General features: G+C 53.2%; 6 protein-coding genes and 1 long non-coding RNA gene across 8 annotated transcripts; 3 read left to right on the top strand and 4 right to left on the bottom strand.

Moving 5' to 3' along the window:
- Positions 1-24013: 24013 nt before the first annotated feature.
- On the top strand, positions 24014-67637 carry FAT2 (FAT atypical cadherin 2; the record flags this gene model as incomplete). The annotated part of the gene is made up of 23 exons (XM_084215995.1): positions 24014-27278; positions 27652-27966; positions 34351-34412; positions 35211-35522; positions 36172-36382; positions 38774-38913; positions 40572-40847; positions 41269-41479; positions 42448-46500; positions 48695-48891; positions 49526-49679; positions 50357-50590; positions 51408-51797; positions 52587-52801; positions 53414-53551; positions 54400-54543; positions 54792-54989; positions 56098-56905; positions 57630-57775; positions 60808-61249; positions 63674-63827; positions 65466-66058; positions 67111-67637. The coding sequence occupies 23 exons, from the start codon at positions 24014-24016 to the stop codon at positions 67635-67637; spliced, it is 13185 nt and encodes a 4394-aa protein (XP_084072121.1).
- A 2467-nt stretch (positions 67638-70104) lies between these two features.
- LOC311159680 (proton-coupled amino acid transporter 1-like) lies at positions 70105-90891 on the bottom strand. Its single transcript, XM_084215881.1, has 11 exons — positions 90829-90891; positions 87404-87551; positions 86617-86707; positions 85929-86017; positions 85608-85703; positions 84831-84915; positions 82539-82757; positions 82200-82298; positions 80632-80798; positions 75545-75714; positions 70105-72792 (listed from the first exon to the last, which is right to left on the bottom strand). Exons 2-11 carry the CDS (start codon positions 87544-87546, stop codon positions 72524-72526), a joined length of 1428 nt encoding a protein of 475 aa, XP_084072007.1. The 5' UTR covers positions 87547-87551; positions 90829-90891; the 3' UTR covers positions 70105-72523.
- A 932-nt stretch (positions 90892-91823) lies between these two features.
- Positions 91824-96674, bottom strand: GM2A (ganglioside GM2 activator). Its single transcript, XM_084215861.1, has 4 exons — positions 96400-96674; positions 94464-94616; positions 93435-93617; positions 91824-93321 (listed from the first exon to the last, which is right to left on the bottom strand). The coding sequence occupies exons 1-4, from the start codon at positions 96514-96516 to the stop codon at positions 93166-93168; spliced, it is 609 nt and encodes a 202-aa protein (XP_084071987.1). The 5' UTR covers positions 96517-96674; the 3' UTR covers positions 91824-93165.
- Positions 96675-98731: 2057 nt separating this feature from the next.
- LOC311159671 lies at positions 98732-101201 on the bottom strand. The gene is made up of 3 exons (XR_014616525.1): positions 101112-101201; positions 99730-100050; positions 98732-98904 (listed from the first exon to the last, which is right to left on the bottom strand). It is a non-coding gene; the product is annotated as an uncharacterized lncRNA (long non-coding RNA).
- A 53-nt stretch (positions 101202-101254) lies between these two features.
- CCDC69 (coiled-coil domain containing 69) lies at positions 101255-110647 on the top strand. Its single transcript, XM_084215860.1, has 9 exons — positions 101255-101513; positions 106482-106551; positions 106956-107104; positions 107297-107372; positions 107556-107629; positions 107862-107963; positions 108148-108267; positions 108501-108598; positions 108727-110647. The coding sequence occupies exons 1-9, from the start codon at positions 101466-101468 to the stop codon at positions 108893-108895; spliced, it is 906 nt and encodes a 301-aa protein (XP_084071986.1). The 5' UTR covers positions 101255-101465; the 3' UTR covers positions 108896-110647.
- A 321-nt stretch (positions 110648-110968) lies between these two features.
- Positions 110969-121124, bottom strand: LOC311159636 (cationic amino acid transporter 2-like; the record flags this gene model as incomplete). The annotated part of the gene is made up of 16 exons (XM_084215812.1): positions 110969-111123; positions 111379-111487; positions 112044-112210; positions 112545-112701; positions 112814-112902; positions 113235-113371; positions 113831-114053; positions 114422-114558; positions 114832-115000; positions 115258-115413; positions 115518-115890; positions 117014-117041; positions 118777-118843; positions 119336-119643; positions 120339-120445; positions 121107-121124. 16 exons carry the CDS (start codon positions 121122-121124, stop codon positions 110969-110971), a joined length of 2400 nt encoding a protein of 799 aa, XP_084071938.1.
- ANXA6 (annexin A6) lies at positions 119427-135362 on the top strand. 2 transcript variants are annotated; one of them, XM_084215922.1, is made up of 26 exons: positions 119427-119547; positions 121831-121889; positions 124450-124534; positions 124772-124866; positions 125025-125138; positions 125246-125336; positions 125450-125529; positions 125606-125662; positions 125810-125903; positions 125986-126081; positions 126329-126387; positions 126544-126666; positions 126831-126889; positions 127318-127393; positions 128289-128370; positions 128593-128687; positions 129112-129225; positions 129652-129742; positions 130171-130250; positions 130450-130503; positions 132262-132279; positions 133061-133157; positions 133460-133555; positions 133830-133888; positions 134624-134746; positions 135037-135360. In XM_084215922.1, exons 2-26 carry the CDS (start codon positions 121872-121874, stop codon positions 135094-135096), a joined length of 2016 nt encoding a protein of 671 aa, XP_084072048.1. In that variant the 5' UTR covers positions 119427-119547; positions 121831-121871; the 3' UTR covers positions 135097-135360. The 2 variants fall into 2 exon arrangements, with proteins under 2 accessions (XP_084072048.1, XP_084072049.1); XM_084215923.1 differs by lacking the exon at positions 132262-132279 and having other exon boundaries at positions 135037-135362.
- Positions 135363-139181: the final 3819 nt, after the last annotated feature.

The following is a 139181-nucleotide window of genomic DNA, read 5'->3' as shown; positions in this document are numbered from 1 at the left end:
AATTGTTATTAAATAAATTAATTAGCTCAGCAGAGCCCGCCAGGTACTGAACACTTTCCACTTCCAAGCAGGTAAATGAGTCCGTGGGAACAGAGGCTGCTCCACGCCTGCCAGGCAGCACAAGCTGCATTTAAATGTGCATGCAACTTCTGCAGCTCTGCCCCTGGAGGTGGCACCCCGGGTGCTGTGTGACCCCCATGAGGGACCAAAGAGCCCCTGAAACGTCAGGGACCACAGCCACCTTCCCGTGTGCCCCGATGCAGGAGGGGTTTGTGCACAGGAATGCCCGCGCCCGGCAGAGCCCGGAGCTTTCCCTGCAGGGAGCAGCAGTGGAGCCAGGGCTGGCACTGGGGTGGCAGTGCTGGGCCAGGGGACGAGCAGTGCTGAGCATCACCTGGAGAGCACAGCCCCACGCTTTGCATGGCCAGGAGCTGCTGCAGGCAGCACGCCTTTGATCCCCTCCCCAGCCCTATCTCGCCGCCTTTAAACACCGACTTTCATCACCCTGGGGTCTGGCAGGAGCAGGCTGAGTGAACTCCTCTCCCATGCTAATTGCAGGGCTGGCAGTAGGTGACAGGGCAGCACTGCCCTCCCTGCCAGGGCCAGAGGCTCAGCTGGGCTCTGACCCGGCCAGCAGGAGCTGACCCAGGGCCAGGCTGGGGCAGAGCACGCTGAGAGAAGGCAAAGGAAGAGGAAAACAGGAGCGGGGAGGGAAAGGTGGAGGTGGTAAACAGGAACTCTCCTTCCTTCCATCTTTCCACCAGAGCAGGTCCAGCTGCAATGACCCTTCCTGCATCTCCTGCTCCAAATTTTCTGCATCAAAAGGTGAACAAATCCCCGTCCTGCACCAGCTTTGCTAAAACTGAGAATTTCAAGGGGACTGTAGAAAACACCAGCAGCGCTCAAGCCTCCCTTCCAGGGAAGTGGGGAGTTAGATCTCTGTTATAAGAGGAAGTTCACAATTACAGCACAAGTCGTTACTGGAAAACAAAATTCCCTGGCATGTTGCAAATAAAATCTGAATTCCCCAGTCTGGGGTTCAAGACAGCCCACAGCCTTCATTCCAGGGCCCATTTGGAAGATAAAATGAGATGATATTTATGATGGCGGAGACAGATAAAAGTTGGTAGGGGAACAGCTCTGGGAGGGCATTTCAAACAATGACTGTTAGATCCAAAGCAGCATAAGATTCACTGGCAGAAAAAAGCCCACAGTGCTGAAAACTCCTGAAATTAAATCTCTGTGCACACCCTCCCCAGTAATCTGAGGAGCACTACTGCAAACAGCTCCAGAGAGCAGCATCGTGCTGCCTCTTCCTTTCCTTGGGGAAAGAAGGTTATTAAATCACTGAGAATCTTTGAACAGCCCTTATTTTTCACTGTGGGTGACAGCAGCTGTGTCCAGGGCATTCCAGAGCATCCAGCTGCTGCAGCACACCAGGACTGGGGTCTCTGCTTTGAGTCCAGCCCTGAGGCACCAAGAGTGACCCCCAAAGCAGCAGCCAGAGCTCTCCCCACCCAGCAATGGATGCCCACTCAGGTTGATTCCTTAATGGACCCAATCCCCATCCTGGATCAACCCTCAGTATCCCCCATGGGGGCTGTCCTAAGAACAGGGCACAAACCCAACCTTCCCAGCACTCCTGCCTGCCCATACAGATGTGCCTGCCTGTACAGATGTGCCTGCCCATACAGATGTGCCTCCCCATATAAGCATATCACCTGCCCTTTGCTCCCAGCCTCCCCCAGAGCCACAACAAGCCCCAGAAGCTCCCCAAGGGGCTGCAGAATCCTCTCGTGTCACCCCAAGGCTGAGCAATCCACAGATTTGCCACGACTTGGGCAGGATTAGGCAGAGCTGCTGCCAGGCTGAGCTGCCCAGGGAGGACAAATGATTCCTGCCAGGAGCCAAGACTCTGAAAAGGGACATTGTTTCAAGGATGATTTGCTGTTTCCCCCTCACACACACACACACAAATCTGTAGCTCCAATCTGGCTTTTCTGCGAGGCACCTGCTACCACCTGTGGTCAGCGATGAGACAGGAGAGGGATGAGCAAAGGAAGGAGGGAGTGAAAGCCAGGCAGGTCAGACAAACCCAGGGAGCCCTGCTGAGGAGCTGAGCTCTGTCTGGGTGCTCACCTTGCCCAAGCCCAGAGGATGCTCTGCTCCCCTCTCAGGCCAGACCCCAGCAGCCCTGCTGTGCCCAGGGGCCACGTGCTCAGTCCTTGCTGCAGGGATCAGGCTCCCAGCCCATCCTGGATCGGGTGTGCTGGGAAGGGGCAGTGCTGCTGCTGACCTCAGGCCCTGCAGGAGCTGGGCTGGGAGGGCAATGCTCGCTGCCCTGGCCTCCTCCTGCCACCAAGGCTGTGCTGAGCCACCAGGAGCCACAGGGCAGCCTCCACCTCAGCTGCTCAGGATGTGGGATCTTGATTTCAGGGGCTGTACAGCAGCAAACCCACACCCCCAAATGCAGTCCCCACAGCCTTCCTTCCCCAGGAGAAGGTAGAAGCCCAGAGCTGGTCTCACACACTCTGGCTGCAGAGCTCTGTTCCTATTTCTGTTTCTTGTTCCTATTTCTGTTTCTTGTTCCTATTTCTCTTTGCCCTGTGAGATCCCCTGCAGCCCCTGCCCATGGCAGCACTTCCCTCCACTCCTCATCACAGCTTGTCCCCCTGAGGTGGACTTACCCCTGTCCTGCTCCTAAGCCAGCACTCCAGCCTGGCTTTGGTCACACCAATCTGAGAAGTGATGGGCAATCTCTTCTCCTGACCTTAACCTTAACCTTAACCTTAACCTTAACCTTAACCTTAACCTCCAGCCAGCTGCTCCCCTTTCCTTTATCAGGCAACAAATTCCCCACCTGCACGTTTTCCCTGTATCCTTTTTCTGCCAGCACAGTCCCTGCCCAGGTGTGATGCAGGCAGACCCACACCAACCCGACCTCTAAACTTCGGGAACTCAAATTAAAATGGGCCTGAGAGATAAACCAGCCTCCCAGGTTTACTTTTAAGCCCAGTGCAAACAAACAGAGAGGACATTTTGCAAAAGCCAACATTGCCTCCTGCTGCAGCACTTCAAAACAAAAAAACAAAACAAAACAAAACAAAAAGAAACCCCTGGATTATGGGATGGCTCGGTATGAGGTTTGGTCCATGGGTCAGAAGCATCTGTCAAACATGCAGCCAAAGAGGATGGAGAATGCCTTGAGGTCGTTGCAAAGCTCCTGCAGAGGGCTCAGTGGGAGGATTTGCATCTGCCAAGCAAAGAACAGGGCCTGGGGCTGCGCCCCCAAGTCCCAGTGGTCCCAGTGGTGGGGGTTGCTCAAGCTCCAGGGCTCACCACCGTGCTGGGAACGGGGCAGGAACGCTGGCCAGAGGAGGCATGTTCACACCCTGGCTCCTTCCAAAACACTCACCCATGGTTTGGAGCAGGATGCCAGAACCGCCCATCATCATACTTCACTTTTTTCCTTTAGTCTTTGCCTTAATCCTTTAATGAATTAAGTGGAGCAATTAAGCAGGATTTTTATTTCTTTTTAAAGTGAACACGCATGAAAATGGAGATGGGTATTTTTGCAGTTTGAACGCTTAATATGATAATTAATGCAAAGCCCCTCAGCTTTAGGGATTCTCCACACCTCTCACCCAGGCCTTTTTCTGTTTATCTTCCTGGCAGACTGCCTCTCATTCCAATGAAGGTTGCCCCTTCCTCTTGCTCATGCCATGCCTGAACTGCACAGATCAGGGGAGGAGGGAAGGGTGGGTACTCAGAGCTGCTTCACAGCAAAAGCCCCAGCCAAGAAGCATCAGTGGTGGAGAGTGCTGCCATAGCAGAAAGTGGAGAAACTCAGAGACCAACCCTGCTCTCCAGCAGTGCATCCAGCCTTCACCTCAAACAGCTGAGTTGAGCCCCCATGCCCAGCTCACTGGGGAAGGGTTTGCTGGGCAGGGTGATGAGGGAAGTGCCTTCCCCAACCCTGACAAAACAGAAGGTTTGGCTCTACAAAGGACAGGCTCACCTTCACCAGGCAGCATTTCCACACCTGGTATCTTCTTGCCCCACCAAACCTTCCAGTCCTCAGGTCCCTGGTCCTTCCTCTGCTTCCCCTCATCCATCTACTCTCTGTTTGACTTAACATGCTTGCAAGTATGGCTGAACACCTCCGTGCTTCGGTTTCCCCACCAGTGGAAAGGAGGTTAACAGATGCCTGTTCTTCCCTGGAAGGATGCAGGCACTGGGAGATGACAGACATTTGGGGGATGCCATGGGCCCAGTCCAACACCAATGAGGCTCTGCCACCCCCCTTCTCAGCACACATATTTTACCAAGAAGACTGTCAGCACTACAGACATCATTATCCCCTGTCCCAGGAATGAAGGAAAGGAGCCTGGGACTGATGCACATCAGAGCAGCACAATTCCAAAGGTAAATTTCTCCAAATGGTTGGACAAAGTGCTTCAAGACAGGCAAAGTCTTACTGTAGCCCCATGAGGTGTTACCAAACATGGCTCATTGAAAGCAGGCATTGGGCCACCAGTGAATCCCACAGAGGCCATCCTGACTGGGCTGCATTATATCCCTCAGCACTAGGATTTGCTGTTTGGGAAATGCCTCTGCAACCTGCATTTCTTTCATTTTTCAATCCTTTTTTTCTCTCAACTTATTATAAACTTCTCCCTTTTTTCACCAAAACGCATTTCTTGACACAAAAAGCTCCTGGTAAAAGTTCTCTGACTCACTGAACTGCCCAAACAGATCTGCCTCCACAGGAACTGGACCATCCTGTTTGTGGGTACAACAGCCACCCCCAGCCGTGTGCTGAGGGCTGAGGAAAGCTGTTCCCATTGAGAAACACTCCCTGCCAGATGTGGGCAAGCCCTCCCTCACATCTGGAGAGCAGTCAGACATTTGGATTTTCTCTCCCAGTTGTTTGTTTCCTTGTCCTGAGCAGGACAAGCCTTGGACATGAGGCTCTTTGCCTCTTTCTGCAGAGCAGCTTTTTTTCCTGTAGGACTGTGGTTTTGCAAACCCAGAAGGAAGACAATAATAGTCCCTGAAAAGTAGCTTCAGCACTGGGAGAGAAGTTTGTCTCCTCTCTTTTGCTAGCCTGTGAGAAATCAGTGGGATTTTGGACCGTGGATTTGTCCAGTAATACAAATTCATGGAGGTTTGGGCTGCTGGTACTGTATCCCTTGGTGGCTGAGACCCAACCTTCTTCCATCCCAAGGCACAGAGTGTTGCAGAGGCTGCAAAGCCTGTGGTGATCATGGCCAAACACAGCAGCCAATAAAGCTGATGGCCTTTGCTTGGTTGTCCAGTCAGCCAAAGGAAACACTTTTCCCCTCGGGCTCCTGTACTAGATGCTTCAAAAATTAGGGAGATTGCTCCCATAACGTCCCTGGGAAATCTCAGGGACACACCATCCATCAATATTTTGCAGTCTGAGACAGTAGCAACATCTCCTGCTACACTGGTACAAGCCCAGACACTGTGCTTGGCTTCCTGTAAACAAAAGCTGTTTAGCTCTAAATTCCTCTTTTGGCTGAGGCTGCCCTGGTTCAGGGAAGATGGTATCGAGATAATCATCACATGGATTGTGTTCCTGGGACACGGCTGCCTTGCACAACGGCGCCTCTTTAAAATGCCCTTGGAGCAAGGAACTTCCAGCCTGGTTTCTCTGCCAGGCAAGACTGGGTGTCAGGTCTAAGCACCAAGGCAAAGGAGAAGGAGATAGAAGGATCTGAGAGAGGAGCATGGAAGTCTGGGACTGAGGGTTAACAGATTAATAAACATTTATGGACTGCAATGGGTTAACAGATTAATAAAAATTTACGGACTGCAATGCAAAGGAGAAAGTACAAAGGATTTGGGCTGGAGAAGAGCAGAACTTTTTTCCCAAAGCATGGCAAAGCAGGAGAGAAGTGGTTTTTCCTAGGGAGAAGAGTTAGTGGTCCAGGATTTTTTAGGCCAGATCGGAACAAGCACAAGTTATTTCCCTATTTCAAAATTAACCTCCACTTTGAAAGAGTTTCTGCTCAAGCCAGGCAAACCAGAGACATTTGAGCGAAGCAAGAGTGTGGGCAGACCCTGCTCTGCCTGTGCCTGATCTCCTAGTGCCCATGCAATCCCCAGCACACGATCCAGTGCACTGGACTAAAAGTTAAACATCCAGTCAGAGCTGGTTGTGTGGCATCAGTGAGGGGAGAGACTCATCTTCTGGGAATGGCTCATTCTCCCTGGACAGACACCTGAACTATGGAGCTGCAATTTACCTTCTCATCCTTGCTCTACCCTTTAACTCACTGTCCTCTATCCCCAGCTCCCAGTAAGACCCAAGCAATTCCCACCTTGTCCCCTCCTCAATTATCCACTGCTAGCCCCACCAATCTCTTCCACAAACACCAAGATGAAGTTTGGCTTCTCATTCAGGGTGGTGGAAAAGCACATCTGTGTTCATCCACCCATCACAGCCCCAGCTCCTTCCTGCAAAGCTGGGCCAGCAGAAGGCACTCACTGGTCCCTGCCCTGGCCAGAAGCCACCACGGGGTCCAGTGCAGCAACTTCAGAAAGACTTATGGTGGCCTGGGACATTCCTGGTGCACAAAAGCACGACCAAGCAAAGTCCTGTGAAGGGGACCCGCTCCTGAGTGAGTCACACCAGGAGGGTTTAGGGGTCTGTGATAAAAGAGGCATCTGGGAATGGCCAGCAATAGTGAGAGAGAAACCTCCTGCCAGACCTGGAAGTGAGAGGCTGTTCCCTGAGCGTGCCAGCAAGGAATTCACCTCATCCCCCACCACCCACTCAAGCCTGGTGGGCAGTTTTGCTTGAGATCATTTCCCTGAGCCTCGCTGGGACGTGGTGGCTCCTCTTCCCACGGTGTCCTGTCGCGGACTGCGGTGACACAGTGACACGGCGCTCTGGAGTCAGCGCTGGTGGCACAGCCAGCGATGAGATCAGCCATCCGTGAGGTGAGCCATGCGTGAGGTGAGCCATCCCTGAGATCAGCCATCCCTGAGGTGAGCCATCCCTGAGGTGAGCCATCCCTGAGATCAGCCATCCGGCACGCGGGTCAGGACCAGTGGCTGGGGATGAGCTCATACCTGCTCCGCACGCAGGGATGGAGGGGAGGAGGAGACACGCTGACTCACCTGCTCATCCCATGATGAGGGCCTGGTACAGCCCCCTGTCCTCCCAGGAAAACCTGCAGCTGCAGCCCCCAGTGGGCTCCGCTGGCAGGGATGATGGCAGTGGGGCCATGGCACACCTTGGCACTCTGCTGGTGGGTCCCCACTGCCTTCCCCGCACACCAATCCCTCCCCCAAGGTCCTGAGCAGCACCTCTCCCCATCCCTTCAGGGTCCCATCTGTCTGTAGAGTGATGACATCCCCTCTGTGGGCTGGCATCCCAGCCTTCTGTTGCACTGAGCTTCTGACTGTCCTGGTGCCAGATGGCTTCGGAGGGAGATGACTTCATCTCTTTTAAAGGGGCAATGGATCTGTCAGCAGTGCCCTGTAGGAATCAATGTGCATCATGCTTGGTGGGAAGCCAACATGGGGAGCATGCCACAGCATCCTTATGATCCCACACAGCACCCAAAGAGGCTTGGATTCCATTCCAACACTGCCAACAACCTCGTGCCCTCCACTCTTTGCCATGTGTCATGCTTCATTTGTCCCAACAATAAACTTATGGAGTGGGGGACCCGACTCCAACAGGAGCTCCATGTGATGCCCTCCTGAGTGTCCAAGGGCAGGGACTACCCAGCGTTCAGCCTCATGAGCCAAAGATGTCTTAATAGATCCCACACTGAATGGAGGGGAGTGGTCTGCAGTGCATCAGCCTCTTATTCCCAAAATGATGTCTGATGGGTGGCCTGAGTCAAACTCATTCATCACTGGACTCCTCTTGGACTTCAGGCCAGGATAACCTGGAGCTCAAAGCAAATCCCAGCTCAAATTTGTGCTGGGTACAAAGGGTGCGTCTCAGAGTGAGAAGGAGGTGTGCTCACAGAGATATGAGTCAAGGGCTGTGATTACCACTCTGCTGCAAGGGGAGAGATGGATCCAGCCTGTGCCCCTTGGGAGATTCCAAACAACCCAAACGTCCCTCTCCAGACAGCACCCCCTCATTCCCCCACAGATCCTGCCTGTCTGGGAGCTGCAGGGTGTTCTGCAGGTCTATAGGAACGATCCTGAGTCATTGGAGCAGCTTCATCAGCGCTGGTCAAGGAGGCTGCAGGCAGACCCAGCTCAGGGAGCCGATCCCTGCCCAGGACTGGATCCTCCCTGCCCCCAGCACACGCTCCCGCTGGGAAGCGCTGCCGCTGTTCCCGGCAGATAATCGCCCCTTCCCTGGCAAGTCCCTGCACGCTGCCGTGCAAACAGACCCACAGAGCACGGCAGCAGATGCAGGGCTGAAGGGCCAGACACACAGATGGGCTCTATTCCCTGCAAAGGGGAAACAGGAGCTGTTTGTCCCCAAGGGAGGTAACTCACAGAACCCTGCACGCCCCTGAGCAGACGTTTGCACCAGGAGTCTGGCTGCCCACCCTCACCAACACAGCTGGAGCATTCCAGCCCCCAGCTCACCCACACCCTCAGGAGGAATGATCAAGGAGGTCACACTATCGTGGCTGTTTTTGAAGGGCAGAAGGGTTTGGAGGAAAAAAATCCAGTGCCACATCTCAACAGCACTGCCCTGACCTGTGGGTCCATGGAGGAAACACTCCAGTGGGGCCAGCTGCAAGTGTCGGCCAGGAAAGGCACGTGTTTGGGAGGATGAGCGGGAAGATGGGCCTGCAGGCAGGTCTTCAGGAGACAGGCAGGGCAGTGAGTCCAGCCACTGCCAGGGAGGCCCCTGCAAATGTTTCTTGCTGGTCCAGAGAGGCCCGTGGTGATTTCCCCACCCCAGCCTGAACATGCTGTTTCTCTGGAAAACTCTGCATGCAGGTAACCCACAGCCGAATGTCTTGGCTTTATTACATGGAGATCTTGGGTGGAACCAGGAAATGAAATCTCTCCCCATGATTAGGGAGAAAGAAGCACCCTTGCCAGCCAAGTGATGGAGCTCTGACATCCCCCACACCCTGGAAAGGTCCCATTGCTTCTGACAGGGTGAGATCCCAACAGCGGGACATGGTGGCATGAAATGTTGACAGCAGCTTATGGAGCGTTGCTGCCTTGTTTGACTGACTGTCTGAGTGGTGTGAAGAAGGAAAAAGACAGGCACCATGCACAGCTCCATCTTCTCTCTTTCCTCCTGGCACAGTTCCCCCAGCCAGGCCAATCCTCTTTGCTTGCAACCACAGGTAATTCTGCAACCCACCCCTTTCTGCAGGAGCAGGAGCTGCTCCTTGGGATAAACACACCACTTTCCTTCCCAACCCAGCCTGACTTCAGGTTGAGCAGGAGAGCTGAGGAGGCAGAGCCAGAAAGTTTTCACCAGTTGCAGGCTCTCACTCACCACTGATATGGAATGAACAGCTGGACCTCAGGAGAAGTTCTCCTCTGCTTCTTGTACTTCCTGGATCACTGGGATAGCAACCAATCCAAATGTGCTCTAAGAGACCATGTTTGTCTTTGTAAGGAAGGCAGAATCCATCTTAACTAACTATAATATGAGGATTTTGGGGGTTTCATAGCTAGACTGCTGCTCACCCCAAAGCCATGATTTAATTAGGAAAGGTAATTTTGTTATTAAACCATCTGGTACATTTGGAAGAGCTGGTGGGCTTTTGGATAATCAAGCCCTCCATCAGTCATGTCCCACATGTTCTGCTGCTCCATAGCCAAGGAGCAAAGGTTTTTTTTCTGAGAGCTAAGTCCCCTGCAACCAACAAGAACAGCACCATGCTCTGCCACCTCTGTGGGAAGGAACACCCAGTGCCACCAACCTGCTGGCAACAAGGTGGAGTTGTCAGTGGCTTTGGCATTCACTGGATATTGTACATTTTCTGTAAGGGGATCAGGTAATAACCAGCTTACACCCAATTTTTCTTCAGGGCCTGACTGATACATAGCCCCCCTGTGAGCACCAGCCTCCCCAAAGAGCATTTCATCAGCAGAGCAAAGAAAAGGGATGAAAGAGGGCCCCTGTCACCACTGGGAGAGCAGGAAGAGAGTGCAGACAGGGAGAGCTGGCTCCTGGGTGGTATTGCTGAGATCAGCACTGCTGGCCTTGCTAGCTGAGGGCTCACACCTTGCTCCACAAGATGAGACCAAGTCCCCCCTGCTCCAGAAGGAACAAAGCATCTGTGCAGTGGTGAAAGGCTCCAAACTCAGGGAAATGCTGGTTCTTGCAGCAATCAGCTGATGCCCTGAAGCCAGAGGTTTGCTCACTTGCACCTTGGTGTGTCTAAATATAATACAGGTATTGTTCTGAGCCCTGCGTCAGCCCCGCTGAAATCCAGCCACCAATACCTGATTTTCTCGCCTTCCTCAGCTGTGAGACACAAGACATGCAGCTTGTGTGAAGGAACTTTTCCTTTCCTTCCTCCCAAATGCGCCTCCCAGTGCCACCACTGGCTGATCTGGCCTCCTCTCATGAGATGTCATTGAAAAGGAGATAATTTGCAATTTTAAGGTACTCTTGTTTCTACTGTCACTTTCATAATCCTAAAAACTTCACTGCAAGTTCCCCTGTAAATCATCTGAACAAACCAGCTGGGAAAATGGACAAGCTGCACATGTAAATCCAACTAAATTTTTCCCTTCTTCCCATTCAGTTCAAGCTGTTTCTGAAAGGCCATGATGAGCTTGAAACCAATGTCACTTTCAAAGTGGGGTTAAGATGCTGTGAGAAAAGCACCCAACAAGAACATTTGAAGCACCAAAGCTACAGAGATTTCCCAACCCATGAGTGCCCCACAGTGACCCATGGGAGCTTGTTCAGTCTCACCATGCCATGCACATTTCCCCTCTCATTCCTGGTACAAACTCCCTAGATTTAATCTAAACTCCTGACTAATTTTGATTCCATCAAAACTGCTTTTTCTGGTGAATTTACCATGTTGCTCTCACTCATTTCCACCAACAACTCCAAATAGTCCCAATATATCATGGGTCAACTTCTTCACATCTTTTTGGACTTGCACCATGAAATACATGGATTTTCCAAGGGATTGGTGTTGTGTGATTTAAATTGACAGCATGTAGTTTGAGACAAGTTCCAGTTGAGGCTGCACGTGTGGCCCAAGGATCAATAACCTCCTGTCTTGTGAGGCTTGCTGGTGACCAGTAAGGTGCAGGTTTGCACCAACCACTCCTCCTCAAATGGGATGTTAATAGACCCTGTCTCTCTCCTCCACTCATTCCTGTGCCATTGTTGTGGGCAGCCTCATGAGGAGCAGCCAGGCACCTACGTGGACAGTCTGAAATTAAAACTGTCCAATTTCCATATTATTTCTTTCCCCTAAAATCATACAGAAGGCTTTCTGGTAATTTCATCTGCAAAAATGCACCAGAGGGGGAGGAAACGTCACCTAAAGCTGAACATTCATTTCCCATGTTGAGAAATGTTCAAACCTCACCTCAATCTAAAGGGGGAAAGTTAATATTTACTGGGGTTTGGGGTGGAAAGGAAGAGGGGAGGCAGAAGGGCACAAAGAGGACTGAAGGACCCTCACAGAAACACCCACAGGAGGGTCCATGTCCTTCCACCTTGGTCCAGCCCTGAACAACTCCCCCAGAGTCAGGATGCTCAACTTGTACAAAGAGAAATCCCCAAAGCTCCTGCACGTTGTCTGTTCTCCCCACGCTGCCATCTCTCCTCGCTGCCTCCCTCTCTTCCCTCTGCCTCCTGCCTTTTCGGGACAGGACCCCCTTTTCATCCGCTCTCTGCCTGTGCAGCACGGAGCCCCCGGGGCTCACTGGCACCCGCCGAGGTTTCTGGGGGCTCCCCCAGCACAAACAACAACAACAACAACCTTCAAAGTGCCTCTCGCACGCAGCTGCTCCGAGGGCAGATTCAGGTTTCCCCCACCCCCTTCTACCCATCCCTCCTTACAACACCCACCTGGCAGATAGCTAAAAACAATCTTTGAGTTTTTCAGGTGTGTTGGGAGGGATTTACCTGATATACTCCACCAGCCCACCACCCCCCTGCAGCTGAAGCTCTGGATTTCATGGCAGTGCTGGTTAATCTAACAGTAAAAAGCGCTGCAATTATTTGGCTGTAAGGCTTGGGTCCTTGCCCAGTTCTGACACAGGCACACACACACACACACACACACCACTTCGGCAGCGAGGGAGCGGGCGATGCCTCTCCTCCTCCTCCTCCTCCTCCTCCTCCTGCAGCCCGTCACGGAAGGGCTGGCGCTCCTGCGAGCGAGTTCCACCCCTCGCAACTTTCTCCCTCGCTGCTCCCGACCGGTGCCGCCGGAGTTTCAGCCGGCAAAACCCCTTCCTGCAGGAATTTCTCGGAGCCCCCTCCTCTGATTCGCAAGCAGCATGGAGCCCCGGCGGGCAGCGAGGTGCTGCTGCCGGAGAGGATTTCCAGCGCAGGGAGCAGAGAGACAGTGAACTTCAGGAGAGATCCCTCTCCTGTTGCAACAGGTAAGGCACGCTGCTCGCCGGTGCGGGAGTGGAAATGAGTCAGGGAGCAGTCTGTACAGCATGCATGGAGGAAGGCATAGAGGATGCAGAGATTTAATCGAGAAACTGCTTTTGCATGTGAGTAACTTTTGCTGAGAGCAGCCTTCACCTAGAGAGAGAGCTTTGGGGTGCTGAGCTCTTCATGTCTTCCCCCCTTCTGGCACCCCTAGCACAGGGCTCATGGAAGGAGGCAGGAGAAGCTTTATTCCTGTTTGCATCTGGCTTAGATGGGAAGCTTCAGCAGGCTGCAGCCAGTGCAAACAGGTGGGCTCCAGGTATCAAAGGCAAAAGTGACGCTGCAGAGCAAGGCAGGTGTGGAGGGAGTGAGCAGAGGAGCAATCTAGGTGTCTGAACGGGGCAGGATTTCTGCAGGGAGCAAGCTTGTGCTGGAGTAAATGGATGAGCTGTGGAAGGACCAGTGTTGGTGCATGGCTGTAGGCTCAACTGTTGACCCTGTACAACCCTACTAACTGGGATGAGGTGGTACAGCTCCAAACTCTGTCCCCATGTGCCCCACTAAGCCACTTCCACTGTCACCTCGAACTGGGCTGTGCTTTGGGGATCCCCGAGTGCAGTCACAGCTGCTGGTTTTCCCCTGCCCAGCTTCCCTGTACGCCCAGGTAGTTGCTCCTCATCTGCCCCTTGGACGGGCAGCAGAGCCAGGGAGCTGAAGCCAGAGCCACCCTTTGTGTGTCTGCACCTTCATTCACTGCCAGTGCCTTGTGGCAGGATGAAATCCCAGAGCAAGCCCAGTCCCTCTTCAGGGCGTGCAGGAATCATTTCCTATGTACATGTGCAGCCCTGATAAAAGAGGTGGAAATACAGGCAGAGAGGCCTGGGCCCTTGGAGCCAACCCTTCCAAACTGCAGTTATCAGCTAATCAGCCTCCCGGGAAATTGAAGTTGGACTGGTGGAGCACAGCACTCCAGAGGGGCAAAGATCAGCGGTCACGCGACTGGCGTTGCTTCAGAGGAAACCCTCAAAGAAAGCGCCTGCTCCTTTGCCTCGGTGGCTGCGGAGGGCTGAGAGTTTCCAGGCGGTGTGGAAATTCAGGCCGTGTGGTGGTACGAGCTGGGCAGGCTCTGCTGGGCAGGCAGGGCTGTGGCCAACGGGTCCTGCCCGGGATCCCGGCAGGGTCATGGATTGCTCTGTTCCCCCATCCCGGCACTCAGAGGGGCAAAGAGCAGGCAGGGGATGCGAAGGGAGCTGCCGTGGCTCTCCAGGGCATCGGCTAGAGAGACCTGGGAGGTTATAGGAGGTTTGGGAAAGCAAACAGTCTGCATTGGGCTCCTGAGCAGGGCTGGGCTGTCTCGGGATTCAGGACAGCAGAGTCTCCAGGCTTGGCACTGTGTGCTTTTATCATCTCCTAATGTGCAGCACACCTCACCTTATCAGGAAGAGTTCAGGGACATCTTCCTGTCTGCTATAGGATTGGGGTTCCTGAGGCTCTGGGCAGGGAGAGGTCTCTAACCCAGCCGGGGGTTCGGTCTCAGCGTCTCCCAGCCTGCCTGTTGTGCTCAGCGTGCTCTGTGACATTCCCAAAATGAGCCCAGTTGCCCTGCCTGTGGTGGGGACAGCACAACAGGGTCTGCTCCTCTCCTTCCTGAGCCTTTCCCTCTCACCATGAATGCATTTCAAATCCTAATGTTCCCAAACCAGGGCAGCTCCCAACCCTGCAAACAAACAAGCATCGCTCATGTACGGAGGGAGAGTTCAAAGGAGGCACGACACCTGGAATCAAACATCTGTTAGGAACTAATGCATTTTGCATCCTGCTCTCCTGCCAACTGCTCCAAGGCAAGTGCTGCAGGATCGTTCCAGCTACCTGCATGCTGCAGCAATGGCATTCCCTGCTCCGTGCACCTCGCTTTGTTTAGTGCCACGTGTGGAGCATGCAAGTGCAGCTGCACCTCGAGCAGTTAGCACCGGGCTTCCTCCTGTATCATGGACAAACATAAGAGGATTAAATACCCCTGAGCCCTTCGAAATTTTTTTAACTGGGTAGGCAGCATGGATGCTGCATTGTCTATTAACGAGCTGATCTGCTGAGCAAGCGTTTTTTCCTCTAACCACACTTTTTCCTTGGCAATGAGGCAGGTACTGCTTTATTTGCAAAGAAACTTTCTTCTCTAATTCTTGGAAGTAGGAGCTCCAGGGAGGGGCAGGCTGCAAGGGCTGCTAGAAAGGTTTGTAGCTCAGAAATGGACAAGGAGCAGGGTTGAAACAAACCAAAGGAAACACTTTCCTTTTCTGTATGGAGGGCGTAATTAACTCTGGAACAAATTGCCACAGGATATTGCAGGCACCAAAACTTGTGTTTGGCTTCAAACAAGATTTTGATCCATTTGGGACGGACGGCTCCAGTGAAGGTTTTTAAATGCAATAGCCCAAGATCAGACAGGTACTTGCACTGATGCTGAAAAGTGGGAAAAGGAGCCAGGTTACCTGTGCCTTCTTTTTAATGCTCCTCCACTAAGCAATCAAAACTGGCCATTTTGGGAGAGAGAACAGAGAGGTAGCCAGGCAGGGCTATTTGGATGCTCTTCCATTGTGTGACTATTTTTGAGTGGCTGGGTTGCACGTTGGATAGAAGCTGTGACTCAGGCGGCCCGGGAGACGTGGGTTATGCCATGAATAGACACTCCATATGGCCCCGGTTGACAGGGACACTCTGTGCCCAGCCTGGTTGTCACAGGTGCTCCACGCAGTGTCCAGGCACCCTTGCTGGCTCCACAGAGGTGCTGCAGTGGCAGGAGAGCTCAGAAATACGCTTCCAGCAGAGAGTCCGGAGCAGGAGGGAGTGACCTGTGCTGGGAGCACAAGGAGAGCCGACAAGGACACACTGTGGCAGTGAGGGCAGCCTGGGCAAACGCGTCTGTCCAGGGGGTTAATCTTTTCTCCGGAGCTGCCCGGGGCACGGGCTGGCTTTGCATGAGCTTGTGCAGCGCTTTGGACACGGCACGGGAGGTGGGCGGCTGCGGGCAGCTCCGGGAGCTGAAGGTTTTCTATCAGCTCGCAGGTAACCCTTGCATTCAACAAATACCTGCTGCAGGGAATTTTTGTGGCGCGGCTGTTGGCGTGCCGGCCAGCCATCCTTTCACGAGGGAGGATCGTGCCCTGATCGTCTCATTCATTTTTTGTCCTCTGTGTCCTTACGCTGCCTCCAAAGGCAGGAAAGGGAGGGGAAGGAGCAGCTGGAGGCAGACAGATGGACACGGAGAGAGAGGGGCTGCAGGCGGAGCAGAGAGCTGCGCTCCGTGCTCACCTGCGGGCTGCAGGAGGGAATGCGCGGCAGGGATTTGGGCAGGGGAAGGAGAATCTCGTCGGATCGGTGCGGGGACAGGTCTGCGGGGTGAATGAGAATTGCCGGGTTGGAGGAAAAGGTGAGGGAGGAGCGCGGTGGGCAGGGCTGCGCTGCAGGGCAGACGGCGGCTGAGCTGTCCCTGTCCTGCCGGGGCTCCTCACCCGCATCCAGCGGGGCACAAGGTCCCTCACGCAGCTTTCACGACAAGATGCTCCTGGGCTCCTTCCCAAGGAATTTCAGTGATTTTAGGATTACATGTGTGTTCCCCACGGGGAATCACAGAAAGGGCACTGGAGGTGATGAGGGCAGTGGCCTCATTACCAACACCCAGGTTGAGTTAAGGCGGCAGTGAGGACTCGCAGGGTCAGAGCCCCTCCACGCTGGGCAGAGCTGCTGCTCTCCCCAGGATGGGGTGAGCTGAGCCCTGTTGGTGTCCGTGGGTCAGGTGTGAGTTGTGTGTGGGGACCTCAGCTCTCCCAGCTTTGCAGCACCTCAGTAAACAGCTGGTTTGTGAGCAGCAGAATTCATGAAGCTCGGTTGCCTGCGGCGCTCCCTCTTGTGTGGATTCTCTGATGTCTAATAATCGGGTTGGGCTCACATTAGAGCTTTTTCTTCCAGCTGGGAATCTTAATTTGGATTTCTCTCCTCTGTCCTGCTGCTTTTCACAAGCTTGTGCAAAGTTAACTCCTTTCAAGTCTTTGCCTATCTGGTTAAATTTGGCTGGAGCTGGCCAGTGGATCTGAAGGGTAGCAAGGCTGACGGTGTGGTCCCCCCCACCCAAATCCCTCAGCAGTCTGCAGACAGGGGAATGATTATCAGTGTAAGGTAACTTGCATCCCAAGCATGAGGAAAATGTGAAAGGCTCAGGACGAGTTTTGGCAGGAGAAAGCAATCAGAGAAGAGCCCAGGACCCCTTGTGGGCTCTCACAGATAGTTTGCAGACTGAGGTATGAGGTCCTTGGTGCTAAAAACTTCCATGGCATGACAGGGTGGGTGGTGTGCAGTCCCAGCAGCTGCAGAGCTGGGGCACACTCATGTGAGATCCTGGCATGCTCCACCTGGCCCTTGTGCCAGCATGCTTGTGCTGCTGCTCTGTGGTGCCCAACCCCAGGGCCCCTCACACCCTGCCTGGTGAGCAGCTCCCACCAAATCTCCTTCCTACCAACACTGGCCGCCCCTTCTCCAGCCCCCAGGGCTGTTTCTTGTCCCAGCCAGCAGGTGCCCCATTCCCATGACAGCCACAGTGGGATGTGCTGTCTCTCCCTGGCTCCTGGCTGTCACAGCTGCTGTCCTTGTCCATCCCTCAACACCTCCTCTGGTCATCTCTGCAGTGGCAGCTTTCTAGGGAGAGCAGAGGAGAGGGATCAGGAATGATGCATAAGGATGGCTCACTCTTGGCTCAAGGAAGGTCACTTCCCTCCTGTCACACTTGCCCTGGGAGCGGAGCCAGCAGCAAGGCAGTCGGCACTGCAAGGTTCCCTCAACCCCCAGAGCTCACTGAGGGCTCCATAGCTCTGGAGCTATTCACTCAATTAACTCTTGCTCTACAATGATGCTGCAATGCCAAGACAGATCATTGACCCTCACAACTCTGCGGAGAGTTCAGGCGGGTTCACGTTGTCCTGTCTCTAACAAATGAGCTTACAGCAATGTCACCTCAGCTGGGTGACACATCTGGGCCAGGCCTAGGTGTTGGCAGCAGTACAAAATCCAGCTCTGCCTGGGTTCCTCACAGAGCCACAGAAATGCACATTGGAGGTGGAAAGGTGGCCTTTGGCTTCACGTACCAGGTGATGCTGTGGGACAGAGGATGGCTTGGAGGCAAAGACACACAGCACCTGCTTGCTCCAGTGAAGGGTCACACCATGGCAGCAGGAGCAGCACCAGGGCACAGCCAAAGCCCCAAGGATGGAGGAATGGGTGAGATGTGCCAGGGGCAAGGGGGTGAGTGGCTGGCTGGAGGAAGCCACAGTGGAGCAAGGTGCCTTTAGAGTCAGTCTGCTCTGAGCATCCAACCTGTGGAATCTGGCACGGTGACAAAGGTGGCAAAAGCACCCAGCTATAAGGGGGAAGGAAGAGTTGGACCTCAGAGTAACTAAATGCTTCCCAGCTACCCTTCCCATGTGGAAGGCCATCCCTCCATCTCGTCTCTGGCTCTACTCATCCATGTCTTGCACCACTCAAGGGACAGCATCCCCCCTGTTCCCACTGTCAGCCCAGAAGGGTGGTCCTGACAGGACCCCCACAGGTCCCCTGCCCACAGCAGACCAGGTCTGGGGAAGGCAGGGCTGCCTTAGAATGAAGCATTTTCACCAAGCCCTGCAGCACTACAGAGATAAGGGTTATCTCTGCCAGATCCCTCTCCCAGCCTGGGGCCCAGACTGCCCCACAGCACTCAGTGGCTCACAGGCTTCCCCCAAACTCCTTGGAGGGAGTCTCTGTTCCACCAACACCCACAGAGGCTGCCAGCCCACGCTCCTTGGGGTACCCAAACCCCCTGGGTTCAAGCACCTGCCTGGTTCAGCTGGCACACGATGGGAGGAACATCTGTAGTGCTTTAGGGCTGTAGCTGTTCTGCTCAGGGATGTGTGTGTGACCTCCTGCCACGCTGGCCAGGCCAAGGAGAGTCCCTGCTCTGCATGCCAGCATGAGACTCATTAACCCACAGCTTTCCATGGCTCTGCAGCTGAGAGCCCTGGGTAGAGCCCACCTCATCAGTGCACAGCCCCTTTCCCCCAGGAACAGAGCTCATGAAATGGTTGTGGCACAGGTCTGGCACTGCCACTCACTGCCCTGACGGCATTTCAAGGGACACTCGGAGCAAGGACAGTCCTCGGAGGTGAAGGGCACGTGCTCCAGGTTCTACATGATCAGCCACCTTGCTCCAGGCTGCCCAGCAACCTGGAAACAATTTCCAAAACTCTGTCCAAGCCGTTCAGAGATTGGAAAGTCGAGATGGGGAAGGAACAGCCCAACTGTGCCTGGATGGAATCTGCAAGTCCAGCAAAACGCTGCACCCACACCAACACAGCCCCCAAGCAGGCTGGTGCAGGCAGTTCTGCAAGCATCAGCCCTAAGAAACCATCCACAGGCGCTGGAAAACCCCGAGATACATTGAAGAAGGAAACACTGTAACTTCAGGGGCTCTTTTCATTAGTTTTCTGGCTTTGTGTTGTACCTCCAGGACGTGTTTCTCCTGTGTGCTGCAAAACCAAGCAGAGCCTGCACAACCAAGGGCAGGAGCAGGATCTCCGAGGATGGGATGGCTTTGTCTGGCTTTTTTTCAAAGTCCAAGAAAACAGTTTGAAAGATACCCATCTCCAGAGAGAACTCAAACCCCACAGGGTGACTGTGAGCAGCCATCAGGGAGCTCCCCAGATGGAAAAGGATCCAATTCCCACCGAAATCGCTGTGGCAGAGGAGAGGGCAAACATTAACCAAGCAGCACAGCCTCCCTGCAGGGTGATCACAGGCTACTTCAGCATTGGGAAGCAAAACATTTCACAGACGTGGCCAACACGGTGTCCATTTAACTCTGTGACTGCCACACTGAAATCCCAGGCGCTGCTTTTGGGTTGGTCCTGTTTGGGAGGCAGCTGCAGGGACATTGCCCCATCTGCAGCTGGACCCCTTCTGCTCCACCGAGCCAGGAGAAGTGTCCCATCTCCTATGGCCTCCCCAAAGCCTTGTGCTCCCCATCTGACAGGATTGCTCCCTTTGCTCTCTGTCTCACAATGGCCATTGAAATGCATCGTTTAACTAATTACTTGAACAGCCAGTCTCATCTCCTGTCTTTCCCTCTTCTTGCAGCCTCTGACAAAGAAGTTGATGTGTTTTGGGGGTGATTTTGCTTGGTCCTTATCCTGGGGAAGAGGCTGTTTCTTGTATTGAAGGAATAAAGGGAGAGAAAATGGAGGGAGGTGAGGGAAGAAAATGAGAGGAAGAAGGAAAACTTGGGATACATGCTGGCAAAAGAGTAGTAAGGAAGAGTTGTCCTTTTCAGTGAAAATTATGATTTTTCTTTAAGCTTCTGATCTCAAAACCTTGTGCCAAGCCCCCACGACAGCTCATGAGGGGAATGCTGCTCCGGGTGCACTCAGCACTCGCTTTGTTTTGTGTTTTGGGTTTTTATTGCTTTCAAATGCTCCTCTTGAAAGGAATCAAAAGGTGGGGCTGGGGCCACACCTGCTTCCTGGCAGGCTGCAGCACTTTTCTGCGATATGGCCAACAAACAGAGCAGCCCACACCTCGCAGGAGACCCTTGGGAGGGCCCCCAGAGAACCCCCTGGCCCTGCCCCAGCCCCTCACCCCACTGGCCAGAACAGCCTTTTTCTGCACCAGTCCCCCCAAATCACCCATCTCCAGGGTCTCCCCACGCACACACTTTGAATCTCAGCACTGTGTTTGTTCCCTCGTTTCAAGCCAACAGATTTGGGCATGTCTTTGACAGAGGTTCACAATTTGGATGTTAAATTTAGCCCGCGCTCAGGCTCTGATTAGAGATACCCCGACTGTTTACTGCCTTTGTGGGGAGTTTGCATCCACAGGGCTGAGGGGGAAGCCCCCCGAGGCTCTCTGATCCTCGCCTGGTGATTAGGAGAGGAGGCTGAATCACCACATAATGATGCCCTGGTATTTCCCTCAGTCGGGAGCCTGCCCTGCCTTCCACACTCCATCCCACCGTGGGCTCCCCGTGTGCAGCAGCTCCAGCAGGCCACCAAGGAGAAGGGGGGCACTCTCAGGAGTGGGAAGAAATGGCCCCATGAGGTGAAGAGACCAGAGGCAAGTGAGGGTGTTGAAGTGTTAAATGCTGGCAGCTGATCTGGCAGCCCTGAAGTGGGGATGGCCCTTGCCACAGGTCCCATGGGTCATGCACTAATTCCTGAGAGCACAAGGACGTGAGCAATGGTTCTCTTAATCTGCATGAAAAATCTGTTTGATTTCACCCAGTTTCCATCTGGAGATACTAGAAATCCGTGGCAAGGACCCCTGAGCTTGGCAGCGCTGCTCCTCCTTGGTAGCCACCTGCATTTGGGAATAAGGGCCAATAAATTGACTTTTTTTTGCTGGTTTCATGCTATGCACAGCTTTCAACCCACGGAACAAAAGTCATAGAAACCCACCTCATTTCTTCTGGTTCATTGCTGTATCTTCCAGGGTCAGTCCCAACAGGATTTTCCCAGGAGCTGAGCCAATTCACCAGATTTCCCCTCTCTTCAGAGCACTTTCCCCCATTTTTCTGTTAAGTTTCCCCATGACCCTTGGAAATGTCCCAGTCCCACTTTTGGATAATTTTGCATTGTGAGTGTGGCATCAATTATTCCAGAAGCAGAGGACAGATCAGGGACAGCATGGTCATCTCCTGGGAGACCTATTACACTTCAAATTGCACAAAAACCATGCTGGAGAAAGAGAAACAAGACCCTCAGAGCATGATTGCTTCCCCGTGCAGCCTACTAAAGGAGAAACTGCAGCTGCAGGTCATAGGGGAGGATTTCCAGACCCAGGGTGGGAAGTTGCTCCCAGGGGACACGGACTCTCTGTGATACTGCTCAACTGAGCATGGTCCTGACACAAAGAGAAGCTCTTGAAAAGTTGATGGTGTTTGCCTAGACAATTCTCCCCAAGTTCTGACTGTCTCTTTTAAAGTTTTAGATCATTTCCAGAGGAAATGAGGCTTCTGCTTCATGCCCCAGATGCATAGTCACTCTCCATCCCTCATAATAACTGCTGAAGCCATTGATTGCTTTCAGTCTAGCTTGTAATTGAGAAAGAAATATTGAGGTCACAACAGGTTTTGAAAAATAATTATCTGGACAGAGGAGTAAAACCCTGCTAATACAGAGGGGAAAAGCAGCAATGTTAAGTGAAGCCCTTCTTAGATGTCAGGAAACACACAGGGAAGAGGGAGGTTAAGTACATTCCAGGAGAGATTCAGACGAAAGCTTGCATCTTGTTAAATGCCAGAAAACCCACTCCTTGCTCAAGGTTATCCTCCCATATTGAATTGCTGGTGCCCAGGAAGGCATGTGCTCTGGATCCAGCTTTTCTTGTGGTTGTGGAGTTCATAACGTCTCTGCTTTGCGGCTTCTCTGATGTCTTACGAGAGATGAGTTCACATTGCCGTTCGAGTACAATTCAATTAAAAAGTCAATTAGCCCAGATACAAAGCGATCGGATTCATTAAGTCTGCTGTTGGTGGAGCAGCTCTGCTTTGGTTGCTGGTTTGTTCTGCTGCCTGGCTGCTCTCTGGGCTGTGTGGATCGCCCCGGCGCTCGCAGCCACGCGTGCGCAGCCTGCCACCGTCTCCTCTCCAGGTTCAGCAGTTGAAAATGCTGGAAGGGAGTAGCTCTAGGCAGGTCCCTACATGCTGCACAGCTCTGAAGAGCTGTTAAGTAACCAGCAGCAAGCAGAGCTTTTAAGAACATGGTTTTTGACTTCTCAGAAGGAGCCACACGCCTTTCTGGGTCGCCCATCCCTGCCCTCCAAGTTTTTCTTTAATTTGAAGTACGTTTGGGATTATGTTGTGTTTCCTAGAAGTGAAATGATGGCATGAAAAAATGAGTCTGAATTTTGCCAAAACTGAATTGTGTTGATTTCTCTCCAACTTCTGGTAGTTTGACTTCAGCTTCAGAGCATTTGTTTCAAAAAGGAATGACCACAGAGAGATTTTTGGATGGTTGGCTTCTATTTACCAAGGAGAAAAGGATTTGAAGCAAATATGAAATTTACAGCTTTGTATTTATCAGTAATTAGATACCTCAGTGGGAGAATATGACACATATTGTTAGTTGGGATCTAACAATTTGTTCCTAGCATTCAACTTGAGTTACAAATTGAACTAGTTCTGGTTCTTAAAGAGATGAGTCTTGAAAAAGTGTCTGGAAAAACAAGTCTTCCCTGTTTAAATTAGGAATGTGCCAAATGACTGGCAGGTACTTGATATATAATTTAAATTTAAAACAGGAAGAAACAGTTCTAGATAAAGATCTCCTAGGATATCTAGGGGAAATATATGCACCTATATTTAGCTTATCCCTGGTTTCAACCCCTAACTGCACACACAGCAGCATGCACTTAGCTTTTGAAAAGAACAGGCCTTGATCCTTTAACAAGCTCTGCAAAGCTCCCTAATAAAGTTACATCCCTGTTAATCACATGTGTGCTCCCCAGTTCCTCCTTTGATACACCTTGTTCACAGAGATAAACTGTGGAGCCACAGCTGCTCGGGAGCTGTTGGAGAAGGAGGCTGATGGAAGGTGGTCATGGACAGCAGATCCTCCACAGCCATCCTGACACTGGGGCTTTGCCATGAGAAGGCAACAGCCAGAGAGATTACTCAAGGGCTGAGGGTGGCATGGGCAAAATGTCCAGCTAGAAACCTGCTCCTTCAGTCAGCACAGAGGAGGCAGCGGGGTCAGCCTGTGAATTAGGAGAACTTTGAGGTAATTGAGACAGAGCTTGACTAGAAAGTGAGAGAAGGCTGTTGGAAAGGCCACATCGTGGAGCTGCACATCCAGAAGGAATTTTTACAACATGGCATGTGTTCCCCATCATTGCTGGGGAAGGACAGCACATTCTGTAGCACGGGGAGAGAAAAGGGAAGAAAAACAGAGAGAGGCACATAAATCAGTGTGTATTTTGACTCTCAAAGATACTTTTCAGAAACCACTGGAGAGAGAAGTTAAGATGGAGAAGGGAGACTGGAGAAACAAAACAAGAGGAAGTTTGGATTATGGGTGGAAAGTGTAGATAATGCTGTGTGACTTAGGAGAAAGCAGAATGAAGGGAGGGCAAGACTCTTCACAGAGTAGCAAGTCAGCCTGATCACAGCATTTGTCATGACTTAGCACATTTTGCCCTCTATAAAGACCGAAACTGAAGCAGAGAAAGTGAAGAAATCTGAGCCAGCATGGGGATGTGGGAGGACAGATCTGTCACTGGGACAGAGGGAAGAAGAGCTGAGCTAACAATTGTATTAATAAAGATCAGGGTAGACAGAGCAGGGAGGTGAGGCTGAGCCCTTGCAGACTTTTATCTGTAACACACTGACCTTAATGAAGATTGTTCCTAAGATTCTTCCTTTGACACCTGCAGGGCTCAAGGAGACACCGCACCATGGAAGTCTCTGTCAGGAGTCACTTCCTGAGTGTTGCTGTTTTCCTGATGCATTGTGTGGTCCACAAGGCCAGCTGTGAGAAGGGCAACACTTCCCCTCTGCACTTCACCCACTTCTTCTACAATGCCACCATCTATGAGAATTCAGCTCCCAAGACCTACGTGGAGAGCTACGTCAAGATGGGTATTTACAAGAGAGACCCTGAGTGGGACATCAGGTACAGAATAGCTTCTGGGGACAACACTGGTCTGTTTAAAACAGAGGAGCACGTGATTGGGGATTTCTGCTTCTTGAGAATAAGAACCAGGAGCAGCAACACAGCACTTTTAAACCGTGAGGTCAAAGACAGTTACATGTTAATAATCAAGGCCACTGAGAGCACCTTTGCCTACGAAGCCTGGGCCAAAGTCTTGATCCATATTCTGGACAGAAATGACTTGAAACCTCTCTTTTCACCCCCCTCCTACAAGGTGTCCATCAGAGAAGACACTCCTCTGAAAACAGTGGTCAGTACGCTCAGTGCCACTGATGCTGACGCTGGCCAGAACGCTGAGTTCTACTATGCCCTCAACACCAAGTCCAGCCTATTCACTGTGCACCCCACCACGGGGGCAGTTATGGTCACAGGCAGGCTGAACAGCACCCATCGAGGCAGGCATAACCTGCAGGTTTTGGCTGTGGACAGAATGAGGAAGATCATGGAGGGAAATGGCTTTGGGAACTTGGCTAGTCTCACCATCCAGGTGGAGCCATCTGCCAGGAAACCCCCCTCTATCTCCTCGGTGAAGGTGACATCACCTGACTCAGACGAAGACTTTATCTATGCAACTCTCTCTGTAGAAAGTGGTGACTCAGAAGCAGGGATTGATTCGGTCGAGTTTGTGGATGGAGATCCGGGAAGACATTTCAAAGCCATCAGATCCTACTTTGGGAGCACTGAGTTCATGATTGTGTCAAACAAAGAGATAAACTGGTTACTTTACCCGTTTGGTTTCAACCTCAGTGTGCAAGCCAAGGACAAGAGCAAGCCACCACTGTTCTCTCCTGTCAGAGTTGTCCACATACCTCCCTCCAAGTATGTTTCTGCCAGGTTTGAGAAAGAAGTATACCGAGTCCAGCTCAGTGAATTTTCCCCAGCTGGAAGCCAAGTTGTTATGGTGAAGATCACACCAGCTGTCCCAAATCTTAAATACATTTTGAGACCGACTCCTCACAGCACAAGCTTTAAGATCAATCCTCACACTGGACTGATAACTACAGTCAGAGCAATGGACTTTCATGAGCAGTCTAGTTTTGAGCTTGAAGTTACAAGCAGTAACAGTCACACATCCACCACTGTTATTGTTGACATCACCGACTGCAATAATCACCCTCCAAGTTTTACTCAGTCTTCATACCATGGGGCCTTTGATGAAAATGTTCCTCCTGGCACCAGTGTCTTAACAGTAAGGGCTACAGACGAAGATAAAGGAGACAATGGCTTTGTCACCTACAGCATAGCCAACCAGAAATCAGTTCCCTTTGTCATTGACCCCTATTCTGGTGTCATTTCCACCTCCAAGTCGATGGACTACGAGCTGATGCAGAGATGGTACCACCTGCGAGTGTGGGCGTCAGACTGGGGCTCACCCTTCCGCCACGAGACTGAGGTGTACGTCTCCCTCACACTCAGCAATGTCAATGACAATGCTCCTGTGTTTGAGAAGGCAAGCTGCAGTGGCACCATCCCACGGGACTTTCCAGTTGGGAGCCCTGTGGCCACGGTCTCTGCAATCGACAGTGATGAGCTGCAGCATATCAAATATGAAATCAAGTCTGGCAACGACTTACAGCATTTTGAACTCAATCCCATCTCTGGAGTAATATCCCTTAGAATATCTCTGCGAGATCTTCCTTCTGAACAGCCACTTTTCTACTCTTTGAAAATAACTGCAACAGACGGAGAGAACTACGCTTTGCCAACATCTGTAAACATCACTGTGGTCAGCCAAGGCCTCCCCGTCAAAATGCAGTGTGAGGAAACAGGAGTCTTGAAGCAACTGACAGAAACCATCATACACTCCATCGAGTCTCAGTCTCAAGGCCATGGGCAGGATGATGAAACATCTCTGAACTTGCACCTTATAAACCATAATGCTCCTAAGTTTGATGACAGCTTTCCACGATCCATTGATATCATAGAGACTGCTCCCATCAACTCAACTATTGCTGACCTTTCAGCCATTGATCCTGACTCTGGGTTTAATGGAAAATTGGTTTATGTGATCTCAGATGGAAATGATGACAGCTGCTTTACAATTGACCTGGAACTGGGTCTCCTTCAAGTCCTTTCTCCTTTAGATCATGAGCGAACCAGCTTCTACATTCTCAACATTACAGTGTATGACCTTGGCACACCACAAAAATCATCTTGGAAACTACTGGCTGTGAATGTGTTGGATACCAACGATAATACTCCTAAATTCACTCAAAGTGCCTACTGGGTGGCAATACCAGAGCATGTAGCAGCAGGGACAACAATCGCTCAACTGAAAGCAGAAGATGCTGATACAGATGACAATGGGAGAGTAACATACTCCCTCCTAACCCCCACGGACAAGTTTGCCATTAACAGTGTCACTGGAGAAGTGACAGTTACAGGTGCTCTAGACAGAGAATTGTGGCCTTGCTATGTGCTGAAAATAGAAGCTAGGGACCAGCCCAAAACAGGCTTCCAGCTGTTCTCTGTTACAGACCTCATTGTGACTCTGGAGGATGTAAATGACAACACCCCTCAGTGCCTCCCAGCCCTCAACAGTGTGAAGGTCCCTGAAGACCTGCCCGTGGGGACCATTCTCCTGTTTCTGGAAGCTTTTGACCCTGATGCTGGCTCTGGGGGGGAGGTGAGGTACAGCCTCATTAACAATGAGGACATGATGTTTCACGTGGATAAGCTGACCGGGGCGCTCCGCTTGGACAAGGAGCTGGACTATGAGAAGAGGGACTCTTACAATCTAACCGTGCAGGTCAGTGACGGTGGGAAGCCCTTCTCTCGCTCTTCCCTCTGCCACCTGGAAGTGAACGTCATTGATGTCAACGAGAACTTGAACCCACCACGCTTTGCCTCCTTTGTCTTCAAAGGCTGGGTGCAGGAGAACAGCCCCAAGGGCACCTCGGTGATGGTGGTCACGGCCAAGGACATCGACAGGGGCAAAGATGGAGAGGTTCAGTATTTCCTCCGAGAAGGCACTGGCCTGTCTGTCTTCCACATTGAAAAGGACACAGGTAAGGACTTCTTCATTTAATAGTGTCCCTTGAAGGCTTAAAGTGCCTGCTGTTTTTGGCCTGGCTGTTCACAATGTTCTATGCATTCAAGCCTTTCTTGGTTGTGCAGGGATTTACTAATTTACCCCTGGATCTGTGTAGGAAGAAGCAGAGGTTTTTCTCCTTAAAACAGCAATCAGTGTCTATCCTTCCCCAAAAGACCAAGGTCTTCTCTATTACCTGTGTACCAAAAATTAGCCTCAGCAGAAGCAGTCCCCTCACACAATCTCACAGCCACACAAGGTGGAAGCAGACTTGAGACTGCTCTGTCATCAAGGACTAAGCGGTCTGAGTTCCTTAAATCCCTCACAAACACTCCCTGTTCTTCTCCTAGGCACCATACGGACCATAGGATCGCTCGACCGAGAGGGAACATCTCACTACTGGCTGACTGTGCTGGCCCTTGACCTGGGAACAATTCCTCTGTCTTCTGTGACTGAAATTTATATTGAAGTCACCGACACCAATGACAACCCACCTCAGATGTCCAGACCTGTCTTCTATGCCTCTGTGATGGAGAATTCCCCAGCAAACACATCAGTCCTTCAGCTTGATGCCTTCGATCCAGACTCCAGCTCGGAGGGAAAACTGACTTTTCACATCCTAACTGGAAATCCTCAAGGATTCTTCACCATTAACCTCATTACAGGTAAGACTGACCCAGTTCAGCATCTGTTTTTGAGGCTTCCAAGTGCCCAGAGGATGTTACATATTCAATATAAACAGCCCACACAGCTGCCTTTGTCACACTTTTCTGCTGCAGCAAAAATCCCAGTCTCCAAATACACTCTGTGGGGAGTCTGAGGATTGAAACCCTCAACCTGAGGGCTGCCATTTGCATCCAGGTGGCTCTTAGAATGACACAAATGTGCTGCTTTCAAAGCCCTAAACAGTTGCTTTTAATCTTCCCCCTTATAAACAACTGTTGCACAGCCTGAGCCAGGGAACACCCTTCTGGAGGTGACTGTTTCTGACACAGACCCAGGCAGGATTAACAAAAATGAATTCCACTGCACTTAAAGGCTCCACCCATTCTTCAGCACTATTAATGTAGTAAGTGTAGTAAGCCTCTTCTGCCATCTTCCTAGACTATATCTTTCATCTGAGGATTATTTACCAGATCTTCCAGAGCCATCAAAAACCCGCTGATGTTTTGTGTAAACAGCTTCCTCAAACTATCCCGGCAGAGCTGACATTGGGCCAGTCTGGCAGGGAAAGCTGTGCCGAGCCCTTCATGCCATCAGCTCCTGGGAGAAGAGGGAAGGGAGGGCACAGAGCCTGAGTATGGGAGAGGATTAATTGCATGACTTTGATCTCCTGGAGATGATAAAAGCCGTTCAGCTACTGCAGCGGGATGGAAGCTTGCTCTCAGATGAGGAGCTGGATGGATTGGAAAAGGCTAGGGCTGCTCTCAGCTACATGTTAGCAGTGGTGTTATGGTGCTCTGGCAGTGCTCTACAGCTGGCTAGGAGGGGAATGAAAGAAAGAAATTATTATTATTATTATGAAATACTAAAATCTTTTTGTCACAAGAACCTCACAGGGTGTGTTTACATGGCACTGTATAAATGCACCTGGAGATGTCAGCTAACTGTGACCACTGCTGCCCACAGCTGTAGCTGTCTGTGCTGCCAGAAGCTTTTTAGCCTGGTCAGGTCGTTGCTCTGCATCCAACTTTCCCACATAATCCAAACAGCCGTGCACAACCCAGCCCCAGGACAGTTTACACAATGCAGGGTTCTGCAGAAGTGCTCCTTCAGAAGCCCTGTTGCATAAAGCCACTGCCATTTGATGGGATGTGGAGCAGGATGGCTGTCGGGACACCAAGCTGGCTCCCCTCTTCAGCTGAGCAGCCAGGCACCCTGCAGGAAATTCAGCCTTTATGCTGCAGGCAAAGCTTTCAGCCCCATTTTAGTGCAAAGTCACGATCCAAGGCTGTTCCATAGCAAAATGGGTGACTGGCAAAATCCAAATGCTTGCTAATGAGACACCTCACCTCCAGCCATCCCATTAATCCCAGCTTTGACAAAAAAAGCTCTCTCAGGTATGAGTCATCTCCTCTCCATCTCTCCCTGTACTCAGGTGATTTGCATGAGAAGAGTGATAAGTTTGTCAGTTCTGAAAGAAACTCATGGGATGATCTTATCTCTTGGACAATTGCTGGAAGTCTCTTCTTTAAACCTTGAGCTTGGAGGTTGTTTAAGGTCCTGCTTCCAAGCCTGATGAGGATTCAGTTATCCATTATTTTGATTGCATGTCACCCAAAAGAACCTATAATTACCTGTGAACATTGGCATAAACGGGAGCAGTTATACCCTCATGTTTACAGTATCTAAAGAGAAGTCATTTGCTGCTGCTGCCAGAAGGAATATCACAGCTTGTCTAACGTTCAGGGCCCCAGGCAGCCTTTTGGAAACCCAGTAGTATTTTCATTCTGCAGGCTAGTTGTTCCATTAAGTAGAATAAAACAATAATCTTTGGTCTCAGCTTGGTAGTGCAGTGCTGGAAGATGAACTGCAGTCATCCCCATTAGTGCAGGATTGTATTAAAAAAAAAAGGGTTATCCCACTGCAGGGCAGAAGACTGTGATCAAGACTTCTCCTTTTCACCTATCCCACATGGTCATTGTCATCAAACACACTGGCACTGGAATAAGCCAGGACACAAGAGGGCCAGAGGTCAGTCTGGGTCTCTCCTAGGTAGGACATTTCTGGTAGTGGCCTCTAGGCAAAGGGAGAGGAGGAGGAAGGTGATTCTTATCCTCTGTCTAAATAGGAATTAAGGTCCTGATGTGCTGCTACATTCTGCTACACCCAGAATAACCCTGCAGAATAGCCCTGGATAATCATTTCAGGCAGAGTGACACTATTGCAGGTAACCTAATTCGGTGCCTGGTTGTGTGTTTGATTCAGTATCTTGACATGGGGTGGATTGGCCAGGGGAGATGTAACCAGCAAGGCCCCTTGACTTCTCCTGAGACCTTGCAGAGGAGCCAGGAACAGCCATGATAACTGTCCTGGGCTTCTCCAGCATTCCCAAACTCCAACAGAAAGGCTGTAAGATCTCCAAGCTCTCAGTTCTCTAAAGAAGGTGGAGAAAAAGGGGGAAAATACATGAAAGGCTAATGAGAAGAGGGAACAAAACTGTGCAGGGAGATGAAAGCTCTGTGCCATGGGCGATGGAATCTCTCCAGCCCAGCCTGGCAGCTGGTGTGGAGCAGTGTTTGTGGGAGACAGGGGTAGATAGCTACATGGAGAGATGGGCAGATAGCAGGGTTTGGGGTATTCTTCTGCTGGAAAAGTTTTCAGCCTGTTTTGTTCAGGATTTGATGTGGAGGGGGTTTGGGTCCAGACAGGACCAGGAGGAACTGGGAGGCTGTGGCAGGAGGAGTCAGGACAAAGCCATTCATCCTGCTGAAAGACTGTTTGGAGAGTCCTTTTACTTTGGATTATTTGTCTCCAGCTCTTATCTAGTGCTTGTTCTTCTGGTGTTTCTTCTGCTGTGACAGTGTTCATTGGCTTCCCCAGGATTCCTGTGTGTTCCCTGCAAGGAAAGATTCATCTACAGGGAAGGACATCCTGCTCTTTAGGCCCAAGGGATGGTTGCCTGGCTGCTTCCCAAAATCAACATAACACAGAGCATGGAGTCAGTGGGGTCAGAACAAGAGGTGGGGTGGTAGGAGAAGAAGGAAAAAAAGGTTAAATGGAAACAAGAATAAGACAAGAGAAAGAGGGTTTTAGGAGGACAACCTCTTCCCTTCTCAAGCTCTTGTGAAAGCCTCAGTGCTTGCAAACCTGGTTCTGGCTATTTTAACTATCTTAGATTTTCCCCCCTGCAGCAAGGGCAGGGGGCCAGCAACCTCCACCCCAGCCCTGTTCTTGCCAGCAGAAGTTATTATTATTTTTTATTCCCTGACAACAGTGCCCTGGTAATTTTGGTGCTCTTGTTCCAACATGACCAGCCTTCCTCTCTGCCTTTTGCAGGCAGCAAGCAGGAGAGAGACAGACAATCTTTTCTCACTGCTGTGTGTGGACAGGCTGCTGGAGCACAGTCTATGCTTGCTGCATGCAGGCAACAGAAGGCATTGTTCCTGGACCTTCACCTGGATGCAGAGCTTGGCTAATTAGCCACGTGCCATTAGGACCTTTGACAGTGTTGTTCAGTCTCTGTAGGATTCAGCAGAAACCATCTGGGCCTCATGCAAGAACACAAATAAAGGACCCCCACTCAACTCCATCACACGTCCCATGGGACAGGCTGGATTGGGTTTTCCAGCAGGGCAGGGTTCTGATAACTCACACACATGCACCTGCACACACAAAATACTCATTAAAACTAAGCATGCACTTCCCAGGCCTTGTAGGGGACAGCAGAGAGAACCAAGGAAGTGTGTCCTCAGGTCACAAAAGCTGATGGCAGTTCCCCTTTAATAACAACTTCCAATTGCATTTTAGCCCTCTGGCCTCACAGGGTGTATAACCAGGCAGCGCCAAATGAAAATGTGCATTAATTCCAGCTGGCCTCTCTCAGGAGCCGTGTGCAGGGTCCATGTCCCCAGCTCTGGGTGCTCTGTGCCCATGTGAACACTGCTGTCAGTCTGTGCATCTCAGCACCACCCAGCACCACTGGCTCCAAACGGGAATTAGGGTGATTAACGCTGATTAATTAACCACAAGGCCTTTCAGATCCCAGGTCAGAGTGGTAAGTGGCTCCAGAGGGGGGAAGCAGGAGCCGCGGTTGGGCACAGAGTAAGGGACAGAGCTTGCCTGGGGTCAGGAGGAGAAGCCAGCCCTTTGCCTTGTGGCTCAGCAGATGTGAAGATAAAGCACAAAAATTCCATCTGGTGAGACTCCCAGCTGGGATGCATTACAGGTTATGTGATAGAGAGCAGAGTCAGCCCTTACTCCCCAGGAGATAGGAGCATCTTCAGTGATACAGACATTCAAGTGTCATTGCATTCCAGTTTATCTGCCTTCACTACAGTCCTCCTTCTCCAGCACTAGAAAGCTATGATCCTGCTTTCTTTGCTTTTTTTCGTTGAGTCATGGAAGAATTTCAGGGTGTGGCCAAGCAAATCCAGATAGTTACTTTAGAGTGGTTAAATTCCCTTCCATCAGCTGGCATGCAGTAATCCAGTACAAACTAAGTGTTAGTCTGCTGCAACTGGATTTTGGAATCTGATAAACCAGAAACATCCCCAGTGTGCACATGGGTGTCTGTTTTCAATATCTGTGTGTCCTGTGGGCTTTTTAGGCCAAAATTATGAAGCATTCCCTGAAGTAGCTGGAGTTCTGGGCTCAGTAGCCAACCTACTGGTATGAAGTCAGCAACATCAGAGATCTCAGTGAGCTGCTCTGCAATTCCTTCTCCAGGCCCCCGTTAGGAGAGCATTCCCATGAATTTTGCTGCTAATGGAGCCATACAGGCTCTCACTAACCTGGGAAAGTCTTAAAAGCTCCTCAGCCAGTGGGTTCTCTGCTGAGTCCTCTTCACCTGCTGAGATGTTAAAAGGATGATTAGGGAGAGAAAAAACCCACTATGACAGACAAGCAAACAATTTTTCAAGCCATGCTGTCATAACACATTAAGGAGTGTTGACTTATGATTGTAAAGGCATCAAATAAATGTTCAGCACCATGGCTGGTGCCAAATGTGAATAATCCCAGAGAAGAAGTGGAAACGGTGAACAAGAGTCATGTTCCAAGCAGCTGCTCCTTGCTCCCTCCTTCAGCTGCCTCGTGTTTCCTGCAGCCATTTGAAATTTTCTCCTGCCTGTCATGCTCAGACAGACATACACAAAAACTATGGTGCACCTGAAGACGATACTGTCAATTAAAGCTGTCTGGTTTTGCACCAGAAATGGGAGTTGAGATGGATTCATGCAGCTGGTATGTACAGGTCTTTCAGGGCACACAGGTGCATGTGCTCACACCACTGCACATGCACGTGGCATCCCATGCAAAGCATTTCTCAGGGTAGAATCAACCTGTGTCGGTGCTTGCTGTGCTCAGGGAAATTCACCCTGCCTTTTGCTGGTGTGAAGAAGCAAAACTTCACAGGGAAGAGAGAGACTTTTGTAACTGGGAGTGGACAAAAACACTCACCTGTGTCAGCCTTGATGACTTTCAGGAGGTCAAATATTACATATCCAATTTTCATCATTGGTACAGCTGTTGTAAAACGGTCTAGAACTGCTTTTCCCTAGAAGTGAAGAGTCAAGGCACTCAGCAAGAACTGTTATGAAACCAGACATGGAAAGAGAAGCCTTAACTCCATCCTTTCCACTCTTGCTTCTACTCAGCTTAGTCATTGACAGGCCCAAAAGGGACAATTATGATGTTTTTGTTTAAACTCTAGTTTATTATAGCCACAATTCTTCCCTCCTGTATCCAGCCTATTCTCTGTGGTTAAACTAATGTCTATTTTTCAGAAATCCCTCAAATCTTGCAGTTGTTGGAGGACTCACCCTGTGTCTCAGCAAGGCTTAAATAATTATTCCAACATTCTTTTTGACTGCGTACCTTATTTTTAGCCTGAATGCATTTGTTCTAGCAGTTGAGTAGAGGGTATTTCCCAAGACAGAAGACAAACTTTTGTCAAAACACTGTAAATTACAAAGAGCAAGGTTCAACAGAGGAAAAACAGGAGTAGAGACTTGTTAAGAGGCCAGACTTGTGCCAGCACATGCAGAATGTTTCTTACTTAGAGGCATAAGAAGAGTTTTGTTTTCATGGTCCTGCAGCTTTTCTCACCTAATGCGTTGCCAACCCTCAACTGATGCAGGCATCTGGTAGGTGTTCCCCCTCCTCCATGGTCTCTGTGATCAGAGAGCAGCAGCAACACCTCCACAGAGGGATTCATGCTGGGAAGGGATGGGTTACCCTCTGGGGGTATCTGTCTTTCTCCTCTGATCACAAAGGGAACCTGAAACAGGACAGGTGGGCAGGCTGATCTTGGGCATTCAGGGATCTGATCAGCCCTGGCTTTTCTTGCATGCTGAGTCTTGGAGCTAAAAGGGTTTCTTTCTTGGCAGGTCTGATTTCCACGACTTCACGGCAGCTGGATCGAGAATACAAGGCTGAACATATCCTAGAGGTGGGTAATGATGATTGTAATTAGCTTTATTTACCTACAAGTGCATTAAGTCCTCAAAGGGCTTTCCTTGCAAGTTGGAGCACAGAGAAAGAATCTCATCCCATCAGCTCCCAACTGCTGGGAAACTTAATTAAATGGTGTGTGTTAACCCAAGAGACAGCTGCAGCAGTACTGCAGGGTTTAATATTTTATTGCTGAGGACTGGAGCAAAAGTTCTGTTCTGGAACCTGTGGGAATGCAGGAAGAGGACTGGAACTGTCCTCTAACAGGATGGTTTATACATTATGGGGGAAGGAACAAGCCAGAGAAACCCACCCTCGTTTATCTCATTGTATCAGATATTGCTGTGTAGCTTTGCTCACCAGCCCCCCTCCTCAGATGCTCACAGCTATGAGTATTCCCATCAGAGGGATCTGGAGCTTTTTGAGTCTATCAGGGTCTATCATTTCTCTCTGCAATGCAACATGCTGGGAGCGTGCCCAGGCAGGGCAGGGTGAGGATGGCTGGTACCTGGCCAAACCATGGCAGTACAGATGTTTTCAGATGTGTGATCTCTAATGACCAGCCTGACCCACTGCCCAGAGCAGCTGGAGGCAGGAGCCCTGCAAACTCATCCCCCCGTGCGTGGACAGGCCCTGCACACTGCCAGCTGCAGCCACCAGGCTTTGCCCTGCAGAGAGGAGCAGTGCCTTTGAAAACGTTGGGATACAAATGCAGACCCACACAAACCTCCCCCTGGCTGGTCACACTCTAGGTGACACAAGAGCCCTGTCACCTACTCCCTTCGCTTGCTGACAGGTGGCTGTCTCTGACAACGGAGAGCCAGCCCTGAAGTCCACCAGCAGAGTGGTGATCCAAGTCCTGGATGCCAACGACAGCCCTCCCAGTTTCCCCCACAAGCTGTTCATGGTGCAGCTCCCCGAGAGAGAGGCCTCGGAGACGCCGCTGCCGGTGTACAGGCTGATCGCTTCCGACCGCGACCAGGGCCAGAACAGCCAGGTCACCTACACCATCGAGGAGGAGGAGGAGGGCGTCTTCACCATCAACCCCACCACGGGCACAGTCTTCTCCAGGAAAGCTTTTCCGGCCTCTGAATACAACATACTCACGGTGAGAGGAGAGGGAAGCACAAAGAGCTGATGGGGAGAGACAGGCAGAGAGGGAAGGAGAGAGAGGGGTTCACAAACAGAAAGGATAAAAGGAAAGAGTTGGAGAAAATGCAGCAGTGGAGAGGAGGAGAGCTTGTATTAGGTAAACGTGTTAAGAGGGCGAGTGGGAGGGAATGGTAGGAAATGCAGAAGGTGGGAAGCTATTAAAAATGGACAATAAATTTAAAGTTAACTGTCCAACCTACCTTCAGAGAGGAATACAGTGATCCATGATCCCGTAAGGATGTGGACCCAAACTTGAGCAGTCTTTGAGTTCCATCATGCCTCTGTATGGCATTCTGATCAGGCCATGGAGCTTGGACATGGGTTCAAGGCCTTCCCACCATCTGTGGGTCCTTGCATACGAGGCTTGTGGTCCAGGTCTCTGCTATGGATAGAGCTTGGCAGATTGACTTGACAATAAAGAGGAATTTGGGTTGCATGGCTCTGCCTTGGAAGCAGCCAGAGCATGGACCACTGCCTCAGGATCTGTTTCATGGGGTTTTGGGCACACTGGGAGCTGAAACTCCTGGTGGGTGGGAGAAGCTTTCCATGGAGCTCCTACAAGCTAACTCAGCTTTCTCCCTGGGTGCACATGCCTTTCTCTGCAGGTCAAGGCCACAGATGGTGGCAGCCCCCCGCTCTCCTCCCACGTGAGGCTTCACATCAGCTGGGTGGCCCGGCCCGGCCCTTCCTCAGAACCCCTGGCTTTTGATGAGCCCCACTTCAACTTCGCCGTGATGGAAACAGATCCTGTGAACCACATGGTGGGAGTGATCAGCATCGAGATGGGCCCCAGCCAAGTGTGGTTTAATATCACAGGTGAGGCTCAGAAATCAGAGCAGAGCAGAGGTGTCTGTGAGCATTTGCTCTGGCTCCCTTGGCTTTCAGCACTCGCATGCCTGAGCTAATGGAATTGTTTGCTTTAGGTATAGGTGAAAGCTTTCTCACAGGCACCAGGAGGTTTAAACAGTCTTTAGACAAAGCTGCCCATCCAAGGGCTCAGGTGCCAAGTGCAATTACCCAACACACTTTTTTAATGGCAGTCTGGAACTTGCCTGTGTTTGAGATGTTCTCCGGTGTCGCACGAGAGGCAGGGCATGCCAGTGCCAGCTCCTCCTGGGAATCAAGTGACACTGTTGGTTTTGTTAAAACTGCCTGCAAGGATCCAGGTGTGTGGCTGAGTGTTACAGATACCCCCCATGTCTCTCTCCATGTTGAGTCTTGAGCAGGGAACTGAGAAGGAAGCATTCTTTAAAGACCTGGTCTGCCCTAACTTGTGGGGCTCTCCCTTCCTCCTCACCACATCCCAGGGGTGATTTAGACATGGAATGTGGAACTCTAGGGCCTCCTTTAAGACACAGGATTCAGAGGGGACGTGGGCTGTCACCCCGGGGGACTCTCCAGGCAGCATGTGCAGAACTGGTCCTACCAACAAGGGCCAATTGTGCTCCTGTAATTTGATGTTTTGAAGTGGTGCCCCAATCTACCTTGCACAGCCTTTCCCTGGTACTGCCTGCAGGGCCTGCCCTTGTCAGACAGAGCCTTAATTGGGCAAGTGAATAGTTTTTCCCCTTACTGTGTTAGGGCAAGGATAATGGTGTATAAATACAATTAACCAACAAGAGATACAACACTACAAGGAGTAAGACAATATCAGTGCAAGGTTTATCTGGCATTAGTAGTGTCTGCAGAATGATCGGTGTATTTCTCTGAGTGTTATCCCATCATTTCCCTGCTGGGTGCTGGAGAATAGATTGATCTCATCTTTCCCAGTTCCTAGAGTTCCAAGAGATGCTGAAAGCTCTCTTGGTTTCTATCCTGGTGGAAAAGGACAGGGTTTTATTTTCCGTGCAAGGGAAGCATCATGGTAGCTGGCACCCAAGGGGGTGATGCAGAGATCCAGGAGCCTTCAGCACCTCATTCAAAGTTTCACCTTCTCCAGACCACAAACACTCTGTCACTGGGATTGATGGAGTCTGCAAAAACTCTGACCAAGCAAAATCACTCTTCATCTCTTTCCTTTTCTGGGCTTCTTCTTTCCATTGGGCACGGTGCACAGGAAGCTCTCCTCTCTTTTCTCAGGGAAGGACATCCATGGGTCTCTCTCCCTCTGTCTCTGCTTCTTTCTGTCTCCTTCCCAGCAGGAGAGCAGTGGTCCAGATGGCTGGTGAGCACTGCATTCTTCCAGCAAGGGAAGAGATGTAATTTTACAACCAGCAAAGATTTTACCAGCTGGTAATAGAATAAAGCAGAATCCAGAGCCTCCAGTAGCCAGGAAGGAAGAAGTTGAGACCTGAGATGAATTACAGGAAACTGTTTCAGCTTCTCCATATCTCAGAGCAGCTTTGCAGGGTTTAATGTGGAAGAGAGGCCCAACAGGCCCCAGCAACTGAGGCATGAGAAAGGAGCTGCCATGCCAGGGCTGAGCAGCAGTAGGGTGAGGACAGCCTTCTGCTGCTGAGCTGCTCAGGCCTGCTGTTCCTGGCAATTCTCAGCCATCTGGGTTGGAGGCAACAGGCTCTGCTCACCCTGGAAGCACCGTCTGCCTCCCCAACTGTTGGAGTGTTGGGAATTCAGGGAGCTCACAGGCTCCCAGCCGTGGTGGTGAGGACCATTGCTGATATGCCCACAGTGTGACCTTGAATCAGAAGCCAGCAAGAGCCCTGTTCTACCCAGCAGATCCCTGGTCCATGCTGAGCCAGTGATGATGCATGACTGGAAACCTTGTGCAAATAAATCAATGATCAAATGGGCCTGTTGCCAGTCTAGCCAGGACATCACATGCATAAATGCATCTTTTCCCCTTCTCTCCTCCTCCTCATTTTCTCTCATTCCCCTCATCTCCCTTTTCACACTCCTTTGTCACCATCTGTGACTATCCCTTTGTGCCAACTTTGTCCTCCCCATCTCCTGTGTGCATCCATCTATCTATCTATCTATCTATCTATCTATCTATCTATCTATCTATCTATCTATCTATCTATCTATCTATCTCTCTATCTATCTATCTATCTATCTATCTATCCATCCATCCATCCATCCATCCATCCATCCATCCATCTATCTATCCATCCATCCATTTTTCTATCCATCTATCTATCACATGGTGTTTTGAGTTTCCAGGTTTGGGGGAAACCTTCCCTGTGGCACCATTCTCAGTCTAACTGCCTGTAACTGCCCTCCTGTTTCCCTGTCTCCCCCATGCCCCAGGTGGTGATGATGACATGGATTTTGACATTGAAAAGAGCACAGGCAGCATGGTCATTGCAAGACCCCTGGATGCAAGGAAGAAGTCAAGCTATAATCTCACAGTAGAAGTCACTGATGGATCCAGTACGATCAAAACCCAGGTAAGGTTTTTTTCCTTACTGGAGACCCTGTTGAGAGGGAGCATATGCCAAAGGGAACCTTTCCTCTGGGTCTGCTGAGCTCTGGATCAGGTGCCACGCACAGGAATGTCCTTACACTGTGATCCTCCATTACACAGTGACAGTGTAATGGAAGATCCTGCAGTACACAGATCTCATACCAAGCTATGATTGTTTTTATGTTGTTGGAAACACAGCTGGTCTAGGAAAGCTTGGGTCTTTCCTGTTGATCCCAGGCAGCTCACAGGGACACATCCACACCACCAGCCAAGCTGGGGTGGCATTTCACACACTCAGACCTCAACTTGGTCTCAGCTGCTCAGGCTGAGTTACAACACATCTGGGACAAGGGAGGTGTGTACACAGTTGGGTCAGGCTTGGGTCTGTGTTCCCATGTCAAGGGGTGTTCCTGGGACATGCTAGCCCAGATACAGCCAGCACAAATCCATCTGCAAGAGGTGAGGTCAGGCCTAGGGAGTGAGTGGGGCAGCTGCAGAGATGCTGTGTGGTCTGAGTTGCCACATATAAAGTAAGTGCTGGTAAAAGGAGGCACTTCAGTCTCAGGCATGTCCCTGAGCCCTGACTAAAATGATGAGATTTTGCCCATCTTTACTACCCGGAGGAGGGGTGTTCAAGGCATGATCTTTCACTAGTCATTCTCTCCATGCATAAGAAGCAGCCAAAAATCCAGCCATGCACAGGAAGACCTAGGATGTGAGTCACCTGTCAGTAATGCTTATCATGGGAAATTCTCTGTGGGGGATGATGAGTGAGGAACTCCACCATTCCTGTGAAACGTGATGCTAACGGATGGCCACATGTCTCAGCTATCTTCAAGTATTGTTCCAAATAAACAAACAAAGCCCCACCTTGCCTAGTGTGCATTCCATGCCACCTTGCATCTCATCCCTACGTTTATTTTGGCACTCAAGGCCGCTAGCAGATGTCAAGAAACCTGCTCGTGTAAAACCCCCATGGCATGCTCAGGTTTGCTAAAGGAAGCAAATTATTACACTTGGTTGAGGCTTCCTAAGATGCAGGAGGCACATCAGTAGGAGGGTCAGGACAGCCAGGGTAGGAGACCACACAGGAGAAAGCAGTGACTTCCCCAGCAGGATTCAGGATTCACAGCATGTGCTGTTCAACGCAGAGAGGAAAACTTGGCTAAAAAGGGTAGAACAGAAATTTTGTTTCTCCACACACTTGCTGCTCTTGAGATAGGCCCAACCCTCCCTTCTTTAACCAAACATCCCCTTCTGTCAGCTTTCTGTTGGGTAAATAATGGGGGTTGCTGTGTAGGCACCAGCCAGCAGCAAAGCTGGCACCACGGCTGAGCTGCTGCTGCTTTCCGTGGCAGGCTGTGACTGTTCCCCCACGTGCCAAGTGCAGGCACGTTCACTCTGAATGCCTTGCCAGACTGGAGAGATTTTGAAAAAGGAAAGGAAGCAAACTGAAAAACACAAAAGGGGAAGGCACAGCAGGTGTTCCTTGGGATCAAAGGGGCTCCCAGTCATCACAGATGGCAAAGCTCCAAGAGTTGGAAAACTGTGATGGTTATGGCACACAAGAAGGGTTGGTAGCTGAAATGTTGCATGGCTGCATGTCCACTTGCTGCCCTCACTGTGCTGTCTCCCCCACAGGCATTTATCCATGTGATTGACATCAACCAGCACCGTCCTCAGTTTCTTCAGAGCCATTACGAGGTGAGGATTCCTGAAGATACCCCCTCAGGGAGAGAAATCCTTAGAGTCAGTGCAACAGACAAGGACAAAGGAAAGGGGCTCATCTACACCATCCATGGCAGTGTGGACCCCAAAAGCACAAGACTTTTCCAGTTGGATCCAGGCAATGGAGCCCTCACAACAGCAGAAGGCTTCAGTTCCCAGCCCATGCCTCAGCACACCCTCACAGTGATGGTGAGTCCTAATCAAGCCCTGCTGAGTCCACTGGTTTGGCCAGGATATATGGGTCACTGGAGAAATTAAAAGTGGTTCCAGTCTTTGAGGTAGGACTTGTCTGGAGCAATAGGGAAGAGGAAAGCAGGGTGTTAACCCTTACTATGTGGCTAAATGTAGTTACACCCTGCATTCCCCTAACCACCTTCTTTGGAGGGGGCCAGTGGATTCTTACAAAAGAAAACACAGTGTGTAATAGGTAATGTTTGCTTTCAAATTCAAGACTGAGCTTTGGTGCTGAAACTCATTCCCAGCCAAGGGATTGGTACCATTGCAAAACACCCATCTCTGTAAGAGTGCTGATGAGATACTTGGAAGATGGTGCAGGCAAGACTGGCTTGTTCCTGGGTGTGACTGTTCCTGCTCTCTCTCTGCCATTCAGGTACGAGACCAAGAGGTCCCCATCAAGCGGAACTTTGTCCGAGTCATCGTCCGCGTGGACAGCTGCAACCTTCACCCTCCCCAGTTCAGCAGCATCCATTATGAAGCAGAAGTGCTGGACTCTGCAGTGGTGGGCACAGAGGTCATCCAAGTCAGAGCCCTTGATCAGGACCAGGGAGCTAATGCTGAAATCCACTACTCCCTTCAGGCAGGTGAGAGCCATGCAACAAGACAGTTTAGGTTGTGATCATACCTGCATTACCATGCTCTGACTGGTGGCCACTTGACCAGCTTTCTCTAGCTGTTGCAAAGAAGATCAAATGGCTGCACAATTCTAAAATGTGATTTTCTTCCTACCCAAAAAAAAATCCAGAGTGAGTAGGTAATGTCCATATTATGGAATATTAGCATCTTTTCTTAAGGAGACAGTTTAATGTTGAGTCACTGGTCAAAGAAAAATAGTGACTGGACGAGTTAGAACAGCCTAAAATCTGCTCCTCTTTGTCCATGGGAACTATTCAATTGTTAGGCAGAAGTACTCCCAATTCCCACAGGAGTCATCATCATTCCACTATTTTTACCAAGAAACACATCCTCAAGGAATGGTGAGAACCCTCTCAGCATTGACTGGTAGTGGTTTTGAGTCATTCATGCTCAATGGGCAAATATTTTATCATTCACTGTAAAGGTTAAAACTTAAGTATTTATGTCTGTGCCACATGGCCTATTTAGCCTGCAAACTCTTTGCAGGAGACAAGCCATCCTTTGCTCCATCTTTCTCACTGCAATTTAGATCAAGGAGTGAGGAATTTAATTGCTCCTGAAGTATTGGTAATTACAAGCATGACAGGGCTTGAAGGAACTAGTACTGTCTGTGCTACCATGTTCTGCACACGAGGCAAAAGCTTCAAGCATATGCTCTGCCACCACTAAATATGCTTAAATTAGAAGGATGTTTATCTCCAATTTACATTTTGATTGATTCAAATGCTAGCTCACAGATCTCAATGGGTTCATTGTTCTTACAATTAAAATTATTTAGAAATGAATTAATTTCTCTCAGTAGAAGAAACAGATGTTAATCAACTCTGCAATCAGGAGAATCTATGAAAAAGAGTTGCAGAAAACAAAGACCAGTAAGGTGTCTGCATTCTTCACTCTGTAATTTCTCTCCTTGCAGGTAATGGGGAAGGCTTCTTTAGCATCAACCCATATTCTGGAATTATTACAGTTGCCCAGAAACTGGACCCATCCAGGCAGGAGCGATTTACTCTCATTGTAAAGGCAGAAGATCAGGGGTTTCCTCAGCTTAAAGATTCTGCCACAGTACATGTCCACATTAGACCCTCGGATCGAACCCCTCCAAAATTTCCAGAGGCTGAATACATCACAGAGATCAGTGAATCCACTGCCATTGGCTCTCCTCTGATCCAGGTTTCAGCCACAAGCTTGTCACCAGTCAGCTATGAAATAAAAGATGGAAACGGAGATGGAGTGTTCTCCATGAACTATCAGTCAGGCCTTATTTCCACTCAGAAGAACTTAGATTTTGAGCAGGTGTCTTTTTACCAGTTGAAAGTCCGTGGTACCAACATGGCTGGAGCATTTATGGATGCAGTGGTGTTCATCTATGTCATAGATGAGAATGACAATGTGCCTGTCTTCGTTAAGCCTTCCTTCATTGGCTGGATCATGGAGAATGCCCCATCACAAAGCATGGTTCTGGATGAAAGCAATGCTCCCCTCGTCACCTATGCAACAGATGCTGATCAAGACTCCAATGCTTTGCTGACCTATGAGATTTTGGAACCAGAGGCACTGAAATATTTCACCGTGGATCCCAGCACAGGGACACTGACCAGTCGTGCTGATATAGACTATGAGCTCACCCCAGCTTTCCACTTCAGTGTACATGTGCACGACAGTGGAAGTCCCAGCTTGTTTGCATCCAAGCCTGCCAAGGTCACAATCCATGTTAAAGATGTCAATGATTCACCTCCAGTCTTTCTCAAAGACACCTATGACATTTCTGTCTTGCTACCTGCCCACCCAGGGATGGAGCTTTTGTCAGTGCAGGCAGAAGATGCAGATTCGGAGGTGACCTACAGCATCGTGGAAGGGAACCTTGACAATGCTTTCCATATCCATCCACTAACAGGTCTCATCTCCATTCTTAACACAACTGGCCTAAGAAGCTACCAAGAGCTCACAGTCAGAGCTGGTGATGGCTTATATAAGAGCACTGCTCTGGTTAAGCTAAATTTAACTCGGGCACAAGGTACCAGCTTGAAATTTGAGCAAGATGTATATACAGCAACTGTGATGGAGAACTCTACAGATGAGAAGACTCTAACCATTCTTGGGGTCAAAGGGTATCAGCTAAATGAGCCCCTTTCCTACTCACTTTTGAATGAAAAGGAAAGGTTCAAAATAATCCAAGCCTCTGGAGTTCTACAGACCAAGGGTGTCAAATTTGACCGCGAAATGCAAGACATGCACGAGGTAGCTGTGGAAGTGAAGGACAACAGGAAGCCACCAAGAGTGTCCCAAGCCACAGTCAGAGTTTATGTAGAGGATGTCAATGACAACCCCCCACAGTTTGAGAATGTGCCATACTACGCCTCGGTGCAGGATGGCACAGAGCCAGGGGATGTCCTTTTTCAGGTGTCAGCAACAGACAAAGACATAGGGGATAATGGAGCTGTTACCTATTCGTTTGCAGAGGAATACAAATACTTTTGGATTGACCCTTACCTTGGAGACATCTCCCTTAAGAGGCCTCTTGATTATCAAGCATTAAATAAATACAGCCTCCGGGTCATTGCTAAGGATAAAGGAGAGCCTCCCCTGCACGCTGAAGAGGAGGTTGTGATCAGTGTGAGGAACAGATCCAACCCTCTGTTCCAGAGTTTGTACTACCGAGTGAAGGTGCCAGAAAACGTCCCCCCATACACATCTATCCTCCACATCCAGGCCCGCAGCCCCGAAGGCTTGCGCCTCATCTACAACATTGTGGAAGAAGATTCCCTGAAGCTCTTCAACACCGACTTCAAAACTGGTGTCCTCACTGTCACAGGGCAGCTGGACTATGAGCTAGAGACGAAACACACATTCACTGTTAGAGCCACAGACACAGCACTTGGATCCTTCTCAGAAGCCAGAGTACAGGTGGAGGTGGAGGACATTAATGACAACCCTCCCATATTTTCTCAGATCATTTACACAGCGTCTGTCTCGGAGAGTTTGCCACCACACACCCCTGTTGTCCAGCTCTTTGCCTCTGATAAGGATTCAGGCAGAAACAAAGTGGTCTCCTATCAGATCATGGATGATGGTTCAGATGCTGCCAAGTTCTTTAATATTGATGCCAGCACAGGGCAAATAACAACAGCTCAAGCACTTGATTATGAAACAAATCAGCAGTTCCTCTTGAAAGTCAGAGCTGCGGATCACGGGGTGCCTCCACTCAGTAGCGATGCCCTGGTAATCGTAGATGTGACAGACATCAATGACAATCCCCCTGAGTTCAGCCAGCTTCAGTATGAAGCCAAGGTCAGTGAAATGGCTACATGTGGGCACATTGTGATCAAAGTCCAGGCCCTGGACCCCGACAGTGGAGACACCACCCGGCTGGAGTACGTGATCCTCTCAGGTAATGACAACAGGCATTTTGCCATCAACAGCACTTCTGGGATAATAACCATGTTCAACCGCTGCAAAAAGGACTTGGAGCCGTCTTACAATCTCAGAGTTTCTGCTTCAGATGGAGTTTTCAAGAGCACTGTACCTGTGTATATCAACACCACAAATGCCAACAAATACAGCCCTTCTTTCCAGCAGAATGTGTACGAGGCAGAGCTGGCAGAAAATGCTGAGATAGGAACCAAAGTGATTGAGCTGCTGGCTATTGACCCTGATGGTGGCCCATATGGCACCATAGACTACACCATCATAAATAAACTCGCCCATGAGAAGTTCTCCATAGACAATAAAGGCTGTATTGCCACACTGCAAAAACTGGACAGGGAAAATTCCACAGAGAGAGTAATTGCCATTAAAGTTATGGCCAAGGATGGGGGTGGGAAGGTGGCCTTCTGCACTGTCAAAATAATCCTTACAGATGAGAACGACAACCCACCTCTGTTCAAAGCCTCTGAATACACGCTGTCCATCCAGTCCAATGTCAGCAAAGGCTCCCCTGTCATCCAGGTACTGGCTTATGATGCTGATGAAGGTGCAAATGCAGATGTCATTTACTCTGTTGACTCTGTGGAAGATGTGGCAGAAGACCTTGTGGAGATCAATGCTGCCACTGGGGTTGTTAAGGTCAAGGAGAGTCTTATTGGTTTAGAAAACAGAGCCTTTAACTTCAAGGTGAAGGCTGAAGATGGCAGACCCCCTCACTGGAACTCCCTTGTTCCGGTGAATCTCCAGATTGTCCCCAGGGAGGTGACATTGCCAAGGTTTTCTGAGCCCCTTTATACGTTCTCTGCATCTGAGGATCTTCCAGAGGGGTCAGAAATAGGGTCGGTCAAAGCTTTTGCAGAGGATCCCATTATATACAGCCTGGTGAAGGGAACCACTACGGAAAGTAACAAGGACGAGGTGTTCACACTGGATGAACACACAGGGGCTTTGAGAATCAAAAAACCTATGGATCATGAGACCACCAAATGGTACCAGGTTGATGTCATGGCTCACTGCTCACATCTGGATACTGAGCTGGTCTCTCTGGTCTCTGTGAATATCCAAGTGCAGGACGTGAATGACAACAGACCTGTTTTTGAGGCAGATCCCTACAGAGCATTTGTCATGGAGAACATGCCCTCAGGAACCACAGTCATTCAAGTGACAGCTAATGACCAGGACATGGGAAGTGATGGGCAGGTGACCTACAGTCTGGAAGCAGAGTCTGGCAACCTCCGCGGGCTGTTCACCATCGACGGTGAGAGCGGGTGGATCACCACCCTGAAAGAGCTGGACTGCGAGGAGCAGGAGATCTATCGCTTTTATGTGGTGGCCACTGACCACGGCAGGAAGGTGCAGCTCTCTTCCCAAACCCTGGTGGAGGTCACTGTGTCTGATGAAAACGACAACGCCCCGCAGTTCACCTCAGATTTCTACAGGGGGTCGGTGATTGAGAACGCGGAGCCGGGGCAGGTCGTTGTCACCCTGAGCACCATCGACGCCGACATCTCCGAGCAGAACCGGCGCGTCACGTGCTACATCACCGGTGAGTAGTTCCTGACTTGGAATGTCCAGTGGGCATGGAGAGAATGTCATCTCAAAGGGAGGATTTGATACCTTGTCTTACTGGTTATTAGTACAGAAATAGTGTGACACTGACAGTCCTGTCAGAAGCAGGAGATGAAGGCTGAACTCTGTCGTGAGCTGGACTCAAATGACTCTGGGGAATACAAAACCCTTCAGTAACTGCAGTGGGTTAATCATTAAAATATGAATGATCATTAAAACAACTATCTCACCACTGAATAGTCCTATTTCTCTGGGAATAAAAAAATAAATAAGATACATATAAGTAGTTACACTGTACTGTAGAAATATTTATTTACATTATCTTAAGAGAGGAATATTTAAGACAGTGTAATTGTAATACCTATTGGAAGGACAGGAGAGGCAGTACAGCAGGAAGGAAGATTTTTCTCACACAGATACTGTGATCTGTATTTAAGTTCTTTGACCCAGCTTTTTCTCCTTCAGCACTGCAGTCAGTTTACACATCACACATGTAACTGTAGCCTGTTTGTGTTTTTTAATAACTGTATATAACTTTTTGGTATAAAGTGTGTTTCCTAAAAAACCACTTGGAGGCTGGCATAATAACAAGGCTGCAGATAGTCACCCTGCCTCGGGGAATATTTAAGACTATCACGTCAATCTTAGTAAAGGTTTTGGCTAACAAGAAATACTAAAAATTACTCTTGCATCCCTAAAACATCACATGTGCCAACTAAAATTAACCACTGCTGTAAAATAACAAAAAAGTTACACTGGAATGTTTGTTCTGCATTTGCACAAGTAGAAGCTTGTTTTTATGGTATTTTTTGACCCTAAAGGGTCTTTCTAAGACCTCGGGCAGATCCTTCAAATTAAAATGTTTGTTGAGGCTCAAACGAGGACCCTTCAGGGTCAAAACATTAGGCCAGATCATGCTGCAGCCTGTTATCTATTATTGTAACCATCTGAAACAGGGGAGGAATGCTGGTGCTTTCATTTGGTTTATGGCATGCCTAGGTATTTGGAAGCTTTAGGGATGAAAGATTTAATCCATTATGTATTCACATTTCTGCCATCTTAAACGTAGTAGTAACTCCAAGTACTTTAAAACTGAGAGGATGCACGCTTATGTTAGGGGTGAACACCTTGTGCTCTCTGCATATACAAGCACAGATCAAACTTTACAAATAAACATAGAAATGGAGCAAAAGAGAGGATCAGGTAAACACAGAGCCCAGCTTCCCCCTGTCCACATTGATTTCAAACACACAGGAACTAAATCTGGGCATGGGCTGGTGTTTCCCAGCATCAGAAGAAGAGCTAGTACAGGTGTCATTGTGCCTCCACAACCTCGTCACTGCAGCACAAATGAAAGCAGAAAGGGAGTGAATTTAATTTATCCCACTGTTTCACAGCCAGCTCTCTTCACTGACCCCCACTGCCTGTTGTGCTTCCTCCTGGTTCAGCAGAGAGCACCAGCTCCTTCCCAGGAGAGAGGGATTCTCCTGTGGCAGCATCCAGCTCATTTAAAATCCAACATGTGTAACAACAGTAGGAGCAGCATGGATCTGGTGGACCAGAGAGCCTGCCTAGTCTGGATTTACCTGTCTCTCATAATTTGTCTCTTATAGAAACAAAAAGTAGTCCCAGAAAACAAAGCTATATGTTAAATACCTCTACAGGTTAGAGGAAGTACCACTGTACATGGTACCATAACAGTAAGATCCAAGCCATGTCTGCAGGGTGCTTACAACTCTCAGATCCCTTTAGGAACATGCACAAAAAAGACTGACAGGCTCTGGGAAGGTGAGACAATGTGGTTTTGAGGCAATGAATATGCACATTTGCAGAACATTACTGACTTCTCTGCAATCGCTTGTTTCCTTCTCCCACTGTAATGTGCAGACAGGGAATAACTAAAATGTGCAGGGTATTTCCCAGCTGTGCAGTGAGGTTGACCAAAAGCTCCTCGCCTGCTAGATGTGCCACCAGTGCCCTCTTTGCATCACCAGTGTGAGGCAGAGTCATGGAATCATTTAGGTTGGAAAAGACCTCTAGGAGCATCCAGGTCCTTCAGGTCTCCTAGGGAAGAAACCGTCAGTGGACACACCTGTGTTCTGTTTCCTTATCCCTTCTGATTTTCAGCCCTTAGTAAATGCCTTTTTTATTTGCTTCCTGCCCCCTTCTAGAAGGAGACGTACTGGGACAGTTCACAGTTAATCAAATTGAGGGGAAATGGACAATTTCTTCCAAGAAGCCTCTGGACAGAGAAGATACAGAGAAATATCTCCTCAAGGTTATGGCCTCTGATGGGAAATTTCAGGCTACCACCGAAGTGGAAATTTTTGTACTGGATATCAATGACAACAGCCCTGAGTGTGGCCAGGTAAGACATCTGTTCTGGGACATCAGGGGCAGGGGCATAAAGGGAGATCCTGGGAGGAAAAGAACACAATAGAAAAGAAGTAAGAACAGGCAGAGCATGTTAAAGGATTTGGCTTGTCATAATTCTTCTCACACGATCCTGTTGCTTTGATTATGCTTAACAATTTTAATTAAGCAGCATGTCAAGCAAGAATATTAAATCTAGCCTCCAAGCATGTTTGCCAGCAGCAAGTGAGAGCCTAAGCATTATGAAGAGTAATTTTTGGAGATAAACAATGCCAGGAAGCCTCCTGGGAAGGGGCATGTAAATTACTGAGTTTTATATCCTGCTAAGCTGGGAGATTCCCATCAGGAGGTTTGTTGCTGTAGAGAGCTGATCGCTGGTGTGGACGTCACTCATGGTGAGAACGAACAGAGGTGGTTACTTCCCAAAGGAGATTCAAAGGCTTGTGTGAAATGAGCTCACTTGTCCCAGTCCACACCCCAGCAGCCAGGAATGGGAGGCACATTGTGTTCCCCTATAAAACACAGAGTTTATCCTCTGTGAAGCTTCTGTGGGTCTGTTCTCCTTCCATATGGGGTGGAGGTATTTTGGAGAGAGTTCAGATGCCAATGATTTCTTCTTTCCTGGCCAGATACTCTACACTGGGAGAGTCTCTGAAGATGCTGGGCCAGGTCTTTTAATTTTGAAAATATCAGCGAGTGACCCCGACGTGGGCAGCAATGCCCAGATCACCTACAGCCTGCACGGCCCCGGCGCCGAGGAGTTCCGGCTGGGCCCACACACAGGTGAGAGCAGGGCTGCTTTCATCCTCTTCTTCACCCACCCCTGAGAAAAGCAAGCTCCCAGCATGGCTCAACACTTACCTCTTCTTAACCAGCACAAGGAGCTGTTTATTCCAGCTGTCCCAAGCTAGGAAGGAATGGCCACAGCATAGAGGAGAGGGAGTTCTACATCATCCTGTTTGCTCTGTCTGTTCTGTTGAAATGAAGAGCAGACACCATTGCTAGCAGCCAGGTCTCAAGGAGGAAAGAGCAGCAAGTATTTGGCTTGAGCCAAAGACACAAGATCTAAGTCCCAAAACATCTCTTATTGGGTCCTGGGCAGTGTGTTTACCCAGACTTGATGATCATTCTAGAGATCACTTGGGTTTGTTACACTGCAGAAAGCTCAGTGCAGTGGAGTTTAGAAGTGCAATTTATTTATGAACAGTTTTATCCCATGATGGCATCCCTTGGATGAAGTTCAGCTGAACTTGCAGGACTGCCCATGCAAAGCCTTGCCAGGGCCCTGGCTGGCAATGATCCGAGGATAGCCCTGAGCAATGTGGCGTGGACACATCACCACTATTAGCTCAATTATTGTCTCCCACGGTTCATCCAGGAAAACAGCTGAACCTTCTGAGGTCTCGTAGGCTGCAGCTGTGATTGCTGGAGACACGACCACCTCCTGTTCTTTCCCACAGGGGAGCTGACCACATCTGCACCCCTGGACCGTGAGCAGAAGCCCACGTACCAGCTCGTAGCCAAAGCCACTGACGGCGGGGGCCGTTCGTGCCAGGCTGATGTGACACTCATCATTGAGGACACCAATGACAACGCACCAAGGTTCTTCCCCAGCCACTGCACCGTGGCCGTCTTCGATAACACCACAACTAAGACGCCCATCGCTGTGGTTGCGGCCAGGGACCTTGATGAAGGTGAGTCAGAATGGGATTTATGTGCTGGTAGAGTTCATCTTTCATTCTGAATAGAAGCCTTTGATAGAACCGAGGGAAGTGCTACAGCAATGGGCTTAGATGATTGAATCTTGGCGAAGATGTGCCTGGATCTCATCACTGACAGGTTCTTGACTACTGGGCTGCCATCAGCATTTTTGTGACTCTGTTGGGAGCACAGTATTTGTAGGAACATGCAGACCTTCTTTGAGAATGTGCTCAGTGACTGTGGCTGTGATGCACAGCACAAACTGTGACACAGGGATCTAAACTGGAGAGAAACTTGTTCAAAGGTGGGGACTGAGAATGAGTGTAATAAAGGAAAAAAGAGTTTTAGATATGGGCAAGGTAGGTAATATGGATGGAGAGGTCCTTCTGAAGACACAGAGATTCTCAGAAGTATAGGTAAGGCTCCTCTCCTAAGAAAGGAACTTCCAATAAACCTTTCCAGCAGAGGCTGGATTTAGAAAAGAAAGATCATATTTATCTTCTTTGGAAGCAGATATGAAGAGAAATTACATTTGAAAACAAGGTAATTAAAAATGAGAAACAGTAGTAAATGCAGACAGCTGACACTGGTGGATAATGGTGAGGGCTGGCTAGATGACTGAACCTGCAGATGAGCAGGGGCGCACTCGATGTTGGTCTGATGTTCATACAGCCTCTGTTTTCCCTGGGCATTGAAGGTCATTCTGTTCATATCGTCCTAATGCATTATAAATAAATAAACCCAGCAGCATCCCTACCCGTGAATTACTGCAGCCTGAATTACTGACCTGAAAGTCTGTTTCACTTCCAGGTCTCAACGCTGAGGTGGTCTATTCCCTGTCTGACTCTGCCAATGGACACTTTTCAATTGAGGAAACCACCGGGGTGATCCGGCTGGAAAAGCCCCTGAAGGATTCCCAGCACTCAGCCTTTGAGCTGACAGTCTGTGCCACCGACCGGGGCAGCCCGCAGCCCCTCTCCTCCCTCGGCACTGTCACTGTCTCTGTTGTGGATCTCAATGAGTACCTGCCTGTTTTCCTGGCCCCTGAATATGTGGCCATGGTGAAAGAAGATGTGGCTGTTGGTACCGAGGTCCTCAACTTGTCAGTCCTGACGAGGGACAATGCAGAAAACACAGAGATCAAGTATGAAATTGTGAACGGCAATGACCACGGGAAATTTCAGCTGAACTCCAACACAGGTAAAATGATCTTGTGCCCGAGCAGGTCCAGGATGATCCAACATCAAAGGATGTCTTTGTGTGCATCTTCTTTGGTTCTTCCCCATTTGGCTCCCACTTCTGCTTAGCTCTGTCTTTACCCAGCACAAGGGTAGGGAATACAGTCTTCTTTTCTACTTAAAATTTTGCCATCCAAGTCATTTTAGGAGTGATCCAAATCTTACTGAAATTAATGGAAAGATTCCTCCTGTGTGTCTGAGACCTGAGACAGGGCCATGTGAATGAGGGATACGTGGAGAACAGGATGAGGAAATTTTCCTACTTCAAACTTCAAGAGAAAGTGTTTTCAATTAAAAAGTCTTTCCATCAAGATCCCATGAGGAACCTGCTGCCCAGGGTAACAGGCAGCTTTATTGAGTAACAGTCAATGAACATGGATAATAGCACCCTAACCATGGGCAGGTGTTGAGCCATGATTACCAGCCAAATAAAGCCCTATTCTGTTTGCACAGAGATGTGATAAGAGCTGTTTTCAGAAGGCCAGTGCTAACTCCCTGAAACGAGCCCTTGGCTGTGTCAGCAATGGCCTTCTGCCCTTGGCTGTAACATCCTCATGAATGGCTCCTCAGCCTCTCTGGTCACAAGGCTCTTGCTAATTCTTCCACATCAGGGGGGTCGAAGTTAGGTCAACTACACTGTTTCAGCTGGCAGTTTGGCAGTTGCCTTGGCATATCTGCAGTATTCCAAGAAATCTCGTGTGCCATTCATTTGAAATATTTTCTGTCCTTTCCTCCCCATCTCCCAACGTAGGTGCCTTATACATCAATGGGAGCCTGGACTTTGAAGCGAGTCATGAGTATTACCTGTCCATTGAGGGCACGAGGAAGGGCTCAGCCTCTCTCAGCGATGTGACCATGGTGGTGATCAACATAACTGACATTAATGACCATGCACCGGAGTTCATCCAAGATCCCTACTTCGCTGACATCCGGGAGGATGCTGCCATTGGAGAGATCATCCTCACGGTATGACTGAACCACGCCAGCTGTCTTCACCTCTTCCTTATTTGTGCTATGCAATATTCACTCCTCTCATGCACTTTTATTTGCCTCGGACACAGTGACCTCAGTGGGCTTGTGACGTTCAGCGTCTAAGATTAAAGCCTGACTTTTAAAAAAGGATGATTGGCAGAATTCCTGAAACTCCACAGACATGGAGAACACTTTGCCTTATAAGACACCTTTAAGTGAAGATTAAGGGTGGGCTTAGGAGCTTGGGAACATCCCAAGAAAACAAAAATGCCTGAAAAAGGACAATGCCCTTGTGACCTGGGGAAGGCAGAGGCTCCCCTGGGCAGAATAGCAGAGTCTAGGGTGATGTGGAGTTCCCTGTCTGGCCTGTTACCATCACAGGGGTGGTAAAGTCAGGAAAGGGACTAGGAGAAAGCTGAGGAAACTGTGTTGTCTTGAAAAAAATCTGTTGGTTGACACTTACTTGAACCACCTGCCTTTCCCCCTCCTCATTTAAGGCAAGCTCAAACCAATACCCTTAAATGACAAAGTGGTCCCATTTCTTCATGGCATGTCCTTTTTGGCCCAAGGGTCCTAGCAGAGTTTTGTTTTTTTTTCTCCAAACAGGTGTCAGCTGATGACTTGGATGGGTCCATGAACAATCAGATCACATATTCCATCGTGGAAGGGAACCCACTGGGACACTTTGCCATTCAGCCCAAAAATGGGCAGATCAGCATTGCCAAGCATCTGGACAGGGAGGAGGTGAGTTCAGGAAAATGAGAATGGCAAGGCTGAAACAGATGTGTCCCAAAACACTTGAGGGAGAACAGCTTACTCAGCTACCTCCTCTTTTCTGAATTATTTACTCATAGTATTGTAGGTAGAAGACAAGGCATTAATTTGTTTTCTAGACTCAGATATTGCAGTAGGAAGGCTGGTCTTTAGGAAAGGCAGTATAGAATCATGGAATGGTTTGGTTTGGATTGGAAGGGACTTTGAGGATCATCTATTTCCAACCATTTCCATGGGCAGGGACACCTTCCACAGCTCTGAGTTTTGGTCTCAATATTGGGAATATTGGTTGTGGAAACCAGCATGGTTGGGTTCTGCTTCTCTGCATTAGAGCATTAGAGAAAACCGGTGTGGGGAGGAGAAAGATCACCTGGACAATCTCTCATTCATAAAACAGCAGCAGCTTGTCTCAGCCTGCCAGAGTTTAGAAGCCTTTGGACAACACTCTGAGGCACATGGTGGAATTCTTGGGATGTCCTGCATGGGACAGGAGCTGAACCTCATTGGTCCCTTACAGCTAAGCTTATTTGGTGATTCTATTATTCTTAAACCACTATTGACAAGTGTTTTCCCAGCTTAATTTCATCCATCTTTGCCAAGTTGTTTCTCTTTTCTGCAACTGTTGTGAGGCTGATTTAGTTTAGCAATGAGCTTTGAGTGAGATTTATGGAAGGAGAGCCTTAGCCAAAGGCAAAGCTGTGGAGGCCATGGTTCATGACCTCGGGCAATTCATCAAGCTGCAGCAGAATAAAATTTCAATGTGGAAAAGCCACCATTCTGCCATTTCTCCAAGTAATCCTGCGCTACAAATCCTCCAGATCCCCAGTTACTCCCTGACAGTTCGAGCCACGGACAACGGCCACCCTGCTCAGTTCAGTGATGTCCCTGTGCATGTCCATGTGTCTGATGTCAATGACAACCCTCCTCGCTTCTTCCAGCTCAACTACAGTGTGGTGGTGCAGGTAAGCCAGGAGACAGTTTGTTCTCCCAGTCCCTCTCATTGCACTAATGAACTCATTCTGAGGCTGCTGTTGGAGTAAAGTGGAGAGACAGTGATGAATCACATGGCTGCTTTGTGCTCTGTGTGTTCTAGGGCAGGGGTGGGATTTGTTTTCCTGTTCCTGATCCAGCAGCTCCTGGGGCACTATAGGTTTCCCTGGGCCATTTCTCTTTGCTTATCTTCCTCCAATAGCATCTTTCCCCATTTCAGGAGAATGCTCCCGTGGGGACAAGTGTCCTGGAGCTGATTATGAGCGACAGAGACTCTCCAGAAAATGGACCACCCTACTCGTTCCAGATCACCCAGGGCAATGATGGGAAAGCCTTTGAAGTCACCCAAAATGGTCTGCTGGTGACATCGTCTGTCCTGAACAGGAGAGTGAAAGAACAGTACCTACTGCAAGTCCAGGTAGAGCCTGTGTTACTGTCCTGGTGTCTGAATTCCCCAGCCTGCTTAAGTAGCAATAAAATGCGATTAGCATGGCCCAGCTGAATGAAAACATCTCTGGCTTTGAAGAAATCCAATCCAGGCACAAATTTTGCAGCTTGGAGCCAGCTGCAGAGCTCATTTCTCCACACAGTCTGCCCACAAGAAGCAGGGGGCCAGCTTCTGTGTTGATAAAATCAGATAATATGATCATGAACAATACTCTGTCAGCAGTTTCCTTAGACAGATGCTTTCCCCATAATCATTCTAGTGAATTCCAGTTTAAAGTGAGACCTGGATCTGGTCCTACAAGCTTTCTCTAATTATCCTTGTCATTTAAGAAGTGGTTTCAGTTCCTCTTCAAAAAGGATTTCTATTGTTGCAGAATGAATTCATTATTTTTCAACGTTATCAGTAGGGATAGTCCATTACAAACAAAAGGATAATAACATGTAAAGTACATACTTCTTCAGTAATGGCAATTGTTGCAAAAGCTGGGTACTATTATATTACAAACCTCAACCTCTAACTGCTTAGCATTAGGGAGAAATTTATCCCATAATCTGATTATTGGCATTTTTCTGTTTGGGGTTCCTTGACTCAATGCTAGACAGACATTGTCAGAGGTGGGACAGGGGCTTAAGCAGCCTGGAAGGTGAGCGAATGTGTTGATGTGTGTAACTGCTTTACATCTCAGTACGCCTGGAACCACAAAGACTGGCAACATCACAAAAAATTATTAACCCTCAGGAATTCAGAGCCACTCAGAGGTGCCTCAGCTCTGCTGAATGCACAGGGATGTGAGTGTGACCCCACCACTAGCAGAGGGCCTCAGTTAGTCTCCAAGGCCTCATCAGTCTCCTCCATCCTTCCCTAAGGAAGGGACGCTGCCCTTTCCTACGGCTTTCTCCAGGCACAGCTCCAACACTGCTGCCAAGTTTTCCCATCCTTCTTTATTCCCAGCCTGCTGCCTGAGAGCTTCACTCACTGCTCCCTGAAAGGTGCATTCCTGTGCAGGACCTCACCAGTCAGGTGAGGTGACAGTAAGCCAGCGTGTGGCTGTAACAGATCCTTCTCCTTTCCTTGCCAGGTCTCTGACAGCGGCATCCCTCCCCTCTCCTCATCTGCATTTATAAATATCCAAGTGACTGAGCAGAGCCAATACGCCCCCTCAGCCCTTCCCCTGGAAATATTCATCACCACCAACGAGGAGGCCTTCCGAGGCGGCGTTCTGGGCAAGATCCACGCCACGGACCGGGACCCCCACGACACGCTGGTGTACACTCTGGTGGCACAGGTGCCCAAGGAGGGGCTCTTCTCTGTCGGGGCTGCAGATGGGAAGATCATTGCTGGGAACAAGCTGCCCCACGGCCACTACCTCCTGAACGTGACAGTGAGTGACGGAACGTTCACAGCCGCCACCAGCGTCAGCGTCCACGTGTGGTGCTTCACGCAGGAGGCCTTGGACAAGGCCGTGGTGCTGCACTTCCGACACCTCTCCCCCGAGGAGTTTGTGGGGGACCACTGGCGCAACCTGCAGAGATTTCTGGGGAACATCCTTGTCACCCGGCGCCAGAACATCCACATGGCCAGCCTGCAGCCTGCAGCCGCCTCTGATGGAGTGGATCTGCTGCTGGCTGTGGGAGAGCCGCACGGCTCCTTGTACGAGCCGCGGGTGCTGGCCAGCAAGCTCACGGGGTCAGCTGGGGAGATGGACCAGCTCGTGGGGCTCCGGATGAAGAAGGCAATCCACGTGCCCTGTCACGGGTCAGACTGTGCCCACCGTGTCTGCAGGGAGACCATCCAGCTGGACCCAGGCATGATGTCCACGTACAGCACTGCCCGGCTCAGCGTCCTCACCCCACGGCACAGCTTGGAGCAGATCTGCTCGTGCAATGGTGAGCAATCCCTCCTGGCAGTGTCTGTGTTCTCCTTCAGTACACTATAGAGCACCTGGGTTTTCCATGGAATTAGGCTGCCCAGTGACCAACAGTTCTGACCACAACTTCAAAGACTTTAGAGTCTGAAAGTTTCGTATAGTCTATTTTTTAAAATTGATCTCCCGTAGCATTTAATAATGGCAACATCTGTCCCTCTGATTGGGAAAAGTCACTCATACTTAGCAGGAAATGAAGGTCAGTGATCAGGATTTTTTACCTGTGATCCTGGGCCTGGCAAAGCACAGAGTAACTGATAAATCTGAGGAAAGCCAAATAAAATATATTTTTTATACTGGCTCTAGCCTACTTCAAGAAATAATTGGAGGGAGAAGGGATCTGTGACACTGGGGCAGAAGTGTATGGGGATACCAGAGAATAATACAAAAACGTACTAATTATGGCAAAATTCAAGGGTGTTGTAGACCACACTGAGGACACCTTGAAGGACAGAAATAGCCAGGCTGATATTTCAGGGTTGCTTAACAGTTGACTGCATAGAAGAAATACTGGGAGATCCTGGTGGGGGTGTGGGAGATGCAGTGCAGGGATCTGCACAGGGACCTGTGGATAGGACTGCTCCTAGACAGTTGTGACATCAGGCTAACAAAAGAGGCAAGGCTTGATACAGTCCATAGCCTCAAAGTACCACAAAGACGAGACCTTTCTTTCATTCTCCTTTCAGGAACAGCTGTGAGGTTTGGGGGCCACAGCTACATTTGGTACCAGCACTCCCAGGCAGGCTCCTGGCACATGCACTTTCGCCTCAAGACCCACCAGCATCACGCAGTCGTGTTCCACGCCAACGGGACCGACCACGCCACTCTGGAGGTGGGTATGGCAGTGCAGGGGGACTTCTCTCCACAGCTCAGGGAAGGGAGTCACAGAAAGAATATGCAAAAATATGTACCCTTAGTAATTCGTGAAATACGAGACTTGGGAAAGCCAAATGAGAGCCAAGCACAGTTTGCCATTTGCTGCAGCCACAACAGGAAATCGTCCTCTATACATGTAATGCATGTGTTGGTCTCTGATGTGACTTCTGGTGAAGTCATCAGACACCCATAGCAGGTCTACATCACCTTCTTTCTTGGTTCTTCATTCCTCTCTTGCATCTCACCTCTCAGGACAAAGAATTTATCAGGTGTTGTCCACAAACCAGTTTGTTTCTACTTTAGCAGAGGGCAAACTTTCTCCCCTACCTCAAATTAAAGGTTCTTTACAATAACGGACAGAAAAGAAAGAACAGGAATCCAAAATTGTATTTTTCACACACACACCCCTCTTTTCAACCACTTTCTTCAGTTGGTTTCACTATTTTAGACACCTGCAGAGACAGGAATATTTCATTCTGATTACTCTCCTCCACTCAACTGAACACCGAACTTACCAAAGCATTCAAAGATCATCTCCCTCTTCCACTTTGGCAACAGAAGGAAAGCAGCAGATGACTAAAGAAAAGCTGTTTTATATATTCCTCATCAACTGAATTCAGACTAAGATCACAGGACATGCTTACCAGCTTACAGAGATTTGTCCTCGAGACTGATCACATTGAGACCTACACACTATAACCTACCTGGAAGTGTTCATCCTGTTCTTGGATTTCCCCATCCCTTCTCGTGGTTTCACAACCCCATCTTCCTGTTCCATCTTTCCACAGTTACAAAAGACCCACTTAGACAGGGAGCTGCACAGCAGCCAACCCCCACACACGCCTTTTGCACATATTTCAAGCTCCTGCTGCCACAGCCATCACTCCTGAAGAGCAGGAGCAAAGAAATATCAGCCATGTGTCCTGTACCCATCTCTGAGAGTGACTTTAGGCTGAACTGTAAAGGGCCAGTGTGAAAAACTTCTCATGAAGGGTCTCATGCTTTCTGCCTCACCAAAGAGCTCATCAGAAGGAATCCTGCACTTTAGGTGGTGCTCAGGAAATACAAGATGGCAAGAAACTCCACTGATCCAGCCAGCACAGGGAGTCAAGGGAGAAAAGGCTGATTATTGGTGGAGTTCAGTGAGCCCATGATGTCCTGTACCCAAGCTTGCCTCCACAATCTTTTCAATAGGAAACATTGATAACGCCTCCTCCGTAAAAGTGTCTGTGAATAATTTCTTTCCTGGCTCACTGTATTAGCAATATCTTAGGGATAAAGAGGTTTCTAAACCACCTGGCCTGATAGAAATGAAGGAATCCCTCAAGATTTTAAACTTTGTAGACTGAAGTACTCCAGATATGAGCCAAAGCCTTGAAAGGACAATAACTGATGGCTTGTAGATTTCATGAAGAAGCTGAACTCTCCAAGAGCATATCATCACTTTTCCAGTCTCTAAGCTCTCCTGGTGTTCAGAAATAGGTTACAGGAAGAGGATGGCAGACCAGGCAAGCTGGGGAAGGCTTGGCAGTGTGTCAGTTCTTGCTCCAGGGAATTGAGTTCTCAGCTGTCTCCCAGCCCCAGAAATTGATAAGCCAAATCTACAGACCCATCTGAAGTGAAATCATGTTCCTGCAGATGAAGTGAAGTGACAAAGTTCTCTGGTGTGCTTGCCAATTGTGCAAAGGGATTTACACACGTGTTGCCCTGAGGCCCTTCCATGCCATGTGCCAGCTGCTTCTTGTTTTTTCTTCCTTCAGCAGTTGATCTCTCCTCCCACTGGTATTTATTTATATCGTGGGCTTCTCTAAGAGTTAGCTGTTGTCCTGCTCTGCTCCAGCGTAGCCCCTTCATATTGTGTGTGGGTTTCTCTAGAGTCAGTGTAGCCCATAATCATTCCTGTTCTTCTAACCCCTTCCAAGAATGAAATCCTCCTCACTGTCTCCAATGTTCCCCAGGGACATCTCTCCTGCCTGGGATGAATTGCTTGACGTTACATAGCAGGCTCTGCAGGTTTCCCACCAGCACTTCGTTCCACCTCTTTTCTCCTTTTCCATAGGCTCTTGGCTTCTGTGGGAGAGAGGTTTTATCAACAAAGCACTGGGGAGATGAACATGAAAAAGGGGTTCAACCCCGACTTCACCCTGAAATAACACTGCTAACTTTTTCTTTCTCCGTCCTGATTTTTAAAGATTAATCTTGGGCCAGAAATAGGAATTTCTGATGTCCCAGTTTAATGCAGAGGACGTTGGTGTGGTTTGCTTTTAGCAGCCCAGTACCTTGTCTCTCTCCAGTTTGGTGGAGATCAAGGATTAGATTGCAGCACATATCAGTAACTTTGGCCTGGTTTTCCAGCATGGGTACAACAGTAATTCCTTTCTCTGCCTCCCAAGTCCTGCTTTTTCCTCCAGAGAAAGCTGCCAGTGCTTCTCCTCAATAAGACTCTTTTCACCACCCTCACCCCTGCCAAAGGGGCAACCGCTCCAGCACCTTCCCCACCACTAATGAGACAGTGAGAACAGGACAAAAGCCACATGGCCCAGAACAAGAGTCCATCTGTGGCTGGTGATGCTCTTATGGATAGTCTGAATGCCAGGGCTCTGATCAGGCTCAGGAAGGTGGGAGAAAGGGCAGGCAGCTGCAGAAGTAGCTGTATGATCCCATGGCTCTATTACATAGAAAGATGGGCTTCCCTCCTTGCATGGTGGTCACAGGCTGCCAGAAAGGACCATGGGTGAAATTGTGCCAGAGAGGTGAAGGTGTTCTGCAAAATAAAGGAGTTGCAGTCCCTTAATTGATCTAGGCATAGGTTAAAAAAGGTGAAAGAGGCTGCATTTGGTACTTCTTGGGATCAGAAAATTGGGAATAATCTCAGCTGTCAATGTGAAGGCCAGGAGAGAGGGGAACAAGCAGCAGGAGAAATGCTGAAACTCTTCATGAAACAGCAGCCCCATGTGTCACAGCTACCTGTGATTCTGTGTTTTACAGATGGTTAATGGAGTGCCTCACCTGGGCTACAGCTGCCAGGGGAGCTCCTCTGGGAACCTCTCCTCCTCACGGTTTGTGAGTGATGGCGAGTGGCACTCGGTGTTCCTGGAGGTGAAGAACACTTCCGTCCGCCTGCTCATCGACGGCCTGGGCAACGCCTCCCTCCAGCTGCCAGGGACCTGTGGTGCCTCCCAGGGCAGACGAGACCTGGTCTTTGGGGGCCTCCCAAAGTCCCTGCAGCCCCAGAGAGTCACACGGGGGTTCAGGGGCTGCCTGGACGTGGTTGCAATCAACGGCAGAGAAGTGGTTCTCCTTCCAGGGAAAGGGCAGTCGAAGGAAGTCTTGGAGCAGGTGGGGATAAGGCAGTGCTGCTCCCCCACCGGTGCCTGCAGCAGCAACCCGTGCCTCAACAATGGGATGTGCTCCGAAACTCACGGAGGAGGTACGTGCACATCCCACACAGAGCTGTGGAGAGCAGTGAGCAGTGACGGGGGGAAAAACAACTTTGTTCACCTCTGTGGAGGGGCTGTTCCAGAGGGGAAGCAGAGATCCTCTATCCCAGGGGACCTCAGGTGACTCAGTGCAGCAGCAGCTGCAGGGTGTGAGATCATCATGCTGGCTCTCACCAGTGGACCATGGGCCCAGAGGGCAGGAAGGTGTTTCTAAGGAGTGTGCATGACATAGGAGAGCAGAGTGTTGCCAAAAACTCAAATGCATACAGAGATTCCACCCACCCCCCTGCATCCTTTTTGCTTAAGGAGCTGTTAACAAGGCTGGTATCAGGCAAGATGGGATCATGTGGTGATGGTATCTGGGCAGAAACAAGCCAAGATCTTGGACTCTTCCCACTGCAGTGAGCGACTCCCCAGGGCTATGCAAAGGGATATGGGAAAACCGTAAGCTCAAATCCGAAAGTCCCAGACTAATGTGGGGTGCACACACCCAAAAGAGGTTTGATGCAGGCTCTGCCCCAGACAGTGTCCCTGCTGCCCCATTCCTGCCATCAGAGGGGCTCCTTGCAGTGAGCTGTATCACAGGGATAGGGGCTGTGAGCAGAGGAGCTGCTCCCACTGATGTCTACCCATGTCACTGCCCTACAACTGGTTGTAGCTGCCAGCACAGCAGGGCTGCACCCCATAACACCCTCTGAGATGGGTCCTGCCTGTGCCTCGGCCCCTCTGAGGGGCAGTGGGGTGCTTCCCACGCTGCTGCGTGGGGCAGAAGCTGCTCCTGCAGCTCTCCGGGGCCCTTGCCAGAGCACACCCTGCCCGGCGAGCAAGTGAGGACAGAGGAGGCACCACCTTCTCCTGCCCTGCCTGCTGCCTCTGGGAACAAGATTCCCAGCCCTGTCGACTCAGCATCTGCCTGGTTCAGGTGAACTTGTTTGACACCAGGTGTAAATGTACAGAACAGTTAGTCTGGCTGGCACTCACACCTCAGCCTTCAGACCCTCTGCACAGAAAACCTCTCTGCCTGGGCTGGAAGGGGCTCAAAGCCCACGAGGGGAAAACAGATCTCTGCTCTAACTCAAGGCATCCCCTGCTTTCATTCCAGAGAGAACACAGTAGGAGGGGGAGGTGAAAAATCACTCCCTCAGTAATAACCTAATGATCATCCAGCACCCTTCCCGTAGTTTCCTAACAGGATGAACAATTTCTCCTGCAAATGGCCCAGCTGACCAGGAAAGAGCCTGTGGGGCATGGCCCCAGGCAGGGCACTGCTGCAGGGAAGAGATTGCCCAAGTGATGTTTATTTGTTGGGTTATGCTGCTTCCCTGAGTGCCATGGGCTCAGTCCTGGAGACCCTGGGCAGGCAGCACAAGTTCATGCAGAGCTGTGCCCAGGGACCTCAGCGTGGGATTACAGCACAGGCAGGGACTCGCCTGTGGAGCAAGCCTGGGGAACCACGTGGCTGTGTGAGAACACAGCTGTGGGGAGAGGACCCAGGCCGGCCCAGCACCACCCCAGGACCACAAACACAAGTGAGCCCCACATCCAGGACTTGTGTTTGGGCACACACAGCCCTGTGGGCAATGTCCAGCACCTGCTGCACCAGTATCAGCACGTCCTTCTGGTACAGCCACTGACACACATGTGGGAACAAGCCCAGGCTGTTTGCCCTGTGCTCTAAAGCAGGGTTGTTCAGCTTGTGGATGAGTAGCAAAGACTTTCCAAGTGTGCTGCAAGGTGCAAACTCTGAATTCCCCTCACAGCAGCACCAGCCAGGTGACGAGCAGGAGCTCAGCATAGCCAGGGACATTCCCATGCTTAGGGCTATGCTAAACAGCAGCCAAAAGCACAAACAGCAGGAGCCCCCTCCGAGTCCCTGGCTGTGCTGGGTTTCTCTCTGTCTGTGAGCAGACATCTCCTGCAAACAGGAGAAACTCGACATGTTGAGACAGGCACTTCATACCACGAGAACTTGCAGGACCAAAGACTCCTGAGAACAACAAATTACAGGGGATTGCACTGAACAGAGTCAGAAACTGTGAATCAGCTAGCCAAGTTCCCCTTCCTTTATCCCAGATTTGTCCCCCAGCTTCTCCATGCCATAAAGCTATGCCCTGACTGCATCTCTGATCTGTGTCAGGAGAGGACGGGCTTGACTTGTTGCTCAAACAGCTCCCTGGTTTCACTGTGTTGTTCCAGAATGGCCACCCAGCCTCCAGCAACCACGCCAGGTCCTGTAATGAACCCACCAGGCGTCCAGGGATGGCCTGGGTGTCCCCCAGCACCTGCTGCAGCAGCAAATTCCTGTGCCTGGGTATCTGTGCGAGCCCCCTGTGGGGGCCATCAGCACCAGGCTCTGCTCCTCCCTGTTCGCGCTCATTTTCCCACACGGGTATGTTCACTCTCACCCTCTCCAGGTTACACCTGCATCTGCCCCGGGCTGTTCTCTGGTGAGCACTGTGAGCTTGGGGACAGTCCCTGCGAGTCCAAGCCCTGCTTGCATGGGGGAACCTGCACCCTCTCGGCCACTGGCTACTCCTGCCACTGCCCTGACTGGTACCTGGGCGAAAGGTAAGGCTTGGGGGGAATTTGGGCCAGGTGAAATCCCATGATGGGCTGAGAACGTGAGCGCTGCACCTTTCTGGAGCTCACCAGATCCACACACTCTGGGATTAATTGCAAACTGCAGGCACCTGAGCGTTGCAGCTGGGAGGTGTTGGAGGGCAGAGCTGAGCAGAGCAGAACACAAATAACTCTGCCATCGTGTGGCCACTGCCCCTCTGAGCAGGAGGGAAAACAGAAACATCTCCTCTGCTTACAGATGCTTTGGTGCCTGCAGGTGCTGTGGGGCAAAGACTTTCCTTGATGGGAAAGTCTCTCCACACACAGTGCTGCTTCCTGTGAGGGAACTCAGGAGCTTTCAGCAGTAATGGCAACACCTTGGCTGTGGTGGGGGCCCTGGCAGCAGGGTGCAGGCAGACACTGCCCTGGTGGCAGGAGGGTGCCCTGAGGCTGGGGGAGCCTGCCTGGCAGAGCTGTGAGGTGCCGCCTGCTTCAGTAGCCTGAACACCCACCCTGCAGGGTGCTAAAGGGGTTGTTTCTGTCTGGGACCAGCTCTACAGGGTTTATGCAAACGAAATCTCTGTCCCAGGTTGCAACTGTGATTCATCCAGTTCAAATCCCAGCTCAAGACAGTGGTCATTACCACCCCAGCCCAACAGCCCCTCCAAGACCCCCACCTTGCCTCCAGCCCAGCCTGGTCAGAGATTCCCAGTGCAGGCTCAAACAGCATCACACCCAGTTCATCCTTCTGCCTTGCCCATTTAGCCAGGACAGACACTGGTCCTGTGGGTCAAGGCAAAGGCAGAAATTACCTGTTCAGCTCTTGGAATAAAAGCCTGTAGCTGAGCATTAGGTGGCAGTGTAATACCTGACATCAGCCAGAGCCTGTGGGTGCATGTTGCACACACCAGCTCACACATCCTAAACTAGTGACTACGACAAGAGCAGTGCAAACCTCACAGAGTTTGTTCAGTAATGAGAATGAAAAAAGGGAAGGAAAGCCACTAAAGCATTGTATATTCCCCCAAACATGGGGGGGTCATTGCTGTTGGAAGGAAAGGTTCCCTGTACTGTTGGCAAACATTTAGGTTGTGTGGGGGGTGGAGCAGGACAGAGAATCAGAAATTCCATCTCAGTTCTGCAGATGCTCCATAAAATGTCAAAAAGCCCCTCCAGCAAGGATGTCCATTCACCACCTCACAGGGTAGTCTTTTCCCAAATGTTTGCTGCAACCTGCAGACATCCACAGACCATCCAGAGGCTCCACAGAGCTGGGGGGCATGGGAGGCTTCATAAGAGGTTAACACACCTCACATTGACCCTGGGCTCCCTAATTTAACAGGATGGGAGCATCTGTCTGTGCAGTGTTAGCCAAACACTCCTTTGAGGCAGAAAGCCCCCTATTTTAATTTGGGCATACAACTGAAAAATAGGACCACCCTGTAAAACACGGTCTCTTAAAAAGCATCATTTTATACTCAAGGATCCTCTGCCAGGATAAGCAGGTAGCCAGAATCCAGCGAGGGAGGGACAGCAGACCAGGACAGAGCATCCTTGGGTGGTGTAAGGCAGAGCCTGACCCGGATGAGGCAGTTCTGGTGCATCCCAGACTGACAGGGGGTCGTCTCCATCCCTTTCTCCCCGCAGGTGTGAGAAGCTGGCAGAGGAGTGCCAAGACAACCCGTGCCGCAACGCCGGGCGCTGCGTGAGCAGCCAGGGCTCCGTGTACTGCATCTGCCCGTCAGATTACCAGGGGGACTACTGCACCCAGCCCATCATCACCCCGGCCATCGTGCCCACGCAGTGGGCGCTGGGCCCCGAGGAGATCGCCGAGATCGCGGCCGGCGTGCTCGGGGCGGCCATCCTGGCCACGGTCTTCGTGCTCGTCCGCAAGCGCTGCCGCCACCGCGCCAAGGCGCACAAGCCGGTGGCCCGCGAGGATCCCGACCTGCTCTCCAAGAGCGAGTTCTCCAAGAGCGTGGGCGTGGGCACCCAGCCCGTGCCCCCCATCGAGCTCAACATCCTCAGCGACGCGGCGCACAACAACCTGGACCGGGCCACGCCCGAGCAGCGCAAAGCCGCCGGCACCCCCGAGTTCGTCACCTTCAACTCGGCCAACGCCCCCAAGCACCGGGGCACCATCGTGTGCAGCGTGGCCCCCAACCTGCCCCCTGCTGCACCCCCGTCCAACTCCGACAACGAGTCCTTCATCAAGTGCACCTGGGCCAGGGAGGAGATGGGTCAGTAGCCACAGCTTTTTCTTGCTCTTACATATCCCTCTTCCCCTGGGGAAGTGGATCTGAGGTTTGCAGACGTGGTGGAAAAATGCTGTTGGCTAAAGCAAAGCAAAGCAAAGGAGTGTTGTCATCTTATCTCAAAATTTCTATACTTTCTTGATTTCTCATGGGTAGCTCCTCACAGCACTGACTCCTTCTTCACAGCACAGCCAACAAACTCCAGCTTCCTTCTCAGCCAGCTAACCCCCTCTTTCATAGCCCTCATCCTCACTGGGCACAGCTGTGGCCTGTTAGGGCAGGCCTGTTCCTAATCTTTGGTAATCAGTACAGCTGCAACTCCTCAGGGGTGAAATTACCTTCTGCACTCTATTTTTTTACATTCTATACCCCCACAAAGTAGGGGAAAATGCTGCCCCAGCCCTGCTATAGGACCTTCATTGGCTCTTTCCTCCTGGTTCACCACTACATCCCAGTTTTCTGCTTTAACCTGCTTGGTTTTGTACACAATCAGCAGGGAAACCATTAATGTACAGCAGGCTGTGATCCTGGGTCAAAAAAGCCTGTAAAAGAGAAAAACTGGAAAAAAAAAATTAAGATCCTAAAAGTCAGTAGGAGTTTTAGTGAAGACATTTGCATCAGTGCTCTTGGGCAGAGGGATCACCTTGAATGGCTTTGGACAGCATGGTTACCCCATGCAGGAGTTCCTCACAAGAGTAATTGCAGGGAAAGGGAGAGATCCAGGGCATCCCTGCCCCAATCCCCTCATAACATGAGTTTCTTGCATCCAAACATAATGATGAAGTGTGTCTTTTGCGTGCTGGAGTAGTGGATATCTGTAGGCCGGTGGGGACACTGTCTCAGCACAGCCAGGGGTGATCTCAGGTCCCCACAATTCGCAAATTAGCAGCTACACCTCCCCTGTCCCTACATCTCCTCTCCTCCCCAGTCTGCCACAACTCCTAGAGGCTCAGAGCCTACAGAGGGCATTGGCAGGAGGGCAAGAGAGAGACACCAACCGCTAGAGCTGCAGCTAACACGGCTTTCTTTTGTTCCAGTCTACCCAGCAGAAACGACCTACTGGCCGCCCCGGTACCTGTCATCAGATGTCCAGGAGTATTCCCACTACGAGATCATCCAAGGCCCCCCTGCCTCCTCCTCTCACCCTCCTCTCCCGCCGCCGCCCCCTCCCCCGGCAGACACGGAGCCGGTCGCTCTCTACGGGGGCTTCCCCTTCCCGCTGGACCAGAGCAACAAGCGCGCCCCCATCCCACCCCGCTACAGCAACCAGAACCTGGAGGACTTCCTGCCGCTGGGCCCCGTGGACGTGGGAGCATCCCAGTGCCAGAACGAGTACACGGCCATCAGCTACTACCCAGCGCAGCTGGGCGAGGGGGTCCCGTTCCAGCCCGAGCCGGGCTACAAGAGGGTCAGCATGCGCCTGAGCGTGGCCCAGCCCTCCTACGCCGACTGCGAGCTGGGCCACCAGCCCAGCATCCGAGCACAGCCCCTGGCACCCCCCAACTACGAGGGCTCCGACATGGTGGAGAGTGACTACGGGAGCTGCGAGGAGGTGATGTTCTAGTGGGGCTTGCTCCTGGGATGAGGAGAGAAGCACATTTCCACGCAGAACAGAGGGCAGGGGGCTGGCACATGCTGCTGAAGGGAGGCTTGTGTGTGTCTCTCTCGGCTTGCAGCGTCCCCCCCTGCATGGCTGGGTTGTAATTTTGGCTGGATCTTTCCCCTCGCTGCCCTCCACGGTGCTCCTGCTGCAAATGGAGGGGAAATGCTCCAGCCACTGCTGGGACATGGAGGATGCTCCTGGGATGCCAGTGACTAACTTGCCTCCTCACCGAGGGGACTGCCTCCAACAGCGTGCTACCTCCTCCCACCCCAGGCTTCCTGGCCACAGGGAGGATGAGGAGGAGGAGGGCAAGCACTGCAGGTATGGCAGCAGTCATGGTGGAAAAAGGTGTGAAAGGATTAGCAATGCACAGCCTGGCGGTGCCCCTTGTGGGGTACAGAGGCTCCCTGCTCCCAGCTCTGGCTCCAAGGGCTTGCATCAAGCCAACAGTTTGTTCGTGGAATGGATCAGCTGGTGCAAACCCTCTTCATGTCTGCTCCCTGATACTGGGAGAGAGAAGAGGGAATGCAGCTGGTCCCACCAGCACATCCCTGACTGGCTAACAGAAGTCCAAGGGAAAAAAAAAATGTGTAGAAAAACCAAGCAACAAGGTTTGTTACAGCAGGAAACACCCACAGACTCAAACCAGGCTGCCCAGTTGGGCTGTTGCGCACACAAGTGAGGGGGACCCTGCCCCGAGGATTGTGTGCACAGCCTTGTCCCCGTGGCTGTCACAGTCCCACACTGATGCAGCTGCACACCCTGTGCTGTATCCCAGAAAGACTGGCCAGCACCACCTGGAATCTCTGACCAGAGAGGGGCACTGAGACTACTGAGCATGGGTTTGCCTGTTTGTCCTTGTGCTTGGACATGTATCGTTTCTTCGTGAGAGGTTTTCTTTGGTTGGTTGTTTGATGTAACTTTTTTTTTTTGTTGAATTTTTGGAAAGTATTAAAAGAGTTTGGATTTTTTTTACTATTATGATTTTATTCAGTATCTCAGGGATTCTCTTGTAAATAAATGTGACATCCTTGCCTAGCTTCAGCCAAGGGAATAACAGCTTAGTTTGGGCACCAAAAGCTTTCAGAGAAGTACCAAGACAGCAAGTTCAACACTTTTTTGAGGATCCTGTCAGCGCCAGAGGGATGAGGCAGACAGACCCACAGTGCTCTGTCTTGCTTTGGGAAACCATGAGCCTCCTGTATCTCTTTGCTCAGGAGTAAAGGGGTTGAAAGGACCCGAACTGAAGCCTTTGATTTGCATCCCAAACAAACACCACCTGTTTTACCTCTCAAGCTCTCATGCACTTCCATAAAACATTTTTCACCAGCTCTGTTCAGCAGAAAGCAGTCCCAGCCTAGATTAGACCTATTTTATCTATTTGGTTTTATTCTGTTTGGTAAATCGCTCTGATCCTAAAATAATGCATTTCTGTACTTTGAGAACATTTAATTTTGAGGTGTCTCAGCAACAGGCACCTCTTTTGCCCATAGGGAAAACACAAATTGATCTTTCCAGCAGCAGAAGCAGCACATACAACAGTGATATTTTCCTTTAAATTTTTTAACTCCCCAGGATTGCTTTGGCCAGTGGTCACAACACAGGGAAGGGCAAAGGCAGGTTGAGATGAAGCTCCTCTAAGTAATACCTGGGAGGGAGCAGCCTCAGTAAAGCCATTTCATGGGATGGGGACAGCCCTGCAATGCTCAACCCTAAGAAAGGATGGCTGTGGATCCCACCATGGTGACTCTCCAGAGTCAGAAATACCCTGAAGCACCAGGAGTGCCTGTGCTCAGCAGTCCCTCCTGCCCTGTCATTCAGGTGACCTCAGATCCACAGTCCCCATCAGCCTGCAAAAGCCTCCTAGTTTAAGGAAAAAAATCTGCCAGAGTTTCTAAAGATGAACTTTTTATAGCACTGATTTCCCAACAGCCCTGTAATGACACACTGCAATGGCATGAATTATTCAGCAGTGAGGAGAAGCTGAGCTGCAGCAGTGCTGGCAGTCTCCCAGTGTGGGCTGACTTTTGCTCCTTTGATCTCTAGGGTGGATCTGCAGCAGTTCAGCATCCCCCGTCTTTTTTCAGATGCCAGGCTCTTTTTTTCAGCTGCAGCCCCACTTTTGGCATATATAGGGAGATGAGAAACCAAGGCCCAGCTTTGGTGAGGCAGAGAAAAGCTCAGCCCTACAAGCCCAGAACCTCTGCCCACAACCTACTTGCACAAATGAGGTCAAAAGAAAAATTAAATTTTCCAAGCAGCAAAACTGGAACACTTTTATTTGAAAAATTCTCTAGGAGGGGATATAGTGTGTGCTGTGTGGGGGTGGGAGCAGCACAGGATCCTGAGTGCCTGCTGGGCTCCATATCACCTGCTCACTTCTTTTGGAAGAAAAACCCACACTTCACACCCCCAAAGCCTTTACACATAAAAAATAGATCATATTTATTGATTAAAGTAAGATACATAATTCAGGTGCAGCGCCAGCTCTCCCGCTGGGCAGGCACCTGTGCTGTACACTGACAATATCCATAGGCACAAGACATGGACATGAGCATTGCTATATTTACACAGACAAGTTTCTTGGTTACTGAGCAGCCTACAATACACAAGTGTCAAGTTTTCGTGTCCATCGTTGACCCCTGGCTCAGCAGAGCCCCTCACACTACATTAGTCACCAGCATAAGTTGTCCCATCTTCAAACACCCCTGCCCACCCCATTAAAAGGGAAGAGCTGCAAAACCTATTTAATGCTTCTGTGATATCCCAGCCCCCTTGGAAATGAGGTCTTCACTGCTGCTTGCAAAGTGAGTTTGGATTCCCAGTGCCAGGCCAGGGACATGCCTTGGCACACAGCTGTCCCTAAAATGTGGCCAGCCTTCTTTGAGTGCACTACTAGCAAGGCAAGGGGAAGCATCACACATCCCCTGCTCCTCACAGCACTCTCTCCTCTGCTTGACAATTCTGACTCAAACCCAACCCCAAGGGCCACGCTGGGGTCAGTACACAGAGATGGACATGAATATTGCACTTGTCCCGCTTGTGTCATGCCCTGGAGCCCCTTTCAAGCCCTGGGTGCTTCCTTTCTATCCCCACGATGCCCTCCAGAGGGAGGATTTGAGTTAAAGCTTTGCTCTGCTTCTGACCAAGCCAAAACCTTCCCCAGCACAGCCGTGGACAAGACGAGGTGAGCCCCAAGAGATGCAGGGAGAAGAGGGGCTGGAAGGGGGCACAGACGTGGCACAGACCCACCCCACACCTGGCCATGGGTCCACGTTCCGGCATGTGGCACCCAGAACTGCCAGCAAAGAGGCACAGTGCAGACACAAGCAGCACCCAGGGAGAGGCAGGCTGCAGGGACACTGCTCCACACAGCCTTCCCCTCACAGAACCCAGCCAAACACCAAAAATAACTGCAAACCTCACCCTCCACCAAAGATGGGAACACAGCCCACTGGTGCTGTACTCAGCCTCCTTTCCCACCACCAGCAGCCTTTGCCCACCCCCAGGGAGACATGGCTGCAGTGGGATGAGGGATGAAGGCTCTCCAGAGAGAGCTGGCATTTGGGTGATGCTGTGTTAACAGGCAGGAGTTCAACCTGTCCTGTGGAGGATGCATTTGCTCCCTTGTCTTAAAAAAGTAGAAATCCAGTAGAAAGGTGAGGAAACTCTCTAGGGAGGAAGCTGGGCTCTCAGAGAAAGGAAAGCAGCAGCACCACGGGACCATCCCCACCAGGCATGCACCAGCCACAACAAAAGAAGCAACAGGAGCACAGGGAGAAGTGCCAGGGAGCTGCATTCTACAGGAGGAGAGGAGCTGGGCAGAAGAAGAGGATGCAGAGGGAGTGCAACCAGGAGAGGAAGGGTTAAAAACAGAAATATTACGGAGTTTTTGTGTGTGATTTGACATTCAGTATCAGCCTGCAGAGGCAGGTGGAGCGTGCCAGGGCCAGCTCAGGCACTGTAAACAAGGTGATGTATTCTTGTGGTGTGTGGGCAAGCATGTGGTGACCCCTAGGGAAACCCCATCCCACCCAAAAACGACCAGCTCAGCCCCTGGTTATGGCAGAGCCTGTTTGCTCCCCACACACCTCAGTTCTGTAAAGTTTCTGAAAGCCAAGCATTGGGCTGTGCACTGGATGGAGATAGAGAAGTGTCACTACTGAAAGCATGGACCAAGGGTCAGCAAAGCCCCCCAGTGCCCAGCTCCAGGGCCTGCTCAGACTTCCTGCTCAAGGCAGCTGGAAACAGAGCTGAAGCACTGCAGGAGCCAGTGCACACGGATGGGGATCCCACTGAGAGAGAGCTGTGGGCCTCAGCACGCTCCGCACCTCAGGCTCTCACCCACAAGGCCAAGGTGAGGAGGGAGCTCCACGCTCTCTAACCTGAGCTGAGGTTTGTCTGTTGCTGTAAAAATAAAGTGCTCAGGGGGAAAAAAAAAAATCAAACTGGCACAAAAAAAGAGTAGTCCCTGTTCCCCGCCCTGACTGAAGGGACAGGGGAAATATGGAAAGGTTAGGATTTTTAAAAATAATAAAATAAAATCTACATCCCTGGGATTCCTCACCTCTCAAAGTGCCTATTTACAGAGGAGCTGTTTTGCTTTACCACCTGCCCTAAGAGCCCCCAGAGAAGGCACTGCCCCAGCCTAGATCCTACCTTCAGACAGAGCCCAGGGCAGGATCCTGCTGCAGCTGGGCCGTGGTGCTGGGCAGCCCCGTCCCCTCACAGACCAAACCCACCACACTTCCCAAGAGGAGAGGGGAGGCCGTTCCCAGGAGAGCAGTGCCCGGTGTCCATGCACCCCCAGCTCACAATCCAGAGGGGCCAGCAGGGCGAGGGGATGGTCACTGCACCAGGACAGTGGTGGCATTCACCACGGTGGCCGCGGGTGCCACCAGCTCCACCAGCGCCTCGTACGTGCCCACCACGAAGCCCACGAAGCCGAAGAGGCTGATGGCAATGTCCTTGGCAATGACAAGGGGGTGCATGCCCTCGGAGTAGTAGGTGGCAATCTCCAGCAGTGGGGGGAAGATGAGAGCCAGGGCGCTGCTGCTGACGGAGCCCACCAGGGAGATGACGAGGTCCAGGCGCGGGATGAGAACGGCCAGCACGCCTGGAGAAAGAATGGACACGACATCAGTGCTGCCACCTCCCAGATGGCAGAGAGGCACCTCCCTGTGTCAAAGTTAGCAAAACCCCACCCAGGGATGGCACTGGCTGAGTCCCACCTCTGCCCTCCTCCCTGACAGAAGACAAGGCTGCATATTTTTCCAGCAACTCCTCCCCAAGAAGCAATTAAGCTGTTAAATTAACAAGCCTTTTTGTTGCCCTGGGCGCCACCAGAGCGAGCTGCAGGGCTGAGCAGGATGGATGCCACTGGCTGCCAGCATTCCCGACCCCCCTGTGTGAGCCAGCACTCCTGCTCCCCGCACCTGGGGAGCCATAAAGCCTCAGAAACCCCATAAAAGCAGGAGAAGCGAAGAAAAAGGTATCTCCCCCCACTCCAAATCAATCCATGTGGTTTGCGTGTGTTTAGAGCTGCTCCAGCAGCAGTACGCCCACGGCACAGCCCGGGGGAGAACATTTGGTAGGACTCATTTGTTAGGTGAAAACTGTAGCCAAGGAAAATCCCCCTGAGAGACTCCTGACAGCTTGAGCTCAGCGGTGAGAGTTTAGGAATATTCCTGCTCCTCCTCCTGCATGGCACCAGGAGGGGACAGAGGGATGTCACCAGAGCTCTGCACAATGCAAGAGAACCCACTGCAAACAAAGCAGACTTCACTGCTTAAGCAGTGACCAAGAGAAATAAATTGGTTTATTGCTACAAAAGCTTTTCTGCTTTGAAACAGGAGACACCTAGAACCACGGCAGGTGCAGCCCCTGTGGAGAAGGGACATCTCAGGACTCCTTATTGGAGGGATTTGTTCTCTTCCTGACAATCAGCTACAGGCAAGAGAGCCTCCCTAAGCCAAAGATCACCCATGGAATTGCAGAAGGAAAGCTTGGGAGACTGACTGTGCCACCACTACAACACTGCTGTCATCTGGATAAGCCTAGAGATAAACCATCCCTTCACCAAGGGAAACAGCAACAAAGGTCCTGAGCCAGTTTATCCTGGTGCTCAGCCCTGAACAGAGCCAAAGCAGTGTCCTGCCAGGTGACTGCTGCAAGCAGCATCCCTGCTCCAGCAGCCTCTGAGGAGAGCAGAGCAGCTCCCCTCCAACAGCATTCTCAGCCCACCCCACACTGCTCTTTTGACTCAAAAGTAAACAAAATTATTAACTCCCCTCTAAAACAAGCAGATTTGAAGCACCAGCTGCAGTCCTCAGCCTCCGGGGAAACGGTCTGATTTCTGCAGGTATTAATTCAAAGAGGTTTTAAGCATGCTGGTTTTGAAGTTTAAGGTTGAAAGACACCCATACACCAGATTGCATCCTCTTTTTGGGAGCCAAAGCCCTGGTGGGGGCTTGTTGTGCGGCCACACAACCATCCAATGAATATTCATGCAACCCCCCAATTGCTTTTATCCTCAGCAGGAGCCACAGAGATCCCTTACAAGGAAGGGTAAGGGGAGGAGGTACAAAGGAACCTGCATCCTTCCACCAACACCTCTGCTGCCCCCCTACCCCCAAACAGGAGGGTACTGCTGATGCCTAAAGCCATCCCATCTCTCCAAGCCTTCACTTCCATGGCTTGGCACAGCCCAACACACTCCAGGAGAGGCTCCAACCCCACAAGCAACTTCCAAGTTCACTCACAGCAGGAGGGTGGCCAGAGCATATCGCCCAGCATGGCAGGATTTCATCCCTGCACCCTCTGAGGACATCAAGGCTTCAGGAAGTCAGCAGAGAGATGGGCCTTGCCCACCTCTGTTAATGCAGCACTTCTGGCCTTTCATGAGTGAGAACCAGAAACAGCAGCACCCTGCTCTCAGCCAGCTCCACCACCCCTGAGTTAGCACCATGCTCCTCTCAAACCCAAGCCAAAGCCAGCTGGGACACCGGGCCAGGTCCCTGATGCTCAGCTCTGGTGCATCAGCAGCATCAAGCCACGGAGCAAAGCTCCATTTCAGCAGGGGACGCCAGGGAGCTCAGTCAAGCATCTCAGCTGTGCTGACAACAGCAAGCACTTGGTCTTCAGGAATCAAAGCCAGCCAAAATCAGATAGCACCTGATTCGCTCCATATCTTTCCCAAAGGTCCACCTGGCTTGAGCCAGGAGCCTGTTCCAGCAAAACCCTCCTACAGGCATCACACACCATGAAGGGAAGGTACCCTGTGGGGCTGCTCCAGGCACACCTGCCCAGCAGCACCCCTCAGCTCTGGTTATGGGTCACCTACCCCTGCCAGATGTCTCTTGCTGTGCTCCACGCTGCAGTGAGTGTGTGGGCACAAGAACAGCCCCATCCCTCACAGTCAATGACTCCTTTGCAGCTGTGCCCCATCACACAGGCACGGGGAGCCTGGCTGCACACTGCCTACAGAAAACAGCCTCTAGGCTAGGCTGCCCTGGCACTGAACCCTGTGCTGGGTGTTCCATGCAAACCCTGGTGGGACTCAACGTCCTGCAAAACTGCCATCCCCAGGCCTGAGGCTCCAAGGGGATCTGCCACTTCTAAACAATGCAGCTTCCTACTCCTCCACTGAGAAGACTGGTCCCATACAGAGGGACCAGAGGGGGCAAAGGATCACTGCTGCTGCTCCTTGGAGGCACCTTGTTTATATTAGCCAGGCCCAGGGACTACCAGCTGTGAGGGTGAGGGCTTGACCAGCAGGACTAAAGGTGCTAGGGTGAGGGGTGAAGGCTCAGTGGGAAGAAGGCACCACAACCTCATAGGGAAAGTCAGACCAGGTGGTTTGTACTCACAGGTGACACAGACCAGGGCCATCCTGAGGAGCAGGTTGACCAGCCAGCCCCAGCGCTCCGACACCCGGGCCACGAGGGGAGGGATGATGATCTCGGCAGGCACGTAGAACTGCACGGCATAGGTGAAGAAAATCCCAAAGGAGAAGAGCAGCTTGACAGCTTGGTACAGCCTGCAAAGGACAAGGACACGGTGAGACAGGCCCTTGCTCCAGCCCCTGCCACATCAACAGCAGAAAAGGAATGTTCTGCAAGGACTTTTGTGAGCTAGGGGTCTCAACTCCTGAACACCCTTAGAAAATTAGGGGTGATGCATTTAATTCACATGGACCTTCACTGAGCAAGTGACAGCAAAGACATGTAGCAGCTGCAGCCATGATTACACATTCCAGCTGCTGCTTGGCTTCTGAGGAAGAGGACAGCACTGCTGGGATAAGTCTGGGCTTCCATGCAGAGTGAACATCACAGTGTTCCAAAACCAAAGTCATGTGAACAGGCAACTCAGCCTCCTCCATCAAACAAAAAAGAGCAGCTATTTTTGGAACGCTGCATGGTACATGTCTGGGGGGAAGAGAATTAAAAGAGCAGTTTGGGTTGAGCAGAAGGAAGGCAGAGTGCAGACAGGCTGCAAACAGCACCTTGGGCTCACCCCAAGACAAATCTCCCTATGTCCCAGATCCTGCAGTGATACAGGGTGGCTGCAGGAGAGAGCCCATCTCAAGTGACCAAAAGGTACCTCCCACCCCATCTCTGCCCTCAGCTTCCCAGCAGGAGAAAAAGCCTCTCCAGAAGAGAAGTAATATCTAGTTACCTCACATATGGTCCTAACCCTTCCCCAACTCAAGACACACTAACCAAGCAGGAAACATGAGTCCTGGCCATACCACTTGGGTAAATATGGGGTGGATCCAAGCTGAGGAATGTATCTGGCTCCTGCCTTCCCTCTACCTTCTTTGGGCCCGTGCCCTTCTGTATGCTGGGTCTCAGCACCCACCTTCTACAGCAGCCTTAAATCAGAGAAATCTAAGTATTCCCATGCAAGACACCTTTGAACACTAGTGGCAGAGTCTGGCAGAGTCAAACATTACCCACAGATAGAGTTAGGGATCACCTAAGTGAATGGAATGTTACACAAGTCTATGGGACCAGTCCAGATGTATTCAAGGTTGCAGCCAACAGGAGCCTCAAGCCACCTTATCATCTTCAAAAGAGCAGGGTGCTCAGGGAGAGGACCTACTGCCTTGGGAGAAGAATAATATCCACCTTCAAGAAGGATGAGGGAAGGTACAGGCTAATCAGCCTCACCTCAATCCCCAGAAGAATATGGGTTAAGTCCTCCTGGTATCTATTTCCAGGCACATACTGGACAGCAAACAGCCAGCAGGGATTTGCCAAGGCGTAATCATGGAAATATCCTCATCAGTGACCTGGATGAGCTTTCAGTGACCCAGAGCACATTCTCATCAAATTCCAAGCAAGATCAAATTGGAGGAAATGGCTGACACAGCTCAGAGCAACAACATGATGTCACAAGCAAAGCTCATGTGCAAACACAAATTCCCACACATGTGAGGGCTGGGGCCAGGAGAACAGGACCTCGGGGTCTTGGTGGGCAGCAGACTGAACATGAGCCAGTAGCAGCACCCTGCAGTGATGAAGGTCAATCACAGAGCAGGCTGTGCTAGCAAAAGCACAGCCAGGAGGTTAAGGACAAGGATCAAGAGATTATTTTCTTGTTTGGGGCTTGTGCATCTTGAGTATTGTGTCCAGCCCTGATAGTCCAGGACAGGACACTGTCTTATTCTGCAGAGCAAGTTGAGTGCAGGCTACTAAAATGGCTGGGGCTGGAGCATGTTGTCCAAAAAGAGGCTGCAAGCCCTGGGCTCATTCAGCACGATAATAAGGTTCAAAGGGGATGTTATTAATCTCTTCAGCTGCCTAATAGGAGGGCATGGAGGAGAGAGTAACAGCTCTTCTTGGAGTTGCACAGCAGAAGAACCAGGTGCAATTAGACAGAGCTGCATCTTCAAAGAATGGTTAAGGGCCTGATTGATAGGGAATCACTGTCCTTATTGATATTCAACACTTAAGCTGGTGACAGGACCCAGTGATCCCATGGTGTCCTCTCCAATCTGAATTACCCTGAGGTTCCAGAGGCAAACTGAACTCAAAGTTATCTCCAGAGTCCAGAGTGCACCTGTGCAGCCACACGTGTGCACAGGAGCCTTGAGCCACCGACCCACGGCTGGCATATCTTATCACTGCATTCCCAAGAAAAGGATTCTATAAAAGCCATAAAGTGCTCCAGGGCAATCCAAGATTAATAGTTGTTATTAAAAAAAGTACAGAAGAAGGCTGTGTTCCTGTCCTGCACAGGTCATGAACCATGACAACAAGATCAAAGGGCACTTTAAATACCAAGAAGAGGAAAAATTCAAGCATTATCCTTGATCCACAGAAAACAAAGACCCATGTAGGGCCTTGGAGAGGCACTCTGCCAACTACAGCAACGCCTGCTTCAGCCAGATTGCCATGCCAGGCCATCCCAAAAAGCTGCAAGAAGTGAAATACTCTCCTGGGACCATAAGCTCTGTCATTACCTTCAACTGGCCACATGCAACTCAACAGCTTCCTCCTCATTACAGCATTTCTTCACCCTTCACATAGTGCAGTGAGGCAACCCTTCCTAGGAGGCAAGGAAGGATTTCTGCACAGCAGCACAATATTTTGGACACTGTGGTTAGACCTGGGCACTGGGAACTGACACACTCCTCATTTGAGGAAGCTGTGGTTTCAGAGAAACGAGACTGGAAAAGCCCTTAGTCACCCTGTAACTCAACGATTCCTGCAGCACTCACCAAATCTGCTCCAGAGACCTCCAGGCAATGGCTACAGCTAAGGAAGGCTGCAGCACCTCCACCACAATCCGTGCCTTGTCTCCCAGGCTGCAGGCAAACCCCATGACTTCTCACCCACAGCCCTTATGACCAGCTCCCACAGCCCAGCCTCTTACTGTCAGGAAGAAAACCCATGGGCGAGGCAGGATGGGCAAGACTTTCATCTCAAGAGCAAGTCTTCACCCAACACCTGTGGTTCAATCTACAGGAGTGGTAGTGAAAACTTTATCTCAACTGTCACAGCCCTTACTTAAGATAACCCATTTCCAAGTCCAACATCTACTGCCGAGAGGCAACATGCACAAACATCAAGGTGTCCTGAGTGCCAAGTGACAAGGACCACAACACACCTTCCCTGCAGCTGGCCTGCCACATGCTCAGGCTTCCCCAGACACTGCTTCCAAAGGGCTATTCTCTTCTCACTATCCAAAAACCCTATGGCTACTTTTAGAAAAGTAACTTTAGAATACTTCACTTTCAGAAAAGTAGTTTACTTTAAGAAAAGAAACACGGATTCATACTCTGTAGCCTAGAAAGTCAAAGCAATCCCATTCTAAGGACCTGTTCTAAGGGAGTGTTATTCCTCAGGGCACACAGAGCTGAGACTCCCTGCAGAAGCCCCTTTGCAGCATTTCAGGTCAGCAGATGTCATTGCAAGCTGTGGCATGCAGAGCCCAAACCTGGAAATGACCTGCTTTCCACCTTCAGGAGAAATAGCAGCATCTCATCCCCTCCACATTGTACTTCAGCTTACTGAGCAGAAGGGATTCACACTTCCTGTGCTTGGCATGGTGGGATTCTGACCTCCCTACAACACAGGCACATCTTTCCACCAGCCCCATCCCTCCTCACTGAGAGCAGGGACCTGGCAGAGCTCCCAACACCTGCAGGGGACAAGACAAGGCTCTTGGCAGGAGCAGGATCATTTCCCACACCAACACCAACATCCAACAGTGCAGTCACTACACAGACCCAGCATGAATGAACATCCATGCACTCAAACTGAAAAGAAACCCACACAGCAATAATTAAAGCAAAACCAGGCTCTATTTTTGTCAAATCTTTGCTGTCTCCAGAGCCCCAGCAGCGCAGCTCTACCAGGATGACATGTGGAAGCACCAGTGACTCAAAACTTAAGTCCTGCCCAAATTTACTCCAACAGTGAGACAGTGAGTCCCACTGCAAGGTGCTGGCTGCTACTAGGAGCAGAGAGGATGGGCTGAAGTGGAGGACAGGCACCCCCAGCTCCAGGTCTCACTCTGGCCTCTTGCAGGATTTCAAGCCAGCAGACACCATCAAAGAGGATGGCTTGCATTTCTCCTGTGGAAGAATATGGAGCCATGACACTAAGCAGCCAGCCATCCTCAGGGACTGAGCAGCACACAGCTTAGGCAGCTGCTGCAGCAGCCACCAGTCCTGGCAAGAGGAGAAACAGCCCCTCCAGGCAGGCACAGGGTCAGACCACAGGGCTCCAGAGAGAAACTGGAGCATCCCAGGAGGCTTCACCAGATCTCAGAGGACAGACAGGTTTGGGAGGCTGCTGCAGAGCTCAGCCCCCACAGAACAAAGGGGTATCCTCATCTGCTCCCCTGGGGTATACACCAGCGCTCATAGGCAAAGCATTGGCTCAAGATGAGCCACATCCAGGCACAATGTGGAGCCCAAAAGTGGGAGTTTCAGCTCCAGGGCTGCAAACAAGGAACACAACCCACATATGAAGATGTCACATCTCACTCCCTCTGGGAGCTCCCAGCTTTGGGTTGGTTTTTCACGTGCTACATTTGAGAAGAGAAGTGGGTTTTGCACAATTCAGTGATGTTCTGGTATGGCTGCATGGGGGTTGTGTTCAACATCTGCTAGCCAGAGCCCTGCTGAGCCCCAAAAAGATGCAACAAGGCTCCAGGAAAAAAACAAGAGTTGCACCTACTCAGGCAGGGACCAAAGGGATCCTGATGAAGCAGCCTGAGCTCCAAGACACTACAACAGCTCAGACACTACAGCAACAAGCCTCTTCCAGCACATGCATCTGACAATCCTTGTCAAACTCGAAGTTTGTCTATGGCACAGTTCCTTAAGCTTCCTCAAGCTCACCCAAATTAGTTCCCGTAAGGAGTGAGGTCCCCCTCTCCCACCTGCCTATCTGGGCACCTCATTCCACATCCCCCAGTCCCTCCACTGCCTACAGGGACTCACCAGCAGTTGGGCAGGTTGAGTGTTATGCTGGCCTGAATGTCTGTCCCAAAGCGCAGGTACCCCAGGACACCCAGGCTGGTGTACAGGATGGTGACAATGCTCATCCCCACGTACAGGATCACTGGGAACTGACGGGGCTTCTTCATCTTGTTCTCCAGAGGCAGCACCTGGGAGAAGAGGAGGAGGAAGATGACAGAGCTGCAGGTTGCCCATTCCTCTATACCACTCAGGCCCAAAAGGAAGGAGGGGCATCCCCATGGTCAAGCAGAGCCCACCATACCAGGATGGGATAGTCCCACATGGAGCCTGGAGAATCCAGCTGAAAAGAAACCCATACTGGAAATCTGATTTTTGTGCTCCCATTGGAGCATAGCAAGTCTCCAACAGATCACCCACACCCTTGTCTTAAAGATGGGACCTGCTCTCTGCCCTTGGCAGGAGCTGTGCCCACTGCTGGGTCTTAGGGCAATGCCAACCACCCAAATCTTGGGTGCGTTACACTCTGCACCTCAAAACAGCACTGCCATGCCCACTATTTTACACCATCCTATTTTCCCCAATAAATTCTGGAAAGACCAAGACACACTCTCCTCTGTAGCAAGCTTATCTGCACAGATTTCAACCAGGCAGGACAATAAAAAGAGCAAGGAAAGGTAATTCTCCCACCTCTATACTACTGACACTAAATATAGGCCTTCAGCAAACAACTTTATAGCTGTCCTTGGGTGGTGTTGATCTCAAGAAGGGAGACAATGGCAGATCTGGTGAGGAGGCAGGACAAGAAAAACTTTGATTTGCTTCTTCACCTCAAAGTCATGCAAGGAAGAGAGCATTTTTGCCTCAGTGCTGGCAAGAACCCTCTGCCCAGGGCATAGCATTCAGTAAGCACTCCTCCTGTAATGGATTTGGCCCTCTCCAGCCCTGTGTTTACACAGCCAGCTTATATTAAGAGATGAAAACATTTTTTTCTCCTTTGAAGGGAGCTCCCGGAAACAACTCACAACATCTTAGGGAGTAATTAAGCTCTCCACCCACCCACCCAGCTTTTTTCACAGACACAGTTGGTCTATTTACAGCATCTTGCATGAGAGGCCCATTTGCATGGGCAGGCTGGGGCCACACGACTGCTAAAAGGGATCTCAGTGCCCCTGCAGCGGGGCTGGGGGGGGGAAGGATCACATCTTTTCATGCCACACTTTTTGGCCTCCCCTTTAAGCAACCTCAGGATCCAGCCTGGTTACAAGACTCAGGACAACTCCTCATCAGACAGAAGAGCCCGAGGCAGAGGCTGGTGTGATTCCCAATCTACTGCCAGATAAAGCCACCTCTAAAGCAGCAACCAATGCCTGAGGTTTGGAGCATGTGCTCCTCCAGCCTCAGATGGAAGCACCAGAGTTTGACCCAGGAGATAGCCTGGAGCTAAAGTTAACAGCATCATCCAGAATTTGGGCTACTGTCAGAAAAGTTCAGCTGCAACTGCAGCTGCAAAGCGGAGCAGGTGCTGCAGCAAGCCCAAGCAGTGCTGAGCCTCCTGTGCAGCAGCCCCACTGCCACATGCCCAGACTTACCACACCAATGCCTTCAAAAGCAAAGATTGCAGTGCCAAAGAACAGAGGGTAGGTCTTCCAGGCTGCTGCTAGAGGCAGGTTTCTGGGATCAGGAATATCCTGGAAAAAAGCCCATGCAGAGTTCAGACACAGGGAGGACACGGAAGACCTGGCCTGTTCCCATCACTCCCTGTCACAGCCCCACACTGCAGGGAAAGCCCTGCAGAGCAGAGGGAACTATCATACCCACAGGAACAAGCAGTACCCCCCCAGCATCCAAATGCCCAATTGCCAAGCTCCCTCCACCTGCCAAAACATTGGACAGCACAGAAATGAGAGAGTGGAGCCATACACACGTACCCTGACGATGTACTGGTAGATCACAACAAGACTGACAAGCATGGCCACGTTGGCCAGCATGGAGAAGATGGACAGGACCTTGAGGTTCTGGATGAACGTGAGCAGCATCACAAAAGGCAGGATGGAAAGCATGTACAGGCGGGAGTCCATGGTGGGGGTCATCACCACTGTCCTGTTTGAGCTGCAGTCATTGGTGGTCCCATTTGCAGCAGACACAACCTGAGGAAGCACAGGAAGCCCTGGTGAACTCCACCACACAGGTCTAAAAGCCACAGATCTTAGCAGCTCATCCCAGGTGGGTCAGAGTACCCCAAGAGCTCACTTCAAGCACAGCTAGCTGATTAAAACCAAACCAACAAGCTGTTTTCAGACAGCTCTGAAGCAAATCCCTGTTATCTTGCAGAGGTGGGACTGGCTATGGCACCTGAGCCAGGACAGCAAATCCTGCCCCAAGCCCAGATACACCAAGCAGGAGGACTCAGCAGCCAGGCACACAGAGGACAGAAAGCAAGGGCTGCATCTTTGCACTGCCCACGAGGTCAGTTGAGAAGAGAGGAAAGAGGCAGTAAGTGCTAATTCCAAATGTATCCTTTCCCTCTTGCTGCACCAAGGTGTTATCTAAGTCACAAAGTCCTTCAGTGCCCCATTCACATGCAAGGACATCTGGAAACTACTGCTAGCCCCCAAGTTCACTTTCTCATGACAAACCATTCTTTCCTTGGGGTCTTTCATTCCAAAGGCACTCCAGGCCATGTGCTCACTTCCAGAGGCAGCTCAGCCCCAGGAACCGGGTGGCCGAGCCATTCCTCAAAAGAGCATAGGCTCCCTGAATCACCAATACAGCCATGACCAAGCTGGTTCAGGTACCAGGTCCTGTCCAGTCACTGCAGCAAAGAGCAGTCTGCAAACTGATTTAACCTGCTTCAGAGCAAGTCCTGCCCCAGAGGAGAAGCTGAAGAACTGTGTAAACCAGCATCCTCTGTGGGAGAGGGCAGTGCAGGGCCATGCACCCATGGGACAGTGCTGCTCAAGCCCCAGCCTGCCCTGCCTCTTCATGGCTTGCTCCAGAGCAGTTTTCCAAACCAAAGCCCTGCCCAACACAGTGGCACCTCGCCCAAGGTACCACCTCCACCATGACTCTCCACCTAACACGCTATTCCTCACCACAAAAAGAAACAAGCAACACTCCCCTCTCCCCACCCAAAAAAATTCCAAAACCAAAGCCAAGGGGTTTCCCACCTGTGGCCTAAAAAACTAGTGTGGATTTGCAGGTTTTTCAAAATTTACCCTGAGGCTTGAGACAGCCTTCAGCCTTTGCTGTGAGGGGCTGAGGAGAAAGAAGCCCACCTTGAAGTGGGGCAAGGGGCTGTTCCCAGGGGTGGGGGCCAGCAGCAGCCTGGCCCCTGCACACACCCTGGTCCCTCCTGCTCTCAGGGCTGGTGGATCACCAGTGTTGACCTGTTTATTCCTCCTGCCACCCAACAATGGGTGCTCCTCACTGCTGCTCCAAGAGCAGAGGAAAAGTCTCACACTGGAAGGACCCCACCCCCCCTTGCTACCCAGGAGCCCCTCTGAAGCTGATGGCCACCACTGAAGAGCTGACAAAGGGCACAGCCATGGTGGCAGTGACCAGAGCACTGCTGCAAGAGCACCGTAGGAGCACATTGGGAAAAAAGCTGAGCAGAGCCTGCAAGGCACTGAGCTGGTGGAGGCTGGGAATGGGGACTCATTATTTCCAGTTTCTTACAGAACAGCAGCCAGCCAAGCGGTTCAGGTTTTCTGTTTATTTCCTCCTGAGGCCTGGCAGGAAGAAACTCTTTCTCTAAAGATGTAATTAAGCTTCAGAGCCACAGGATGAGGAAAGAAACTGGAATGCAAACACATCCAAGGAAGGGAGAAGAGAGGTTCACAGCAGGTCCTGGGACCTACACATTATCATCGACACCAATAAACCAATTAAGTGAGGGGGACAGGATAGAAAATGCACAGTCCTGCTTTCATCCCTTTCCTGTTGTTCCCTCACTAAGGATGGCCTCACTTTTCCTGGGCAACACAGACACCTCCACCACCTCTGGAAAATCACAGAGATTCTTAGGCAAACCTGCTCTGTTTGAACAAGAAAACCAATCCTCCAAAATATCTGGGCAGAGGAGTGCTTTTCAGAGCAGCATATTCTACAGAAACCAGACCTTTGGGGAAAAGCAGGGCACAGGACACAGGAGCTAAGAAAAACCCAAGCACCTTCACACCCTCTCACCTCCCCCCAGCTCATGAAGGAGGTGTAAGTCCAACCTGTTTCAGATTATCCGCCAGAAAGACAAAGTACACGCAGCAGAAACCCAGCTGAGTGATGATCAGGAAAAGTCCCACTATACGCCTGGAAAGCACAAGAAGAGCATTTGTCAGCCAGATCATAAGGAAATAAGAGCCCACTTGGGTTGCCTTGGGTTGCACTTGCAGAGTGCAGCAATGCTGCTCTCCCCTAGGCTGGGGTGTACAGGTCACTTTTCTGTGATCAGGAGAGAGCGCCTTCTCTCCACCCAGCCTCACAGATCTCAGGCTCTCCAGTCACCCCATCTCATCCCTTTCACAAAGAAAAGCCTCCCTTTTGGGTTCAGCATCTCCAGTCTGCTGCTCAATTGTCAGAGCTGGAGGCAACACTCCCTGGACACAGAAAAAGGTGAATGCTCCCATGCCCTGATGGGCAATAATCTGTGTGATGCAATGTGGGACACCCACAGGGCAGGGAGCAGCAACTGGGTATGTTCCATGTCTGGCAAGATGGGCCAGCACTGCAAGACCCTACTCACCCCTTTGTTATGCTGTGGAGACTTAGTTATCCCATGGCATTTAGTGTAAGTCACATCTGGCTGGGGACAGTATTGGATCAAAGACCTCAGCATTATCCTCTCAGGGACACTGAGCACTCAGGGCAGGTGAGCCAAACAGCACTTTATGTCACTTGTGCTTATCTGCTGACACAGCTCAGTGACCAGAGGCTCTTCTGCCCCAGCTGCAGCACATGCTAGGCTCAAAGACGAGTCCCTGCCTGGGGCAGGGGAACAGTACCTTCCCCAGATGGCATGTGTCCTCAGGCAGGCACTGGGAGTTGCCTCCAGCCCGTACATCACAACACCTCCATAGTCCAGGAACTGCTTCTGGAACCTGTCCAGAGAAGGGAGAAGGATCATCACATCAGCCCTGTCTGTTAGTTCCCAAGGCAAATAGTGACATTAAAAGCAAAACAGTTCCTGAGAAAAAGAAGTTCCCAACTGAGGCTTTGGCATGGGCAACTTGCTGCTGAGGGGCTTCAGAAAAACCCCAGGGCTTTTTGGGCAAAAAGGAAGAACTGTAGGAGTTGCAGGGCTGAGAAGGGGAGTTGCTCCTTACCTGTTGCAGAAGTGATGGGCGCATTTGACCAGGATGCCCATGCAGTGCACAGCCACGACTCCCATCACCAGCAGGCTCAGAGGACCCAGCTGCAGGGAAGAGAGGGGGAAGGCTGCACTCTGATGGCCAGAGGCAGAGCTGCACTGTGCCTTCTACTTCCAGACAAAACTACATGGGCTGGGTGAGTGCAAACACTGCTGGAGGCTGAACCAGAGCTCTGGTGCAGCTCCCAGGAACCAGCACCCCCAGGACCAAGTAACCTGACAGAGCCACGAGCTTGGCAGGAATGATGCAAAAGAAGCAAGTTTGGGCAGTTTTAGGCGTAGCAAAGAACTTCTAGGATTGTATTCCAAAGTGTTTTGCATATCCCTACTATGCAGGTGATGAAGAGGTCACGACCTGGACACAGAGTCCTGCCTGACCCCAGGAGAGGAAACCACAGGCCCAGCTCACACACTGACCTCCCCCACACCAGGCAGCAACAATGCAGGAGCAGCAGGAACAGTCTCAGCAGCAAAACAAAGCCACAGAGGTTAGGGTGCAAGCATGGGCAAGTCACCAAACACTGAGAGGTGTCTGGGCAGGAACTCAAGCCCCAACACCCCCAACACTGGCTATGTGAGCTGCCCAGTGCCTCAGGGTCACTCTGCCCCACAAGCTCCAGCACAGCAGGGCTGAGCTGCCTTACCAGGATGCCAGCATTCTTCACAGCCAGAGGCAGCCCCAGCAGGCCTGTCCCAATATTCCCCTTCAGCAGATGGATCAGGGTCTGGTACCACCTGAGGGAGAGCAGATGCAGAGGTCACTGTCAGCAGGCGCCCACACCGAGACCACAGACAGCTTATCCTGTTAAGGGTCCACAGCAGCTCTGAACTGCTGCAGGGAATGCACATGGAGGTCATGATCCTGTCCCCTGAACTCACCTCAACCAGCTGGGACTGAGCTAGGTGTGAAAGCAAAGACTGAACAACCAGATTTTGGATGGGCATTTGCAAAACAAACTTTATGGCAAAACCCAGCATAAGCACAGCCCAGTACCAAGGACCTGCATAAGGAAGTGTCTGAGTTGAAGGAATCAGTCTCTGTCAGGCAAAGACAGCATCCTCTGCACATCTGGGCACAAGGAAGCCCTCAGAACATGGTTGGCTCTGAATCTGGGCATGCTGTTTGCTTGCCAGAATTCCTCACCAAATGAAAGTGCAATGGGAAAATATTGAGAAAAGTATCAATCACTGCCCACTGCCAGCAAGCCCAGCTTCACCAGAGAGCAAAGAGGGGTAGCCTGGGGCAGCTGCTCACTTGGTGCCAACACCCCACAGATGCAGGACCACAGCTGTGCCCTCATCACCCTCGTGAGAACTCCCCATAAAACCACAGTTCCACCATCCTCTACCAAAGTCAGCAGGGAGCCAGCACGACCTCCTCCACCCTCCCCAGTGCCAGGCCAGCCCAGGAAGGAGGGAAGCGTCACTCACGTTGTCCCGTTGGTCTCCCCAAAGCGCTGGTAGGACTCGGGGTGGGCGAAGCCATTCATGCCATCAGGAGGGCTCCCCTCGGGTGTGACATCTGTGGAACTGTAGTCATTGTAGTCCTCGCTGCGGAGGCGCCGGGTGGACATGGTCCCTGTGGGGGCAGTGGCATTAGGGGTGCCCAGCTCAACAGCCCCATCCTCAGGCTTCTTGGGGTCAGCCATTGTGCACAGAGACCGGCTCGCACTGCCAGAGCAAGTTCTCCTCCAGGGCTTTTATACAGCCACATGCTCCCGCCCCAGCAATCAGAGTTGGCATGTCCTAAGGTCAAAGGTGCCTGGCACATTCCCACTGGCTCTTCCTTCAGGCTCGTGCCCATGTTTTGGGCACACCCAGACAGAACGGGGTCAGGATTCTGCAGGCAAAGCCTGAATGTGACCCAATTCATGTCAGGCACGGGAGCTACGCACCCCTGCTCTAAGGGTGGTGAGTGTGACACCACAGGCAGTGGGGTAGGAGGGGACATGCTGGCACTGTGTCCTCTGCTCTGGCACTCGGGACTAGGGCTGTCAAGTGGACAGGCCAAGAAAGAGTAACTGCTTTTAACTTGCACACAGTGTGCTGCAAGGGGAACAGCTTGCTCTTGCCAGGGAAGGGAAAGTTTCCTAACTTCTCTTTTTCTTTCCTTTTCCCTTTTTTTTTCCCTTATTGAAGAATTTTTATTAAGGAAAATTTTTACAAAAATTTATTATACTCCCATCAGAGAGGAGCACAGACCATGTGCTTACAGCAAAACACCTGCCCCAAAGGTTTCACAGCCAAGGAGGTACCTATGGGGAAAAGGAGCTTCCCAGGATGAGGCAGCTGCACAGCCTGGAGCTCTTGCTCCAACAGAAACTCCAATAGTGTCCAGCAAGCCAAGAGCACCACCGTAAGTCTCACCAAGGACACACACCTCTTGTCTTTGTCCGGAAAAAAATCAGCTGGTTCAATTCCCACAAATGCCACACCCAGTATCCTGAACACCCACTGGGAAGGAGCACCAGAGGCAGGGAAATTATGTGTAAGGCTCTTGCGCCACAGACTGGTGATCCAGTCCTGCCCCACGGCTCCGCTGGGCTGTCGTGCCCCAAGCTTCACACCTGCCCCAGCAGTCCTGGTGCTCCCCAACCCCACTCCCCAACACTGGTAAAGAACTGGGAGCAAGAGGAAGCAGCAGAGAAATGTTACCACTGCAAAAAACTGCCTCGTTTCCTGCCAGAGCTCTTCATGAACCCATTAAGTCATGCAAGCGCCTGCCAGATGCAACCTCAGCACAGACCGACACATCTGGCCATGCCAGGAATGCTCAGCCTGGGCAACCCAAGCACTGTTTCACCCACAGAACACCCAGGCATTCCCCAGAGCACTGCTCTGCAAATCTGGCTGCTACGTGGAAAACAAGCCAAGGGCTGCAACCACTGGGAGGGTCCAGCCTGGTGATCAGAAGGGTAGCAGGGAGCAAAGGTTTTTCCTCAGGTCTGGATGCTCCAGATCCCAGCTGCTCTGGAGCAGTTATCCAGACCACAACAGAGGTGCTGTATTTCCTGCGGCACCAGGCAACACCAGCAGCAGGAAGCAGCAGTGTGTCCCATGGAGTACCAGGCTCTGGAGCAGCAGTGAGGCTGGCTGGCAGGCACTCAGAGCCAAAGGCAGCACATGCATCACTCCTGCCCAGCCTCCTCCCTCACAGCTGGGACACGTAATTGTGTCCTGAACCGGCTCTGCCGCAGGCAGGGCGATCCGGCGAGGCAGGGACCAGGAAGAGCGGCAGCAGGAGTTTACACAAGGAAAGCGTTAGAAGCTATTTGTCATCGGTGACAGGCCCAAGGGGCAGCAGAGGAACCTGGGAGGCTCTGCCAAACACCATGGGCTGGCAGAGGGCAAGGAGAGTGGGCAGAGGGGGTGCAGGACTGGGTACCCTTCCCAAGGATGGCCTGCACAGCATCCAAAGTACCCAAGAGCAGTGAGTTTGAGATAAACACAGTGAGCTGACATCACTCTGCCTGATTGCTCCCTGTGGATTTTTTTTCCCTTTCAAGCAGGCCTGTCTGCTTTCTGCTTTGAAGAGCCAGGGAAATGCATTCATCGTGACTTGCCTGCCTTGTGTCTGGATTAAAGGTTGCGTAGCAGCAGGGAGCGAGCACTCTGCTCTCCTGCAACCAACAAGGAAAAGCTGCAAAACTTCTCTTATCCACAAGAAAAACATTAAAACCAAAGCAAAACCCCACTACACCATTTCCTTGTCACTGGAAACAGCAAAGGCAGGAACATTCGGTTCCCACTTCAAACCCAACTCCTCAACCACATTCATGTGCTTTTTTTGCCACCCACACACAGAAGCAATTTCATCCCATTAGGAAAGCTGGGGGGTAGTGACAGCGATTCGTCCCTTACAGTGACAGCCCTATGCCAGAAGTCAAAAGCAAGCTGTTACTTGCTGCTGACCATGACAACTCTCCCCAGCTGAGCTGGGGCTGCGTGTAGATCAGGAAATCTTCCAGAAAAGTGAGCTTCACAGCAAAACTCACTGTCGCTTCCCACCATGCGTGTCGAATCCTTTAATTCCAAAGCACTACTTGTAATAACCCACCTCAGTTTAACACAAGGGAGAGCCAGCACTGCCAGATCCCCCTGCCCTGCCTGCAGGGAGGCCACAAACAAGCGCCTTCCCCAGGCCACCATGACCATGCCAGCCTGACACCTCCCAGTCACAGCATCAGTCCTCTTGTCCCTGTGCTACCCTGTGCTCCCACAGCTCCAAGAATGCCCAGATTCACCTTTCCAGCATTTCACAGCATGGCCCGGTACCCACAGCCCAGCTTCTCTCCCCAGGCAGGCTGCTGGGCACAAACCCCACAGCTGCCACCCCAGCCAGGCTGTGCTGCCCAGCTCCCCTTGCCCCTCCACAGAGTGGCACAACTGAAGCCTGCAGAGTGTGGGCCCCCTGCAATCTCCCATTGCCACAGAGCATCCCACACTCTTCCCTGCACCTCACATCGGGGGCTGTGCCCCCTACACTGCACGGCACGCCCGGAGGAGCCCCACGGGGGCTGCAGCCTTCCTGCAGGGCATCGCCAGCACGCCCAGCACACCCATGTCACCCTCCAGCACCCCCAGCACACATGTCAGCTGCCAGGACCCCCAGCCCTGAGCACCCGCCCATACACAAGGGCTGCCAACGAGGCCCCGGAGTCCCGTCAGCGTGCCCAGGCTGCCCCGAGCACCCACACGGGACGGCGGCACTGCCGGTACCCCGCGCATCCACCGCGCCCCCGGCTCTCTGGGCACGCGGCGGGCTGACAGGCGGCTGACAGCCCCCACCGACAGACCCCACCCGCAGTCCCCCCGTCCCTGTCCCGCCGGTGCCTGTCCCGGTGCCGGTCCCGCACCTCTCCGCCGCCCCGCGCCGCCCGGCCCTGCCGGGCCCGCTCGCTCGGCCGCGCCGTCACGTGACCGCGGCTCAGCTGAGCGCGGCGCGTGCGCGTAGGGAGCGCTGAGGGCGAGGGGCGGGGCCGGGCGGGGCCGGGCGCGGCGCGGCGGCGCCCCCTGGCGGCGGGCGGGTGCCCAGGCCGCTGTGGGGAACGGCGGGAGCGCCGAGCCCCCGAGGGGCGGCCGGGTACGGGAACGGAGCTGGGCAGCGGTCTGGAGCACCGTACTGTGAGGCAACTGTGCTTGTTCGGCCTGGAGAAGGCTCGGGGGCGGCTTTATCACGCTCTAGAACTACCCGAAGGGAGGGTGAAGCCGTGTGGTGTGGGGCTCTGCTCCCAGGCAACCAGCGTCATGACAGGAGGACAAGATGCTAAACTGCGCAGGGAATGTTTAGGTTGGACGTTAGGAAGGCTTTCTTCACAGAGAGAGTGATTAGACTGCCCAGGGAGATGGTGGAGTCACCATCCCTGCAGGTGTTTAGGGAAAGACTGGACATGGCACTCAGCACCACGGTGAAGGGGACATGGTGGTGTTCAGCTGGTTGGACTCACTGAGTGAGGTCACCATCACAGAGATCTTCTTCAAGCTCATTGATTCTGTGCTTCTGAGATCCCCCTTGCCTTGGGGCAAGGCCTGCAGAGCCATGCGGGTGTCAGGGTTATAGAAGGTCACCTGGATGAGTGACACTCTCAAAGCCCCCCAGCATGAGCTGTGGCCCCCTGGGCCATGGCTGTGTCCCCACATCACAAAGCAGCATTTGCAGATCCCTGCCTGTCACACAGGAACTGGCCTCGGGGCTGCTCAGCTCCACTGGCCACAGCATCCTCCACCGCTGCCCCCACCACACCACCTCCACTCCCCCCAGCTCACACCCACATCCACACTATTCCCAGCTAAATAAATGTCACCTCCTGGTCACCCCCAGCAACAAGAGGCACCAACTCCATATCCTGGTAAAAAGATTTATTAAGAACCTGCAGAACCTGCCCAAAAGGAGGTTGCTGCCCTGGCACTGAAGGGGAGCAGGGGCAGAGGGTTAGTGCTTCTCCAGGCAAAGCCACAGGGTGAAAGAAAGCGAGTGGAGGGCACAGAAAGGCAGTGGGAGCACATCTGCGTGGTGGAGGAACACCCGCAGCAGTTAAGGCATATAAAGTGCTTGTAGAAGACCAGCCCTATTGAGGGGCTACAAAACACAAGCAGGCAGGACAGCAAGGGATGTGGGTGGCTGGTGGCACCTGGCACAGGGGAGTGATGACAGGCTCACACCCTGCCCAAAGCTGCAGTAAGAAGGACACTGCCTGCCCACATGACAGTCCCCAGCCACAGCCAGGACACCCCCAAATAGGATCTAGGCTGGTGGTCTTCATGGTCATCTCCCAGTTATCCCATGTTCATGATGCTGCTGTGTTTGGGTGCCTCTGCCAGCACAGGGGAAGGATGGTCCCAGTGCAGCATCCTGCCTCTGCTCACTCCCAAAGGAAAAATGAGATTAATGTGACTGGTCCTCAGCCAGGCTGTGCCCCAGCAGTGTATCACACCCTTGTGTCCCGTCTGGAGTGAGCACAGCCATCAACCAGCAACGCTTTCTGCTGCTGAGAGCATCACCAGCCTCTTGGTCCCCCCTAAGTGGGAATGTCCATGTGGGGCTCGGGTGGTTTCCATCCTCTTGTGCTCCTGTTTGCCACAGGAGGGACATGGAGAGGTGCCTTCACAGGTGCCTTGTGCCACCAAGCTGGCTCCCCATGCAGGACAGGGATGCAGCAACAGCAGGTTCAAAGCTGCTGTGTGGGGACAGGTCTCCTGCAGCCACCATGGAGACACTTCTGCAAAGCAGCTCCATGCTCTGGCCAGAGATGGTGGGAAGCAGGAACACCCTCTGCAACTAGCGCTGCATCCCTCTAGCCTGCCCCAGCACTCCCAAACACTCCCTCATCCCCACGGACTGCTCCAAGAAATACTGCTTTTCCCTGGAATGTTTTTGTCTAAAATTGCCCTGACAAGATTAAGAAAAAAAAAAAAGAAAGAAACTGGATAAAAAATAACAACCCCAGGTCATGCTGGAGTTAGGCTCCAAGGCCACCCTGTCCAGGCAGGAGACACCCTGGTGATGGGTTTGGGGACAGCAGAACAGCCAAAGGGGCCTCTCTGGGTGCAGCAGGGGAGAAGGCGCTGGAAGGGGACAGGGACTGCCTCGTCCTGACAGCAGGAGGGATGGACCTCACAGGGATGGGTTGGGACAGGATGGGACAGGACAGGGGACCAAGCTGGAGGGGATATGAGGGACAGTGTCCCACCCCTCAGTGGGAGTGCAGGGAGAAGGCCAGTTTGACACAGCTGAGCTCCTCCCCGCCACTGCTGACCACCACCCGGACACGGTAGTTGCCGTTGGTCATCCAGGAAGGGAGTTCCACATCGGGCACGTCGAAATCGCTGGCTGGCAGGGAGTAGGAGCCCTATGGAGAGAGAGGACAGACAGGCAAGAGGTCAACCAAAAGGCCAGCCCAGCACCAGAGGGCACAGTGGTAGCCACTGGCAGTGCCAGCGTCAGCGCGGGGCGCGGCCGTACCGCTTTGAAGGGGCAGTGGCAGGGGATGCCATAGGTCAGCAGGGGCTCTGGGCAGGGCGTGCCAGGTGGGATGAGCTCATCCAGAATGCTGCAGACGTCGTTGTAGGTGCAGCTGCCCAGCTGGTCAACGCAGGGCAGCTGGATCCAGAGGTCACCCAATGCCTTCTCTACCACCAGTGCTGCCTGGAGGGAAGGTGTTCAGCACCAGCACAATCAGCAGGGGCACCCACAGATCCTCAGCAGCCAACCCCCTCAGCTCCTGATCATGCAATCTTTGTGATGTCCATGAGGTCACCAAACCCCCTCCTGCCTCCCCCTCCTGGCTTTCAGTTCCTCTCAATCTGCAGCTTCTGTTCCTCCAACCTCAGCTTGACCCCTTAAGCTAACACCACCCAACACCTCACATCCCCACCTGCTTCCCCTCTCTTCTGCCTGTCCGAAAACTCCCAGGGTGCTCCCATCCTGCAGCTCCGGCTCCTCACTGCCCCAGCACTCAGCCCACAGTCCCAGGCCCAAACAGACACCATAGCATTGCTCAAGACAGCCCATGCACATTTGACAAGAGAAATGTTCGGTCTCATTCAAAAAAACTTCCCAAAAACTGTTGCAGGGTAGCTGGCATGGCCCAAGGCTCCCAGAGCAGTGCTGTGGCATGTCCTTGGAGGGAGCAGCTGGGTTGGCTGCTGAAAAACAAGTGCAGAAGTGACCTCCAGAAACACCCACAGCACTTGGGTTTCGCTTCCCTCCTGGAGCCAATACATCCCCAGGACATGAAACGACTCAGGTGGTTTCTGTCCTAGGGACAAGGTTGGGAGGCTCCTACTGAACTGTCTGCTCCCACCACAGGTCTCCCCTTGCCCACTGCCCTGTTCTGGCTTACAGAGCCCAGTGTCCTCAGCCCTGCACCTCTCTGCACCTCCCTCCCCAAGGGCTGCTCATTCTTGTACCCATGACAGGCATTTCCCAGCTGCCAGTGGTTTGAGGAAGCTCTGCCCTCCCTCACCACACAGAGGCACATCTGGCACTTACCTTCAGAGGGGAGCTCATGGTCTTGCCACTCTTGACAGCCGCGCTGACACGCAGGCTCCCCGGGATGCTGATGGGGTCGGGTGCCACAGAGAGACTCTGCAGCACCACGGGGTCCCTCTTGTCACCACAGTTCTCCCAGGCAAAGCCACCAACCTGCAGCACCGAGGGACAGGAGGAGTTAGAGGCAGGGCAAGACCTGCCTTGTGTTTGCAGGAGGCTTATCCAGAGTTCCACCTCTGACCCCTGCCAAACATCTGCTCACAAAGAGAAATGACCTTCAGCCCCTTCAAGTGCCAGTTCTTGAACTCCCAGCTCTCCAGGACTGAGGACATTGCAGAACCCTCTGTCCGTGTGCCTCTGCATGTACTTTACACCCAAAGAGGATTACCAGACTGCAATTTCCAAACTTGCCTCAGCTCTGCCTCCCAACACCTGACCTGTGACCAAGGCAAGATGCATCCTTCATGCCAACAGCACCAAGCAAGGTGTGTGAGGACAGGTCAGAGCAAGCTGGGACCAGGTGGTGTCTGCACTGTCCAGTGGGATGCTGGGCAAGGGTGTGGGAATCCCCTTGGAGGGGCTGTGGGGTTGGCACAGCCTCCCACCTCATCCAGGACCAGCCCTGCTTTGTGAGCCCTCATCCACCACCTCCAGCCACCTAGTTCCACATAGGAGCAGGAATCACACTCGGGGACCAGATGAGTGTCTGGGCTCATCCTCTGCCTGATACACCCCAGGGGCCTGATCTTGAGCTACAAATGAGTACAAATCCTGATCCAGAGAAGAAATGAGCTAGGGAAGCAGCATTGTCCTATGGGATAATGAAAATCCACATGTAAGGAGATGTCACCTAAATGAGGAACATCACTTATGTGTCCAGTCTGAGTTAAGAGTCATGCTGGTCTGTTTCCTACAAGTCACACCAAACTCTCCAGCAACCACCAGTAAAGACACTTCCATTCAAAGGTGGAGGGCTCGCAGCACTTGTCTGCAACAGCCACTTCTGAGCCTGCCAGAGGCAAATGGCAGAGACCAGCCCCAGCTCCCTCCCCGAGCAGGTTTGGCTGGAGCATCCCGTGTCCCCGCGGCATGACGTGGGGCTCTCCCTGCCTGCTCGCAGCCGCAGAACCGGTGGAGGCTGTATTGCCTGGTGCCACACGGCAGCCCCAGCGGGCACAGCGCAGCCCACGCAGCCGAGCAGCCCATCCCACATCCCGCTCGCCCGCCGGGAGCAGCCCAGGGCAGGACACAGGGCTCAGGACAAGCCGGGACAAGGGTAGGCTGCACCCCCGACACTGAGCAAGAACTGGGAGCCCCCAGCCCGAGAGCCTGCAGGCAAAGAGGCTCCAGCGAGCTGAGCATCAGTGTGCGGCTGCAGAATGCTGCCCGCCGAGCCCCCTGCAGCCTTCCCAACCAGTTCCCCCTTCCCTCGGGCAAGCGCAGAATCCTGGAAAATAAATTGCGATATTTCCCTTCACACCGCGTGAGAGTTACACGTAGTAATCGGCTGTGTCTTAATCAGCGCGTGTTAATGAGCCCGACCCAGAACTCCGTGGGAATAGGGAAGAAGAACCCGGGCTGGAAAAGACTCATGGGGCAGCAAAATGGGAGCCGGGATACGATCAGCCCAAGGACGAGGCCGCTGGGTTTCTGCGTTGAGAAGTGTTTGTAAACACTAGATCCCTCCTGCTCCGAGCTGCCCCCCAACCTCCAGCACTACTCCCCAGCGCGGGGGGCTGCGGGGTTCCAGGGGTCCATGGACCCCACTCCCCTGCCCGACCACAAACACGCGCCCACCAGCGATCTTCCACCCTGACGGGATAGGAAAAGCTCCGGGTCTCCTGCAATCCCAGCGGGATGACGGAGTCTTCCCCCTCTCCGGCCCCCGAGTCCCCCCGGCAGCCCGAGAGGCGCGGGCTGCGGGGTCCCTGCTCACCTTGCTGAGCCGCCGGGCCCCGCTGCGCTCCACCAGCAGCTGCGGCTGCGGCCCGGCCAGCGCGGCCGGGACGAGCTGCAGCGCGCACAGCGCCAGCGCCAGCCCCGCGCACAGCATCCTCCGGGAATGCGCCGGGAACGGTCCGGGATGCGTCCGGGGAGCTGCTCCGAGCGGTGGGCAGGCGAGCGGAGGGCAGGGACCTCGGCGGGACCGGGCGGGCAGCGGTCGGTCTATTAAGCCCCGAGAAGAGGGGACGAGCCCTCTCTCGGAGCCCGGCCCACCTCCCGATTCCCCTCCCTCCCCCGAGGACGCTCACATTTTCCCTTCCCCTTTTGCTTTTTTTTTTTTTTTTCCCTCCCTTCCCCGGTTTTGCTGCCAAGCGCAGGACTGGACTCGCAGGGATGCTGGGACGGGAAGCGCCGCTTTCCCAAGCTCCCAGAGCCGGCACTTGGAGCGAGGGGCGGGAGCTGCGCCCACAACCCCGGGGCACACACATCACCCCTCTGCGATGGGGGAAGCAGGACCATCTCCCCACCACCCACCCTCCACCCAGGGCTGCGGCTCTCCTCACATCCCACTCGGGGGGGCCCTAGCCGTGCGAGGATCGGTACCCTCTGGTCAGTACCCGGGACCCCCACGCTCCCCCCGCTCTCGGCACAGGGCAGGTGGCAGCTGAAGAGCAGAGATATTTGAGATATTTCAGATATTTGAGACCCTCAAACCCGATGTGTATGAGCAGGGGGGAGGGGACACTGGCATCGGGTAGCCCCTGACTGGGCAGTTTGCCACAGTACCCCTACTACCCATCTATGTAAAATGCTGGATTTATCATCCCCTCTTCCATTCCTACCCCCTGTTTTGAGGATCATTTTCCAGAAAGAGCTGCCCCAGGCACCCTCATCATGCTGGAATGGTCATACGGGTACCCCTCCATCAGGAGTGGCACAGTAGCATGGATTTTCCCATATATTTTGGTGGACAGATGCTTTTAACCTGCAGAGGGGACTGAGCCAGCTGAGCTCACATGACACAAGTGTGGCAGGTCTCACACCTTCCCCCCTGCCACAGCACGGTCAGGAGCCACATGTGAGACCCTTCCCCACAGTCAGCTCCGCTCTCCCTTGCACACGGACACTGCTTGGCCTCCCCATATTGCTCCCAGCCCTGGGAAGGGTTGCCTGGCTTGCCCAAACCCCCGTCTCAGCTCTATTTTTAGCCTTTCGTCCTTATTTAGCAGCGAGGCCGGGCGGCAGCGTGCAGGCAGGGCGTGGGAGCAGGCAGGGGACGCGGTGGATGCTGCTGCCCACCCCGAGCCGGCAGCAACAACTGCGCCGCTGATCCACTGCCGAGGCTTAAGGGTGAGGAATAAATAGCCCGTTCCTCCCAGCCGGGAACGGGGCGGAAAGTTATCCCCTGGGATTAGCTTTCACTTTGAGGCCCTGGAGCAGCCGGAGGACAGGGATAAGGATAGGGATGCATGGGGAGAGGCACGGGCACAGAAGGAGCATTGTGCTTGGGGCTGGGAGGGGAGCAGAGCCCCTCACCTCGAGCCCCTGGCATCGCATGCTTCTCTGCTTCTCACAGCCATTGTGAGTGAAGGTTTCACTTCCCTATTCCCATCCTTTTCCACTTCATTTTGCCATGGGGGAGAAAAGAGGATAAAAGACTGCGAGAACAGGTTAACCCACATCTTTTTGCTTGGAAAAGCACAGGCAGGGACAGGAATGACTTGAAATGGTTTCACTACCTCAAGGCAGAATCATGTGTGACCTAAATCCCCACTAAAAGAGCCTGTGACTTTTTTTGGGCTCCAACACATGTGAGAACTTCTCCAATTCAAACAGTTTTTTCAGCTATCTCACCCATGCAAAATTGACTGCAAGTCACGAGGTCTCAGCAGACCTGGCTAAACACCTCAGATTTGCATTGAAGAAAAGCAGCCAGAACTTCATCACCTCTCATTTACAAAAGCAAACAGATAGCAAATGATGAGCAGAGTGTAACCACAACCACTCTCTGTCCACTGCTTGGGCTGCAGCTCTACCAGGACCCATCAGGCATCACCACAGGCCAGCTCATCACTCAAAAACCTTCCAGCAAAATATCCTCCACCTCTCTTTTTTTTATTTTTCCAGACTAGGCTTCTGAAAATAAGATATACAAACAAGGAAAAAAAAAAATAAATTACCCCATCTGCACTAAGAGAACCACTCTGCAAACACACCATGCCAGGCTGGCACTGACACTGCTTTGTACCCATCCTGTTGTGCCCAGTCCTTACCAGCTAGAACCAGAGAGAGAGCCACAGGAGACACTTAAACAGTTTGCACAAATGTTTTTCTTATCCATGAGCTTTGGCAAACACTTTAAATGACCATTGGTACAAATTAACTCGACTTTCCAGCTGTTATACCATTTACTGCAATTCAGCCAAGCATGTGATAAAGCCTCCTTGTCTCACTTTTCTAGACAAAGCCCTGGAGATGTCTCCAGCTGCTGTCATTCCTGGGGAGAGATCAAGATAACACCAAAAAAAGACATTAGAGCAAACTTCAAAACCAGCTGAAGCTGCCTCAGGTGGGGGCACCACACCACCTCTGCTTTCCTGTCCTTGCCTGGGCAGAAATCCCCTCACTCCCACAGTCTCCTTTTTCTCCAGGATGCCTCATGCAGCCTCCAGGCCCTTGTGCTCCCCAGATCCCTGGGATGCTCTGGTTACCCCTATAATGCCCCTGCTTTGCTTAAAAGCAGCTGAACAGAGCAGTTTCTGGATGTTGAAGTGCTGCCCTGAAAAGGGAGCAAATTTTCAGTGTATTAGGGCAGAGGAGGATAAAGCAGGGCTGAGATGAAAGACCAGTCTGTCTGGCACATCCCATGCAGTTTCCTCAGGAAAGATTGGAGAAACTGAGGAATTGTTAAAATCAAGCTAGAATAAGAGAGGTTTGGGGTAGCACAGGCAGTGCTTTTGGCAGGCAGCCTCACAAGTGCACGCACAGGCTGAAGGAAGGATGTAACATGGTCTGGGCAGCTGTGTCTCCAAAAGACAGCGATCTCTAGAAGCACAGGGCTGTCACAGCAGAGCCTGCAGCAGAGGCTGGGGATGGGGGTGCTGGAGCTGGCCTTGCTGCACAGACCCATCCCCAAGCCCCAGCTCTGCCCTGCTGGCTCAATGCCTTACCCCGATGTGACCAAACTCTTTTTTCTCCACTGTTGTCAAGAGAAAGCCTACCTGGAGCCCCACTTTGTGGCACAGGGCATCCCCAAGCACCCCCTCGTCACCCCACAGTTAAAAGCTGAAATTTCCACAAGCACATGTGCAAACTACTGGACCTTTGTGCACCAGCAAGACACGATGGCAGCTGGACAGACTCCTCATCAGCTGCCCACACAGCTGCTTCTCACGGCCCCAGCGATGCAAATTCAGCCTGGAAATCTGCATGTGCTTTGTGCTTGCCCCTGTAGGCCTTCAGTCTCTGAAGTCTGGACCGGGATTTTTAATTAACCCTGGAGAGGTGGAGACCAGCACCTTGCGCTTTTATCCCAGAACGATCTGCTCAGCCCAAATAAGTACTCTCCTGCAGGGAAGGAGACTTGCCCCACTCTGAAGTGCTGGGAGAGATAAGAACTGAGACGCTCTCGGTGGTTTCTGAGCTGTGGGAGCAGATGCCAGAAGCTTCTGTGACTCACAAAATTTCACTCAGGTTACACAGCACCCACCCAAGAGGACGCAGGCAACTGGTCCCACCAGTCCCCGGGAGACCTGGGGAGACTTGGGGCAGCGTGGGCCTGCCCCTCGCCTTCCCCACCCTCCCATCCAAGTGGTGTTTCACAATTTCCTCCCGTGCCAGGGTTACCAGGGCAAGAAAAACACCTCCAAGTCGAACGTGACAGGACGACCAGGCACCTCCACTCCCTCGCCGCCCAGGCGAAATGCCAAGGTGTTGGCATCCCCAGAGCCACAGGCTGCTTGGACTTCTCCCAGGGGATATTTGGAAAATGTCAGAATAGAAACTTGTTGACAAAAAACTTGCAATGTTTCCATACAGGCACAGCCTCGTGACCAGGTTCAAACACTCCAATTTTCAGCAGTTCTGGGTAGCACCAATGGGTTTTCAGGTCAAAATGTGTGGTCATTCAGGAATGTATAAAAATATAATTTAAAAAAATAATTTTAAAAATATCATCAAAATCAAAACATTTGGAAGAACCTACCTTTCCTCACATTATTTTTTAGATGGGACACTTTCAAATCCATGTGTTTCCCTACATGTTCAGGACCCACTTCCAAAGTGTAGGATTTCCTGGAAAAGGGCACCCTGGCTCCAGGCCCAGCATTTGGGGTGTTTGGGATGCTCAGGGGCAGAGCTGACAGGTTGCAGTCCCTCAGGCAGTATGGAGCACACCAAAAGCCCCCTCCAGCCAGCACAACGACCCCCAGAGCAGAGTTCCTGTCAGGAGTAACACCCCAAACCCACCACTTTTCCACAAGTACCCCCACACAAGCTGAAATTTAATGGGGTAATGGCAAAAGCCAGAGGGATTCTGCTGTCTCCTTCTCATCCCTACTCCTAAGGGGGCTGGGGTGCGTTCAGCAGAGGAAGCCCCCTGAGCAGCTGGTCCTGCTCCCACCCTAGCCCTGGAGCAGGGCTCCTGTTCCCCTTTTCCTCTCTCAGGAGAGGACACCTCCAATGCAGGGGTCCGGCTCTCCTTACCCCACACCCACACCGGAGCATCCTCAGTGCAGGGGGCCCGTGGGACAGCGCATTCCCGAAGCACCCCGGCCCAGGGCGGGGACACCCCGGGGTGGAGGGGGCCCAGGGCCAGCCCCGGGGGCGGGCAGGCTGCGGCCGGGGGCCCTGCCCGCGGCTCGGGGGTGCAGAGCACCCTCTCCCGGCGCTGCCTGTCAGCAGCTGCCGGACGTTTTTATTACTGGTTTTTTTTAATTACTTTTTTCTGCCTGCCAGCTGGGGCGGCTCATCCCGTCCCGTCCCGTCCCTGACCGGTGCCGCTCGCCGAGGGATGCCGCGCCCCGCGCCCCGCGGCTGAGCGGGTCCCGCCGGGGCTCCATGGGCTGCACCGGCAGCGCCCTGCGCTGCTGCCCCGTCGGTGCCGAGGTAGCGGCTGCGGGGGCTTTTGGGCTGGGCTCGGGCTGGGCTTCTCTCGGAGTCGGGGTTCGCGTGGGGTCGGGCTCTCGTGGGACCGAGTGTACACGTTGTCGGGGTTCGATGGAGTTGGGGTTCGCGTGGGGCTGATGTTTGCGGGGAGTTCTGCTTGTACTGCTGGGCACGAGGGGTGCTGGGGACACCCGGCGTGTGTTCCCCCCTGTCCCGGGGAGCGGTGGTGCTGGGGAATGTGGCTATCCCCGGCTGCGTGGGACCCCACCGGCATTGTGGTGGGGGAGGTGGCAGCGGGGACAATGAAACTGGCAGCCACCCGCCCTCCTGCATCCTCCTGCACTCTTCTGCACCCCTCCAGGCTCACCCCGCCATCACAGGAATTTTATAGTTAAGTGGGTGCAGGATCTGGGATGATGATGCCTGTTGGAAATGCTAGTCCCAGAGATGACAGGGATGGGTTCCCCCAGCTAGACTTCTGCCAGCTTCCCACAGCATCCTCCCTCATCCCAAAGGCTGTCTCCCCTTGTGCTGAAGGCATCACTCCTGTAGGGGAACACTCCGAGTCCCCTCAGATCTCAGCCCGTTGCTCTGTACTGAAAAGCTCTTCAGCAAGGTCTGAAATTATCTGCTGATTGTTATTATCATTATTATTGTTATTATTTGATGTGCTCATGCTGCCCCAGTGCCTCACCACTGACCTCGGGAGATGTTTTTGCTGTCGGATGTGCTGTGCTTACTGCTGTTGGGTGTTGTGATCGCTGGAGGGTGGCAGGGGAAGGAGGGAAGGCAGAAACGCATCGTGGTTCTGCTGTGCCCCCAGCTCGGGTGGCCTTTTGCAGGTCCAGCTGTGAGAGGCTGCACTTGGGACCACAGAACCTACTACAGGATGTGCAGGGAGAGCAAGCACGGGGCTCACACAGCCCTGCAACCAACAAGTGCCTTTATTTACAGCGCTTGCAGGCTTGGTTGCTTCTCCACATCATGGAAAAAATCCCACTCTTTGCTATGTCATAATGTCAGATATTTCTGGGCTGGTTTGTGGCTCTGAGAGCTCTAGAGAACAGGCATAGGACAGGGAGAAACAACAGCCCCAAGGCCCCAGGTGCTGAGAGCCCCACATTTACCGAAACACGGAAATTTGTCATTTGCCTACAGACGTCCCCCTTCCTGCCCTTGCCTGCTCTCAAGCTCCTCTGCTCAGCCCTGTGTCACCAACAGTCATTACCCATAAACAGCCCTGCTGCTGTGACTGAAAGTCATTCTGAAAGAAGCACCTAAAATCCCCGTTATGGCTAAAAGGCATAAGGGCAGGCATGGGGCCATTCCCACCCATGCTCTCATGTCTGGAGTGCCAGAAGGCAGGATGGGAGACCTTCACTTCCCACTGCTGATGGGTGGACTTGCAGAATTGGTCCCTTCAGGTTGCATGGGGTTAGGGGAGACTTCAAACCCCAGGGACAAGCCCAGCCAGAAGCCATGTGCAGGTGATGGGGCTGGGGACTCTAATGGGGCTGGGGGCTGCAGAGGCTTTTAAAGCCAGTCCCAGGTTTGAGGTGACCTTGAGGAACTGGTGGCTGGGCTGGGTCTGGTGGGTGGATGACATACCAGGAGCCGCTGTGTGCCCTGGGGGAGGTGCCTTGGCAGCCTCATCCTTCCCTGGCACCAGTCTGCGGGCAGCAGGGCGATAAGGGAGGCACAGAGAGAACCCAGCCCTGAGCTGTGGGTGCTGCCCCTGGGGTTTCTTTCCCCTTCAGCTCCATCCACCCGTGCTTGGCCACTCACGGTCACCGCTCGTGCTTTGGTCTCGCTCCTGGCATGAGAGAGGCCAAGTTGCCTTCCCAAAAGTCAGGACTGAGGCTTGGCCGCCTTCCAGGGCTGGGGTAAATTTATTTTGTAGTGCTAGGAACTGTATGTAGGACCAGGAGTCAGGGAAGGGTTAGAATGCAAAACTCGGGGCTGTCAACAGTGTGAAGTGTTTGCCTATGGTCTGCGGCACAGATCTGACTGCAGGAGAGGTGATAATCACCTCCTAACACAACCATCACTGGAGGAAACACAGCAGCAGGGTTAGAGACAGGTCCCACGGACCTGTGCCAGCATTGCTCTGGCAGCACTGAGCATCTGCTGCAGGTCCTGGGAGGTGTTACAGTCGTGGACCAAATCCTGGCCCCCTTCTCCACAGCCACAAAGCAAAGCCTCCTCCCCAGGAGCAGAATCAGGATTTAAATACTCATTTCCTGCCTCTTTGTGATTTCCTTTGCTAGGTTGCATGGTTGAATTGCTTAATGTACTTGTAAAACAGGAAAAGAGGAAGAAAAATAGTCCAAAACCCCACCTCACGCTAAGAGCTGAAGCAGAGGCTGCAGCCACCTCAGCTGCCCACACTGTGCCAGCTGCTCTGCACTGGTACTCCCCACCCCAGAACCCTTGGAGTTGACTCAGGTCCTGTTGGAAATCCCTATTAATCCATCCATAAACAGTTCTGCTCCAGACTATTAGAAATATTTAGTTCTAAGAATGTAGATACTTTTGGTTTTTCATAGCTGGAAGGTATTTTCAGCAGAGGTTTCCAAGAACTTACAGGATAAGCTACACTGTGGATGGCCCCCACCTGCAGGATGTATCAGGCTGCTTCTTCCCCTGGCCAAAGCTGTTCCAGCTGGAGCAATTCCCAATCTGCTCCTTGCACACATTGTGGATTCCAGGATGATTTTCCAGCTCTCCAAAATGCACCAGGCGATACCAGAGGTTCGGGTGCCACGGTTTCTCTGGAAGTGACAGTGGAAAGTCCCTCCATATTTCATAGTTTTCAGCCAAATTTTGCCGTTCACCCCAGAGGTGGAGCTTTTATTCCAAAGGACAATTGAGTGCTTATGACTAAAATTAGCTCTAGATGCTATTTTAATTGCTCCTAGAGGTAGGAAGGTGCTTCACTCATAGCCTCAGGACAAGTATTTACATTTGTCTTTGTTGACGCTGGTGAACCTGTTGCTCGCTTCACCTGTTTCGAGTTCAGTGCTGGTGCCTCAAATCATCTTCCTTTAGAGGCTGAAGGGCTCTGAGGTCCCATCCTGCTGGCTTTGGGGTGTGGGGCAGAGGTGAGGATTCCTTGGGTATGTTCTGGGGATATTGCTGTGCTATGGAGGTGACCAGCCCTGGGCTCTCTGTCCTTAGGCATCACTTATGCCAGTGAGCAGGACAAATGCAGCAGAGGTGGTTTGGTTTGGGGGTTTGGGGTCCCTCCTGGAGGTGCTAACAGCATCTTACTCTCAGCTCTGCTGAGATCATCCAAAACCCTTGAGGTGTGTGTCACCCCTCTGTGTCAGGAGGGTCCTTCTACACAGCCTTTGCTTTGTTGCAGTGAAAAAAAAGGGGGGATATGGGGTGTGGGGCTAGGGGAGGAGGCTTTTTGGGACTGCTGTGATGCCCTCAGGACTGCAGAGCCTCGACTGTCTCATTCTCTCCCCTTGCCCCCATCCCCTGACTTCAAAACCCATCACAGGACACGGGTACGGTAAATACCAGGGAGATGCACACTGGCCTGAGGTGTGTCAGGGGACAGGTGGGGATTCCTGGGGACACTTTGCAGTCAGGTGTGCCGGGATTCAGCAGCATCCCAGGGCACCCCGTGCTTTCAGGGTGAGCTGCATGGACAAGGAGAACAAGCCCTGTGAACTCTGACTGCCGGCTGCCTCTTCGCCCCCTCGCCTGGGCCACGTTCAACGCCGCGGCTGCTCATGCCATAGAAGGGAAGATAAAGCCGTGGCTTCCCAGAGGCTTGGAGCTCTCCTGCTCTCTGGAACTGCGCCTCCCTCCAGCTCCAGAAGGGGGGCTGCAGGGGAGGCGGAGACAGGGACGGCTGTTTGCTTTCCCTTGCTTTTTCCCAAGCCAGGCTCCCTAATCCGGGCTGGATTTGGCCGCGCCGCTGCGCGGGGCCGAGCCGGGGAGCAGCCGGCCCAGCGGGCAGCAGGGCTGCTCTCCTTAGGGATCGGGATTTTGAGGGACACCTCTGCCGGGAAATGGAGGGCAGCACCGTGTCTCCAGGTGAATTCTCTCACCCCTCATGCACCAATGCAATATCCAGAAGCACATCTTGATGATGGGCATCAGGGACCAGATTTGCCCTGTGTTGGTGAGGCCGAGCCATGAGACCCTGCAAGCTCTGCTTCTATCTTTCAGCAACTGATAAAAATATATCCACTCCTTTTTTTTTAACTCTTCCCCCCTCCAAGTGACTAAATTAAACCCATGCAGGGCTGGAAGGCATCCCAGGGAGCTGTGTTGCTGGAGGCAGCTCCCGGCTCTGGGTTATCTCAGCCCCGTGGCAGCGGCGGGAGCGTGCGGGAGTGCGGGGCTGTGCAGCGCATTCCTGCCTCCTGAGGTCATTGCTTGGCCGCCTGCTCCCGCCTGCTGCCAGCCCTGCACAGGGGCTGTATCGCCTCTGAATTATGGTTATTTTTCATTTCTCACTCCTGCTCCAGCTGTGTCAAAGCCCATCTGTCTAAAGCCCTGGCAGAGGCGTCTGTTTGGGGGCTGCAAGGTGCCAGGGACCAGACTGAGCTGAGCATCCCAGGACAGGAGAAGGGTGGCAAGGGAGTGCCACAGCTGGACCCCTGCCAAGTGCTGCCTGCTCTCCCCCACCGAAAGTTTTGCTGCTGGAGCCCATTTTGCACCAGCACCATGTCGGTGGGGGTGGCATCCCCCAGGTTTTCCAGCCAAATGCCACATGGTGATCTGTCTGGGATGCAGGGAACTGGCATGAGCTTGAGGCTGCCTGATGGGCAGTACATGCACACCCACGGGTGCCCAGTGCTGGAAGAGGGCAGGGGGCTGGGGAGGGGCCACTGCTCCCTGAGGACCTGTGTTTTAGCAGAGCTGATGGGGGCTCAGTGCAGGGTGTTCTCTGCCTGCAGCCACCTGCCCCACTCTGTTTCCCCCTGCTCCAGCCCCCTCTCTCTCTGCCAGAGACAGCTAAAAGCCCAGCAGCAGAGGGGATGGGCTTCCCAGGAGCTCCCAGCCTTGAAGACACAGAATGGTGAGAAAAAAATGTGTTTTCCCCCTGCTTTGCTTTCTCAGAGTGATATTAAGGAAGCACTGGTCAGACCCCAGCATGGCACCAGGGAGGATGGGGATGATGTAGGTGTGTGCTGGTGCAGGAGGGCAAACGGGACATCCCAGAGACAATGCCATCCCCTCCTCTCAGTCAGACAGGTCATTCCCAGAACAGGAGACCTGACAAGCTCTGTGTCCTCCCTGAGCCAGCACCATCCCAATTAGTGCTAATTTGGACAAGTGAGACAGAGGGGGATGTTTCTCCAGTGGGAAGAGCGCAGTGCTGAACCCAGCCCGTGGCAGTGGCAGCTTCAGCTGCCCAGGATGTGCAGGCAGCCCAGCCAGGGGGAGGCAGCCAGGGCTGCTTCAGCTGTGTTTGTCTTGCAGCCAATGCCTGCCTGCTTCCTGAGCACGGGGAGAAGGCAGCACGGCCAGAGGAGTGGGCGGAGAGTGCGAGATTCCTCCAAGGCCAGGAGGAGGAGCAGGATGCTGGCCAGGCAGGCACTGCCAGCATCTCCCAGGACATTGAGATCCAGGTGAGCTGGAAGAGCTGATGCTGCTGGAGGCAGCAGCTGGGCATGGAGCATGTCACCAGCTTGGTCTTCCCTGGCACATGCTGGGCTCTCCCAGTTCTGGGAGAAGGACGAGTCTAAGAAAGGGTGAGGAAGCCCAAAGCAGTGAAGCTCTGCATCCCTTACACTGAGATATCTCATCCAATTGCTTCCCAGGTGGAAAAGAGAAAAGAGCTGGAGCTGAAGGAACAGCTTGATGCCCTGAGGAGAGAGCACACAGAAACCCTGCAAGGTGTGTGCCAGGGCAGTGGGGCTCCCTGCAGCTCCCCTCCCCTCTCCCCACTACTGCCCTGTCCCTTTGGCTGCCTGTGGGGTCGTGGGGACTCTGTTCCCTGCTCTCCACCTCTGTGGGCCTTTGGGGCCAGCTGCCCCAATGTCCCCATACTAGTGGCACTCAGCTCATGTTCCTCCACAGAGCTCCAGGGAGCACATGAGCAGGAGAAGCTGCTGCTGACAGAGTCCCACCATAGGTCTGAGGCAGCCTTACAGGTACCAGCAGAGAAATCCCCGAGGAGGGGGGCTTGGGAGGGCTTGAGGACCATCTGCTGGTTCTGCTATGGTGCCCCACATTCTTCAGTGGCCACCTCAGTCCTTGGTGTGCCTGGGGACTGCACCAGCTCCTCCACCCCTGGTGTTATTTGGGTACCACAGCCCAGCAGTCCCCTGGCTCAGAAAGAAATCCCAGATATCTCTCATTCTGCTTTTCCCCTGGTTCTCCTAGGAGAAAATTCAAGCACTGAATTCCCAGCTGAAATCCTTCCAAGACAGGATGAAGAGGGTGGAGGAGTCACTCTTGAGAACAGACTACAAGAAGCACATCCAGGTGCAGGGAGGGTGTCAGGGAGGGGACCTGCTATGGGGTGCTGACCCAGAGCCAAGGGGCCTCTCTGATGGACCCTGGCAGGGCAGGCTGGAACCAGAGGGGAGCACAGGACAGCTGAAGAGGGGAGCAAAGCCTGTCCTGGGGAGGTGTTGAGGTCCCTTGGACACAAGTGGTGGCTCTGCAGGAGCACGGGAGCCCCAGCCCCTTCTGGGAGCAGGAGCTGGAGAGCCTGCACTTCGTCATCGAGATGAAGAATGAGCACATCCACGGCCTGGACAAGAAGCTGCTGCACCTGGAGACCGTGGTGGGTTGAAAGGGGGGGTCACAGGTGGGCTTTCCTCTTTTCAGCTCCTCTACCCATCTAAATTCTGCCCAGAAACTACAGCTGGAGCAAAGGTGGATGGAGCCTGTTTCCTCTCCTTGCATGGGGAGGGGAGGGGGAGCAATGCCACCAGGCCAGCATTTCACCCAAAATGGGGTGGCAGGGGGCTCAGAAGTGCTTCCCAGCTCTCTCCTTATCCTCATGCCCCCTTCCAGGAAGAGAGGAACCTTCTGCTGGAGGAGAAGGTGAAAACTCTCCAGCAGGAGAACGAGGACCTGCAAGTTCGCACCCAGAACCACTTGGTCATGGCGAGGTAGGTCCCACCCGGTGCACAGGTGACATCTCCGGTGGGGGGACAGGCGGCAGAGCGGGAGCACATCGCCGGGTGCTTTGCGGGTGCTGTGCCCGGCGGCCCCGGCAGCCTGTGCCCTCTGCCCGCAGGCAGCTCTCCGAGGAGCTCCAGGCGGCCCGCGGGGCGCTGGAGAAGGAGGCGCAGCTGCTGGATCAGGCTCGCCGGGAGAAGGAGGAGCTGCTGTACCGAGTGCTCAACGCCGGGGACGGCGCCCCGTTCCCCGTGGCTACCGGCGAGGTGCCCCTCATCGCCACGTAGCACCGACGGCACCGGGGACTGCCGGGGCTGCCCTGCGAGCCCAGGGCTGCTCTCACCAGTGCCTCCCAGTCGGGGCAGGGCTCCGGGCTGGCCGAGCCCTCGGGGCGCCTCACGGACCGCAATGATGGAGCACTTCACGGGACATTTACTCCTGCATTTCCCCAGCCCGTGTGGGGCTGCAGAGGGACCCTGGCCTCCCACCCACACACTCCCTGCACCCCCTCCTCTGGTGAGGGGGTGTCTGGGGGTGAAAGGGGCCAGCCAGGACACACAGACTTGCTTTGGGCCAGATCTGACCCAGCACTTACCTCTGAGTATAAACAGCACCGGTGCTGCCCCAGGGTATGAGGACGATGAGGAGGCCACTAGGACAAACACCAGGAGGATGAGGAGGGCACTGGGGACATGGTGTCACCTCACCAGGCAGGGCTCCCACCCATGCCCTCCTATTCCCATCACCTCCTCCACCTTCAGCAAATGTCTCCCAGGTGCTGCTCCTGCAGCTCAGGCATGTCCCAGCTCACTGCCACAAAGACCCCAAGCCCTACGTGTCCCTGCAGCCCATCAGCAGCACCACCAGTCCCATCTTCTGCCCCAAAAGCTGAACAGAGGCTGGAGCTGCACATCAGGGAGCAGAGCATCCTCCCAGGGGGTACCAGGCTTTGGCAGGTCACATCCCTCAGCCTGAGGCAGGGCATCCCCATCAGGGAAGATGCTGCCAGCATGGCTGTGGGTCAGGGCTGGATGCACACAAGCACTTTCCCCTGGGTGCACGAGTGTGGTGGGAGTCACTGCTCTGGGGCTGTCACAGGCCTGTCCCCTCCCCAGGGCTGTTTAGCCAGAGCTCTATGTGTGTGTGGGTGTGTGTGGGTGTGTGTGTGCACCAGCCAAGGTGCTGCTGGCTGTAACAATTACAGATCTGTAAGAAGCAGCAGCCTCAGGAATCCCATGTCAGTGGATTGGGGGACTGGTGCAGGAGTGTCCCAGAGTGGGGCTGTGTGCTCCACACCCCATACAGTGGGAAGAAGGGGAAGGGTGGGAGCTGGCACCACAAAGACTCAACAAGGAAGGTCCAGATGAGGCCCTTAAGGCTGATCCTCATTTTCCTGCTCCTTTTCCTTCATTTCAATGGGCTCCCAGCTCAGGGCAGACCCGGACCCTCCCAGCATCAGGGCCACTGCATCAGCCACTTCCGTCCTTTGTGCTGACCCTAATCAGAAATACAGCAGCTGAACGGGCAGCCAGGAAGGCAACGTGGATGTGGGGCCCAGCTCTGACCCACAAACCTCCATGGGGTGGCCAGAGGGGGAAATGGGGGAGCCTGTTGTGTCAGAACCATGTCCCACCAGGGCACCCTCTGCTCCACACATCATCTGTGCCTCCCCCAGGTGCTGTAGCACCAAAGCCCAGCAAATGCTGCCTATTTATGGCTGAAGGGATCAGGATTTCTGGACAAAGGGATATCAGGCTGGTGGGCTCTGGGATCCTGCTCTGGACACCTGATACCATGTCCCAGAGTCCCAAAGGCAGATCCTGCGTGGGACATGGAAGAATGTGCCCTACTCTGGGAACTGAGGAGGAGGAATAAATGAGTGCAGAAAAGGACTTGCACACTATGAAGGGGGGGAAGCCTGGACCAGGCAGTACCTTGGCAGTCGTGGAGGGGGTGATAACAGCTCAGGCTGGTTGCCCAGGTGAAATGGAGGGTCAGGGCAGCACAAGAAACCTCTCCACCTCATTGTGGGCAGCTGAAGGAGCAGGGTGGGCAAGGGCAAGGGGCCTGTGGGGGGCTGCAGGGAAAGGTTTCAAAGGAAAAAAAAAAAAAACCACAGCCCAGTAACAGCAGCAAAACCACTTGTGTGCTTTATCCTCTCCAAAGAGAACTCTGTCTGCAGGGGCTCACTATGAGGATTTGGGTTGCTCAGGAAGGTTCACCAGACTCAGGGAAGCAGCTCCTGCAGCTCTGGCAGGGCTGGTCCCCTCTGTGGGACAGGACCCACTGCCCAAGGGGCTTCCTTGCCCCCTGGGCACAGGATGGAGGGAGCCAGGCACTCAGGAAGTAGCCATCCCCTTTTATTGCCCTGGAGCAGATGGGCACAGGGCAGTCCCCCGGGCCTCCAGGGCCACCTCCCTGGCTCTGCTCTGGGGCAGCTCCCGGGGACCTGTCCCTTCAGGCCAGTGGCTCTCAGTGCTGTGCCAGATCCCATAGCCAAAGTAAATGAGGAAACCTGGGAAAGGGCAGAAGAGGGTGTGGATGGACTGTTTCTCTTCCTTCCCCTCCCAGCCACCAAGTGCTGGCCCCATCCTTTGGGCCACATATTGAGAACACGGTGCTCCCACCACTGCTGGACATCAAAGGTCAGCATCTCCTCCCTCCCCAGCACTGCTCAGAGCAACATTAGTGCCACGGGCTCTCAAACCACCAGCACTCCACCCAGAGGGGCTAGCGCCAGCTCTGGGGCCTCGGGAGTGGCCGTGCTTACCCGCAGCCATCCAGAGCAGGTATCGCAGCCAGGGGGCCGCGCTGAGCCGGGCCAGCAGCACAGCGTTGATGGAGATGCTGAGGAGAGGCAGGAAGGGCAGGCAGGGAACCTGCAGGGAGCACACGCGTAAAAATTCCACAGCTAAATTCAGCTCTTTGCTGCTTTGGCTGGTTGTCCATAGGCAAGGGGAAGCCCAGCCTGATTGTGAGGCTCAGAGGTCCAGGCTGGGACTGCAGCCTGTGCTGGAGAGGGATGCTTGTGGAGGGTGTTTTGGTTGACAGGTCCTGACAGGGGCAGGAGGTATTGCAGGATTTGAGGTGAGAGGCAGCAAAGCACTCGTAAAAGTAAGCCAAGGTGTTAAGGCCAGGTATCTTTTTAGTGAAGAGCAGCTCTGGTTCCTCAGCAGGCACTGGGCTCAGCTGGGAGATGCCCCTTCAGCCCTCAGGTCATGGGGGGAAGAACCCTCATGGACCCTATGGAAAACCCCATGAGCTAGATGCTGCCTCCAGCAGTACCTGATTAATGTGGATGCAGCAAAGATGTGCCTGACCTACAGCTGAGGGAGCACCCCCAAATGGCACCCACAGGGCTGCAGCACTTGCCTGCTCTCTGTGCCCCAGGCCCTTCTTCCTGGGTACATCCCGAGGGTTGGGCTGGGTGCTCACCATGAAGGAGGCTTTGTCCTGGCTCTGAGGCTGCCTCCAGATGAGAAGAGCTGCTGCCAGGATCCCCAGGAGAGGCAGGGCCAGAGCTGTGATGCACCAGGCACCCCCAGCCCGCAGGCAGGGCAGCCCAGCAGTGCTCACCCAGCTCAGGGCACAGGCCAGGGCGGCTGCAGAGGGACCACAGTGTCAGGGCAGCTTCCCTGGGCTGGCCCATCCCTCTGCCAGGCTGCCATGGGGGGACAAATGACAGCTGGGGGACATGGCTGGGCGGCTTCTTATGGTGGGTTTGGCTTTTCTCTGCAGTCTGGGAGGTTTCCTGAGGTCCTGCTGGGGCAGCCAGCTGTGTGGCAGTGGGGTGAGGAGGGCAGGAAGGAGCCAGGGAGCCCCTGCATCTGCTGCTGGGTGGTTTCCACCAGGCCAGCCCTTGCTACAGCAGGGATGTTCCCCATGAGTCCCCCCAGGCCAGCTCCCTCAGAGCCCATCCATCATTCCCTGACACACCTGCAGCTGTTAGAGCCCAGACCACCAGAGCAGAGGAGCGAGGGGTGGGATGGGGGGGTGGCTGGACCAGGTGGTTCCACCATGGCTGCACAGCTGGGACCTTCCCCACAGGAGTGTCCCGAGGGCTGGGCTCGGGCCGATACCTGAGGAGCAGACACTGGATGTCAATGCACATAACCCTGCACCTGCCTTGTCGCAGGCATGGCCCACATCAGAAGGTGGGTGAGCCCTGTCCCCTGTCCCCAGCAGTCTCACCTGAGCAGCAGCACACAGCCAGCCACCATGGAGTAGGCCAGCAGTGTGCCAATGGACATGGTGTCGACCAGGGCTTTCAGGTCGAAGAGAAGGGCCAGGAGAGCTGTGGGGAAGAGAAGCCCTTCCAGCCTCTGAGCAGAGCTGGCAGTGCTGCTGTGCCCACCTCAGTCATACTCTTCTGACACTCACTGCAACAGAACCTCAGTGGACTGGTGATGCTTTGGTCACTAGTACAATGGATCCTGTCACCTCCTGCCTGAGAGGCTGACCCAGAGTCTGGGACACCATTGAGGCCGAATGGTCCTCACCCACCATGAAGAGTTCTGTCTCTGGGTGAAGAGACATGGCTCAAAAACAGCTGCAGTCAAGTTAGAGGGAAGGAGGACACCCAGCAAGGCCTGCTCACAGTTAAGGGTAACCCAGGCAGTCACCCACCTGCCACTGCCCCAGACACCAGAGTTGCCACCACCGGGCACTGACGGCGACTGACATTGGCCAGAGGTTGGAAGAGGAGCCCGTCTCGAGCCATTGCATACAGGATCCTTGGCATGGGGAACATGGAGCCCAGGAGGCTGCATGAGACACGGGAGGAGATGGGGGAGAAGAGGGGAGGAATGCAGGAGGTGCCATCCTGCCTTTTGCCCCTCCAAGGGAGATCCCACTGGTCCATATGGCCCATAACCTTCTCAAGACCATCTAAAGAGATCATCACCTTCCTCACCATGAGATGAGGGATGGCATCAGGGAAAAGAAGTCTGCAGTTACCTGTGCATGCCAGAACACTCCAGCCCACTCTTGTGGACCAAGTGTCACCTGGCCACTTCCTTCAGTGGCATGCCAACAAGCTTGGCTGCTGTCCCTGATCAGGAAGGGCCAGGGTGGGAACACCAGGGTTTTTGTGGAAGAGATTTTGGCCAAGCAAGAAAGGCAAGGAGGAATTCAGGAGGAAGGGGTTGGGGATATCTCCTGGATGTGTTCAGCTCCAGTACCTGCTCTGAACCACAGAAATGCCATCAGAGGATGCCCCTCACCTGGTGGTCAGGGCACACAGTGACCCCACAGCCACGGCATACTTTGCACTGCTCCAGCCAATGTACTCAAAAGCCACTGGCAGTGGGCTCGTGGTGTCCAGGAGGTAGTAGGGCATCATCAGGGTGAGGGCAGCAGACACCCCGAAGTAGGCCAGGAAGCAGATGAGAAGGGAGAGAATGATGCCCATGGGGATGGATCTCTGAGGGTCCCTCACTTCTTCCCCTGGGGAGGACAAGCTCAGCTGTAGGAACAGAGGCTCATTTAACGTGCATGGCATGCTAAGAGCCCAGCTCAGGCTGGAGAGCAGATCCTATATCCCCCTAAGAGAGGACACAGAGACCTTCTAGCAAGGACCACTAGATGTTCTGGGCCCCAGGGATATTGGAACAGAGAATGTCTCAGCTCCAGGATTAGCCCAGACATTCCACGAGGACTCTTAGAAAGGGCGGGAGAGAGTGGCTGCAGCACAGAGCTGGGAATGTGCCCATTTCCCAGCCTCACACCAGTTCCCAGGACTGTGGGGACAATCACTGCCACAGCTCCCCAGCCTACAGGGAGGGTCCCACCAGCAGCATCCCCCTCCCACTTACCTGTGGTAGCAATGCAGTCAAATCCAACAAAGGCATAGAAACAGGCAGAGGCTCCAGCCAAAGTGCCAGTGAAACCATAGGGCATGAAGCCTCCCACCCCAAAGGCACTGGTCGTGTTGTCAGCCATGGACTGGTTCCTGGGAGGAGGAAGAAGAGTCAGGCAGTGCAGGGGGGTCAGTGCAATGGGGTCCCAGGATGGGGTCAAGCTGAACAGTCCCTCAAACCCACTCAACCCACAGCATCAACCCAGCAGGGCTCAGGACTTTGTCTCTTTGATATATTGCCAACAGAGAGGAACAGAGAAAGTGCTGTCTCCTGGGATAAAGTGGTGTCTCCTGGCATAAAGCACTGGGGGTCTGACTCCCCACCCCACTCTGAAGGCAGCACAGGGAGAGTGAAGCCCTTCATACCCAGCCTCCTGGGCAGCTGTCTGTGGCAGGTCGTCCTCCCTGAGCCTCCAGTTGCTCATGTGGCCTTTGATGAAGCCACTTACTGTGACAAAGAGCAGGACAAGCACGTTGAGAGCTGTGAAAGCTTTGTTGACCATGGTGGACTCCTTCACTCCGAAGGAAAGAAGCGCTGGAGAATAAAAAAATCAAAACTGGATGAGGTCCCTGGATGACACCAGGGTAGACATTCCTGGGGAGAGTGGAAAAGAGAGGCAGTGGTAAATTCAGGACAACTTGCAGATTTCTCCAGATTCCCTTTCTATTCTCCATTCTTTGCTCAGGGAAATGGCAAAACCTCAGAGGGGTCAGCCCCATCCTGAAGAGCCCACGGTGGAGTGAGGAGCTCATCCTACCTGATGGAGGGTGGCACATGGGGAGGCATCCTACCTGCCAGCAGGACCACCAGGCCAGCAGCAAAGGCATCTGGGTGCTCTGCCAGGCCTAGAGACCTCATGGCTGCGTGAGCACCCAAAAACTTCCCCATCTTCTTGCCAAGGAGCTGGTCAAAGGTAGCGCTCCAGGCCCGGGCAACACTGGCAGTACCTGGGGAGAGGTGATGTCTGTGTTCTGGTGGGCCTGTGAGGTCTCAAAGGACACCCAGCAATGCCACCAACACGGTGGTGGGAGGGATCAAGAGGGCCTTATACCAATAACATAGGACAGCAGCAGGTTCCAGCCAGCCAGGAAGGCGCAGAGCTCTCCCACTGTCACGTAGCTGTAGAGGTAGGCAGAGCCAGCCAGGGGCACACGGGCCCCCAGCTCGGCGTAGCACAGCCCTGCCAGGGCAGACACCACAGCTGCAATCAGGAAGGAGATGACAATGCTCGGGCCAGAGCTGGTCTTGGCCACCTCCCCTGCCAGGACGTAGACACCAGCCCCCAGCGTGCTGCCCACTCCCAGGGCAGCCAGATCCACGGTGGAGAGGCAGCGGCGCAGGCTGGAGCCCGCCGGGCCGGCTGGGACTCGCTTCCTGCGGGAAAGCAGCTGGGGAACGGAGCGTAGCTGGCCCCAGCACTGCACCTGCAGGACAGGAAAGCAGCAGGCATGAGGACACTGCTGCCCCACGGGCACTGACCACCCTGATGTGACACAAACCCAGCCCCAGTGGTGGGCTTGCAGCTCCCAGCATCCACAGTGCTCCTGGACTTGCTGGGTGCTCTCTGTGTCTGCCAGTAAAACAGCCCATTTTGGAACAAGATGGGGCTCAACAGCTGTGCTGCTCTCTCATCCCCAGTGACAACTGGAGCTATGCATGGCTGGGGTTTGTTTGGCTCTGTCCAATTTGTGAGAGGGGACAAGGACACGTGTTTGACCCCCTGCCAGCTCAGAAAGTCCTGTTGCTCCAGCAGCCTCCTCAGCAGGGACACACAATCAGGATTATCCCAGCTTTGCCACTGAACTATTTGAAATACAGAACCCATGCCGGACAAGGAAGGATGAGAGATGCTCTGCTCCTGGAAATTGCCTTGAAGTGCACCAGGAAGGACCCACCTGCTCAGCTGGAGATGCTCCCACAGCACCTGTAATTGTGGCTCAATGGCACAGCTCAGGGGGAGACTGGATCCCCTGGGCCATCAGCCTGTGCAGGAATGCTCTGGTTTCTGGGGGCAGCAATGGGGGTGTCAGCCTGGCAGAAACCCCAAAATTTGTGATGCCTTGGGGGAAGGTCTGCTTGGTATGGCATGCCTGGGATTTGTGTGCTTTCCCTCATCCTGCACATCCTTTCCCAGGAGCTCCAGGACTGGACAACCTGCCTTCACATCCCAGGGTGCTGCCAGGACCTCCAGGTTACCCCACAGCAAAGCAAAAGCCGTGCCACACACTCTAAATGCCATAATCCGCTTCTTCCATGGCTGGAAACCCTGTGCAGTGGCACAGCCCTGTGGCACAGGGGACACGGGATCCTTGCTGTGGTGTGGAACTGGAGGGGACAGGGACAGCCCTGCCTGGCACCCAGACCCGCAGGATGAGGTGTTCCTGGTGGAACAGGGAGCTCCAATTCCCTGGACAAATGCTGTGCCTTCGGGGTGAGGAGGAGCCGCCCTGCCGCCCCCCAGCAACTCCCATCCTCTGCCCAGCCCCAGTCTCGCCCAGGACACCTCGCCCTGGCGATTTTCCCTTCTCCTGCAAACAAATGACTCACCCCAGCCATCCTTTGCTCCAGCGGCGAGCTGCTGAGGACAAGGAGCACCAGGCATGCCCCCCTCACGCTGTCCCCTTAAATCCCTTCTGGGAGCACCCTGGCCCTCCCCCTGCTGACCACCGCTCCGGGCTGCACAATGGGAAATCTATGCAGAAATATTTTTCCCACAACGCCTTCCAAATCATACACACAGCCTGCAATGCTAATAGGCTCAGAGGCATTATTGAGGGTGTTTATTTCACTTTCCAAGCTCCCTGGGCAGGTGGAAAGGGGAACTCTTTCCCTCTGTCCCTGCTCCTTGTACCAGGATCCACATCTCAGTCTGTGGAGCTGCTTTTGGAGGAAATTCAGACAGAGAGGAGGAGTAACAAGGCTGGGTTGGGGTTTAGGCATGTGTGTACTACAGCTATGAGTGACCCCAGCTGCCCCTGGGGAACACAGAGGGAGGTGAAATGGACTGCAGCAGCAAGGCAGAGGAGCACAGACCCATCTCCATGGGATGTTTGCAGCAGCATGCCCAGCTGAAACTCCCAGAAACAAAATCCTGAGGCTGCTTGCACTTCCCTGGTATCAGGGCATTCCTGGGGTGCAGCTCACAGGGGCTGAGCAGAGGAGTGCAAGCAGGGGCAGGGTTAAGTCCAGGGCTGGGCTTAAATGAGGGCACAGGGCTGTGTGGAGGGGGGTCCCAGGTGAGGCTCCTTGGGGCACATGAGTGTCCTTGGGGCACATGAGTGTCCTTGGGCACCAGCACTGCTGCCCTGCACAGCTGCTCCTGGCAAGGAAAGGCCATGGGAGAAGTTTTGGGGTGACCTGCTTGGTCATCAGCATCCTGGGAGAAAACAACCAAGTCTGGGCTCTGAGGAGGTGTTTTCGTGTGAGAGCTAACTTTGATTGTATTGAAGATAGCACTCAGGCTGAGTCTGCTTACAGTATCTTGAAACAAAAACTCTCAGGCTGTGGCTCAGCCCATCCTCTGTCTCTTAGCTTGCAAGGAGCAGAGGAAGTGAGCAGGAGCCATGCAGGAGTAAAGCAAGGAAGGATCCAGAGCATCTAAAGCATAGATGTACACTCTAACCACAAGGCTGCCTTGTCCTGGCTCTATGGGGCAGCCCCGTATCTAGAGACCCTGTGAGCTGCTGGGCACTGTGAGCGCCTCTGGGGCAGGGGGGCTCAGCACAGCAGCCAGGGAGAGCAGGGCTGTTGTCCCACACTGCAGCACAGCCTGAACAAAGCTGTGCTTGTCACCCACGCCATCTCACATGAGCGAGGTCCCCAGATACCAGTGCCAGCCCAAGGGAACATTGCTCTGAGGGAAAAACAGGGCAGGAAGGAGCAGCCAGCGCTGGGAGGCTGTGAGGGTCTCACCCTGCCAGGCTCCTCCAGGGGAGCACAACCCTGGGGCTGCATGCCAGCCATCCTGGAGTCTGTGTTGCCCCGGACAGGCAGGGCTGAGCAGCTCAGCTGCCTTCCAGCCCCAGAGAGATGGTCAAGTGAGTACCACCAGGGCTGGGATGTCTCAAAGGTTACACACCAGCAGCCTTCAGCATCTCCAGGAGTCCCTTGGGGTTTCTGCTCTGGCTGTGTCAGACAGCACTGCCCGTGGCTCCTGGGAAGCCCCGCCAGCTCCTCCAGCCCTGCTGCAGCCTCTGCGCTGGCTGGGCAGGGAAAGGGTGGTGGCGAATGGTGATGGCAAAGAAGGAGCTGGATTAAACATGGGTGAGGCAGGGAAGAAAATGGCCTCAGGGCAGTGCAGGCAACGGTACAGCCTGCCAGGAGCATCCTCGAGAAACTCAGCCTGCATCTCATCCGTGTCAGCACGGGAAGAGAAGACTGGGGGCAAAACCAGGTCATCATTCCAGCTCGGGTCCTGCCCCGGGGGTGCTCATTGCAGAGCCTTGGTCAGCACCTCCCTCTTTAAGCGGGTCCCGGGGGACCAAGGTCAGGCCGTCCTTCCCTCCTCAGACTCCCCCAGAGAGTGAGGGACGGACATTTCCCAGCCATGAGCAGGGAAGGGGTGATTCGGGTGATTTGGGTGATTTGGTGCGGGAGGAGGTGGCTGGCTGGTGGCAGGACCGGGAGGCACTGGGGTACCCTGCTCCTGGCGTTCACCAGGAAACCACAGCTGGGGGGACAAGAGGGGTGACATTTCCGCCGCTGAAATGCAATCACCAGTATTGCCTGGCAGTGTGCGTGTGGCACTGAGCCACCGCTGCTGGCACAGTGCCCTTGCACACACCAGTGGGCTCTTGTGCCAGCAGACCCCCTTCCCCACAGCCGGGCAGGGCAGGGTGATTTTGCGGGTGACATCGGGTGCCGCCGCACCGCGGGTGAATTTGCGGGTGACATTGGGTGCCGCGGGCTGAGGACTGGCAGGGCACCGGGGGTGGGATGTGGCCCTGGCAGGCGGGGACTCGGGGGCGGTGACTCTCGCCGTGAGGAAACAGCTGCTCTCCAAGGACGAGCGCTCGGCCGCACGAACAGCCCGAGCGTGGCCGCGGCTCCTGCCAGCGCACCCGGGAGGCTCCGCGCTGCCGGTCAGTGCCCGCTGCGGGCCGGGGCACGGCGGGGTGCGGGCACGGGGGTGCGGGGCGGGGGGCCCGACGGGGCTGGGCACTTTTTTCCGCAATGGCCTGGGGGGAGGAAAGTCGTGGAAAGCCCTGGCTGAGCTGGGCGGTGAGCTGCGCAAGCGGAGGCTCCCTCCAAGGGGTGGCTGCAGGGGGAGTCCCTGGGTTTTTTTTCTTTTTATGAAAAATCTTTCCTTCTTGACGAGCCCCCGGGGGCTGTGCTGCCGGTGCTGCTTTTTGAGGTGGGCGCTGGCGGGGCTGCGGGCCCCGCTGGGTGTGTCCCCGCCGGGATGCGCCGTAGTCCGAGCTTTGGTTCTGCGGCGGCTGCGGAAACGCCCATCCCTCCTTCCAACCGGGATCCGGGCTGGGGATCCCCCCTGCTTTGGCACCCTCCAAGTTTTGCACAGGTAAACGCAGCCCACGACAGCCCAGAGGCTCGGAGCTCCTGAAGGCCTGGGAGGCTTTTTGGCAGTGGGGTGGGGCAGGGCATTTTGGGGAAGCCCTGTCGGGAGGATGGTCCGGTATTTTTAACTCGGGGAATCTCCCTTTGCTTCAGGACAGCGGGTGGCCAGGCGCTGGGCGTTGTGGCCTCTGTGCTGGGGGAGCCCCCCAAGCCAGTCGGGCTCTTGGGGCGCAGCGCTGAGCTCACACCTCTGGGGGGGCTTTGGAGAGCCTGGAGGGGTGCACGGCTGGCCAAACAGAGGCTTCCACAAAGGCTGTGCCCATCACTTAGGATTTCTCACGGCATCCTCATAACCCACATTTCTCCGTTGTTGGGTGGGGGGCAGGTGTACCCCCGTGCTGGGCCACTGCTGCTTTCCCGGGATCCGAGGAGGTGGCAGCAGCAGCGGGGGACAGGGACGGGGCTCTACAAGGACAGGTCGGGGACTGGGTGTGGTCGGCGATTCGCCACCGCTGCCGAGATCAGTTGGGTGTTCTCAGCCCCGCTGGCACATGCATGGAGTGAGGGAGCAGGGCTGTGCCATGCTGGGATTTCCCCACGCAGGAGGGTAGGCAGCTTCGTGTACAGGCTCCAAAGGGGCATTACCAGGCTGCTTGTGCCAGGGGTGGGATCCCTTGGCACCCACCCAGCATCCGGCCGCAGTGCGGCCCCACTGCGTGTGGGGCATGTGGGGGCTGTCCCCGGCCGCAGCCACGGGAAGGGGCGAGGCTCACAGCCTCCCCCGCTGGAGGGGGAAGGAGAGGTGAAAGCTGCTCTGCGTTTCTGCAAAACTCTCTCCCCTCAACCACAGTGCCTGTGGGTGCTTTTAAAAGCTTCCTGTAGCCAAGCAGGGGGACCCAGCTGCACAGATGGTTGCAGGGCCTCCCCTTGCATGGGAGCTCCTGCAGGGATGTGCAGCCAAGCCGGGGAAGTTCATGTGATTTCTCCTGCCCGCTCCATGGCATGAAACCGAACTCCTCTGGGGTCAGAAATCCCCCGGGGTGGCCCTGCTTTGCTCTGAATTTTTCTGCAACGTGTCTCAGAGGGAGGGTGAAGGAGCCAGGCGGGGCCCCGTGCCTCAGCTGACGCTCAGCGGTTCATTCATGGCCGGGCTCCATTTTCCAGCTGTTTTTCTCCCTCTGCCAGCTTCTTTCGGAGCAAATGGCGCTGTTGGGGGACTTTCTCTGGGAGGGTGGAGAGAGCCCACACCGCAGTGGGTTGCAGTTATAAATGGTGCTGGTGTTAGAAAACAACCTGCAAGTTACCCTGGAAACCCAGCTGTGTTTCCTGGTCTCCAAGGATGTGTGGGACTGGTGGTGGCCTTGATCGCTGCACAGAAACTCAGATAACAGCTCTGGGGATATTGTGGGGGCTGCCCAGCACCATGAGACAAGGAAAAGTCCCCAGCAGCTGCTGAAGCTGGGATGGCCCCAGGGCTTGGGGCTGCAGGGGAGCAGAAGGGACGTTGAGGGGTGCAGTGAGAAGGCCCAGCCCTGCAGAGGATGCTTGGCCCGTTTCCACATATTCAGCACATTTTCCCCCTCTGGTGTCTCTTGGTACTGACAGGAAACTGTGCAGGCTCTGTGCTGCCCCTGGCCTGTGGGGTCCCCTCAGTGCCAGATACCAAAGGCTCAGTAACCACAGGGTGGCTGTGCAAAGCCAGCAAAGCTCCTCTCCCTGATCCATCCTGCAGCACCTGGCAGTGCTCTCCCATGGGCACCACCCCCAGGAGGGAGCAAACCCTCCCTTAACTCACACAACCTGCAGAGAGGGGCCTTGGCTCACATTGACCTTTCTGTTCCCTTCCACAGCTCCTCCTTGCCCTCGCTCCAGTGATTTCCATCTTTGAACCATGGCACCCCAGGGAAAGGTAAGGGTGACCTCCAGATGGCAGGGCTGGGCCCAGGGCAGACCCCAGAGCTGGGGCAGTGTCCCCAGCAGCAGCAAGGATGTGGTGATGTGCATGGACACTGTGCTGCCCAGAGCCTGTTTACATTCCTGCCTCTCCAGCCAGTGCTGTCTGGACGTGATGCAGATGGGGGGAGTGCTGGGCTGGGGAACAGGGACGGCAAGGGGCAGAAATCCTTTTGGGACCACAGTGGGATGGGGAAGAGAAGCAGGGCCGTGGGAAGGGGAGGAGAAGAGATGTTGCACTGGGAATTTGGGCATTTGATGGAGAAAACTCCTGCCTGAGCATGCTGCAAGGCATGCAGCCCTGTTTGGGCCTTTCCCCTCTCCCAGCCTGGATTACTTCCCACTCCAGACTGGGGCTGGTGCCGTGTGGCAGCTGGGTGAGCAGGTGCTCCCCTGCAGCCAGGAAAACATCTCGGTGTGGGTGGAAAGCCCTGCCTCGTGGGCAGGCGTGGCTGGCTCAGTGCAGCTTGCCTGCTGGCAGGGGAGGAGTCCCAGCCCAGAGCCTCCCTTCTGCTCTGCTGGGGCCAGACTCTGCTTTCCATTCCCTGGAGAAATCCAGCAATTATTTTCTCCAACCTTACTACCCAGAGCTTCCTGCCCAGCTAAGGCAGTGGTTGCTCTGGGTGGGGAAACTGAGGCACAGTGCAGGTGAGCATTTTCCTGCAGTAGTCCAGGACCCCAAGCAGCCATGGGGTGGAAGAGAGCAAAGCCATGCTGGGAATTTTGCTTCCACCCTCCTGGCCCCAGTGTGGCTTATTTTTAGCTGGGAGGTCCCGGACAGGCCAGGATGACTCAGAGGCTGGAGGAGGGGAGGCAGGAGGCCCCTGGCAGCTGAAACAGCATGGAAAGTGGGATGGGGGTATGAAGAGTATGTGGTGAGCAGGATGCTGTTTCCATCCTAACTGATGTTCCCACACTTGCCTGGGGCTCATTCCCACAGAGAATGCAGGGAGTGTGGGGTGATGCAGAGCACTGAGATCCTGCCTCAGTTTCCCTTGGCCCAGCAAGGCAGGCAGCTCATGCTTCAAGGGCTCAGCAGGCAGGAACACAGCCCTGTTCTTCCTCTCCATTTAAACAAAGCCAATATCTTGACTTCCCAATACCCTCCAGCCACCCTTTTCCACTCCTGCTGCCTCCAGGCATCTCCTTTGCCTTGCAATTTATTTCCATCCCTCTAAGGCATGTGTGTGGGAGCAGCTTGTGCCATGCCAGGAGGGTCTGGGAGCTGCTGGGAAGTGGGGCTAAATCCAGCTCTCCTGATGAATCACCTGCAATACGATCTGTCCTGTGCCCGCCTGGTTCCCTGGAAGGGCAGCATCTCCTCTTGGTCCCTGCCACAGGGGACACCAATGCCAGCAGCTCCTCCCAAGAGGGCCTGTGGGATGTACCCAGCTTCTCTCTGGAAAACAGGAGAGAGGCTGGTTTGTTTCTGAAGGTGCTGGGGGGGATGTGCAGCAGAGCTGTTGTGCTGTGACATTGGATGGGACCCAGGAGAGCGGTGGGTGTGGAGCTGCCCTGAGTCCATCTCCTTGGGCTCATTCCTGGAGGCACTTCCTGGGTCAGGGATATTGATGCTCATCTTCATTGGATGTGTTGGCTTTAGATGTCCATGCTGGCAGCAGGCCTGGGCCTTTGTGCAGCTCCTGAGATCTTAAAGAAGCCATGCAGCAGATCCTGAGCAGATGAGCCCAGGGAGGTGCACATACCCAGCTGGCATGTGGTACAAGCAGAGCCAAGGGAAGATGCTCAGTTTCCCAGAGTGCTGACACAGCTGACAGCCCCAGCTCAGCTCCCAGCCCTCCTGTTTCTCGGCAGGACTAATAAAGAAATGCTGCTGCTCAGTTCTTCCCACTCTGTGCCCCTGGTGGGGAAGTATCCCAGTTCCTTATGTGGATGGTTTCACCTCTGCTTCCACCCACGGTGATGCTGGTCTCATTCAGGCTCCAGGCTCCCATGGGGTGAATTCCCCTGAAAAAGCTGATCTGGAAAGGGGAATTTCAGTCCCTCTTTTTTCCTGAGGTCTCTGGAGGTGTCATTCCTGTGCAGTCTGGAAGTGGCTGAAGAGCACATAGAAGCAGATCATATCAACCCCCCAGAATTCCTCAGGCTCTCAGGAAAGTCTTTCCCAATACCCAGGGTCTCTGCTCCAGCCCCTTGGATCAGCCTGGGCCCCATGGGAGTGTATGCTGGAGCAGGACATGCTGTTGGCAGCTCTGGTGCTTCTCAGGGTTTTCCACTTGAGAGCCCATTTGTGCCTGTAATTTTGTCTCATCCTCAGCATCCAGAGTGGTTCCCTGCTTGCAACAGGCAGTGGAAAACTAATTTCCCTCAGTAGGGAGAGCAAACAGGAAAGGAAACAACTGCAGAGGAAAACAGCTGTTTATGTCTGAGCTTGAGCTTTGCCTTGGGCAACCTGAGCCATAAAGGACCTCAGTCCGGCTCAGCTTCCATTTCTCCTTCCCCCTTCCCAATGGTGCTGCTCCTTCCTCTTGTACCTTCTCTCTCCTTTCCCATAGGTCTACAGGGGCTCAGTGAAGGATTTCCAGGGCTTTGACGCCAACCAGGATGCAGAAGCCTTGTACAATGCCATGAAGGGATTTGGTATGGATGCTTCTCCAGGGCTACTCTTGGTGTCCCTTTTTCCTTGGTGTCCCTTATTCCCTGGTTGACCCTTGCATGGCTGGGTGTGCTGCATCACTTCCCCTCTCAGCTGACTGACTCTCCTGGTTTCCTCTCCTCCCTGGAGCCAGCTTGGCTCTGTTTGTCCTCCCAGCCCCAACTCCAGAGCAGCTCTGGGCACAGCAGGCTAGCTGTGGTGACTCCTGGCTCTCCCCACAGGCAGTGACAAGGAGGCCATCCTTGACCTCATCACATCCAGAAGCAACAAGCAGCGGGTGGAGATCTGCCAAGCCTACAAGTCCCTCTATGGGAAGGTAAAGCCAGGAACACTCCCTGGCCCATGGCCCCACTGCAAACACAAGTGGCCAGGGCTGCCACCACCCAGCCCATGCAGAGATCCAACACTCCCTGGACCCACTCAGAGATGCTGTGGAGCAAAGGATCCCCCAGCCCCTTTCTCCCCCTCCACCAGGACCTCATTGCAGACCTGAAGTACGAGCTGACGGGGAAGTTTGAGCGGCTGATCGTGAGCCTGATGCGGCCCCCAGCTTATGGAGATGCCAAAGAGATCAAAGATGCCATCTCGGTAAGGAAGGGGTGGGCACTCTTCCAGGGGTGGGCACACTGCCCAGGGCCCCCCTGAGGGCACCCCAGCCAGCCTCAGGGCTCATGGGGCTGTGTCTGTGTCCGCAGGGCATCGGCACAGATGAGAAGTGCCTCATTGAGATCCTCGCCTCCCGCACCAACCAGGAGATCCATGACCTGGTGGCTGCCTACAAAGATGGTGAGGGCTGAGAAAGGGCAGGGGCTTCCCTGTGTCCTCTTGGGCCACAAAAAAGGCAGACGTGAAGGGATCCAGGTGTTCAGGCCTGACCTCTTCCCTTCCTCTTCCACCAGCCTATGGGAGAGACCTGGAAGCTGACATCGTTGGAGACACATCAGGTCACTTCAAGAAGATGCTCGTTGTTCTGCTTCAGGTATGTCCATCTGTCCAGCATCTGTAGGTGGTGGGTGCCTGTGCCCTGCAGGGCTGAGCTCATCTCCCTCCCACAGGGTGCCAGGGAAGAGGATGATGTGGTGAGCGAGGACTTGGTGGAGCAGGATGCCAAGGTGAGCCTTGGTGGGTCACTCTGATAGGTGGTATCTGGGCAGGGATGGGCTGGTGGCACTGGGACATCTGGATTTAGGCTGCAAAAGGTGGGTGGCTGCCAGGGGAGCACCCTGAGTCAGGCTGTGCCACCTTCCCCATCCCACCAGGACCTGCTGGAAGCTGGCGAGCTGAAATGGGGCACAGATGAGGCCCAGTTCATCTACATTCTTGGCCGGAGGAGCAGGCAGCATCTCCGCCTGGGTGAGCATCCCCTGCGAGCTCAGGGTGGGCCTGAAGGTACCTTGGCAGCTTCTCCAGGCATCTCCTTGCTCTCATCCCACAGTCTTTGACGAATATCTGAAGATCGCTGGGAAGCCCATTGAGAGGAGCATCCGGGGGGAGCTCTCTGGTGACTTTGAGAAGCTGATGTTGGCCGTGGGTAAGCCAGCCCCACATGGGAATTCTGCAAAAACACACCACTGCCCTTCCTGGGTTGGGAGGGCTCAGCAGCAGGGCCAGCAGGGTCAGGGCTGTGGCTGTACCTGGTATCAGGGAGCTCAGGGAAGCTCCTTCAGGATGGGTGGGGATGCTGGATGTGGTTTCCCTGGGGTGTGGGTGCTCAGAGGTTGGGGGCACTGGTGAAGCTGGGTGCTGGCATCCCTCACCACACCTCAATTTCCCTGCAGTGAAATGCATCAGAAGCAAGGCAGAGTATTTTGCTGAAAGGCTCTACAAGGCCATGAAGGTGAGTGTATTTCCCCTTTTCTACAGGGTAGCCCCAGCATTGCAGGGATCTGGCCAAAGGAGGTGTCCCCTTGCCACGGGGTTCTGCTGGAGAGCAGGGTGACACAGCAGAGTTGCTTGGCCATCCCAGGCTTGATGTGGGGTTGGTCCCTTGCAGGGTCTGGGCACGAGAGACAACACGCTGATCCGCATCATGGTGTCGCGCAGCGAGATCGACATGTTGGACATCCGGGAGGTGTTCAGGACCAAGTATGAGAAATCTCTCTACAACATGATAAAGGTAAGTGCTGGGGTCCCTGATCACCCTCCAAGCAGCTGCTGGTGCTGCCTCCCTCATGATGCCAGCGCCCCTGGGAGGGCTGTGCTGGGTTCAGGGAGACCCCCCTCCATGAGCCCATCCCATGGCAGTACTGCATGGTCCTCTGTCTCCATCTGCTTTTCCAGGAGGACACATCTGGGGAGTACAAGAAAGCTCTGCTGAAGCTGTGCGGAGGGGACGATGAGTAAGACCACCTGTCACCCTCCTTTGTCCCTTTTTGTTCCCTTGGTGCTGGGTACAACATCTGGGTCAGAGCCTGGTGGAGCACCTGGACCAGCAGCACCCACAGTGACTGTGGTTCAGTACAGGGGGCCCTGTGGTCCCCCTGCATGGCCAGCCACACTGTCATGGTCCCTTCTTGGCACATGGGAGCCCTGCAGGGCACGGCCAAACCCCTGGAGGGAGGATGCTCTGGTGGGGGAGGTTGGGATTCACCACACATTTCCTCCCATTCCCACCCATCCAGCCCCACAGCAAGCACCTGGTTTCTGCCCCTGTGCCCAGTGGATACAAAACACCCCTCGTGGAGGAGCAAGACAGGGTGAGGGGGGGCTGCTGGCAGACACAGGGCCCCCATGGCTCACTGTCCCCTGTCCTTGCCCTCCGTTGCAGTGCTGCAGGTGAGTTCTTCCCCGAGGCGGCGCAGGTGGCCTATCGGATGTGGGAGCTTAGTGCGGTCAAAGTAGAGGTCAGCACCCCCACCCCCCTGCACCCCCTCCGTGCTGCCTGCCAGCTTGGGACCCCTGGCTGCTCCTCTCTGCCATGGGGCACAGCCAGCCCCACACCTCTGCTCTGACTCTCGCTCCCCGGCTTCTCTCGATGCCATTCTCTGGTTTTGGGGTACGAGGTTGGCAGGATGTAACCATGGCAGGGCTGGCTGCCCCCCGTGGGCTCCACTAACCCCCTCCTCTCTCTGAGGCCTTCCTCCCTTGGGGCAGTGGGTCCTGCATGTCTCTGCAACGCATCACATGCAGCCCTGGCTCCAGTGCCCACCAAAGAACTCCTGCCGCCTGGGGTAGCCCAGAGCTGGCCAGGGCATGGCTGCAGTATGGGGAGCAGCAACATGCATGCAGCTGAAACTCCCACAAAAGGGTGCTTTGGGATGTGCAGAAAATACACCCTGAGCCCTACATGAACGCTGTGAGGATGGAGATGTGTTTGGAGCATAAGGACACAGGAGGATAGAACTATAGGGCAGGAGTGGGCAGGTTTTGTGGCTCCTCCTCTGTCTCTTAGTGACGTGGCCAGCCTGGATTGAGGTGTTCCAGGCTAGGGCAGGCAGGTGTAACACTGGGCAGGACACTGAGGCTCCAGGGATTGTCTTTTGCTGTCCTCTTCCTGCTCTCTGCTGGTCTGGCTATGGTTTGCCCCTTAATGGAAGGGGTGACAATGGTGGGGAGATCCTCACTGACCCCCAGGTGCTTGCACTAACACAGAACCTGCTTTGGCCTCAGCTTGCTGTGTGGCACCTTCCCTCTTCTCCTTCTCTCCATCTCTCCATCCCTCCCTCTCTCCATCCTTTCATCCCTTCCTCCCTCCCTCTCATCTCAAGGGTGACCATGACCCCCTCTCTGCATCCACAGCTGCGAGGAACCGTGCAGCCTGCAGGAGACTTCAATGATGATGGGGATGCACAGGTGCTGAGGAAGGCCATGAAGGGCCTGGGTAAGTGGGGACTATGATTTTAGGCCCTTCCTGGTGCTCCTCAGCAGCTCCTGGGTCATAAAATCCACCCTGGCCCACACAGGGCTGCATGGAGGCCCCAGGGGGAATGGAGATGGAGCTGTGGGAGTTCTCCCTTCCCTGCCTACCCAGTTTGTTGGGGTGGCAATGTGCCTGCGATCAGGGGTGACACGGTGACACAGTGTGGCTCTGCTGTCCTTGCAGGCACGGACGAAGGGGCCATCATAGAGGTGGTGACCAAGAGGAGCAACGCCCAGAGGCAACAGATCCTAAAGGCTTACAAGGCTCATTATGGCAGGGTACTGCAGTCTCCGTCCCACCCTGCTTCCTCCTGCCCACATCCTGCTCCCTCCCACATGGAGATCAGTCCCTCTCTGAAAGGAATCCTGCCCAAGGAGCAGTGGGCAGCTGGGGCACACCCGCATGCCCTGGCATGACCCCCCCAAGGGAAACAGTTGTCACAGCAGCCTCCCACTCTGGGTGCCCCCCCCAGCCCAAGTGAGGGTGTCCCTTCCCCTTCGCTTGCCCCATCCTCAGCTCTGCACAGAGAACTCCAGAGGCAGAATCTCCCCGGAGCCACCTGAATATGTGACTTTAAACTGCCCCAAGGGTTTTCACAGATGTCTCCAATCCCTAAGCTCTCCTCCCCTTTTCTTCTCTAATGTTGCCTCAACTGGTCCCTGCAGAAGCAGGTGGGGACTGAGCCCTCAAATGCTTTTGCAGGACCTGATGGCAGACCTGAAGTCTGAGCTGTCTGGCAGCTTGGCCAAGCTGATCCTCGGGCTGATGCTGACGCCGGCGCAGTACGACGCCAAGCAGCTGAGGAAGGCTGTGGAGGTAATTGTCACACTGCTGGTGGCCCAGGGCTGTCAGTGCTCACAGCTTCACGTGCCCCAGAGTCTCTCTCCTATGGAGAAGAAAAGATCAGAAAGCACCAGGACAAAGGCCTGGTTTGCACTCAAGACTTGCATGCCTCTTTGCAGCCCAGCATGCTCAGCCAGCTGGTGGCCACTGGAGTGCCAGGGTAGTGGCAAACCAGTGACATACACTGCTATCCACCAGTCACACCAGCTGGGACCCCAATAGCAGCGTACTTGCACATTTCCATGTTGATTCCTACCAGCCCTTGGGGCCATTTGCTGGACGTAGACGTTTGCCACACGGTTGGCCTGGACCCCTCCTTGCCTGACACTGCATGGAAGTGCCATCCTGTCCCCATTTGGTGTTGGCACCTGCAGCACCCACCATGGCTCTCTCTTCCAGGGGGCTGGCACAGATGAGAGCGTCCTCATCGAAATCATGGCCACACGGAACAACCAGGAGATCAGGGCTATCAACGAGGCCTATCAGGAAGGTAGGGCACAGGAGGGACAGGGGGAGCACCCAGGTTCTGGGCACTGAGCACAGTGTGCAAGGTCCTTCCAGAGCCCAGGCAAAGTTGTGTCTCTGGGTTGGGTCCATGGCTCGGTGCTGTGAAGTTCTGTTAGTGCCTCCAGCAGAGCACTGGTCCTCACCTCTCTCCATCTCATGGTGACATGCCCCAGCTCTGCCATCAAGTCTTCTTCCCTGAGAGCTCTTTCACAATGATCCTGTTTCCTCCAGAGTAGCTGGATAAAAGGCTGTGCTTATGCTCAGGGCATTAGAGCTGCTGGGGTGATTCCCTCTTCCCTGGGTTTGAATTCAGCATCTGCTTCAGCCATGCTTCCCATGGGGATCACAGGGACAACAGGCAGTGGTGGGTGGGAATCTGAGCTGCAGGGCTCAGCCATCCCTTCTCCACAGCCTACCACAAGAGCCTGGAAGATGACCTGAGCTCTGACACATCAGGGCATTTCAAGAGGATTCTCGTCTCCCTGGCTCTGGTAAGGGCAGCTCCCACTGGGACTTTTCCTCTCCCTGCTACAGGCAGTGCTGGGGGTCTGGAAGGATAGTGGCTGGAGAAGACACAGTATCCCTGCCTGGCTGGGCAGTGCTGCTGGACTCTGTCTGCCACCCCCTCACTTAGGGCTCTCCCAGGAGATGTTCCCTCTCCATTTCCATGATTTTTTAATCCAACCACAGGGCAACCGTGATGAAGGACCAGAGGACCTCACACAGGCACACGAAGATGCCAAGGTAAGGCCCATACTGGCAGTGCTGTCATGAGCTTTGCTTTAAAAAAAGGGAGAGGATGTTGCATGCCCTGGTCTGGACCTGACATTCTCAGGGAAGCAAATGCTGCTGGGTCAGGGTCTCTGTAAACTGCAGGGGGAGATGCCAGGTGAAATGACACCCTTGGAAGTAAAGCTCCCATGACTGATTCCTGAAGCTCTGCTGCTCTGTGCACGGGGAGAGCAGCCCCAGGGAGTTCCCCACCTGTAGGCTGCAGCCTTTCTTGTGAGAGCTGCCACTCTGGGGGTCAGTAACACACACTGATGCTGAAATTTGGCTCCTGAGCTTCAAATGCAGCTTTGGGCTGGTCTGCAGGAGCCACCCAGCTCTGTGTGTTGTGCAGGGGGCAGCCCTGACACAATGGGGTGCTCCACACCTCTCCTGGTGTGGTGAGACACAACTGGAGGGGGAAGGCTGAGCAGCCAAAAGCAGTGCAGGGAGGTGTGGGGGCCATTCCCTGACTGAGCTCCTGGTCCCAGAAGACCTGTGACCCACAGGCTGTGTCCCCTGACCCCGTCCTCCTCAGGGCTGCATCTTTTCTATACGGGGCTGGGAAGATCTGTGCAGGGTCCAACCCGAGATCTTGCTTGGCTGTGCTGTGCCAGCGCTGGATGTTCCAATGCACGGGAGAGCAGCACAGCATTCCCAGCAGGGCTGCCACCAGCAGAGGGAGTGGATGCTGTGCTGCCGGTGTGCCTGTCCGTGCACTGCTTGAACCCTGCCACCCTCTCTGCCTGTACCTCTGCCCATGCACTGCCTGCACCCTGCCAGTCTCTCTGCCTGTACTTCTGCTCCTGCCTTTTCGGGACTACCTAAAAACAGAGGCCAGACAAAATTAAGGGAATGAAAAGCAGTTATATTTATTGAAGGGCCTTCAGGTACATTTTGGGTACACGTAGCCCCCCAGGGGTACACCCAAAAATGGATGACAGGTCATGGGTTTTCATACTTTTATAAGTTTGCTCCATTTGCATATTAGGGGTTAATATTTCAATTACAGCTTCAGGTAATGAAGTCATTTACCCCAAGTTTGCTCGCCCCAGCTCCCTTTTGTTTACATTTCTTGCAACCTGAGACAATAAGGTGTCCTTGATTCCCAGGCCTAGAGAGGAATTGTTTTGTCTGACTAAAATGGGAAAGCAGTAGCTAATGGAGTTTAACTCTATATGGAGTTTAGAGTTATACACTAAGGCATTGCAGGATTACAAATATATGAAAAATATAAAAGCTAAAATCCTAAGGCATCACTGCCCATTCAGTGCCTGCACCCCTGCTGCATGTGCTGCTGCTCACCTCACCCTTCTGCACAGAGAGAGCCAGGGATGACATGCACAGGGACAAGCCAGCCAGGTGGCACCTGACCTGGCACCACGCTGTGTGTTTGTCAGCAAAGCTGCCCTTCCCCTCATCCCACTGGCAGAGGTGGGCTGGTGGGAGCCAGCCTAAAGCCAGACAAGGATGCTCCAAGAAGAGCAACAGGCTGCCACCCAAACTCCAGGGCTGGGGGGATTCACTTTGTTTGGCCAAAGACCACCCTCCCAAGGTACTGGTGTAGAAGTCAAACTGGAGGAGGACACAGGTCCTGCTCACGGGGAAGCGGTGGACCTGGGGACAGGTAGTTTTAAGGGATTTTGCTAGACTTCCCTTGCTTTGTCAGGGAATGATAAAGGTTGAGCAGCACCTTCTGACCCTGTTATCTTCCTGTCTCTCTCTCTCCACCAGGTTGTTGCTGAGACCCTGGTGAGTGCCTGCCTTTTTGCTCCTCACCCTTCTGCACGTTTGAAGGGATGCTGCAGTCCTGGGGTGCAGGGCTGGGGCTGGGAATTGCAGCCCCACAAGCCAGGCCTTTCTAACCCCATGGGCTATGCTCACTGGCCTGGGACTCTTGCATGAGAATAGGGGACAAGGGAACAGATGGGACCTGCAATGAGGGCACTTCCCTGCAGTGTGGGGAGAGGGAGAAAGGCATCTGCCCTGCCCTTGGGGACCAAGCCTGCCTGCTGCCTGCATGTAGGACCTGTGTTCCAGGCAGTGGGGGACTCAGGGCTGGCTTCCCTGGCTCCCCAAAAGTGGGCATTGGGGAAGGGGTGACTTTCTCCTGCAACAGCCTAAGGGATGAGATGAGCACAGCCTCCCACTGATGCCTACAGAGGAATGGCAGTCATTCATTCATGGGCAGCACTACTGTGGTCCAGGGTGGCTTCTGTATCTGGCAGCCCTGAATTTCCTCTTCAGGTGGTGTCGGTCCACAAAGCACAAAAAAAGTCTAACCATGAGCATTGCAGAGCTTTTTCCAAAAAAACTGGAAAACATATTTTCTTGGAGATAATCTGTGAGTGTGCAGCTTCAGATCCATGCAGAGGAAATGCCTTTTTTAGGGGGAAAAATCCCCAGCTATTTTCCTGCTCATAATCTCTTTACAAAAGGGTTTTCAGGCAGGACTGGCTGTCCCAGGAAGAGCTTTTTGACACCTGTGTCCCTCTCTGCTATGTCTCCATCTTCACTCTTTGTTCTCTCCCAGAAACTTGCTGATGTGTCCAGCAATGACTCCAGTGACTCCCTGGAGACCCGATTCCTCAGCATCCTCTGCACCCGCAGCTACCCCCACCTCCGCAGAGGTAGGATCACGCTTCTCCATCAGCTGCAACACCAGTGCCTGGATTTGGGCTGGGTGGGAGATGGGGAGATGGGGGTCCCCTCAAGGCTGAGGTTGAGCCCTGTCTCCCCAGCTGTGGTGGGGATGAGCCAGTGGGAAGGGATGGTATGGCCTGGCATTTGAGCTGGCTTGTTGAAGTCACCCAAGCCTGCTCCGGTCCCACCTGGTCCAGAAGTCTCCAGAGCTGGGGCTCCCATCTCTGGGGTGCCCAGGGCTGGGGTGGAGCAGCTCAGCAGTGACCCTTTCCTCCCCCACCATGCCCAGTGTTCCAGGAGTTCATCAAGATGACCAACCACGACGTGGAGCACGCCATCAAGAAGCGGATGTCGGGAGATGTGCGGGACGCCTTCGTGGCCATCGGTCAGTGCTCCCTCTGCACAGGGCAGGCAGCCCCTTCAGCTGTCACCGCCAAGGCAGCGGGGCAGCAGATTCCTGCTGGGAATCTCCATGTTGGACCATGGAGACTCCCACTGGGGCATGGGGTTGGGGCACTTACGGAGTCCCTAGAGAGGGCCATGCTTGCACCCTTGTACCAAGGAGGGCTCGTGGCTGAGACAGTGGTGCCACAGCTCCTTGCTGTGATGTGTCCCCTGGGTGCCATGAACCCTCTTTCTGTCCCCTCTGTGTGTCACAGTCCGGAGTGTGAAGAACAAGCCAGCTTTCTTTGCTGACAAGCTCTACAAGTCCATGAAGGTGAGGACAGACCCTCCTGGGGCTGGGCTGTGGGAGAGGGCTGTGTTGGGCTCCTTTGGGACTGTGCTTTAACGCCATGGAAGGGATGGGGTTTGTCCTCTGGCTGTCCCTAGGGGAGTAGGGAGGGCTGAGCTCAAACCAACATCTGGGGTTATCAGGAGATAACCAGGTGTCAGGCTGATGTCTTGCTGGCAGCAAGTCCAGCATATGTCCAAGGAGAGATCACAGAACAGTTAGGGTTGGAAGGGACCTTTGAAGGTTTCATCTAGTCCAATTCCTGCAATAAGCAGGGCTGTCTTCAAGACTATTTAAGGGCCCATCCAACTTGGCCATGAATGTTTCCATAGAGGGGAGATCCACCACTTTTCTGGAAAACTTGTGCCAGTTTCACCACCCTCACTGTAAAAAATTTCTTTCTTGTAACTAGTCTGAATCTTCCCTTTTAACTTAAAACCATCACCCCTTTTCCTATCACTACATTCCCTGCTAAAAAGTTTGTCCCCATCTTTCTAAAGCCCCTTTTGAGTATTAAAAGATTGCAGTAAGGTCTCTCCAGAGCATTCTCATCTTCAGGCTGAAAAACCCCAGTTCCTTCAGCCTTTCCTCACAGGAGAGGTGTTCCTGACTCATTTTTGTGGCCTTTATGTGGGCCACAGCTTGGACTGTGCTGGAGATGCCAGGAGCATCTGTGAGCCCAGTCCCTGCAGGGCTTTTTGTTCAAGCTCTCCCTTGCAGGGTGCTGGCACGGATGAGAGGACCCTGACCCGGATCATGATTTCTCGGAGTGAGATTGACCTGTTCAACATCCGGGGCGAGTTCATAGACCTGTTTGACAAATCACTGCACCACATGATTGAGGTGAGGAGACAGGGACATCCCTTCCTGGCACATCACCTTGTCTGGCTGAGCCCCGAGGGGACCTGAGCCATGAGTGGCACAAGGGCTGAGCATCACCTGGGCAGGGGGAACCTGTCCCAGAAGCCCCAGAGTTGGCTGGTCTGGCTGTAGAGAGGATGTGCTGGCATCTTCCACTGCTGCAAGGCTGCCTGCAGGGTGTCCAGGACATGGAACTGTGCCTTCCCTGTGCCCAGAACCTTGAACCAGGCTTCCCCAGGGCTGGTTCTCTGACACAGCTCTCCCTCTTGCAGAAGGACACCTCTGGCGACTACCGCAAGGCTCTGCTGGTCCTGTGTGGTGGGGAGGACTAGATGGCAGCTGGGGCCCTTTGCGTCTGAGCCAGCACACAGCCACTGCCTTGATGTCACCGCAGCTTTGGGGGCTACAGGGGACACTCAGTTCCCTCCAGAGAACAACTCACCTTGCGCTGGAAAGCAGCACCACATTGCAAGCAGGGGAGTCTCGGGGAGGGGAGCAGAGGGGTCTGGGTAGGGAGATTGTCTTGAAGCAAAATAATTCATACCCAAACATGCCACTAAACCAAAGAATTTACCCAGATGGAAAAGACAATTTTAAATCTGATAAATAAAACCTCACTGTTGCTGACCCTGGGGCGAGAGCAGTTGACTTACTGGGGCAGGTTTGGGTGGGACTGGGAAGCCTTGGTGTCTCCTTGCTCCCATAGGCAAACTCGGGTTAGAGCCCAGCTCCAGGGAGGGCCCTGAAGACACCACAAAACCTCTCTGAGCAACGCTTCTGCTGAGAAAGGGGCTGAAAATGCATGTGGGGCTGGCAGCAGTGCAGGGACTTCACCACGGGCTTCACTTCATGCCTCTGAAAATCCCCGGCAGGGTTCAAGCCGTTGTGTGGATGATGCTTTCATAAACCAGAGATACAAATCAGACTTGATGGCATCCACCCGTCCTTGCACGCGGTTTCCTGTGCTTTCAAGCTGCCGAAGAAGCAGTAGAAAGGCACATGCCATAGAGGCTACACCCCCAAACAGTTTGTTTGCACTTCCCCCAACACTCGGGAGAAAAGAACTGGAATTTCCAAAAGCGGGAAATTCCAGCACTTTCAATTGTTTCCAAGTCAGAACAAAAAGTTGTGAATACCCTAGTCTTCCTCAGAACAGCTGGGTGAGGAAAGCTTCACCTTCAAAATATCAAAGCAGTGTTAGGAATAATAACACAATATTATTACAACACTTCAAAACCAGCTGAGGTCAAGAAGCAGCAACATGTAGAGACAAACCAGGGAAGCTGAAACAACTCAGCTGGGTATTATCCCACTAAAAACTCCCTTGATGCCTTCCTGTAAAACATCCCCTTGTAACAAAATAACCTTTCTTGGTGGAAAACAGTCTGCTTGAAGCTTTTTCACCCTCCCCATACTCCCCATAGAGACCTGGGTTCCTCTGTCTAGTCTCTGTGTATAAGTAGGATTGGGCATCCCTGTCCAGACAGCATCTGGGGGGCTCAACATACCCCACACCTGCAGCAGCCTACAGGTCACCTGCTTGGCCTGGAACCTGCTGCAAAGACTGAGCAGCTGCACAAGTTGTTTTGAAGGGAGGATGTAACCCCAACCTTCATCTACCTGTCTCTTCCTGCGGCTCTGCGCTGCAGCTCCGAGCTTTGCAGCAGAGCCTTCTGGAGATGAGGGTGGCACAGAGACTGCAGGGAGCAGAGCTGGCTGCCTCCCTGCAGCTGGGAAGAGGGCTCAGGAGTGAGGAAGGCCTAAGGAAGTTCTGAGGCTTGGGTGACAGCCCATCACCCCTGGGAGAGCCAGATTTGGGGCAGTGGAGCCCTGTTCCTCCAGGGCAGGGGGAAACCCTGCTCAGTGTTAACACAGGGCCATGACACATGAGCCATCATCTGCTTCATTCTTGTAGCCAAAACACACTCGAGGGGTTTGTACAGGGGGTATGTTCCAGGTGTAATCACTCCAGTGAATTTTCTGACTGTACCACGATTTCTATACATCAATGGCCCTGGCCATTCACCACCCACAGCCTGGATGTCTCGGAGTGGCACAGGACCAAAAGTCAGCCCCTCAGGGCCAGTCCCCAGCCCAGCTCAGGGTGATGCCACCACCAGGAGGACTGCCTGACCAGAGCACACTGTTCCCAAGGCCAGGAATTTCCCTGGTGCCTGCTGCAGGCTGCTCCTACAATGCAGACAAGATAACAGAGTCGCACAATGTTTGGGCACAGGAAGGAAGAGTGAGATGGGGTTTCCTTCTTGAACAACTCCCTCTTCTGGAAAAGTCCTGCAGCCAAAAATCCTTTGTCTTGCCCCAGTGCCATAATAATCCATCTCCTGCAGCAGCTGCTGTTTCAGCTGGAGGAGAAAACAGCTGGTGGTATTTTAATTGCTGCAAATACTCAGCACAGTCAATACCCCATTTGAGCACAGGATATTTCAGCATCTGCCCCATGCTGGGGTTGGGTCTGCCCTACAAAGAACCACAAACTGGCCTGAGCTCAGCAGAGTTCCCTATCCTAAGGCAGTGCCAGGAGGGTGATGGGATCTTGGGAAGCACTAGCATGGCCTCTGGGACTCAATCATAAACCAGCTTCATCCCTATCCCTGTTGCACCCCAGTCTCCAGAGCAAATACACTTCATAGCACCACTGTCCATGAACACCTCTGCTCCCTGCACTGGCTCCAACCCACCCAATCCAAGGGCAGTCAGTGACAAACCTCATGCCTAACCCGTGAGATCAACAAGGAGGTGAGCATTTCAAGGAAGGCTAGGAAAGGAAGGGGGGAAAATCAGCAAGGCTGTGAGCAGGGTAAGGGCTGGAGGCAGGTCTGTGCTGGCCATCCACACTTTAGCTTTCAGGGGTACTGCAGGGAAGAGCCTGGGATTTACACTTTGCACATTGACCAGCAATGTCGGGGGCAAGGGCTTGCTTCCAGGCAAAGCCAAGGCCAGATTTCACAGGTTGCAACATCCAGAAAACCCCACGAGCCCATGTTTACTGCGCAGAGAGGGCCGGACCTCTGCTCTGAGTCAGCCACTAAAGATCCTCTTTGCTGCCAGCCCCTGGAGAGGAGGAGCCACAGAGGCAGACGGGATGCTGGCCTAAATCTTCAAACAATGCAAGGCACTTCCATCCCACCTGCCATCCTCTCCTCCCTCTGAAGGGAGAAACCCAGCCTTCAGCCTTGGGAGGTGGCGAGCTGGGGCTGGGAAAACAGCTGAGCCTTCCAGGACTGTTCCTATATCTCTGGGGCAGCTCTATAGGACATGATGACTGCCCTGTCCTCAGGCATTGCCAACTGGATGAGACACGGCCTGGGGAGAGAGGAAGAGGGGAAAATCCCCTCTGTGCCTATTGCTGGTTTTGTACAATGAGATTCCAAATTATTCAAAGCTTAAGTCATGCAAGGAAATTCTCTGAGCAATCCCACACCTGGTTCCCACAGTTTTTGGCCCCACTATGGGACTGCACCAGGTCCCACCACAACCCATCCCTGCTGACTGTGAGGGAGGGAGAGGATGGCAGGAAGTGGTGATCTCTTGTGAAATGGGTGACAGAGTCTGGCCTCATATGCCAGAGGCAGAGGAAGAAGGGAGCCCTTATTCAGTGAGAGGGTAAAGCAGTGCAGCATCCCTGGAAAGCCAGGGTGTGATCCAGCCCCCCATGAAGGCAAGGTACTTCAGAGGCTTGGTGTAGCAGGAATGTTCTCCAATACGTCCCTTCTCTCCTATCTTGATCCCTTCCACACTCCCTTCTGCCCTCCCAGCAGCCAACTATCCCAGGCTCCCTCCCCTGCCTCTCCTTTGCCCTCCATCCCAGAGCCCTCCCATCCTGCCAGGTTAATTTGAGTTTCTGATTTGCATAAGCAGCAGATCACAATGTTCTGGAAATCCCCTCCTGCAGCCAGAGCTTCCTCCCCACTCTCACAGCGTCACTGTCGGCCTCCTGCTTCCTTTCGCTGCCGGAGCACCGGGACATATCCCACCAGCACTGCACAAACGGCAGCTCCCAGCTGCTGATCTGAGAGGGATCCATCACCTGCCCCCATGCAGAGCTGAGCCCAGGAATGCTGGGCCAAACCAGCTGCATCCCCTGCCTCTTCTGCTCCTGCCTTGCTCCAGGACCAGCTCCAGGCACAGCCACCCATGACAGCCAGGTCCTGGCTGGCCCCATCAGGATTCAAGTGAGCTCTGTTTGCCCAGCAGCAGAGGGCAGAGGGATTTTTTGGGCAGTAAGAGCTGTTGGGCCAATGCCACTTTGAATTCACATCACTGGGCCCACCCTGCTCATTCCAGAGTGGGATCAACTTGAAGGAAGTCAGACCTGATCTGACAAGCAGGACCTGAGGACAGGGGAGTTCCACCATCCCCATCCGCAGCCTGTGCTCCTTCTCAGCCCGTTTCCCAC

This window comes from Fringilla coelebs (assembly GCF_963513975.1).
Source record: "Fringilla coelebs genome assembly, chromosome: 15".
Taxonomy (NCBI): domain Eukaryota; kingdom Metazoa; phylum Chordata; class Aves; order Passeriformes; family Fringillidae; genus Fringilla; species Fringilla coelebs.
Note: the sequence above shows the minus strand (reverse complement) of the source record. Positions and strands in the feature narration are given on the sequence as shown.

Excerpts from the sequence above, each read along its gene's own strand:
- LOC311159680 (XM_084215881.1), bottom strand. The coding sequence starts at position 87,546 with ATGTCCACCCGGCGCCTCCGCAGCGAGGACTACAATGACTACAGTTCC. Across the intron at positions 85,704-85,928 it reads GCCCATCACTTCTGCAACAG|GTTCCAGAAGCAGTTCCTGG; the intron begins GTAAGGAGCAAC and ends TTCTCTGGACAG. Across the intron at positions 75,715-80,631 it reads CTCAACCTGCCCAACTGCTG|GCTGTACCAAGCTGTCAAGC; the intron begins GTGAGTCCCTGT and ends TGTCCTTTGCAG.
- GM2A (XM_084215861.1), bottom strand. The coding sequence starts at position 96,516 with ATGCTGTGCGCGGGGCTGGCGCTGGCGCTGTGCGCGCTGCAGCTCGTC. Across the intron at positions 93,618-94,463 it reads CCATGAGCTCCCCTCTGAAG|GCAGCACTGGTGGTAGAGAA; the intron begins GTAAGTGCCAGA and ends CCTTCCCTCCAG. Across the intron at positions 93,322-93,434 it reads GCCACTGCCCCTTCAAAGCG|GGCTCCTACTCCCTGCCAGC; the intron begins GTACGGCCGCGC and ends CTCTCTCCATAG.
- CCDC69 (XM_084215860.1), top strand. The coding sequence starts at position 101,466 with ATGGGCTGCACCGGCAGCGCCCTGCGCTGCTGCCCCGTCGGTGCCGAG. Across the intron at positions 107,373-107,555 it reads GCACACAGAAACCCTGCAAG|AGCTCCAGGGAGCACATGAG; the intron begins GTGTGTGCCAGG and ends GTTCCTCCACAG. Across the intron at positions 107,630-107,861 it reads GGTCTGAGGCAGCCTTACAG|GAGAAAATTCAAGCACTGAA; the intron begins GTACCAGCAGAG and ends TGGTTCTCCTAG.
- ANXA6 (XM_084215922.1), top strand. Across the intron at positions 125,139-125,245 it reads AGATCAAAGATGCCATCTCG|GGCATCGGCACAGATGAGAA; the intron begins GTAAGGAAGGGG and ends CTGTGTCCGCAG. Across the intron at positions 133,158-133,459 it reads CTACCCCCACCTCCGCAGAG|TGTTCCAGGAGTTCATCAAG; the intron begins GTAGGATCACGC and ends CACCATGCCCAG.